Consider the following 144,179-nt stretch of genomic DNA (forward strand, 5'->3'; position numbering starts at 1 on the left):
TTTTTATTAGTTCTGCTTTCTTCAGCACATCATGCATTAATTGTATAATTCCCCATGAACTTTGCTCCAGTACAGAGAGTGGCTTTCCAGGAATGTAGGTCTATCATGGCTTTTCATGCCTCCAAACTTTACCTTTCTGTATCTGCCTAAATTAGATGAGCTTTATTCTTCCCCTCTAGCAACCTTCCCATACAGGCTATTTCTTTCGTTTGCTGACAATTCAGTTTACTCTGAAAAAAACGTGTTCATTCCTGGACCTTCCCTGAATGCATATGGAACGTGTAAGAACATTCATGTAATTAAATCAGGGTCAGCTTGTATGAAGACAAAGCCCAAGATTAGCTGAAAAGACTGTGCCCTGTGCTTCAGGAATGTGTTATACAGACATGAGGCATGTAAAGATATACAGCACACACCTACCTTGTACAATTTCAAAAATACATACTTTAAAGGAAGGGTGTTAAAGACTATTCAGATCAGAGCTGTTGCCAAGAGACTTGGCACTAGTCAGCTGAGGCTCAACAACCCTGTAAACTCCAAGGGTTGAATGCCCAGGATGAGCACCATGCAGGGATATGCTTCTGCCAGACAGGAGGAACAGTCCCACACAACACTTGTACTGTGTGTGTGCACTTCAGGACCTGCACATACAAGACCAAATAGTCCACTTCACCCATGAACACAACTGCTAATGCCATCAGCTATCCACGGTGCAGAAAAATAGCCATGTGGCTGAGCATCCCACCCCTCTGCTCTGAGACTGGACTGGAGATGCTGGCTTTGTGATCCTGATCCACACTGAGTGGCTGTAGTTAGAAAACAAAGCTCAGCCACTCTTATGAGACACCTCAGAGCATGGGTGAGGAAGCTAAAGAATGGAATTGGGGCACAGGGAGCCCAAGGTTCTCCTGCTCCTTCTGCATCATTTCCCTGTCTCAGGAGGTTCTCAGTGTCAGCCGGGGCTGACTTTGCCAGCATGAGGAAATAGCTGTTCTTCTCTGTGATGAATTCAAGGAGGTGCTGCAGGGTGGGAATGGATAGTGATGAATTCAAGGAGGTGCTGCAGGGTGGGAATGGATAGGGACTCTTGAGGTAAGTTTTGTCTGTGACTAACAGCACCCCAGGCTTGGAAAGTGCTAAAATTCTTTTGTTCTGGGTCATGTTAGGCTCAAAAAAGCACAGGGATTTATGTCCTTCAGATGATGGAAAACTGGCAGTTAAAGAGTTATCATGGACATCCCTAAGAAGTGTCATGCCAGAGCTGCCAAGCAGGTGGGAAGTGACTGCTGGGTAGCAGTGAATCCTGAGACCTGAGAGGAGGGATCACCTTTCTTGGCTCAGCCCATACAGAGGTGCTGCAGACCAGGGACAGAGCAACTCGCCTGGAGCAGAGACAGATCATATGCAGAGATCCAGCACTGCAAATTATCACTAGTTATTTTTTAACAGTTGTTTGGGAGGTTTTTTGTGAAACATTACAATACTTACACTTTCTCTTTTCCCATAATTATTTTGTAATGATGCATCCAAAAAGAAAAGGAAGTATCAGCTGATGTTCTTTATCTCAAACAATATACTTCTTGTAAAGCTTCACAGGCAATTCATATCTGATTAAAGCTGGGCAAAACATTTTTCCCCTTAACTTCAGACCTGCCTTTCTATTATGCTTCTCATGAAGGAAAATGTTTGTAGTGAACAATAAAAGGAAAGTCCCACTTTCCTGTGAATAGCTGTAACATCAAACCTCAGCCTTTCATATAATGGGTTCCTATTCTCTCCCTAGACTAAAGGGCAGCCTAAGTGAAACATTCCCAAGAAGAGATGTGGAAAAAAATCCCCTAGAAACAATAAAAAATTTTCATAACAACCAAACACTCAGACTCTGCCTTGTGCCAAAGCTCTCTGCTTTGCTTTCTACCTGACTGTCTGCCAAGAAATGAAAAGATTAACCAAGAGCAAGACACAGGATCTTTTCCCCTGTGCAAGAGCTTTCACAGGGAAAGAAGAGACCAAACAGATGGGAAAAAAAAGAAATAGAATTTCTTTTGTAAAAAGCAAGAGGAGAAAGATGTGTAATATAGATGAGAGAATGTGAAAGAGATGGATGACTCATTGAGTGAAAGGAAAGATGCAGGCATTTTTACCACCATGTAAAGGTTAATTAAATCATGTTCTGAATGGGGGCACTGATGGTGAATCCCTCTGTGCCTCTTCTACTCACTGGATCACTTTGTCTCTTCCCGCCAGGCAGGAAGAAAGAACTTTACCTGCGTTGCTGAACTATGAGAAACCAGTTAATGATTGAAGAGGATTTTAAGGATGGGAAGTGTGCAGCAGTAAAACTGGTGGTGGGTAAATACCAGGTGGCTCAAGCTTTGCCCTCAGCTCACAAAGGCAGCCAAGCATCTGGCCTTTTATGTTTTTGTTCATTTTAGAGCAGGCTCACTTTGTGCTTTGAATCATGCTTACAAAAATTACTGTCAAAACTCTCGGTTCTGTTTAAATAAAAATGTATTAAACAGTAGACATGAAAAATAACAGAGAAAAACAGTATTATGGAAACACTTCAAAACTGTCAAAATACTGTTTCCTGGTTAGTGTGGGAATATTCAGAAAATATTTGAGTTTGGGTTTATCCAACCTTAACTAGAGCAGCTGTTTAATCATACTGTTAAGTTTCAGGTATTCAAACAGAATAAAATATAATTTCAAAGGTCAAATTGTTCCTCCCTTGCATGTCTATTAATAAAAAGGAATACAAAAGAGATAGCATCACAAAAAATCTGTCATATTTTGCCTAAAAGGTATTTGCTTACTGTTATTATCAGACAAAAGTCAAGCTGCTGCACAGTGTGGCAGAAGTCCTGAAACAAATGGATTTGGGCATAATTAATTCCTTTGATTGGTATAATCATAGGGACAAAAATGAAGACCAGGATAAGATACAACAAGGAAATTGAATGAAAAATAATATGAGGACATTCTCCAAAGATATGAAATATGATTTAGTCCAACTTGTGATGGGAAGGGGGAAATAATAATGGGCAAACAGGTTTAAGGTCTTTTTTCCTTCAATAGTCACTTAAGAAAAAGGAAGTTTATTTAAAATGCTTAAGTAGCTGCTGTAAGCAGGATGAGATGTCAGTGATCCTCCTTGAGAAGGTGAGGAGCACAGACGAGTTCCAGGGCACTGGAGAAGAGCAATCATGGTGACTATTCTCGGAAAAGAAGGAAGGGAGGTACATTGGAATTGTCACTAATCAGTGTGGTTGCATTTTCTGGAAAAATAACAAAACGATGCTTGCCAAACACAGAAACATCTAATTAACAGCAACCAAGACAGATGTGCAAAAAATCAATTTGTTCCATCAGTGTATGCATGGCATGTAAGATGCTGAAATAACCTTTCCAGTCTAGATAGCATTGCTAAGGCTGCAGATGGAATACATGTGCTTGGTTTGGAAGATGTAGCCAATTAATCCATTTCTAGAAACTTCTAGACAATTCTAGAAAAGAGAACAGCTGGAGAAAATCATCACAACCTTAATAAACACAAAAAGACTCCTGAAAAGAGAAAAATAACTCTTCTTCCTGTACACTGCGAAGGAACATAAAACGATCATCTTAAATTACAGAAATTACACTTGCACTAATGTTTTGAAGTCCCAAGTGACTGAACTGTTCCAGCTTTTCTTCAGTGTAATAAACTGTGTCCTCTCTCACACTGCAAGCTAGTCCTGCTCTACAATAAGTGATTTGTTTACACTAAATGCTCTCCTTTGTGGGAAGTTGATCTGGCAAAAATCATTATGTTATACCTCAAACAGTGAGTCACTGAACTTCCTCTGTAGCAGGACAAATGAGACATGGCTCACAATCAACTACAAATAATCCCTGCGGATCATGAGTTCTGATTGTTGGAAATCCTTGCAGTCAATCATTATAAAATTTCCTTCCTCTGTACAGAGGCTCTTTCTGAATAATAACAAGTGCAAGAAAACCAGGGTAACCATACAGTCTTGCTCCTGGTCAAAGAATATCTTCCTACAAGCACTCCACTATCTGTAGAAAAGCTTTTCTCTCTGCAATAGAGGGTAGAGAATGGCAGAAATAGGGGCAAGGTAGTAGAAACCTAAAGGTCTTGGCTTCCTTTCCACAGCATGTTCCTAAGGCAGATCTGCAAAGGTGGGTGATAGCAAGTGACGCTTCAGGAGCAGAATTCACAACGCCCAAATTCTCTGTGGGCTGAATGGGGAAATTCCCAGATCAATGTCGGGATGGTGACAACCTGCAGGATGCTCACAGTGAGGGTGGGAGCTGCCTGAAGGTCCCTCCTTGCTCTTTAGCAAATGGTGGCTTTACAGAGTCACATAAAAATCCAGCAGCCTGTTCCCTAAGGTGCTCCAGTCCCAAGTAAAGATCCTCCAGTCAGAAAAAGGGTTGCATGCCGTGTATATTTACGGTCCCATAAAGGCCTTACCTTAACAGAGGTGGAGGAGGAGTTTCTGCTGAGATGACCGAGTCAATTAGAGTGCAGTAAGGTGGGGATTCAAAGCATTTCAGGAAAAACTGCAAGTGTAATATGAAGTCTTCCTTCTGGGCAAGGGATCTGGGCAGCAGGGTTCCTATGTAAAGTAGGCTTTGCCTCTGGCTGCTATGGGGGATCACAACATCATAGTGTATGTTACACAGCCGGAGAGAATCAGCCCTGCCAAGGGTTGCTCAATTTCTAAATTCTGAGTAGCCAGTTGGCCAAAAATTAAGTACAGAGAGGTTTAATCCAGACAAGTGTTTACTGTAAAACTTGTGAGTAACCCTGGGATTCACATGTACCAGGTTCCTACTGAAAATGCTAGAACCTCTGAAGCAGGCTGTGTATTCATATGTCCTATCACTGCTAGTGAGGCTCTTTATTTTTTAAACATCATAATTTTAACTGAGCTCGCTATGCTATGGAGCTCTTGGTGGTTAATTTTAGGTTGTGCCCCTGTGAACAGAAATGTGCTGTTCTGATGGAGCATGTGTGCAGTGTAGATATGGAGCAATTACTGCTGTGGCCTGCTGCCATATCACCATATTATTAGCCCTGAAGAGGGAAACAATGCAGATTTATGCCTTGTTTGAGTTCTTTGTTTTTGTTATTTTTTCCTGTCTAGTTATTTTTAGTGCAAAATTGTTCCAAATTATGTCAAGGACAAGAGAAGTTGAACTAAAACCATGATCGGAAATGCTGCTGTCTGTGAGGGATGTTTCTGCAGACAACAAATACCTTGTATTGCATAACCCCGAAGAAATCTCTAGAAAGCAAAATACAGATACCTCTGTTATCTCCAGACAGACCCCAGTCCAACCTGTCCTGGCATGAAGAAGCAGATCCACTGGCTGTCAATTTTATCAGCTGCAGGATCAGAGGCTTTGAAGTGAAACAGCCACTTTCAGGAAAAAACACCTGTCTGTGTAAGGAGAGGAGCTGGCTGACACAGTCCCTCCTTTTCCACTGCTTTTCAAGAATACACAATACTCTTAAATCACTTACAGGCTTGTGTTCTCTGCTCAAGACATTTTACATCTCCCTGGGCTATTTGTTATTTGCTCTCAGAGACAGATCCATGGTGTTTCCCAGAAATTAATTAACAAATTCACGACCTCCTTTGGGTGGCTTGGGAAACAGCAGCATGGATGAATGCTCTGCTGGTAAGGTTTTAATGTTGGGCTGTCAGAGGTGCAGGTACCTGACAGCTCTTGAAGATTAATTATGGAGCACAGCTTTCTCTGTTCCCGTCTGCACGCTCCAAAGAGACAACTGTGTTTCCTTCCCTTTAATGAAAGTGTGCTGTAATAATGGCTTGCAAATATTTTATCTCTGGAAGCAATTACTAAGTTTGTTTTAAAAGCTGAGCTAACACTGAAGACGTTTACTCTCCAAGTAGACACCCTGTATTTGAGCTGTTACATTTCTTTTTACTATTTTCAAACCAGTGCTGTGCAGTTGCAAACACAAGTTTTTTTCATCTGCTACAGAAAACGTCCTAATTTGTTAATAGATTAACAAAAGGGGAATTAAGAGAGAGGTTTCAAGTGCAAAACAATGTGTTGGGAAATCACCTCGATTCCAAATTAAATTAGAAGTGTGTGATGCTGCCAGACATTGTCAAAGCTGTAATGAACTGTGAAATGCTCACAGCCTCTCTGCTCCCCTCCCACTGAGTGCCCTCCGCTGCCGCTCTCCATTCTCTAGTGCCTGCAGCCTCCTGCGCAAGACATTTTACATCTCCCTGGGCTCCTCGTTCCACAGCCAGGAGCGTTCTGTCTCCTGTAGGGCTACAGTGGCAGCAGTCTGGGGCTGTGACACTTCGGCCTCCACTGGCACTTTCTAATCCTTGCTGTTGCACAGTAAACCTTAATCAAAAACGATCTGCAGAGACTAGGGCCAGTCTGTCTTAGTCTGCTCTTGTGAGTGGCCTCAGGAGGATTTTGTCCTCAGCCAATTGTTGCCCCAGGCTCTTATGTCAGGGATTGCTCATTTGGTGGAGGCCACCTTTGGAAGTGGCTGCTGGCAGGAGTCTGAGTCACAGACAGAGTCAAATTGAAGGGAATTTGTTCTTTTCTGAATGTGAGAGAGCAGAGGAACATGCAAGCTGGACAAGGTAAGCTATTTCTATTTTTTCAAGCCTGAAGGTATTTTTCCTTCCTTTCCTGGGGAAGCTTGGTGCTAAAATACTTCTCTAGCAATTAAGAAATGTAGGTAGTGTTTCACACATCTTGTGTTCATGGTTATCTGCATGAGAAGCAATAACACACCCTTGAGAAGAAGCAGGCAGCCTTATATCCACAATGGGTGACATTGTCTGAATTTTGTGAAGTGATATCCCCTTCCCGATCAAAAATACTGTGGTACAACTGTAGCACAGAGTGTGGAAAGGTCAGAGCCACCTCCTCTCTTCCACAACCTTTACACATTCAAGGTCACATTGAATGGGTCTTTCAGCAACTGAAATTAGTTCAGGATGTCCCTGTTCACTGCAGGGTGAGTGTTGGACTTTAAAGGTCCTGACCTAAACCATTCTAAGATTCTATGGTTCTATATCAACCAACTACAGCCCTCTCCCTCTACCCTTCATTTACTCCTTTCTGTTGTACTTCCACTGATCCTATTTTGCTCCATTGCTTTGGCATTTTGGTGAAGAGAGGAAAAAGGACAGCAGATGGAAAATGGGGGTGCAGCTCCTGTCCCTGGGAGCAGAAAGCCAGTGCAACACAGCCCTGGTTCTGTTTTCTTCCTCCACTGTGAGAGCTTAGGATGCCATCACACAATAAAATACATAAAACTCCTTTATTGTTCCAAAAAGTCATGTAAGAATCTAAAGTCAGGTTTTTTGCACAACCAAAGTCAATGAGCAGTCTTCCCACTAAATTCAAAGGCAGCAGGATCAAGTCTGCAAGAATAAAATGGGAGCTCCAACATCAAAGGCAGGCAAAGAAAGGGCACAGCATGAGCTCATGGGATTGTTTACTATGCAATGTGTTCTCCACATTTTTTATACCTTTTGCTTGGATCTCATTTTCCTTTGAACTCCAGACAACGTGCATGTTTAGGCCCATTAAAATAAGTGATGTTTTTTAACAAACTACAATTCAGATTAGATCAATTCTTTAATCTCATGTTTTCCTCTTGAACACTAGAATCAACCATTTTATGCTCAGTTGGATATAAAATTAACCCAGGCACATTAGATCTATTCCAGAATGTTCTGTATTCTAAACAATCTAATTTTGCTGGGAACGTGCCAGGGTCTCATCAATAAAGGTGAACATAGTCCAGATCTAAACAGAAAGCTGCACAGCTACTGCACTGTGAAAATATTGAGTGAGGTGGGAACATAAACATTTTGATGGATACTAAAGAAAGGCCACAGTCACAGGCACTTCTGTCCAGGAAGAAATCAATAGCACAACACAGGTCATGCTGGTAAATCTGGTTAAGCAACTTCAGAAGAAAAGTCTGCTCAAGAAATCATTTTGAAGATCTGAAAAACCCAACAACAAAACCACCACTGACAACACAAACCACTTGCAGTCACTATTTCATTTGCTGTCTGCCTATGACTGTCCTCCCCAGCACTCTCCTATGGGCAAATGTTTTCCTTGAGCACGTGGATAGAGTATGGCAACGTATCTACCCTGTAAAATAAAGGTCTCAAAAGTAATGGGAAGCTTGTGAACAGGTCCTTGTGATTTTGGAAGGGAGACAGACCTTTATGTAATGTACAGGAAGTGCTTTTAGGAGCTTTGTGACTACAATGTCTATAAATATCTGCTGTAGAAAAAACACAAGGACACAAAAGAAGCTTTGTCAGAAAAAACAATATATTGTCACAGGGCAATTGCACTATTGCACTTTGCAGAAACTATACTCTGAGGCTGTTGGTTTATATTTTTAAGGAAAAACCTACAACTTCCAGACTCTACTGGGCTAAACTCTCTTTTTCTAAAATTTGCCTGTGGCTAGATCCCTCCTGTCCCATTAAGATCTTTTGGTTGTCTACCTGGGCTGAACTAGCACTGTTTTCTTGTACTTCTTGGAATAAAGTTTAATCCTGGGCAGAATTGTGGCTCTGTGTCATTTCCCACACTTTGGACTTTTGGGGGCAGTTTTTTGGGGGGCAGGTATTGCTTTCACAGCTCTTAACACGGCTGCCTTTTCTTCTGGAAGGCCCTGATTGGCAGCCATAAGGGCTGGCTTTGATTATCTTGAAGGTCTGTTGTGAAGATTGGTTTGAGCCCCAGCTCAGATACCTGGGGAAATTTCCTTTCCTATCACACTAAGGAATCACAGTGTTTAAAATGATAGCAGCTTGTTAAAGGTGGAGAAGATAAACAGAATAGCACATAATGGCAAGGTACAGTTTTCCCAAAGTCAAGCAATAAACAAAATAAACTGATTTGAAGTCTTCCTCTGTTATTTCAGGATAAGCAAACTGCAGGTTGGTTTGTCTCCAGCACTAACGCCCCAGGGGCAGACTCTGAGCCCCGTGTCTCCTCCCAGGATAAAAATGCCGATGCCTCAAGTCTGAACAGCCCTTCAGCAAACCCGAGGTCCTTCTCTCTTCTGTCTCCTCTACCAAGCTGTCCCTGTTTGACCATTATTCCTCTTCTTCAGTGATTTCTACCCCAAGATAAAATTTTCCCAAAGGATCCTCTTAACTATGGATCATTCTTTCTTTTTGTGTGTGTGTGTGTATTTCATGCCCTGAAGCTACAAGCTGTGAAAGATCAGACAGACCAGTCCCTCCAGGCCTGTTTTGGCTTGGTGAATTGGCTCAGGTTTTTCTTGTGTTATAGTAACTGTGTAATTTCCTCCCCTTTCACATGTCTGGGTTTTTTTTCTTAAGAGAAATTCTCCAAATATGAAAAACTTAAATATAAATCCAATGTCTTTCAGATGCCTGCCTTGCATATAACTGTTAATCCATTTCCTTACATCTTTTCCCTACATCCAGACTTCAGCTGTTTGCTTCCTCTTTGCAGGCTGCCATCCTTTTAGAGCTTTCTGCATGGGGTTTGCCTTCTCCTTTAGACCTCAGCCATCAGGCTTATGTCTCAAATCAGGTCAGGACTGTCTGATACAAAGCCTTTGGATGAGGTAAGTTCCCTCTTGGACACTCTGTGATCATTTCCTGGAAAAGGCATTTGTTTGCCTGGCCTGTGTCTGCTGTATCGGCTGCAACTCCTTATCAGCCTTCTCTTCTCTCTGGCCTCAGGCTCCTGTCTTTTCCTCTTCTCTGGTTTACCTCTGTGCCTGAAGCTGCTTCCTAGGAGCTCCAGGCACAGACCATGTGCCTTCCCAGACCATGGAGTATCTATTCTCCTGCTCCAGTATTGCCCCACTGCTGCTTGGATCAGACTGGGCTCCCAAGTCCAGACTGCCTGAAACTGGTGATGGAAGTTGCTGTATGAACACCATGTGACTTATAAAGTTAGGCAGTCAAAAATGCAGGCAATTGTAACATATATGATCTTTGGGGAAATGACTTGAGTGGGGTTTTAAGGCAGGATGTGTATAGCTGGTGCTTGAAAGACAAGTACCATATTTAAACCTTTTACAAAGATTATCAGCATTCCCTACAAATGGTAAGATACACAGATCAGACCTGTGGATTAGATACCATCTTTTTTGTAAATTGTTACATTTAAATTTAAACAAAAATGAAAAGTGTATGTGGAGGTGAGGAGGAGGAGGAGGAGGAGGAGGAAAAAATGTATGGGCTAAGGGAGAGTAAGTTATTTTAAAAACCCTCAAATACGCATGAGAGAAGACACAGCAGAAGAATAGGAGACTGCGGACTGCATAGGACGGTGCTGTTGTACTGACAAAAATAAGTAGAAAGAATAAGGATCTTCTCATTTTCTAAGACAATAAGTCACCATGTAAAATGGCATAATGGCTCTTTTTTTTTTTCTGTCTCCCTCTCTGCAAATACAGCCTGGAAGCACAGAAGAATGAGATTACCATATCTCATACATCACAATTTCTAATAGAAGTTACAATGCTGTTACCACATACAGTCGTGACATTTATCTTACTACAACTTTCTTCAAGGACATTGTAGAGCAAAACTCCCAAGTTTCCTAAAATTAGACACATTTTGTGTCTGTTTGCTGTCTTTGGCAGAATTAAAATTCAACCCTGCTCATATTTTATGTGATTTTGTAATAAGACCCACTCATTCATTGCAGAAGAGGCATTCTATTGTCCTATGACACTTTGGGATTGCAGCTGGAAGATGTGTCATTGGGACTTCCCTTTGTTTTCTCACTGTGAACTAGACACTTGTGGCAGATGCTGGATTGGCAGCCTCACAGAAACAGATACTTCAGGCCACCAGCTTGCACAAGTGCTGACAGTTCAAGTGTCTGGCTTCTGTATGGCACCTGTCACTTTGCTGCTCGACCACACAGGTTAATCAGCAGCTGTCAAATGGCACTGTTCAAGCACTCCTGGGCTGGAGTGGTAACTCACCTGGTCAATGCTGTGGGAGCACAGCCAAAGCTGAGAGAAGATTTCAGTTCTTTATTTCAGTCTTTTTTTTTTTCCCCTTTTAGGGAAGGAGAGACAGTTGCACTCATTACTGCAGGTCTGTGCCCTCTACCTGCCCCTTTGGGGATGCCCTTCTGACAGTCTGAAATTGTCCTTCCTGAAAAAGAGAAACAGGATGAGAGAGGGACTGTGATAACCCATTGATAACCCCAGTCTGATGAGGAGCAGCTGAGGGAGCTGGGGGGGCTTAGCCTGGAGAGAAGGAGGCTCGGGGGAACCTTCTTGCTCTCTATAACCTGAAAGGAGGTTGTAGCCAGGTGGGGGTCAGTCTCTTCTCCCAAATAACCAGGGACAGGACAAGAAGAAATGGCCTCGAGTTGCACAGGGGAAGTTTAGATTGGATATTAGGAACAATTTCTTCACAGAAAAGGTTGCCAAGCATTAGAACAGGCTGCCCAGGGAAGTGGTTGTGTCACCGTCCCTGGGGATAATTAAAAGTATCCGAGGGACATGGTTTAGTGGTGGACTTGGCAGTGCTGGGTTGACAGTTGGACTCAATGACCTCGGAGGTCTTTTCCAACCTAAACAATTCCATTACTTCCTTTTATGATTGCAGACAGCAGAGCTGCTCATCTCATTGTGATCTTTACAGTGACTACTGTCACCAGGACTCACATTTGTCACTGCTAAGCCTGCTCTGGCACCTGTGTGATGTATTGCTGTCACTCCTGAGTGCTTGGGTGTCAAAGGCAAAAGGATAATAATGAAGTCCACGCTGTACATTCCATCGTATCAGCCTATAAATGTACACAGGTGCCCGTATCCTCTGAGTCCCGTGGACTTGTGCAGAGGATCTTGATCCTTTGCACGGGACTTCTGAAATATAAACACGTAGGTATGTACATACGGCGCACACATTAAATATGTGTGTGTGTATATACTTGAACTTAGGAAATAATGTAATCAAGTCCTTCTTCCTGCTAGTAAAATCACATAATAATAATCACATAATAATAATCATCATCACATAATAATAATAATAATAATAATAATCCATTACATAAAAGGATCAAGCTTCATCCTGAGAACTGTTAGTGTTGCTTCTCTCCAAACTCTAGTGTGAACGTTGTTCCAGAATATCATGGCAGTGCTCTGCAGTAATATTTCCTTTCTAATTTGCACATCCACCACCATATTGTGTCCATTGATTCTGAGCAGTGCTGTTTGTAAGCTTCAGTCATTTCCTTTCCCTCAGATCTGCCCATGGATGTATCTACAGAGAAAGAATCCCTCCCTTCTCAGACTTCGTTTTGTGAGACTAAACTTCTTTTAGATTGCTCACACCCCAGTATGGTTCCAAGAGACTTGTCTGTACCTTGTCCAACCTAAGTTGAACTCAATAATATCAGAGGTCTTTTCCAAACTAATTGATTTTGTGTTTCTATTCCAAGCTGAGTTTACTTTTCTTGAATGGCTTTGGGTTCATTTTTCAAGCGTAGGTCTTACTAGTTAAATGACGACATCAGCATTTCCCTATATAATGGAAACACCTCTCATGATAAGCTGAATAATCATATTTGTAATTTTTGTGGCTGCATCTTGTTAATGAATACAGCCAATTACTACTCTGATTTCTCTCCTCAAGACATATCAATAGTTTCAAACAAGTAACTTCTCACCACTGGCTTAAATCCAGGACCAGTACAGGAGCTTGCCCTTTGAACTGTCATCTTTCACACAAAAAAGCTTAAAAATAGTAAGAGTATAGTTGGATTAGGCCAGTATTTCATTAGTTTCTTCCCACTTCAAGACTTCCTCTTTCAGCAGCCATGTGTAGGGCTTGTCTCACTTTCGGGTATATGAAGCAATCTCCAGAAACATGAACTAAATCTAACTCTGGATTGTCCAAACTGCAGTGTTGATTTTATTAGCATGGAAAACATTTCAACAGCAGAATATAAAGGCAAAAATAACACATAGATGCTGCAAGAGGAGTTTGTATGATGACATTTGCTTTGTCAAACTTTAATCATCAAAATCTAAGCTAGTTGTGTGGTTTCCCTCTACAACCACCAGAAGGATGCTGGCAGCTCCCCAGGGTTTTTATCACTCAGGCATATACTTTAGGATCTGTTTCCTATCAGTGCCTGCTTCTTCCTTTCCACAGGTTGTCAAGTGAATCTGCATCAGCAGAGCAGCTGAAGCATGCAGGTAAAATCAGGTGAAATGAACCTCTCTTCACTGTTTATGTTAAAATTCAAAAGAGTACTCCAGACAATGACATTTGGATTTTTCATGCATTGAGAAGAAAACGGATCACAGAGCAGCCACCTGGGATGTCAGGGAACTGTTTTAAAAGAACTCAGCTCCCTAAGTCTGGTCTTTATCGCCATGTCATGAGGCAAATATAAACACTGAGAGAAAAACATGGGATGTTTAACACATTTTTATTTTACATAAACAAGTGTTTATTAAAATGTTCTTTGCATAAATTGTTGTAATTACAAATTAAAACAAGAATAAGTTTCTGAATTCTGATTTCCAACCACAGAGCTCTGATTCTATGGTGGGTAAAATGGTGAGACAGGAAATTTCCTCTATGTTTCCATCTGCTCATATATCAGACTGATTCTGTCTTCTAGGAGCTCACTCTGAAAAAAAATGGTCTTTTCGCAGACCGGAGATTTTAAACAAAACTATTGTTCTCTCTCTTGTTTGTGACAAAAGGTAATGAAGAGAGATTAGGAGTTCATGAGTACAGCAGGAGCTCTGGAATAATTATTAACAGGAATTTCTAAAAAGGAAAGAATTGTGATGTGAAGGGCCAAGTCATAAGGATTAATTAAATAGAAGAAAGGATGCTGACTTTCAAGTAGTCTGGCCTGGAAATAACACAGATGGAGAAGTGAAAAAGAATAGAAAACATCATGTCTGCAAAATGTTCTCTGAGTGAGTGTTTTTGGGAGAGGGCCACCTAAAGGATTCAACTTTTGGTAGAAACACTATGCATTATCCATGCCCAAATTTGTGGGTAATCAATTCACAGATCAACTGATGAGTTAGTTAAATGCTGTTTCCTTAGAGTAACATCCAGGTTTGCAAGTATCTTTGATAATACACTTTTGACAACTCAGGATGTTGCTGGAGCACATTCTCCTTCTCTGTCACACAGTCCCTTCTGCACTTCCTGGTGGGCGAATGCAAGCCCAAACAACACAACAAAATATTCCATATTTAATTTCGTTGTAGTGTTTTCCTCTGCACACAAAAAGCTTACACTTCTTTGCACCTTTATCAGGGAAAGTAGCAATAATCTCAGTTCACCGTCGCATTTAAAATGGGAATTGAAAAACAATTTACTTATCAGGACACAAATCCAACCTTCTGTTTGCTTCTCTAACTTTATTGTCTCTGAAAGCAGAACAAGAGCTGCTTTTCCTCCTTCACGTTGAGGCATTGGTACCTATTTAAGTGGAAATACAGAGTCAAAATTTCCACTTGTAGCCAGTGAGTGAAACAGAAAATTCATATTCTGCTAGTTTTGTGGGAATACGCTGTGGTAAAATGAATAATCGCCAATTATTTAACTTCTTAGGAGGGAAAATATAAAGCCATCAGGTACTTTTGAAGTGCTCAGTCTGTGTTAGGCTGACCTTGGTGTCTCTCTAGAAAACCTGGTGTGTATTCTTGGCAGCAGGCATCAGTTCCCCGAGGGAGAGGATATACAAGCCTGCAGGAATGTAGATAAACATCTAAGATTTTACTCTGCATAAGAACAACAACAAAATAATCAGTGAAAGCCTCCAAAGAGCTGCTAAGGGGCCCTTCTTCACAGTCACAAGTACCTTACTAAGAGGAAAGCAAAATCTTCTAATTGAAAATACTTCATAATTATTAGATCCCATCACAATTCTGACTTTTTCAACAACAAAAAAAATACTCGATGGGGTTTAGTTTTTCTGGGGGTTCGTTTTTCTGGGGACAGGGAGGGAGAAACGTGTGTCTTTTCTAGCACTAATTGTTTTGCCAGTCGTTATTAACATGATAGCTTTCAGAACCAAAAATGCAGGAAACCATTACTTTGTAAAATTTAGCAGCTTGCTGGAAATCTTATACACCTCACAGAAGCATCTACTGACTAGCAACACGTAGAGTTCAGTCAATATAACTGAAAGTGTGGGGGGGTGATTGTCAGGGGAAATACTATTTATTATAGAATTTTCTAAACAATTGGTCAACTCTGACAATTCCACAGACATACAGACTGTCCCTTGAGAATGCTATTTATAAGCTCAAAAGCGGCTGAACAGCACTCACAAAAAGGCTGCCAGTTTCAAGAAAATTAATGACAATCTTACATTGTCAGAAAATGAAGAGAGAAGAGGCTTTGTGCTGAGCTTAAGGCATGAAGTGTGTTTGCACTCCTTTGTCTTGGCCTCTCTGTCAAAGGCTGGGGTATTGATGAGAACACACTGCTCATGGCAGTGTCAGCTCAGACAAATCAATACAGGAAAATGTAAACATACAGGTAACTTCACATCTCTTTTTCTAAAAGGCTCCCAAGAGCCTTGGAGCCTTCAGGGTGTGGCTTTGCTGTACTTCCATAAAAAAAAAAAACAACAACCCATAACAAACCCACAAAAAAACAGCCAAGACAATCACACTCAAAACAGTTCCCTAAGTGCAAGTAGTATGTGCAGAGTTTCTGCACCCAATCCATCTTTTTGGTAATAGACTAATTTTATTTGTAATTTTAAGCATTCCAGTTGAACACAGTTTAATTGCAGGTCCACACTGCTCTAAAGACTAACAATTCCCTGTTTTAAAAGTTTCCTGATGGATTTAGAAGCTGAACTTACTGAGGAAAACCATCAGATGAGCATTAGAACCAGCAGAGGAGCGAGAGAGCCAGAAAGAGACGTTCAGTGTCAAAGAGTGACCTGTTCCAGTTGGTGTATCAGTGGCTCAGCTGCTGTTGGCACCACACTTATGGCACAGAGGGCCTGTAGGGGTATCAGAAATGCTCCTTTGAACACAAAACCACTTCCAGTTGATACCATCCTCTTACCTGTGGCACAGAAAAGCACCCTGATATATAACTTGTGTGCCTTTACCGTGATACAAGCATTTATGATGATGTGTCAAATGCTTTCATAAAACTCACTGCCTTTAGGGCAGACTTCAGATCATTGCAATTAGGGCTACACTGCTGTTACTAAAGGAGTGAGGGGAAAACTACATTACCAATACTGTATGTTTTGTATGAAGTCATCTCTGCAGAGAAAAGGCTTTGTATCCTGCTCTTAGAGCATGTGTCAGAACTGTTACAACAACAAGCAGCTTTCTGTTACTTTTATTTTGGAAAGACAAAATGGCTGAAGGCCACAGCTGTTGATTTATTCAGATGCCGAAGGAAACCATTAGCCCATTGGACCCTGAAGATGAGATTTCTTTGTGCTAGATGTTAATAAAAGGAAATCCTAAACAGCGGCTGCCAAAGGGGACTTAATACAAATGCAAAATGCCAAATGTACCTAAAAAGGAAGCAGAAAGATGGTTGCTTATTAGAGAAATACAAAAAAGCCCAACAAAAACAGTGAAAAGCACAGCTAGATTTTTTTTTCTACTTCTTCTTAAGTACAATGCGATGTACAACCAAACTGAGAGAGGAAAACTCTCCTGCATTTAAATCAAACAGAATATCTTTGAAACATACGGCTACACATATGGCTGTGCCGTTAACGGCTACGCGTCCACGTGGGTTGGTTTTTTATCAGCATAATGTGGATGGAGCTTCTCCACAAACTCCCTGCTGTTTGCAGCTTTGTTTTAATTACTTGTAATAGCCCAGTATTAGATGACCTGTCTTCTCAGAAGAGATGTCAAATTAAAAACATAATAGCCATCGGGGTAGGTAACTCCTCTTTCAGATTACTAGTTTAGTTCCCGGTGGCAGAAACATGATTAATCATTGCCAGTACTTAGCCTGAATTTCAGATATGCCTCTGTCTCCCTCTCCCCCCCCCCCCCCAGTTCTTTTATTTTAAGATTCAACAGTTACAAGTGCTTTATTTCATACGTGTGCAACAGAAGTGACATTTCTAAACTTCATTCAGGATTTCAAAAGTATTTAGTACTGGACAAGTTGTCATCTATACTAAGGTTTTAATCAACATTGGGTCCCATTTGAAGGACATATTTTTATACGACACAATGAGGCCACAGAACTGAACCTTGTCCTGGCTCCCTGTCTTATCCTCAGCCCAGCAAAATGTAGTAAGGTACCGGAGTTTTTGGCATGTGGAAAAAAATAACACATGGAAAAGGAACAGCACTTGCTAGTCAAGGCTAGAACTGACTATGGAGAAGAGAAAGGGATTGACTGAAGAGGTTGATGATGATGGAGGAAAGAGATCAAGAGTGATTAAACTTGAAACAAAGCATGGAGGAATTTGTTTCCGCTGGCTGATGTGCCTCAACCTTTTCAACCAAGAGTTTACCAATAAACAACAAACCAAGTTTGTGGTGTTGCCACAACAGTTTCCAGTTATAGACAAATCCAATTAGGAAAAGCTTCCAGTGTCCACATGACTTCCCTCATTTTGGTTGTTTGCTCTTTCAATGTGGGACAATGCAAAGTGTTTACAGAGTTGTTTTACAAAGCCCTTTCCAGTTATTTTGCTGACCAGCTCCTGAGTTCTTATAGATCACTATTGATCCACACTCCATGGTTTGAAAAATACAGCACTAGAGCATGACTGCTTTGATAGCCTGAAAACTGGCACCCCGAATTCCTTAGTATCACCAGCTGTGTGTAGGAACACAGTATTTCATCCTTCTTTAGCAACCATCTGCAAGACAGATGACAGGAAACTCTTTACCTGGATGGGGGGAGCTGTGCTGTAGTTGTGAAAGGTCCAGCCTGTGAGCTCTGTGTAGCTCCTAATAATGGACTGTCTGTAGGGGGTAGGAAGAAAAGAAAGATGAAGTTCCTTTTGCTTCTTAACATAATGCAACCCCCCAATAGTTAAAAGAATAGGTTAAATGTTAGTGGGCAAGCTTAATTTGCCTCAAGCTTAATGTGCCTCATCCTTGAAAATCTACATTTTGATACAGCTTTTATGTCCAAAACAGCCAAACGACTGCTCTGTGCTTTTATATTTTCTCTCCTTGTTTGTTTTTTTTCTTTTTTAAATTTCATTTTTAAAGAGTTGTGCCTCATTCTGTGGAATAAACAGATTCACTCTCCACTTTGTATGCAGTGAAGGGAAAAATACTGTGTGTGCTGAATGAATACTTTCCCACAGTTTGTTTGTTTATAAATGAAATATATCTACTGCTTCTTCAAACCAGCAGAGGGAGTTTTCTCATCCAAATAGTTGTTATACTTCTGAAACACAAACCTGTCTATTTTATGTTACCTGATGGGAACTGCTGCTGAAAACAAAAAGGTGAAATTTTACAATCTAGATTGTTTAACTCCTTAGTGCTAGAGGCTGTTTGCTTCCAACCAATTTTTAGAGGTATTATTGTGCAAGAAGATGCTGCAATGAAAAATGCAATGGAGAATTAAAAGCATGGAAAATCTACTTGGAATGTTTGGGAGCAAACTATTTGGTTAAAGGGGAATATGCAATTATTGCAGTGCATGTGCCACTCAAATGTGTGTGAAACCGCAACACGTTAACAGCTGACACATGATTTTTTGGAAAAAAAAAGTCAGTTCCTTTATTTTTTTGTGCTCAAGAGAGAAGTTTTGAAAGTTCTGGGTTTAGGTGTCTTTATTTGGAAATAGTGGAGTACTTTTAAGATAACCAGAGTGGCAAAAAAGTCCAAGTGAAATGTTCACTGTAGCAGTACTAGGGAAAGAGTCTCTTATTATTCCTAGGTTTTTTGTGAGGGAAAAAATATCAGCTCCGGTGGTGACAAATTTTATCATTCTTATTTTGTGTTATAAACCTGCATACCAGGCTATATACAACAATCTCTCTTATAAAACAAAATGATAGCAGTTACTGACGTCAAGAGTGAATACTATCTTGATCTGCAAACGTCACAACTCTTCCTCTCCCAAAAGCGAGCAAGAAATTCAGATATTCTATTTAGCTCAGTCACAAAGCATTTAAATAGCTAAGCTTTCATTTTTAAAAGGTCAGTTGAGCAAATTAGTGAGAAAATAATGTTATTTTGCGGAATCTAATTGGATTTGAAAACTCTCTGAGACAAATATACACTTTTATGGTTCCATAGCATCAGAATATCAATGCTCTACATTCTGCTTGAACTGAAAGAAGAGATTAAATAAAAAGCAAGATCCAATGTTTCCTGTGTGTCTACCAGTATAAGAGCAAAACTATAATTTCAAAGGACTGCATAAATACCAGTCATGGCCTAATATCTAAGGGGAAATGGCTCGTTAAATGTTTTCAACTTTTACTGACGTCGAAAGTGAGGAAAGAACTAACTTACTGTAGGTAATTTAGAAGGCAATTGTTGGTAAATAAGCATTTAGCACATGACACCAGACATAGACCTTATAGAAAAGAAATGAAGTAGTCAAGTGGTTTAAAAATTGAGCCAAAAGAGTTAATAGCCTGGCACAGATGTATTTTCCTTACATGTATTATAACTGTCAACTCATATGAGGGTGCTAAATATGGGTCCCCGTGCTGCTCTGAGTCACACATGAGCAGATTCTCAGTGCAGTGGAGCCGTGTCAGACTCAATGAAGCACAAGGCAGACACAACTGTCAGTGCCACACACCTCATGGACCACAGCCCCAGCTTCAGATAGAAAACTGTACAGGGCTGTAGGTGATGGATTCAGCAGCATCACCCAGTCATCCACAGAGGAAGAGACTCTTGCCTCAGCAGCCACAGGGGCTCCCCCAGGAGGTGCCCCATTTTTGCCTCGCTGGTACTGGAAGGGGATGCACAGGACCAGTGGGATGTTGGTGCATGATGGACTTGGAATAAAATTCAGGTTTTGTACTCAGACTGCTAAGAAGCTTTGAGCCAGCCCTGGCCACAGTTATCAAGGCATGTGGAAATAAAACAGAATTTCAAAACAATGTCTTGCTAGTCCACAGCATAAGAACCAAGGACCAGGGCTTTGCGCTCCAGAATGTTCTAGGCTGAGGGGGGGGCCACAGGTAGCTTTATGTCAGCGTGAGTGAATATGAACTGGAATGAGATTTTGCCCCAGTTCAGACCAGCTTCCAGAAAGGAGGCTACATGGAGGTCCTTCAACAGTCTGTAAACATGTACACTGTGTAAATTTTTTGTCTCACCTTTCATTCCTGCACACTTAGCTTTGTGGCAGGGTTAAAGAAGTTAAAAATCAGATGAAATTTATAGTTCCTCTCATCCTTTATCCTTTTTTGTTTGAAGTAGCTCTACAAAGGAAGTGGAAAAAAAATGATACAGCAGACAGATGAGTATAATTCATCTTCATGGAACTTATTTTCTGAATTTTGTAAATTAATTCAGTACTGTAAACCTGGGGGTGCAGAAAGGTTGTATTTTTATGAAAACTAGATTTTCATTTTAAGGGGAGAATCATGTGGCCATTGATCAGCATTAAACACTGCACCTGCTTCAAGGAAATTCTGACTGACTTGTACATTACCAGTTCTGCTGTCTGAAAAAATGGAAGCAGCCTGCCTCAAAGTATGGTGAAACAGATAAAATATCATAATACACTGCGGTATATGCTTGTTTATACACTTGGATTTCACATTTTGTCTTTATTGCTCATTATCTGACTCATTTTCTGTTTATGTGCCATGAGAAAGATGCTAAGCAAAAGCTGACTCCTGGAAATACTTGACATTCTTTTCAGGCTAATTTTGTCCTGAGCTTGGCTGAGATGGCTCGTTTTGAACCACTCATAAAAGGATGTCTGCAGCAGGGAAGACGGAATATTTTCATTTCTGAGAGCCCTGCTGTGTTATATTCCCTGATTTTCATCAAAACCAGACTATGTTTACTTGTCCCTTTGGCCTCAGGGTCAGGGTTTTTTCTTTAGATCACTTCAATTCTAAGTAGTTGTTTCACTCATTCCTGAGTTTCCCACAAAAACCTAAGCAGTGGAAGCCTGATATAGCTTGAGGCACTTTCCTAACTACATCTCTGAAGTAATAAAAATTCCAACAAAAAAAAAATCCTTACCCTATAAACTCCTCAGAAGCAGTGCATGAGCCCACAAATGTGTGCATGAGGTTCATGAGGTTACCCAAGGGGACGTGGCCGCTCTCCTCCCCAGGTCTCCCTGCACGTCACTTTCCATGGGCCAGCGGAATGGCCTGGCCCCTGCAGCCACAATAGCCCCCAAATCTTCACTTCTCTGAGCAAAAGGGGCTTCCCAGGGTGGTGGTTTTCGGTAAGGCCAGAGGCCGGAGGCTGCTGTGGGAGAAGGTGGAGAAGCTCCCGGGTGCAGGGGCAGCCCAAGGGCCTCGTCAGGTTGGTGTTTGCTGATGGGCTTTGAGGCAGTTCTGCTCGTGGGGGGCTGTGGACGGACACCCCACCTCGGGTGGGCAGGGGGGCATCACCCCTCAGGCGGGGGTGGCTCCACGGGAGGGACTGAGAAGTGGGGCAGCAGTGGGGCAGCTCACTCTGACCCGGCCAAGGAAGAATCATAGAATCACAGAATCAATTGTGTTGGAAAAGAGCTCTGAGATCATCAAGTCCAACCCATGACCAAGCACCACCAGCTAGACCATGGCACTGAGTGCCATGTCCAGTCTTTGCTGGACATCCCTCCAGGGATGGTGACTCCACCATCTCTGGGGAGCCCAATCCAGTGTCTAATCACCCTTTCTGTGAAGAAATTCCTCCTAATATCCGACCTAAATCTCCCCTGGCACAGTTCAGGAATATGCCCTCTTGTCTTATTGCTGGTTGCCTGCGAGAAGAGACTGGCTCCCACCTGACTACAACCTCCTTCCAGGTAATTGTAAAGAATGATAAGGTCACCCCTGAGTCTCCTTTTCTCCAGGCTGAATCCTCTCAGCTCTCTCAGCCGCTCCTTGCTGGACTTGTGCTTCAGACCCCGAGGAGAAGGGGGGCTCTCACAGTGAGTGGGTGGGGATGGGGGGCGGCCTCAGCAGTGAGGGGGTTGGTGCTGTCCATGAGCCAAAGGGCCAATGGAATCCAGGTGTGCATTAGGAACAGCATTGCCAGCAGGTCAAGGGATGGGATCCTGCCCCTCTAGTCAGCCCCAGTGAGGCACATCTGGAGTGCTGTGTCCCGTTCTAGGCTCCTCAGGACAAGAGAGACATGGAGCTCCTGGAGCAGGTCCAGCAAAGGGTGACAAAGATGATGAAGGGATTGGAGCATCTCTCTTAGGAGGAAAGGCTGAGGGAGCTGGCTTGCTCAGCTTCCAGAAGAGACACTGAAAGGGGACTCATCCATGTCGGTCAGGGTCTGCAGGGAGGGGGCAGAGGATGGACCAGGCTCTGCTCAGGGGTGTCCAGCAATGGGACAAGAGGCCGCGGGCACAAACTGATGCCCAGGAAGTTCCACCTGAACATGAAGAAGAACTTCTTTCCTGTGCAAGACCGAGCAGTGAAGCAGGTTGCTCAGAGGGTGTGGAGTCTCCCTCACTGGAGATACTCCAGAAACACCTGGGTGCAATCCTGTGCCAAGTGCTCTCAGATGACCCTGCTTGAGAAGGGAGGTTGCACCAGATGACCCAGAGTGGTCCCTTCGGACCTGAACCATTCTGTGATTCTGTGAGGGGATAAGAGGGGCTCTGAGAGGTGTGAGGGGGATGTGAGGGAGTGTGAGGGGGGCCTGTGAAGAGGGTGATGAGGGGGCTGTGAGGGGGATGTAAGGGGTGTGATGAAGGGCTGTGATGAAGGGCTGTGAGGGGGTTATGAGGGGGATGTGAGTGGGATGTGAGTAGCATGTGATGGGCTGTGAGGGGGCTGTGAGGACTGAAGAGGGGCTGTGAGGAGGGTGATGACGGGGACGCGAGGTCTCAGAACGCTACCCTGCCGACGGGGCTGGGGGCGGCCCATTACGGGGGCGGTGCCACCTCCCCGCGCGGGGGCGGGGCCGCGACGGTGACGTCACCCCCGCCTGGCAACGGCGTGGGGGTGGGGGCGGCGCGCGGCTCTCGCGGGACTTGGCGCCCCCCGCCGCGGGCGGGGCGGGGCCGGCGCTGGCGCTGCCTGAGCGCGGCTGAGGCGGCGGTGGGAGCGACGGGACGGGCGAGCAGCCCCTCTGCCCCGGGCCGCCCGCGGCTCGGAGCCGCCTCTTCCACGCCCGCTGCGCCCGCGGATGGAGCCACCGTGCCCGGCTTGAGCGCGTCGGAGGGACGCGGAGCCGCTCCGCCGAGCCCGGGCGGGCGGGCGCAGCATGGGTGAGTGAGCGCGGCGGGACCGGACCCTTCCTCCCGCCCCCCCCGGGGGAGCGCTTGGGGTGAAGGGAGGGCGCGGGGCCCGGGGCAGCCCCCGGTGTGCCCCGGGGTGGGGGCCGGTGGAGGAGCTGCGGGGCCCGGCAGGTGCCCGCAGGTGCTCGGTGAACGATCGCTCCAGGCAGAGGCCGGTCCCGGAGGTCCCGGGGGGCTGCGGGTTCCCTGGGTTTCGGTGGGGAGAGCGAGGAATAACAGCGAACACCGACCCGGTGCTGCTTGCAGAATAAAAGTTTCTGTGGTTACTTTCAGCCCTCCTTTCGCTTCTTTTTTTTTTTTTTCTTCGGCTTCAGTTTGAGCTGCACCTTCACCCCTTTCTTCACCGAGGTGTTGGCTTAAAGAGAGCGAGTGCACAGCGACCAGGAGAGTTCCTGTGTTCGTGATGTGCAGGTTCAGGTTTACACTGGAAGCAGTCGGTTGTGCTGGGTCTGGTTTTTAATGGGAGAGCGTCGGCGTGGGGAGGTATGAATGAGTGACTCAAACACCGCTCCGCAGAGCTCTGTTTCCTTAGAGGCAGTGCCCCCACTGATGTTCAAAAAAGTCCACTGACCGTTTTGTTTGTCTTTGGTATCTCCACTCCTGTCGCACCCCTTACTCTACGTCCTGTGTAACATTATCTCCACGTGCTCTGGAGGGGTACGTGTGACACTGTGTGCTTATGCTGCTGTGTACAATTGTGCTGTTTTAGAGCGGGATTTAAGCTTTTTAAGTGCAAGGATACCTGGGTTTTGGATAGTTCTTCTTTATCTCCATCTTTATCCCCATAAAATTGAAGAGGGGCAGGGTGTGCAGGTCAAACGTGCAGTTACTGAAGCGATAAAAACTCTTCCTGACTTGTTTTCTGCTGATTACAAAGATGGGCTTTCAGTGTTTTCATCTCGGTGAAAGTAGCCTTATGTGGCCAAAGCACACTGAAAGTAAAGTCTGAAGCTATAAAGTGAAATGGGTGTTTTAAGTTCTGATACAAACCACACTCCAAAGAACTCGCATTTTGTGATTGTTCAGAATAGGTAAGACTTGCTGTTTATTTCTTTTTGGGCTGTGTTGTCTTATTTGCAAGTGAGAAGTGTCTGTCCAGGTCATTGCAGTGACTTGTGATGGTAGTTCCTAAAGCATAAAAGTTTAGTGTGCTAATTAAACATTTTGAAGTCAGACTGCCATGATGAAATGTGAATACCTCAGGATTTACATATGGTATACCTGGGTTATTAAAACCATTAGCATTGTCTATTAGTATAGTTAGAATTACTGTATAAGACTTCAGAAAGGACTGAGTCTAGTTTATGATTGTACATATGTATGATTGTTGTGTGGTATAAAACAATGTATACATTGTTTTTTAATGTATATATATTTTTTTACAATGTATACATTGTATTTTTTCCTTAAGTTTCCTTTTCTTAAGGCAATCCTCTTCTGATGACAGTAGTGAGCATGTAATTACTGCTGCAGAGGCCACTGAATTGAGTGGGTGCACACACAGTGTCAAGTATTGTTATTGCGTGGGTTATTCTAACCATAACAATTTGTGTGTCTGTGCAGTTAGAGAACAATTCCTGCCAGAACGCTGGCAAACCTCTATAAAGGATTGTGGAATAATCTCAGAGCCTTTTAAACAGATTTTCTCTGAAGGTGTTGTCCTTTATTCAGATTTCCAAGTGTTGCTTTCTTGTGATCGAAAGCAGGGAGGAATGTATATCTCTAAAAATAAGAGTGGAAAAGAACGAACTGTAGCTTACCCTGCACTCACTGTGTTTGGTGGTGGCCTCACGTTTTACCTTGAGAAGTCATTAGTTGATTATTTTATTACTGGCGTCATGGCAGAGCTGGTTCTTGATAAGAGATTATTTGCCTTTTATGTCAGCTTGATGAAGAGATTTTACGTGTGAGAGGTGGCTTAGAGGGGAGTGTTGAGTATCTTTGGCAGACTCAGGGGTTTCTGATATCTATGGAGAAGTAAGAATAGGGCAGTGTGAGTCTGGAGGAACCAAAAGGAGAAGGGCAGAAGTACAGAATGCCTTGGAACAGGTTCGTTTGTGTTCTTTTAGTTGCTGGAAATTAGTGTTTCAGGAGCACATGTCACTCAGGCGCCTGAAGATGGGGAGGAGGATGTTGTCAGAGGTGACACACACGAGACCGTATGAAGTTACTGGTAATGCCCACTGACACACTTGAGCTCTGTCATTATAATTCATTGCCTTCTGTACTAGATTAATCATGTGGATTCAATGTATGACTCCACAAACAGCTAGAGAAACAGATTATTTAAAGGGAAAAAAATATATTCAGATGTTCTAGGGGAAAAAGACTTTATTTGCTTGAATTGTCTTTTGCTGTCTTGGGTTAATATCCACTTGGAGGGAGGTAGAGTTCTGTATATTGGTGCATTGTAACATCTGCTTACTTATATGGCTCAATAACTGGTAATTGGCCTAATTTTAGTTAAGAAATGGTTTGATTATATAACTTCCATGTTAACAGTAAGGTTGAGCTAAATTTTAGAGTCCCTTTGCAGCCAATCGTCCTATAGTTTTACAACTAAGAAAAATCTTATGGCAACAATTGATAAATTGCCACAGTGGAACACTGAAATCTACTGAACTCTTGTCAGTATCTTCTTAGCTATATGCATGTCCCCTCCTTTTTGATTTCCAAAAATTTGTACAAGCTTTGATTTTTGGTTCCCATGAGTCCGTACATTTGAATTTTTTTGCATTTGATCTTCAGACAATTTTGTAATTTTGGAATACTTTGGGAAGCCAGACATACTTCTTCATTGCCAACAGAATAAGTATAAATCTATTTGCTCTGCAGAGTAAGTTCATTGAACATTAAACTTGTGTGAAGCCTCTTGCTTTCTTCACCTTCATTTTGGCAACAGAAAATCTTGGAAGGTTTTTGTGGGCAGACTGAACTGAATGCTTTTAACATACTGTTGTGGAGGCAGTGGCAGATTGTTTCAGTATTCACTAGTAGTATTACAAGAACCTATTAGAACATTCGTTCAGGGTTTGTTGTTTGATTTAAAAACAAAACAAAAAACTCCACAAAACCCCAGCAATCTCCCCCTCCCCCCAAAAAAATGGGATACTCCATACAACCCCAAGCAAATGGGATAGTATAGATGAACAGTCCTGCTGGTATTTTACCAAGAAATATGTAAGATGGGATGCCCAGTTGAACTTTAATCACTCTATTGAAGAGTACAATGACAGAATCAAAAGTGCAAGTTGTTAAACCTTCCTGTACTCGGGTTCTGGATGAGCCTAGTGCTGGCCAACTGTACTTGCACTGGCCAAGTTAAGCAAAGTGCTTTCTTACTTCATTTCTTTATTCTAGACAAAACTGTAAGGGAGGATGATGTGAAGTTGACCTCTGGAAGAGAGATGCCTAAACTACTGGGAAACCAAATTACTGTAACTGGGAAGAGTTGATGGATACCGAGCTTGGGTCAAGATAGAGGAGAAATCCCATCAAAAGGTGCAAGAGATTGTCAGTTCAACTCTTGCCTTTTCTGTTTTTTTTTTTCCAAGAATGGACGAGCTGCTGCACTGAGAGTCCTGACTGTGGGGCGGGTAGGGAAGAAAAGGATATGGAAAGCAGGTTTGAAATGGAAAGTTGTTCTTGTTTGGTTTTTGGGGTTGTTGTTGGTTTTTTTTTTGTTTGATTGGTTTTTTGTTTGTTTGGGGTTTTTTTTAAATAAAACCCCATGCTCTGGTAATCAGTAATTTATAGGCTTTCTCAGAGGTGTTTGTGGTTTCGTTAGAGCTTTTTTATAGATAGGGATGGACCGTGAGGGACTTGGACTTAGGGGCACAAAGAAGAATGTGGTTTTGCCAACCACAGCTGCCTGTGACAGTGGAAGTCTCTGTTTAACATAAATGGGTGTGTGTGTGTGAAATATGTCCTTTCAGTGTGAGGGTATGTTTTTAGTGTGTTGTTTTTTTTTTTTTTTCCAAAAATTGCTCCTTACTCTGCCTGACAGTATTTTTGAGAAATGGTGGATGATTGTTGGCTTCAGTCTGAGAAGTTTCTCTACATCTACACTCCTCCTGTGTCAGCCATTCCAGGTGATGGTCACCTTTACTGGATGGTTATTTTAATTTTTATTTCACTTTCATCTTGTTGAGGAGAGTTGTTCAGGACTGTGTATGTGTTATTCAAGACTTAACTCCATGCAGGGGTATAATTATATTTGCTGTCTTGGTTTCTTCTGTTTCCCTTACAGTTTTTGTTTCAGCTAGGTAGGATCTATGCCTTTAATTCTCTTTACCTTCACTGGCTTTCTCTGTTGTCTGCCTGTGCTTGGGGTTGGTTTTTTTTTTTTCCCTTAGTGGGTTTTTGTTGCATAAACACAGGAAATGTGTGGTCGGGCACCCTGTGCTGTCTGGGGCTGAGCTGCCCGGTCTGTCCCGCTCCGCCTGTCATAGCTCTGCTCTTCCATCCGCTTTGCTTCCTTGGAGATGCTGTCACATATGACTGCTGCTCTGGTAGCTCCCCAGCCTGGCCTGATAAAAACGATTTGTTAGGAAAGAGCAGCAATGTATGTGCTTGAAGTGACTAAAGTCATTGTGACAGAAGTGGGTAAGTCGACCAGGTGAAATTCCTTGCTCGTGGGTCTCGGGGGTAGTGATTTCTAGCAGCTGGTCCAACCTGTGATGGCCACCTGGGCACTTAAAACGTGTCTCTGGTTCGTGGCAGGGGTTTAGCTTTTTTCTTCTGTTCTTTTTAAAGTGGGTGGTTTTTTGTCTTTTTTAAACTGGCATCCTATATTTTATAATGCAGTTAAACTTCAACTTCTTTTCTGACACTTTTCCTTTCCATAATGTTGCTCTTTAACTTTTCTCCGAATTGTGAATTTGCTAACTATCTAAAATGTTCCCAGCTCTCTGTGGAGCCAATGCCTGAGCCTTTGCTGTCCCTTATCATGGACATGTGGTGATGAGAAACAGTTTTCCCCAGTGCTGTCCCTGTCTTGATGTGAGCACAGCCCTGCGTGAGCACTGCCTGTAGCTGTCCTGGTGCACTGGTAAAAGCAGGACTGAAGCACTGAAACTGCCTTTTCAGTCACCTCTGTTCTAGAGTGATCCCTTGCTGTGTTAAATAACTGTTCCTTTTGCCCTGAATTACTGTGTTTCTTAGCATAAACTTGAGACTTAGTTCATGTGAATAATATGACGCCAGCACAACTATTTATTTTCTTTGACTAATGCCAACAAATGTTTTTGGGTGGGATTGTATTTTACTGCTCTAGCCACATGCAGAATTGTCTTTCTTCATATAAAATCAGTGTGAAATACTGCTTTTTCAGAAATCCTGAATAAAGAAAACGACGCATTGTAGATATTTTTGAACAAAAATTTAAGACCTGCCACTGCCAGAGTCCTGAATCAGACTGAAGGAGAAGTCATAGCATTTGTCTGTCTGCCAAATGAGTTAAATCTTTCCACTTTTGGGGTGATGTACACTGGAGAGAGTATAATATGAGGTCATTTAGAATATTAAGTTAACTTTTCTTAAAGGAATATATATTGCCTATAATGTGCTTATGGTGTTAGGCAGGATTGCTTTCAGCATAATAAATTAGAACTAATATTTTGAATAATTGAAAAAAGTGAACCATTTTCCTTTAATTTCAGCAGTTTGCAGGGTGCTGACCTGTGGTGGTACAGGTGAGAGCTGCAGTTGGAGCTCTCCACTTGGTGCTGAAGAGCTTTGTGATTGTAAACTGAGTTTACATTTGACATTATTGTTAAAGAAACTCAAAACTAATTCTATCACTTTCACTGCTACAACTAGATAAAGCATTACTTTAAATTATTTAAATGGCTTAAGCTTACACTGTTTCTTAACAGTAAGTAAATCACCATAAACATGATACTTTTTGTTGTTAGAGGGATATGTAAATGGTTTTGGAATTAAGCAGTCTTAGGTAGTCTCATTTATTTTTGCTTCTGCAGCAGCAGGATCTGAGGTGCTGTGAATAGATTTTTGTGGATAGGAGTTACTAATGATTTTTAATGTTAAATAACGCAGTTTTGCCTGAGTTCCTGGAAACTTGCCTGACTTACCATTTAAAGAAGTCTCTTAAGTCATCAATTTCTACCTCTTGGATAAAATTACTAAGTGGTCAGCCTTAGTCAAATGTTTTGACTGTGTATATAGTTTGATCTTTGTAAGCTGGCACTGAAATAAAGTCTCGCCCTTCACTTATCTCTGTCTAGTGAGCATTGTCCTCTTCCCTTCCTTTTACAAACCAGATCATCCAAAACTTTCCTGTCTTCCTGAATTAGCTTTCAGCCAGACTGGCTCTCCAGAACTGAGACCAAGCTCATGGTGGCAAAAGGAGTGAATGGAAGCAGGAGGAGGATGTGGATGCTACTTACAGTGGTGTCAGCTGCAGCAGTTACAGCAGTTGACAAAGTCACGCCTGGTAGAGGCTTTTTGTCTTCTAGTTTTAGCTCTTTAGTTCAGTTGTGGATTTACTGGTAACATACCAGTATACCTTAATTCCCCTTAGTTTGGGTTTTAGTTCCACGCCCCCCCTCCCCCAAGTTGCATTGTTGTTTCACTTTTCAGGAAAAATATAAAAGCCAACTTCTCAGAATGGTTCAGGTTGTTTCTGTTCAGTGCATCTTTGGGACTGGAGGATAAAAGTCTCCATCTTTGCTGCTTGAAGAAATAAATCTGCTGGTTTTCATCAAGTAAAGGAGAATCATGTTGCTTAACTCTGAACTTGTATCTTGAGTTATGAATGGATTTGTTTTAAGGCTGCTTTGAGTGTAATGTCCCTTCTGGAGTCTTCCTGCGGGTGCAGTTTCAGGCTGTGCTTCAGAGATAACTTCAGGCTGCTGCCACAAAGGGCCAGAGCTGTGCCTGCCTCTCTCCAGCTTGCCATGGCTCTGGTGGCTGTGACTGACGAGCTGGCTGGTGTGGAACAAACTCCTGAGCCAGGTTTGGCATCCTGTCAGCTGAACGGCCTCACTCTGCCTGCACAGTTGTGAGCTGCTGGGCAAGAGAATGGATGGGACTGTATTTCAGGAGCCAGGGAATGGAGAGTGTTTCTCCTTTACCATTTTAACCTGCAGTTACTTTGCACTACATCCACGCTGAAGTTTCATCAGTTTCTTCTGTCTATATTAATTGCTCTCAAGTGTTTGTGATCCAGCAAATTGATTATTTCAGATTTTTTCTCTTCATGTTTAAAATGCTTTTTTACCCCCCATCCATTTTAAGCCAGCCAAGTGTTCTTTTTAAAATGTGCCTCTAACTTGCTTTTTTAAAAATTGATTTAATAGTAACTTGATAGAGAAAATAGTTCCTAAACTGCTAGAATTTGCAATTGAGGTGCCTTTTGTATTTCTGTGGATTTTGGTCTTGGTTTTTTTCAGTAATGTTGATGTTTGGAGAAGACAACTGAGTACAATGTGTAAAAATATGCCTCTATCCTTACTGTATCCTGATTTTCTGCTGTTGGGCTGAACTTCAATGTTCCCATCACTTAAATGCTTTTATGGAGTTTGGCTTATTTAGTACTGTCATAAACCAAGAAATGCAAGATTAACTAGAATAAACCTGCCTAAAACTTGAGGTAAATCACATTGCTGTTTGCACTCTTTGTGACATCTGAATATTTCTGTCGGGGAAGTTATTAATTGCTAGAACAAACTGCCAGGAGAAATGTTAGATCCATCAATTCTTGGTATGGTCAGTCCCCTGGATAATGCAGATATCAGTGTGTTCTTTAATCTTCCCTTTTGGCAGATTTAGTGATCATGTGTCCATGCAATGATCTGGTTTAAGGCGCTGGCTGGAGTTGAATCCAACCAGAGGAGAACCAGCTGTGTCTGATTTGGCAGCAAAGTGGACTGACACACCCTGGAGCAGCATAACTGTGAGACCAGCACAAGGGAACAGTGGTACGGGAGTGAGTTGGGAGAGAGTGGAGGGTCATTCCTTCAGCCTCAGAGTGTTGGAGTCACTGTAAAACTGTTCTCTGTAAATGACTGAAGCCATCGTTCCTGAAAAGCAGAGCCCATCTGTTTTGCTTCCGAAGTGGTTAAGTGAAGAGCATTACTTTGTTCAGAGTTTTTAGTAAGAGGCTTGACAAATTCAGCAGGATTTGCAAGTTGTCTGGGAGTGTTGCTGGGGTTTCAGGTGACCATCCGATGGGTGGAGATGGGTTGATTGTTTGAAACCTGTGTCCCAAACAACACTTTGTGTTCAGCTGAGTTTGTGTTGTCCTGGAGCCAGGTGAAATGAGATGCTGTTCTACAAGCGGGGCAGTGGAATTGCTGAGGTGAGCAAGGCTTTTGTAGACATAAAGATAAAAGCAAATATGTTAATCCCGTGAGTATGGTAAATAAGGAGACCATGGATCCTCCTGAAAAGTGCAAACAGCAGAATATAGTTTTTTATTAAGCATAAATTGTTATGAACTGTGCTGTTTTGTTCTAGAAAATCAAATGTGCTTTGTTTGCTGGGCCTGCGCGTTAATGAAAATACACCTCGTCCTTCAGCATGGGGAAAGAGTGTTTGTGAAGTGGGAGATGGTAGTAAAAAGGCTTTACATTAAAACATTCACATTTTGAGAACTGTAAGTATAACAAGGACTGCTTTTACTACCTACCAATATCTGAGTAAGGATGTGGTGCAAGGAAGTAGGGGAATTGGAAATTGTCTTGGTTGACACCCTTTGCAGCTCTAGGAGAGCTTGAAGGCATTTCTTGTAGCACCGTGTGCTATAGGACTGTATGTGAATTACCCGTGTGGTGGTTGTCAACTAAAAGCACAATTAAGAGTGTATAAAATTGCTTCCTCTAATTTTCATGTGTTCATCATCTTATTAGATGCTTATTTTGTGGGAAGAGAGTTTGCTCTTTCAATCTTAATGGTTCTTTCTTCCTGAGAGAGAATTATAAGATACATATATGGATTGTAATGTAAATGGCTTCTAATATGTAGGTTGTAGAAGAAAATTTGTCCTGTAGACAGCTAGGAGGAGAAAGCCTCAGGCTGGGTGAATACAAGATGAAATAAAGCTGTTTATGAAACAGGAGAGGTGCTGTCAGTAGAATAAGACACAGCCTGCCATCTCTGTGCAGCAAGGAGACTGTGCCGATTTCCTATCAAGACAGTTGCTGGATCCTGCTGTTCAGTGCTCTGTGATGCTTCTGCAGCAGCGACAGAAGTGGTAAATCCTGACCTTGGTTTTTAAGGAAGCTGAGGTCATACTGCTGATATTTTCTTCTCTTGATTTTACTTTTTTTTTTTTGTGTGTGTGTGGTTGGGTCACCAGGGTTTTGCCTGTAGTTGTGAAACCTGTGGGGACAGGTTTCAAGGGGATTTCCTCTGGTTCTAAATTCCAAGCCGCTCCTTCAAGTGAACGTGTTGAGAACAGTGGAGGTGAGAGTTAGCTTTCTATGAACTTGCTTTGGGTGCTTTGTATCCTGACCTCAGCAACTGGTATCTCTTGCCCCAGACAGCTTTTCATAACCTCCTGTAAGTCCTCTGCTCCCTCCTCAAATTCTTCAAATACCGATCCTCCTGTTACTATCAATTAGGTCTGCAAGACACAGCACATGCTGGAGCTGCTTCCAAGCTGCATAGTTGGTGATTAGCCAGCCATCAGGTTAAAAGAGCAAGAGTGTTGGGGCAGTCCTGAAGTCTTTTCCTGGGGAAGGACTGAGATTTGGGTGCTTCAGTGCTGACTCTACCAAAAAAAAAAATTGTACAGCTCTTATTTTTGAGATGCTGCTCTTCTGGCATGTTTCAGCCAAATGTGAAAGAATTGGGAGGGAAGCAAGAGGACAGGCAGATAGGGGTGATCACGTAACCCTGGTTTCTTCAAGTGCTTAAGATTATAATCAGGTACTAAAAAACCCCACAGTGAATGAGATGGGGGGGTGATTGATGTGCTGCAGTAGTATTGGGAGGATTGGTCAACAGAAATCTTGTGTTGTTCCTAAAAGACAAATGCATAGTCCAGCATCTAGGAACGAACTACCTTACTGTCTGCCAGGTGGCCTGAGCAGGATAGTAGCCAGCAGGTCATGGGGAGTGGTTGTTCCCCACTCCCAGGCACTCACATGACTAAAATACTGTGTCCAGTTTTGCTCCTCCCTTCCCTCAAAATGCAGAGGGAATGCCACCAAACTGGAGAGCTGCAAGTGGTCAGGAGGCTGGTGCATGTGGTGTGCAAGGAGGTGGTATAGCCTGGAGAAGAGAATTATGGACTCTTCTTGGAGACCCAGTGGAAAGTTGTGAATCAATGGCTGCAAGTTAGGACAATGGTAATTCCTGTTGAATATAGTGTGGAAAAATCATTATGAGAATTGAGTGTCAGAAAAGCTGCCCAGGATGGCTGTTTTATCTTCATCCCTTCAAGACTTTTAAAATTTGGCTGGACAATCTCTTGAGTGACCTGGTTTGACTTTGAGATTAACCTTGCTCTGACCAGATTGGAATAGTAACCTCCAGAGATCTTTCAAACCTTGTTTTCCAGTGATTGAAAGCATTGCAAGTTATGCAGGTTGAAGTCATGATCTTAATAAAAATTGTTTAAATCCTTCTAAATCCATGTTACAAGTGGGTATTTAAAGAATTGATCTCTGAACTTTTAGAACATAATTGAGCTAATGAAATGATTTTACCTTCTTTAAAACTATCTGATTGAGGTTGTAGGATGCTCTTGAGCATTTGCTGTTTTGACTGGCTTTTATAAGAATCCATTGCATAAGGATTTCTTTCTGTGCTTTTCAATCCAACAGTTCAGTTGATTTGTATTGACTAAAATGTCCACACTAAAAAGTTAATTAACTTTATTAATGCCACAATTATTATGGACTGTCCTGACAGCATGGAGTCAGATAGAAACACTTGTCCCTGTTTTAATGCTAAGCATATTTTGTGGTTTTTGCAAGATCCCAATCTGGGACCATTCAGACTCTTGCATCATGTCTGTTTTTAAAGATGAAGGGAACACTTTGTGCATGCTCCGAATGATGCTTTCAAGTTTCCATAAATTTATTTCAAAGCTATGTTTGCACAAGCACTAATTGTCATTCAGAATTAGATATGTGCCAAATTGTAGGGTATCTGTCAAAGCATTTCTGTATTTTTGCAGAGCGTGAAAGGAGTTTTCTTTTGGTTTAAATCCAGAAGGCTCTCAGACTTTCTTGTTTTTGTAACTCATGAATTTATAACCTGGAGCTATGATCATGATGTTCTCTTTGGCTAGGAGAATCCTGAGAAAAATCTGCAGGAGGAGCTGAAGCTTGTGTAGTAACATAGGGTTCTGATATTGAAGGAAGGAAACTATTATAAAATTCAAATACTTTTTTTTTCTTTTTTTTTTAAGGGGAATGACTGTGTAGAAAAATTCTAAGATAAGCAACAGAGTCTTCAGCTTCAAATTTTTTGTTTGTTTGATTGGTTGGTTTTTTTTGTGAGCTAATTATCTAGTAGAGGCTTTAAGGGAAAAACTATAAATATGGCGTTGACCCTGTCATACTTTCACTGCTTATTTGGTGCTTTGGATTTGAGCAAAATCTAAATACGGTATGATCCTTTTGTTCTTCAGAGGTTTTCTGGCATGGCTTTGTTTTAGCAGCTTTTGTAATTTGGTGTTTTGTGACTCACCTTGAATGTTTTGCCAAGTAGATGTTATAAAATTAACTTAAGGGAAAGAACAGAGGAAGAGGTGTAAATCTATATATGGAACAGCGTCTGAGTCATGACTTCAGAAAATGTGATGTGTTTTTTTTAGGGTGCAGTCCTCTGTGCCCTCTAAGATCCTGGTTTTCCCTGCATGGTGAATTAGTAGCATTCTTTCCCCTTCTGCTTGTGAAGAGTTTTGCTGCCTTTCCTGCAGGTGTCACCTCTCATTTCCAGGCTGATTTCTTGCGGTGAGGTCAGTTCAGACTGAGAGAAATAACAAGTAGCACAAACCATCTCTTTCTGCTTAACATCACTTCCCAGGCAAAACATTTTGACCTCTTTTGTCCTTATAAATCAAATAGTAGTATCAAATATCTGTGGGTGGTAGAGATTTTACTCTAATACTTCCCATTTCATGTCTTCTCCTGCTGTGAAGGGAGGAGCCTGGCAATTCCCACTCACAGAAGTGAGGGGCTAAATCAAAATCACAGTTGTGATATTTATTAAGTTTGTGACTGAGTTTAAGACGAGTATTTCTGATGACATGTCCTCCTCCTGGAGGAGACATGATGGATGAGTCTTCTAGAGTTGATTTAATAAACTTGCAGTGAGGAGTGCATCCCTAAAACACTTTTTTCCCCAGCTGGCTGGTAATGGTGACGTATCTGCAGGATACAGTTGTGAAATTATGAGGGTATGTGTGGAAATGAGTTGCTTTAGTGAAGTGAAAATTGACAAATGTTTAATTTTCAGTTGTGTGCTGTAACACACAATGTTAAGCACTATAATGCACTCCAGGAAATTACAGGAGCCTGGAGTAGGAAAATGAGGCCTATGTGGTTTGCATCTCTCAGGGCAGGCTGCTGGGCAGAGTTTCTGCTGGGCTGTTTAGTTTCATTCTCAAAGTATCCTGCTAATTGTACCTGAGCCAGCGCGAGAAGCTGCTGTTTGAGATGGTTGCTGTTAAAATACAATGAGTTTCTCATTAGTTGAAATAATTTGGGAGGAAGAGCATACATTTTTAACTGTTTTCAATTGTTCATTGTCCTAATTGTTTCAGCCTTACTGGGCTGTAAAATTCAACATGAACTTTTTATTAAAAATGCGTGGTGAGTCATTTATTGGAGAATGCACCAATGCCTCACTCAATCTAGAAATGCCAGGCGGATCCAGGGCGGCTTCCAGATGGACAAATTCTGTGCTGACAGAACCAAGTCTGGCTTTTTAGACTGTCTCAAGGGTAGACTGCTATTTTTGTTTTTTGTTTCCCTTTTTTTAGCCAAACTATGTATGTAGAGGGATTGTTGCTTTAAGCAGAAAATGTTTGTGCTAGAACTGGATAATGCAGCATAGAGCAAGTTACAGAAGGATTAAGGAAAAATAGCAGTCACTGCAGGATGGACAGAAAAAAAAAGAACTTTACTCAAGTTGCCTTATCACAGTCTTTTGACAGCAGCTGGAGCTGGCTGGGGATTATATTGTCTGAGGGTTCATGATTGGGTTGTCAGTGGCACAGAAGCAAGAGGGTATTTTTCGGACTTTTGGTGGCTGAAATTAATTTTAGTTTGGCCAGCTTCTGCAGATTTCCCTGTCAGCTGTAAACATAAAATTGAAATTGTGAGAAACTTCAGTGAGGGATCTGAGAGATCTTGTGGATTACAAGACATCTGTGAAAGTCACAGGATGTCTCTGAAAGAGAACAGGCTAAAGCCAGTTAACAATACATTTATTTGTTTGTATTGTCTATTTATCACACAGGTAAAATATCATTAAAAGATTTTTGTGCCTGAATCACCAAATGATTTGGGTTGGAAGGGACCTTTAAAGATCATCCAATCCAACCCCCTCCCATGGGCAGGGACACCTTGCATTAGACCAGGTTGCTCAAAGTCCCATTCACCCTGACCTTAAATGTTTCCAGGGATGAGACAACCTGGGCAACCTGTGCCAGTGTCTCAGCACCTCACACCAAAGAATTTCTTGCTTATGTCCAATCTAAATCTCCGCTCTTTCAGTTTAAAACCAGTGCCTCTTGTCCTATCCCAACAGAGCTTGGGAAAAAGTCTCTCCATCTCTCTTACAAGCCCCCTTTATGTACTGGAAGGATGAAATAAGGTCTCAGTTGTCATTAGAAAGATAAAATGTAGTGGGATCCCATACTTCAGGAAAATAATAGAACTAGTTTTTATTCCAGCTTGTTCCTTCCCCTCCTCCAATGGTAATTTTTTTCCTTTGGTGTGCACAGTGTTTAATCAAAATAGGAAGCTGACAGTAGCTGGGCTGCTGATGCTGGAGTTTGGGGAAACAAAGGCCCAAATGAGATACTGGATATCGTTAGACTTAAACAAGATGTTTTGAAGTTGTTTTGTTGTCTTTTTTTTTTTTGGCTTGGTTGTCATTGTTGATTTTCTCCGTGGTGTGTATTTATTCTGACTTCATTCTTTTTTTCCTAAAAGCCATCTTTACAGTAGTTTAAAATACCCTTATTGTAAGCACTGGAGAGTACTTATTAAGTTTTTACCAGATCTTGTAAACCATCACATGTGTCCAACACCTTTTTGGTAGTGACTTGTGATAGAAAGATAGACTGTATTCCAGAAAAATGATATATTAAATTCCCTTCTAAAGGAGGGGTTTTTTTTAATCTTGTAGAGGAATGGGAGCTGGGGCTGGCAGACTGATCTGCCCCAGCACAGCACTAAGGATCTTGGCTCAGGTGGGGATGGTGCTCTGACTGCTCAGCTCTTGTGCTGAGGAAGTGGGAAGCTGCTTGTTGGGAATTTGGCCTGACCTGCAGTCAAAGTGGCTGACTGCCATCACTCATCTAATGTTGCTTCAAACTGCTGAGCCTTCTGAGACGTGGGGTATGTGTTGAAGTGAGTGTGAAGGCTCATACTCACTTCAGCATGAAGTTGCTTCAAACAGCAAATCCTGTTGGCACCGAAACTGAGTCCCCACTGGGTGACAGCAGGGTGTTTGTGGTGCTTCCAGAAACTGGGTGGACACAGCTGAGCTGGTTTTGTGTAGAATCAGCTTGGGTCCAACACTGTATTTGTGTGTATTGGAGGCATCTTTAGTGCTTGAAACGATTGTTTGTTTGCCCAGCAACCAGAACTAATAAGTTGTACAGATTTAGGTTCTCTGTCTTTGAAATAATCCACAACTGAAATAATCGGCTTACAGCAAATTGGGAATTAATTGTGTATGCTTAAAAGAAAATGTGCACAGAATGGCATGAAAATATTTCAGTTCCATTGGTGTTATGTATTATTATAAACTAATGAAAGAATTCTGGTGGCTCAGGGCACTTGGCTTAAAACAAGACCGTAAGTCAATATTTGAATAGATGAGGTCAGCATTTTCTTAAACTGCAGAGAACCTCCTATGCCACGTCCCTTCCTTGTGGCAGCAGAGTTTGCTTGGCTGGCACACGGGATCAAAGCTTCAGGAGCAGGAAGCTCTGCTTTGGTACAGAGCTGTTTATCAGGACTGGAGCTGGCACGACTGGTGTGGCTCACCTGGGAGGAGGCGCAGGTAGAAATGGCTCTGCTATGTGTCACTGCCATTCCCTAGGCCTTACAGGAGGCACCCAACCTCCTTTTGAGTTACTGTGAAGGTAAAACATCTTATTTGTGAATGTTAATGCTTTCAGTAGTCCTTGTGATGCAACTGTTAGCAAGTCCTCCACGTGGAATACAAATGTGATGGCCCTGTGTGGCTCAGCTCAGGAAAATGTCTGCTCTTTTGTATGGTGTGACTCAAAACCAGTGACTTACTGAAGGCTCCGCTGTAAAATATGCGTAGAATTCATGGTCTTCATAAGTTAATTGTACTTGTTCCTTGTTCAGTTTTGTAACAGCTTGGAACTGCAACCCTGCCATCAGTTGGCAGGAATCCAGTGGCCTTGCATTGTTTATGCATTGTGTTAGGATGTGGTTTCATGACAGATTTTGGCTGTGTGCAAAGCAGCAAGTGGTAAGGGGCAAGATGAGTGGATCCATAGGGGGAATTTCAGGTGTGAGGGACCTGACATTCATATTGCAAGTTTTGGACATTTTTATATCATTGTAGTTCTAGTCTCGCCCCATGGGTGTAATGCCTATTAAAGATTAACACACATTAGGAGTATTCTTGAGTTTAGTTTCAGTGGGAAAAAAAAAAATCCAGAGATTACTTACTATGAGACTGCTCCACACTGAACTGAAGCACCATAAATGAGGGTGGTTTGGACCTTCAGGAGCAATGTGCTCCCCATCTGTGCTGTAACAGTGATGTAGATGTGGGTCTCAGTTGGGTTTGAAGCAGTCCTGGGTCTCTGACCCTACAGTGAGACATCTGAGGGAGATAAAGAAGGTTGGCACTAAATAGTTTTCTCTCAAGCTGTTTTCTTTATCTGATTCACCAGTAGTATAAATAACTACTAATCTTAAATGCAGAGCTGGGGGTAGGGACCATGTGAATGCACACGAAGGAGAGCATGAGATCACAGCATTCTCGGGTTAAGATGTCTTGGAAATACAGCTTTGGGTTTCCCTCTCTCTTTTGGTGATGTAGCTTTACTGGGCACTTTGAAAAGGAAAGCAGGAGATGCTCTATGTTTCCATCTGTTCAGGGTTCAGTCCCTTGGCTGCTTCTCAGTCGGATATGGCTGTTTAGGTGTGAAAAGAAGGGAAGGACCCTTTTGCACAAGACCAGTGCTCAGAGTTGTTTTTCCGATACTGGGAAATGTGAGGTGCTTCCCTACTCAGATTGAGGGAGACCAAACCCGCATCTGTACCCCAAAGGGATACTTTGATCTTTGGGGAACTGGTTATTATGGTCATTGTGTAGACAGGAGAGGGAATCATGGGAGCAGATGCAGAGTGTGGAGGAAGGAGCAGTGGAGGCCCTTGGCCAGGGGGGATTTGTCTTTGGTTGCCAAACCCTGGTGGGTCACCTTCTGCATGTGTCTTACAGGAGAGCTTTGATGACAAAACTCATGCAGTTTTGGGAGAAGCAACTAGAATTTTAAGGGCAACGGGGAGTCCACCAGGCCTCTTTGTTTGAGCGTATGGGTTGTCATCAGTGACTCAGGTCAGGGTAACAGGAAATTATATGGTGTTGGAAGTGGAAAGAAAACATTCTTATAACCACTACTTATGTTTACAGTTCTGGAGGTGTTTTCATTGTTCAGCATTTAAACACCTGAACTACTTTTTCAGTGTTAAGATGTCTTAAGTGGCCAAACATATACTATGGTATTGCTATTAAAACAGCTGGAATTCCTATAGCTCACAAATTGTAGGAACGCTTCTATGGGAAAGCAGTTGGAAGGAGCACCTGATTTTGAAATAGTTTGGAAGAAAAGTATGATAGTTATAAGGGTAAGATAGTATCTTCTGTGGTCTTTTGTCTCTAGTGTAAACTTTGCTGTGAAACAAAATACCTTTGTAACTGTGTGTATGTACTCATACATAATAACAGAATTGTTACCCTGGTTTTACAGGACACTAAACTTTGAGGGTTTTCTGTGATAAATGTACAAGTGGAAACAACAGCAAGTTTCAGGCATCTAGCAACTTTCTGTTATGATAAACTGGAAAAGCAAAAGCTCAGTTTCTAGCATAACTGCAGTTCTGCTGCCAAGGTGCTTCTGGAGGCTGCACAACTTTCCAGGGTTTATGTTCCAATAAATGACTTTAAATCTGAACTGACCTAAAACCTGCCTGAAGAGACCTTCATGGAACATGGCAGCAACTCTTGCTGCTTCATGTTGGACTCTGTCCTTCCAGGTCTGCAGCAAGTTTCAGCAAGGCTTCCCAATATATGCAAGGATTTCAGTTATTCAGTGAATCCTCTTTTTTTTTTTTAATTTTATAAACTATCAAAATGTGTTTTTCATGGGATTTTATTTTTATTTCATGGTTTGTGTCTTTTTTTTGGCTACTAAAGAAAGGTCACCGGATTCTGACAGTATTGTAATACCTTAAACAAAATACCAAGAATGTGAAATTGTCATCTTTGCTGGGTGAGTGTCTGACATGGGTTATTTCTGTTGAAGACACAGGCATGCTAGAACTTTGGTATATTTTCCACACTATTCCTTGATTTATTTATTGGTTTTTCTCTTTTAGGGTTCTCAGAGGGCCTTAGTTACCTATAATAGCCAACTTCAGAAAGACACTGAGTAGCTGAAGAGATTCTTTGTTTAAAATCAGTGAAGATGGGTGTTATGGTTATGGCCATGCTTGTTGGAAGACTTGCTTCTGCCTTGGCACTGGGATGTGGTTGGCAGAAGAGCCAGTTGTGTAAGTTTTGGAGAAGTGGAGAGTCCACCTGTGCCAGCAGTGACTGAATGCCTCGTGCAGGCAGTGTTGCTGTGCTGCCTGGCAGTGGGAGCTGTTTTGTCAGAGGCACTGGGGTTAGATAGGACACTTTTCATCTTTGCTGTGGGGAATAACGTCTGTAGTTGTTGACTGGGCTGACTGGCTTTGATGTGTTGGGTCTGTTTTATTTCATAAGTGAGGTTGTCATCTCACTGGAAACCGAGAGCTGAGCAGACTGCTCCCACAAAGCTTGCTATAACCACCTTCCCCCAAAGATATCCAGTCAATATTTTTTTCCTTAGCTCTGTTGATTTAATCAGTCCCTTACCCCTGAAAATGGGTGAGAACCTTCAAAAAGCAGCATGTGGGAGACTCCCTAATTGTGTTGGAAAGCTGTCATGGCTGGCTGACAGAGGGTGTTTATATGTGTTTAAGTGGAACTTGTGTGGTTTATTCATCCCACTGCCTCTTGTGCTTTCATTGGGCACCACTCAGTCTTTTCCACACTCTGATCAATAAGATTTCCCTGAGCTTTGTCCCAGCTCTTTCAACTGTGCCTCGTATGAAGATACTCCAGACCCTTAGTCATCTATGATCTTCATGGCCCTTTGGGCTCACACCATTATTTTCATTTCTGTCTTGTATTGGGGTACCCAGGACAGCACCAAGCACTCCAGATGGTCTCCCCAGTACGGAGCAGAGGGGGAGATCCCTCCCTTGGCCTGTGGCAGTGCTCCTCCTAATGCAGCCCCAGCTGCTGTTGATCCTCTTTTGCTGCAAGGATGTGTTGCTGGCTCCTGTCAACTTGTTGTCCACCAGGTCCTTCTCTGCCAAGCTGCTTTCCAGCCAGGCAGTCCAGAGCCTGTACTGGTACATGGGGTTGATTCTCCCCAGGGACAGGACTTGGCATTTCCCTGTGAATTTCATGAGGTCGCTGTTGGTCCATTTCCTCAGCCTATTGAGGTCCCTCTGAATAGCAGCACATCCATCTGACCCATCAACCACTCTTCCAGGCTTTGTATCATCTGCAGACTTGCCGAGGGTGCATCAGTCCCATCATTCAGGTCGTTAATAAAGATACTGAACAACTCAGGATTGACTCCTGGGACACACCACTGGTGATTCCCCCCCAGCTGGCCCATGTGTCATTGATCACAACCCTTGGAGCCTGGCATTTTGGACAGTGTTCAGTCCACGCCACTTTATATTCCTCTGGCCTGTACTCTGTCAGTTTGTTTTCAGTGGCACTGGCTCAATTGCCTCTGATTCTTCATTGCACAGATTCTAGTCCCTCATCTGCTACCAGGGCACTGAATGTGTAGTCTTGTGTTTCTAAATCTGTTCTGTCAGTTCTTGGTCTGTTATAATTTATTATCTCTAATGCCCTCATCAACCTGACTGTGATGTGGCTTCTCACTTGTTTCCTTCCCTCTTTCCTTGGTTGGAAGCATGTTCCAGGTGCTGTCTTTATGTTTATATTTGAATTCTTGCCAAAAACAAGATTGCCACTTATGTGTTAGAGATGTAGGATCAAGATACCTTCTTTGCATGCAGTGTAGGAGGTGGTTTGGGACGGCCCATTCTGACTGTGAAAACTCAGGAGAAAGTTGTCTCCCTCTCAGGTGAGCTCTGGTATTCTTGGATGTGCAAGAAAAGCACAGTAAATCTCACAATGTTCCTGCTCAGGCTTGAGAAGACTATTTTTCATCCATGACGTGGTCATTGTGGACTTCTGAGATACAGATAATTGATTTGAGTTGGGTTTGAAATGGAGAAAGCAGTGTAAAAAACTGAGGGTGAGGTAAGATAGGTGACTTTTGTATTTTGTGTTGCTGAGGAGTTCTGCTGCATGTTCTACCAGTTGAGACTGTTTTTTGGAAGTGTTGACCAGTTTATATGGTTGGAGTCCCACTTATTGCTGACTGATCACAGCATATCTGTTCTTGAGTAAAGCTTTTAAGTGAGAACTTGAAGCATTCAAAAGCATTCAGAACTACTTCAAGCCTTCAGAAGTACAATCCGTGGACTAATGTAATTCCTAGTTATTGTTGTTATAAGGAGTGTGATGCCTTAACATTTTCTGTCATCACTGGATACTGTTTTTACTTGGGTAAATATTATACTTTATACTTCAAGATGTTTCAGAGGTTTTTTTCATGTGGACTGTTTTGGCAGTAAACAGTTTCTTGCCCATCACACTGAAGTCCAAATTACCTGAATGATTCAACTAGTGCTACTAGCTAGTATTGAAAAGCAATAGTATTGAAAAGTTCTTCTTGAGGGTCACATAGTAGTTAGGTGGGAGATGTGTGGCTTCTTGCTGTTTCTCTGCCATCATATGAAAAAAGTCATGGGATAAAACTATTTTGACATTCCCCATGGTCCCTTCCACTCTACAGATGAGACAACAGAATTTGCATCTGTTTTTTCTTCATATCCGTGAGAGTGAGGGTGGCATGAAGTATCACTGACAAATAAAAGAGGAAATTCAGCACCTAAATTTCAAACATAAAAAGCTGATGTCCTTTTACTACTGTTTATCTTTGGAACACAGAGACACGTGGATGGTGACTGGGAGTTTCTTCAAACCCTCTGCTGGTTGTTGGCATGACCGAGTCCATGTTTTACAGCCTGCAAAGGTGACCAAAATGAGCGTGTTGTTCATGTCAAACACAAATACAGGAATGTTCTCCCAAGGGAATAAATAAGCTTTCAAAAGAATTGGTTTGTGTTGATGCAGTGTGAGTGTGATTATCTACTACTGCTGTGGAAAAAGGACCAGGTGTTTGGCAGTTCCAGTCACAGTCTGCCATGCTGAGAGCATTTACCCTGACTGACACTCTATTCTGGATCCATTTTCCATGTTTAACTTTATAGAGCTGTCCTGTAGTGTGTATATTGAAATATGGTACCTGCTAATGTGCTTTAAAACAGAATATATCATGAGAGAAATATGTGACATGGACATTTCTTACGTTTCTCTGCATTTGGAGGTTTCCAAAATGGCTGGGTCGAGTTGGTTGGAAGATGACATTTTTATTTCCAGACTATAGGTGATGAATGGCTGTTGTCTTTATGATCTGTGGCTGCCAGAATTTCCTATATATTTGGCAATATTTCATGTCAGCCACTCAAAAGACAACTCAATGCAGAAACAAGACAAAACTACTCTACTTGCTGCAGGGAGTAAGGGGAGAATATGATCCTTTGAAACAAGTTTAGTGAATACATTTGGCAAAAATAAAAAAGTGCATGCCAGGAGTTTCAGAGTATGTATCATGAGTAAGTAACTCTGGTGCTGCCTTCTATTCATAAGGAAGAAGATAAATTTGTCCTTAAAGGAAAAAAAGCAAAATTAAATCTTCATCTTTATATTTGACTGATTCCTTTGTTAATGGGTATATTCAGAAAATACTTTGCCAGACAGATTATTCAAGCTTCTCTTGCATTCACAGCACCATCATGTAGTTCTGTTTTTCACTAAGGGTTTTCGGACTTCATCTATAAGCAGCAGAGGAAAAAAGGCTTCATTGCAACATCACTGCAGCTGCACTTTTGATCAAAATTGCCCACAGATCAGAATTATACATTGGTTTAATGCAGCTGTAAGTTCAATACCAAGGAAATGATACTTCTTCCTGTTTGATTCCTTAATTTTTGAATTAATTGTTGGATATTATTATGCACTGATAGAATAGAGTAACTAGGGGAAAAAAACCCCCAAACTTCTAAGACCCTTCTGGATTTCTGTCTTTTAACCCTGTTGTGCTCCTGTCATTGTGCGTGTTCCTTGTGATCTGCAGAGGAGGAGGTTTCAGTGAGAACAGTGTTAACATTTGGCAGTGCCTGGATATCTGACTGAATTTGAGTGAGGGAAGATTATTTGACTGCTGCAGGTTTGTGGAAATTTGTGGCATGAACAGAATTTCTTGATGAACAAATGAGTCTTTATTGCCAAAAGAGCCTTAAGCTGTCAGTGAGCAATGCGTGGATCTTGTGCAACAGGTGGACAAATATGTAAATACATTGCTATGCTCCTCTGAGTAAATTAATTGTATCAAAATTAAAGCTCACTTGCTTATTCTACTTATAAACCGGATGACTCTGAAGGAGGGTGCCTTTGTCTGTGCAGTCTAAGTTGTGTGACATTGTCAATCACACACCTTCTGGCTGTATTACATTTCTTGGATCAAACCTGCAAAATCACTGTGTGTGCAGCAATCAGTTTTTGCAGACAGAGCAGCAGGTTCAGGTATGAGAATTAGCAAAGCATCATATGTACATACTGTACATGCAGTGTTTGAACCTTCCTTCTTCCTCGGCCCCAAATGTGCACTGAGTAACAAGCACTTGCCCTGTGAGCAGTGATTCATTATTGGTAAATCTCCAGCTGGGACTTGGTGGGGGGGAAAGAAACTACTGCCAGTAATTTCTTCCACCACACATGAGCAAAAACCTACCCACCACCACCAAAATATGACCTGGTGTCATATTCCTGCATTTACTTTACTCTAATAGGCAACTGTCCAGTTTTCCTCCCCCCCTTCTGAAAGAGTTGGGAATGTTACAGTTCACAAATGAGCATTCCTGTAAGGGAAAAACACTTATTCTTAGCATTTGTGGTTAGGTCTGCCTTTTGCACGTGTGGCTTTCACGTTGCATGTCCAAGACTGGGTTGTATTCATTGTGGGTTTTTTTCTTTTTTTAGTGGACTATATCGTGGAATATGACTATGATGCAGTGCATGATGATGAGTTAACGATCCGAGCTGGGGAAATCATCAGGAATGTGAAAAAACTGGAAGAAGAAGGATGGTTAGAAGGGGAGTTAAATGGCAAAAGGGGCATGTTCCCTGACAATTTTGTGAAGGTGAGTTCTCTGCATTTGCTGGGTCTTACTGTGATCGTGTATCAGGCTCATTATTACTGAAATGGTTAGAATGCACATCACTTGTATTTGTAACAGGATGATTTTTTTTTTCTTTGCGAAGACCTTTTAGGTGATGACATTTTTTTAATATGCTTTTGAAAATTTTTTTGTTTGAGTTCTGCTGTCTGTTCTTGTTCACTTTAGCATTTCTTTTGGTTTGTACCCTTATACTGTATATTCTGCAGTGCACTAAGTTGTCTGGAGCCATGGTTATCTGCTTTAGTGAGATGAACTGATTTAAAAAAAACAAGACCATGAAAACTCCTAAACCTACCCCTACAGAAGACATTAAGTCATGAGAGAGTTGGGAAAGTGGGGAAGTTCAGAGTCTGCTGAGCTGGAGATATTTTTCTGTCTAAACTATGCAAGTGTTGGAGACATTGTGCTTTGCTTCTTTTTCATTACATTTTTAGTAACTTGCAAGGCTTCCTTGGTAACACTTCTGTGAATTTACATATTCTTGCATCTTTTGAAGTGAAATTAATTCTTTGCAAACCAGAACTATGTAATGTATCTTACTGTGGTACTTTCATATTGTTAAACCTGAGGGGAAGGTTATCTAGTGCTATAAACACTTTACACATATTTACTTTAAATTTTACAGTTTTTCTGTTCATCTTACTGAAAAAGCAAAATTACTTATATTTGATCTACTGCAGAGAGTTTTAAGTATTTTCCTTTAAAAACTCATGGGAATAATCCAGTTATTCTCAGAGATGGTCTTCTACCAAGGACAAGTTTGTATGGATGCCTTTTATTTGTCTAATATTTTCAAATTTTTAGTAGTTTAGTTCAAAGTCCGTTTTGGATTTTGAGTCCTGTGTAAATAGTATTTGGCCCTAAGTGGTGTTTTGGTGGTTACTCTGTTGATGAGGTTCATTAGCACTCAAGTGCTGTACAGGAAGAAAGCCTCAGACGTGGCTCTTCTCTGGTACTTGTGTCATCAACACTGTCTTTCTGCTGAACAGCAAAGAGGGGTTGGATGTGATGCATTCCCATGTTAACTACCAAACTTGTTGGGTGTTTTCTTGCCCTTCTGCAGCTGTGGCTTTTATAAATTTTGTTTAAAATGATTTCTGTGTTGGCATCTCAGCTGCAGGTATTTTTAACCCTACGGCTGTTCAGTATGTGCATGGCATGGTTGGATATCCTGAATTACAGGGGACAGATAGTTTTCTAAAAGACGTGGGGGTTTGGAGAAGTGGAAAGGAAGTTATGCAGAAGAAAATTATCACTTTTGTTTCACAACAATAGGGGTAACTTTCCTTTTTAGTGCTGGAGCTGAGTGCAGTTATGAGGCTGATCCTGGGAATTTTTTCTTCTAAGATGGTCTGTTTAGAGTGGAAAACTGTTGTGCAGTGATGAGATGATGGGAAAGCATTAATTGTTAGGGCAGTGAAAGTCATGGGTTTTCTTCAAGGTCAGTTTGATTATAGTTTCTTAAAAGTTAATTTACAGGTAGAGATAGTTTGAGAGACTGTTTCTGGGAAGAAAGTTGCAGAAAAGTGGGGTTTTTTTTCTGTCTCATCCAGAACTGTTCTCATTTGTTGCTGTAGTAGGTTGTTGGATCATACTGCAGGATCTGTGAAATGCTACTATGACCAGACTGCTGCAAGTACCAAGCCTCACCAATTAAACTCAAATGCCCCAGCTTGGCCTGGTGTGATGTTAACACCCTCAAGGTGTGGGTGAAATGCAGGAGGGAAGTGGAAACAAGCAGAAGCAGGATTGTACTTTGGCCTTGTGAATGAGGAAGGTCCCTTGAGAAATGGATTTACTTGTGTGCTACAGTGCCCAGTAGCTTACCACCACCACCACAACTAGGAGGGGTGATAACAATAAGAATGCTGAAGAGGGACAAATATTGCCAACTTCTCATGACCCACATGAAAGGGAAAGGAGGGTAAAGGTCTGAAGAGCATAGTGAGAAGGAAAGAGCTGGAAGGACAACCAGGCCACGAGGACTGAGGGGGGAACCTTGGGTGTATGGGGTAGATCTCCCAGGTCAGCAGAAATGTAACCAGAGAAGGCACATTGCTATGGGCAGAACTAAGGGTTGCACCAAGTTTTACAAGTTTGATTGCAAAATTCTGGGACTGTACTTAAATATTTATTCCTTCCTGAAAGGATAATCTTATTCTCCTGTTATGAGTGTAATTTCATGCATTAAATGGGGATCTGGGCTGAATCCATTGCATGGTTAAATTTGTGGTGGTATTTTGGTGCTAAGAATTGAACTGAGGCCAGCATATAACCTCTTCATGCAGAATTTGGATGGTAAATTCTAATCTGTGCTTATCTGAGAAAGATTAACATTGGAAGCTGAAAGCGTGTGTGTTATCCACTAGATTTGCCTTCATGTGTAAAATATTTAAAAACATAATAAATATGACAGACTAAACTGGGTGCAGATGGACATGTCTTTGTTTTGAATGCTAGATGTTATTACAGAAGATAAATTAAGTTTTTATTTGAAATAAATAAAAGCCTTTGGTTTCCATCAACTGCAGGAGAATTGGGGGGAGGCTCTAATTCCAGCTAGTTTGGTTTTGCTAGCTTTGTTAGTCTCTTCTCCATCCTGTCTGAGGGCAGGAAAGGAGCTTGTTGCCTTGGTGCCAGCTGCAACTGGCCTTGGCTGTCAGGCAGCACGAGGTTGGCTCTTGACTTTTTGAAGGACGAGCAAAATGCCGACAGGAGGATTATCGCTCCATGCTGCCTGGATATGTTGGATGCCCCAGATTCAGACTGTATCACGACTGCTAAAGCAGGTCAGTCCCTTCTGCTCCCTCCTGCTGGGCTCTGCTCATACACTGGATTTACTGACATTTTAAACCACTCCTCATGCTTTGACTTTTGCGTGCTTTGACAAACGTGTCTCTTCTGTTTGAAGTATGACTGAGTCTGTCAACTTCAGTTGCAGTTGTTAAAGCAGGAAATAGCTTTTTGATTATGTCTTCCTTTCTTTTTGATTGTCTTTTTTTTTTTCCCCTCAAATCTTCAAAACACCGCAAAGTAATTTTACACGGTGGTAGCAGGTTTACGTTTCATGTAGTGGTAGCAATTGGGTCTTTGCTGTCAGAATTGCAGCAAAGGAAGCTGAGGCTGTGTTTTTAAATGGGTTATTTTATTGTACAGGGTCGGTGAGGTAAGCATTATTCAACTTTCAAATACTCCACTGCAGAAGGGAATGTATGGACGCTTCTTGTGGATACTGATGTAATGCTGATGCTTGGTACTTTGTATCATCTTCTGGTAACTCTCTGGTTGGATTTTATTGGATTCTACCCAAGCATTTTGCTATTGATGATGACATCCTCAAGAAGGGTGAGAGCTTGGTGGTGCCTGGTTGCCAGTGCCAGCTGGGACCTGGACATTTTCCATGAGCTCATCACTTGACCGGTTAACCAGAGGTCTGAGACAGTCTGTCCCAGAAGGTGCAGTTCTTGGTGCTGACTTCCGCTTGCATAATTTTGCTTTAAAAGAAGGAGAATAGACAGACTCAGCTGAGGGGAATCCCATAAAGCCTCCAAAACATACTCAAGTATTAGTGTGGCAGTGTCACTGCATTGGATGGGGAGTGGAAGAGATGTAAAGGCAGGGAGGCAAATCAATGGGTGGGCTGTCCAGAGCGGTCCTGAAAAGCAGAGCTTTATAGCTGAAAACAAGTAGGTTAAAAAAAAAAAAAAGTACGAGCAATTACACTGCATATTTGTGAAACTCATTTCCTTGAATTCACTTTTCATTACTAGAGCTTTTTAAAGATTTTCTGCCTGTATTGCAGTGCTGGGTTTTGGAGTGTGTACATTTCCAGTGTTTTCAACAAAACCTGGTTTGAGATTCCTGTTTGAACTGTGTGAATATCCGTTCTGACTGGGGTTGGAATATTTGAATTAGAGTTCTTGTTTCTGACATTGTTATTGCCATTTTTCTGCTTCTTCCTGTATGGGCAATTTAAAATAAACAACTTCATAAATTCCTGAAAGGAATTAGCAGTGGAAACCTAGCAGACTTTTATTGTTTTCTTTGAGAGTGGCTTTTCCGTTCTAAAATCCATCACAGTGTAAAATGTGCACACGTTCATTCACCTGCAGTGCGGGTTTGAGCAGTGCAATAATGCTGTTAGTTGGCATGTGTGAGTTTTTGGATATGCTAAGGCATGTGGAACGTGGAAGGCTTTTTGGATTTGGGTTGGGCTTTGTTCCTGTTTGTAGATTTCTATATGTATAATATACAGGAACAGTTCTCTGAAAGCAAAGATCAAGAGTCCAGGACTCGCCTTCTTCAGGAAGTTGCCCAGATCTCCCTCTTTGTCTGGCCAGTGAATCTTAACTTTTTTTTTTTTAGCATCTTTTTTGACAATTTGTTTATTTTTGTTTATTTATTTATTTTGAGTAGCTCTGTTCACTCACTGTGTCACTTCCAGACACCTGTTGTGTTGATAAGCTGAAAGTGATGATTTGGTGTTCTTCCTTCTGCTCATTTTGGAAGATTTTTGTTCCTTCATGGTTGAGAAGCTTTTTAAGGACTGAAGTTCCTTGTTTTATTTCGTTTATCGCTATCTCAGTTTTATAACCGGCTCTATTGTGAGTAATAGGCTTTTCACGGTAGTAAAACCAGTTCGATCATGAGCTGAAGGCAGTAACTCGGACGAGGGAGGAGCAGCGGGTGGATTAATTAGTAGCTCTCATCAGTGAAGTTTGCCAGCAGGCTTTGGGGACATTGTGGTGAACAAGCTGGACACTTCTCCAGGCGTGTTTGGGACATGAAGCCCCTCAGCCGCCTGGTCAGCGACAGAGCTGGAACAGGGAGAGCTTCCTGCCTGCACAGGTGTGTGCAGCTGCTCCTGCTCTAGTGCCGAGCCTGGATCCTTTCCAGGTTAACACGTGAACTTTGCTCGCTGTGACATTTTTCTTCCTCCCCCTAAATAAAAAAAAAAAAAAGCCCTGCAACACTAGGCGTGTTCGAGCAAATATGTCCTTGGAGGTGGTAAGCTTCGCTTTATTTTCCGTATGTTCTTAACATCAAATGTTCTAAACAGATTTAGTGTTTTGGGGTAGTGAATGTGAGCAGCACGAATTTAAAAGTTGTGGTTGCAGTATGATTTTTAGATTTTGTTTAATATATAGTGTAAATTCTTGGTCTTAGAGTTTTTTGTGTAAAACTGCTTGGGCTTGGTTTAGCTTATCTGCCCTTCCATAGTGCATTGAGACACTTAAAACTCCAGACAACTATGGTGTTTGCATGAAGAATTCCTTTCTCAGAGGATGATTTGTTTTTAGATGATTCTTTCTGTTCAACTTCCTGGTCTATGTGTTTGTGTAAATGAAATAGCCCAGGCCCCTTTCCTTCCCTTAACATCACCCCTAGACCAGCACTTTAGAGTATTAGCACAGCTGACTTACCTTCTTAAGCCTGTCTTTGCTGCCTCTGTCCTATGTTCTCAGTGGTGGGATGCTGTTTAAACACTGGGCTGTGAACCAGGGAGACAAGTTTTGGCTGAAAGCTCCTTCAGGCGTAGCGTCTTCCGTAATTCCTTTTCAAAAATAGTAAATTGACCTCGCCCAGAACTCTAAACAGGAATCATGGAATCGGGATTGTGGACAAGACAGACTCTCTGTTTTAAGTTAATTCTAACCTGGGTGCAGTTAAAAAGTATAATAGCATTAATTCAAAAAGCAGATTAATAACTTTTAAACAATGTATATAGGTTAAGCTGTATGCATCTAATGTGTTTAAGGAATAGATTAAAATACCTGTTTCCAGCATTTTGGTGTTTGCTCCTTTAAGTATTCTGTCTGAATTCTTTGCATCTGGGTAAGGCTCGGAGAAAATAAGATATGCAGCAATTTATCAGTTGTATTACTCAAATGATATTTCAGTTTATACAACCTTTCCCTTTGCTTTATTTTTGTTTTGAGGAGACTGTCACTGCGTGTATTGTGCAGGGAGGTGACACTGAGGAGCTCGGAGGTGTTGTTGCCTTCTCAGGCAGAGCAGGCAGCCCTGCCTGTGAGAGGGCAATGTTTGTTTCGAAGCTGGCAGTTCTTGTTTTTCTGAAACAAAGATTACATGCAAGATTGAAAGCCATATTAAGTAATTTCAGTTTCAGTGCTGAATATATGAGAGAAGCACTGGATGTAAGGTGGCTCTTTGTCTCTTGGCGAGGAGCGAAGCTGAGTGTTCGGGCTGGTGCTTTGAGACCTGTTGCCAATACTCTGGTGCCACCCATTGTTCCTGCTGATTTTTCTTCTGACTTTTGGAGAAAATAGGGCCACTGGAGGAGAGTGTCATATCAGGAGGTGCCTTCTGGGTTTGCCTGAGCTGCTCCCACTAATCCCGTCTGGATTTGTGAGAACGGTGATAATGATTCCTGTGCTTGTGGGGTGAGAGAAGGGTCTCTGCTAGCCAGCTGTTTTGGCCTGAATAAACAAGGAAACAGTTGTTTTCCATCTGGAATATCAAGGTAAATGAGTTGGGTGAGCCTTGCTTATGATGGGGACACTACTGTTTCTAAAAATAATAGTTAAAAAAATCCCAACATCTGAAAACCTTGGCAGATACATCCAGTGGCACTGATCTACAGACATATAGTCAGATACGAGTTGTTGCTGGGGTGCAGAGCTCATCATTCTTATTCCTGTGACTTTTCCAGTTGAGTCACTGGATTGACTGCTTAGGTTCATACCAGTCAGACCCTAACCCTGTGAGGTCCCTCTGTGAAGTGACTGTATCTGGCATGAAGAGGGGAAGTCTTGATGATAAGTTTGAGTTTGCAGATGGTCTCAGACTTCACTATTGCTGACACAACTCTGCCAGCACAGCCACTTGTGGGCATCTGTGTGCCAGGTTGTCTTTTCATATTTTCACTGTGTCCACATAGGAATTTTATTCCCGTGTTGATGTTGGTTGGGGACGGGTGAATTATTTCATATTCTAAGGCAGTATGGGTATGTTGTTTAGAAAGAGATCATGAAAGTGATGTGACTATTTGAGTTATTTATCTTGATGGACTGTTAGATCTGAAATGTCACAGATGCTTTCCTCAAAAGTGAACTATTTAACTGCAGAAAATTTGTTGAAATTATACGGCCCTTTCCCTGTTCCAGATGAGCAGCTGTCCTTTAAGAAATTTTAAAAAATCACCTATCAAGGAGACTTCAGTTTGGATTTGCAAACTGTTTTTTCACTAAGAGTAAAAATCTGTGACATTGTGAATTCTTCAATGGCTGAATGTGAACACAGAAGGAGGAAAACACGGGTGCTTCTTGTAGTACTTAGTATTTTAACATATATTTGTATATTCTATATTTGAAAATACTATGTTGTCAAGAGCATGGGAGAAATGGAAAGAGCATCTAAATTTTGACTTAGTGACATGGTATGGAGGAGAACTTAAGGTGCTGTTCCAAAGGACAGCAGGATATAAAGTGTGATTAATGACTGGTGTTAATACCACTTAATATGCTAATTCTTCTCTCTCATTTGAGTAATCAAAGTTTCGTGGTTGTACACGTGCCTCTTGCTTTTCTAAACGCCAAATCAGCTTGTGATGTTGCTCTGTGGTAACTGCACACTCCTGGATAATCTCCGAGCTGCTCCGATTGGGTGCAGTGGTTTGTATGGGAGGGGCAACAGGTTTGTACATGTAGTTATTCCTGTAGTCACATGAAGCAGTCTGCTCTTTTGTCCTTCCTTATTTAGTTGTTACACTTGATTTATGCATAATCTTATAACTTCCTCTCCCAGCAAGGGAGAAAGGCAACCATTCCCTGGCTGGAGGCTTCCAAACAGGGTGTGCTCCATTATTTGCAACCATTGTTGAGTAAACTGCACAGAGCTTTGTCGGTGTCTCAGTCAATAATAATTGACTGGACAGGTGCAGGAAACTCACTTTTAAGTTTATACCTTCCCTGTGTCCAGAACTCTAAAATATGGCCATAAATATGCACTCTGGAATTAGCATATGGAATAATACCAAAAAGATCAGTTATCCAGGTACTGTAACATGTAATGTTTGCTACATCCCAGGAGGCTCTGGGAGTGCATTCCAGCCCTGTAATTTTAGTACTTTGCTTTATGTCTGTATACCCAACACAGCTAATATTAAATCTGTAATTTTTCTTTTTTTATGAGGTGGAATGAAGTAATCTACATGTGAATTTGACAATAAACCTGCATGAGAATAGCTCATCTGGACTGTCATCTCCTAACATTTGCACTACTTATGAATTTTTTTTTTCTAAGATAGGTCATCATTTTGGATGACTTGTCCAAATCACTACTCATCTACTGTAGTGTTTTCAGTATTAAATTTATTTTTGAGTGTATGTTTTCCTTCCTTGAACACTGGGTTTATCCAATATTATGAGCTGATATGAAAGTTTAATGTGATAATTATTTTCTGGCTTAACAAGCTTTTCGGATGCTTTTCACTTGCTGAAAATAATATTTTGGTGTATGTATGTGAGTTAGTTAGCTTTGGTCTTGGTGTTACAACCTTCTGCACTGTCAAAAACTGTTGGTGGTGGGCCCTGTGACAGAGCTTACAAAACAGGAACAGAAAGCAAGATGCATTTTCAGTTAAAATGCATTTTCAGTTAAAAATGTTAGTTAATGTGTGAATCTTTGATAAAACTTGAACTTTAAACCTGTTTTTATCTCCCCTGAGATTCTGAGATTTATATTTTTAGCCCTTGTTTGACATTCTCTTAAGCATTTAATTTTGTGTCTTAGGCAAGACTTGTGAAGGGACGTAGATGATTCAGTGTTTTAACTTGTGGCCATGAGTGAAGTGCTGGAGGCTTTACAGGGAATGAAAAGAGATGGGTGCCTTGGAAAAGGAATGCAGGGAAGAAGAAAGCTGAGACGAAAGAGCAGATGCAGGAAGTCAGGATGATGGTGAGAAGGAATGAGGGATGTTCTGAGTTAAATATCAAAGGGGACCTGCAGTGGTTAATGGATCCTGTGTTTCTCTGGACCAGCAATAGAGGCACTTAACTGGTAGAAGAGAAAGAAATGTCTTCCTGTCTTCCCGTGTGGGGGCAGCTGATAAAACACACGTGCTGCAGGAGCTGGGTCTCTGTCTCACCCTCTGCCATGTGTGATTCCTGCTTTCGTTATCTAAAGCACTGTTTGGTGGCTGGTGGTTGACAGGACATTAACTGTTGTTCTAGAAAACAATTAGAAAATATATAATTAAATTTTCATATATATATATATCAGAAAATATAATAAAAAATAAATGCAATCAGCATTTTAAGATGTTTTTATCTTGCTGTGAACATGGCAACACCGTAAAATATTATTAAGGTATTATTTTTAGAAGTGTTTTAAAAATAACTTTTTTCTTAATTAAATGGTTGGGAAACATTGATGTAAAGGTCTGTGTTTCCTCTAGTTACTCCTGTTAATTTAGGATTCTTTGCTACTGGTAGACGTGGTGAGTTGACTGCTCTGCTTTCTTGCATCTGGGCTTTGGTTTTGTTTGCATGTTTTTATGTCTCTTGTAGTTTGCAAATATTGACAAGACTTCGTGTCACAATCTGTTTTGACATTTGCTTGGCACAAGGTTTGTAGGTATCCAGTTCTCCATGACAAAATTGAATTATTTATATATATAGAAAATATATGCATGTATAATAATATATATAATTTGTATCAAGATCTGAAATTCCAAGCCTGCTTCTGCATTCCCTCTGTAGAGATAAGTTTTCCTTATGTAGGAAAATCCAGCTGTTTGTCTGTTCTTGACCTTCAGGTATTACATTTATTCAATGGCTCAGGTTTGTAAGTCTGAAGAGACTCAGTAAATTTTTTTATGCTTCCCAGAGATCCTGCTTACTCCAAGTGTTACATATTGTGAGAAAGAAGTTGTACCTTGCCTGATTGATGATGTTTCTTCCTACACAGCACGACAGGACGATTATGTGATCTATATTTAGCATAGATTATAACACATTTAAAAAATGTTGGTAACTTGTTAAACCGTGTTACCTGACGTGGGTGTGATTTAATAAAGGCAACGCTGTGGCTCTGTCTGGAAACTGGAGAAGTGTGAGACTGGTTTGAGTCACTTCTGTAGCTAATTATATTTTATTCTTGAGGGAGGAAGTTAGAAATTGCGATTTGAATCTGCAGCAGGCGCAAATGTAAATAATTCAGCTTTTTTCTCCAGCCGTTTATGAAACTCTACTGTGCACAGAGTCCATTGGTGTCTTCTGGCATCACTTGATGGCTGGGAACTTTGTCTCCCAGGACTTTGCATCCTTTCTTATGTTTAAAGAGTGTGAGAATGTCCAACTGAAATGGATAGCTCTGTGTAAAACTCTCATAAGGAATATTTAGAGGGATTTCCAAAGCCATGCTCAGCAGATGATGGCCTTGGAGAGAGTTGTGCTGTGTTAAAGGAGCTACAGCAATAGTTGCTCCCACAGCATTGTGTCTGTACATCCTGTGGAAACTACTGGGGATTCATGTCAGCTGGAAACTTATTCCTTATTTCAGTTAGGAATGGAAGTGCCTTTGACTGGGATGTACAGAAGTCAGATTATGAAGCAGTTTCAGTTTTGGAAGAGGAAAGGCAAGGAGTGATGCTGCTTTACTGTTGGTTCAGCCTGATTGTAGGTCAGCACTTAAACCCAGTGATTTATTGTTAAACAGTCCCTACTTCAGCCATAAATTAGGCCCCAAAAAAATCGACCCATGACATGTGTTAAACTGTCCAGAAGGTAAATTGTCTTGCAAAACAAAGGTTATCGAGTTTGCCCATTTTTCACATGGTAACTGCTTTCATCTTTTAAGGTGACTTGTTTCTATTTTCAAGAAGTAATATTTAAGTCTCTAGGGAGTCAGTGGCAGCCTCTGACCTCTCCCAGCCGAGTTCTTCTCTTGGGAAGTTGAATCTGCTCTGATCTCCTGAATGCTTCAGGGAAGGAGCTCAGGAGCTTCTCAGCAGTTTTGGTTCATAAACTTTCTTGCTCTCTCCCTTTAGTTCATGGAAAGTAATGGGAGAGGAATAGATGCACATTGCTCATCTTTCTTTCTTTGCCTTTGTTAAATATTTTGCCTCTGTGAGTACCTCCACTGAGCGTGAGAAATCATGTTTTCTAGTCAGGGAGGAGACACTGGCAAAATGAAGGGATATGGGATACCTTGGATTGGAGTGAATGGCACTGTAAAAGCTAAAGCTGCCCTGTGCCTGCCTGTCTTGCTGTAACTAAAACTGTAAATGAGAAAGGTAACGGAGGCTTAAATAATTAGTTATGTGAAGATTTTTGTATTCCAGGAACTATGGTGTTTCATTGCAATTGAACTGATTAGGGCTGACAGTATCTCTTCTGCAGGCAGCTGTACAGATTTTTATATGTATTTATATACAGTCACATTTATATGTGTTATTTTTCAGTGATGGGGTTTTCAAGGCTGTGTCTTGTATAAGTGAAACTATTGCCTGTAGAATTATTACAAGCTTCCAATTCCTTCCTCTCCCCTAAAATGACAGGTTCAATTCCAAGTTCCTTATTTTCTGCTTGGTAAAATATGAATCATGAACCTAATTTGCCAGTCCATGAGTTCTTTATTGCTGTTCTGATGGGGAAGAGATGAGATAATTGTATGTGGAGGCTCAGACATTTATCTTTGTGTATTCTTCATCTCAGCCTCTTTAGAGATTGAGACCATTTTCTCCGTCTTGAGATCTTGCTTTAAAATGTACTCAGCCAGTAACAGAAATGCACATTGCTTTTGTACAGGCTGATGTTATAGTGGAATTAATATAAGGACTCGAAAGATGATTGTTTTTTGTATAATGACATAAATAGAAGATGGGCAGCTCAAGTCTTAATGTTTATGCTTGAAGAATCTAGCTAAGGATTTAGATTCGTTGGATAATGAACTTCCCTGTGCCCTATAATTCAGCAGTAGAATTCATATTTTTAACTCATGGCCTTTCAGACGATCTGACCTGCTTTCTGTATCTCCACTGCCTCGCTGATCTGAGTGCTCTTGGCTTCTGGCGAGGGAAGTGGGGGGGATCCAGCTGTCCCTGCTGGAGCCATGGGTGGGTGAGCAGCTGATGGTGGGAAGGCAGCTCCTCCCTCGCTTCCAAAGTAGGTCAGGACCGCCCCCCCCTTATTTGCTTATTTTAATAGGCATCATGAGACTGTGGATGAATTTAGATGTGTTGGACTTTTGTCTGCATATAAAGAGTAGTTCTTGCTTAACATGTTGCTGTACCTAAATGGTTTTGAGGTTTTCATATGTAAACATGTGCATTTCTCTGAGGAATTGTTGAACTGTGACAGGTGCAATTAAAGCAACGGCCCCTCAAGATCACCCCAGTCTTTTTTTTTTGCTGTTGAGATAAATTTATACTCGGTTTTGCACATCAGCCTTTAATGATTTCAGCAAATTTAAGTGTTGCAAAACACACATTTAGTGGAGATTGTGAAAACTTCAAACCTTTATGACTAGTGCTGTAGTTTGCAACAGAAGAAGTGGGTGGTTACTTCCCAGTTGAGCGTGTTTCATGCCAAGAGACAGTCTGTATTGACCTTGTACTGCCAAGTCATAAATGCATAAAATCTGTGCTGCTTAATGGAAACACTGACAAGGCCTTGAACTGCAGTGGACTGTCATAATAACAATATTAAAATTTCCAGCTGCAGTTAATGTCAGGTTTTCATTTTGGTTTTGCTGGCTGGCAGCTGGCAAAAGCCTCATCTCAGAACATGCTGAAGCGTCCTGGAGTGTTCTGTTGGTACTGTCACAACACAGACTCTCTCTGATAGTTTGGATATATGAGGTTGACTTAAGACCCACCAAAAAACAAAGAAAACTGCCTTCCTTGTGAAGCCAATGAATAGGAGTCTTGGGAATGTTCAGGTTGGGTGTAGTGGTAGCTCAGACATGAGACCTGTGGGCAGTGTCATTTTCCAACCACTAAACTTCAAGCAAGCTGTTAGAGCAGAGATGTAAGAATTGCGAACTCTTATTAACATTATTAATGGGGTGTTTATTGATGTTTACATTGATTAGTGTGAGTTTTCAGAGATCCAAACTGTCTTGTTTAGAAATTACTTCCTTTGTGAAATCCTAACATGTCCAAAAGGTCAGTCATAATGATGATGCCCAGGATGAAGTTGCTGGTGGGAGTGGTGGGTGTTTACGTCAGGGGATCCTGATGTGTGCTTTTGAAAATGAATCTTTGAGCATTTTCCTGCTGTTGGAGCACTGATGTGAACTATGTGGTTGTGCTGTAGTAGACCACGTGCAGGTGTGGAGACCAGGAATTCCTGAATTTGCTTTGACTTGGTTTGATTTTAATGTGATTTTTATGCCCTGAGGAAGGCTAATTAATGTTGCAGTTTCTCTTTAATAATGAAAAAAAATAGTGCTTGCTTTACAAGAATGTTTTAAAGGGTAGTAGGTTAAATATGGAAAAAGTAGTTGTTGGCTTATCCATGCATTGCTTGCTAACTGCTTCTGTAGTTCTTTGTCAAAACTAGATTTTCCACTATTTGCTGTGGCAGGAACCCTCTCGTGTGGTTGTTACCCACATCTGTTCGTTGTAAATCTGATGGATTTGCAGCTCTCTGCTGCTGTTTTTGTCACACAGTCACCTTGAGCTTTTCCTTGCAACCTCTTTCCTTTTATATGCCTTGGAGTAGGATGGTTTCTCTTAACTGTGTATCAAAGTTCAGCTTTCGTATCTTGTCTGTATTAGGAAAGTCTGGTGTACCAGCCTTTCCTAATGTCTGATTGTTCTTTCTGGTTTCTGCTGATGAAATTCTTCATCAGTAAATCATCAGCCTTTAAATCTGGCTGCAAGATTTTCTGCATGTAATGATTGCTCACAGAATTATTTTAGACTCTCTTTTTAAATTTAATCCACTATAGTTTCTGTTAAAATGAACCGTTGTCTTGTGTTAGACTTTTAAGTATTTCCTACCTGTCACCACTCAATTACTGACTCAAGCCTGGCAAGAAAGGCACTCCAGCATTCCTCCTTTTGGTTTTGGGTCCTTGGTTTTTTGTAGTGGGCACTGCTTTTGCCTCAAATAATTTCCTGTTGTTTATAACTTGTTTATTAGATTACTGCTTTTGATGCTACTGCTGGACTTAAAAGTATATTTTCTGTTTAATTCAAATTATTGATTATAGTGATCTTACAGAGTGTTGTAACATTTGGAAGTGTTGTGTGTGTGCTGTTTTGATTTTTTATTTCTTCTAATAAATTAAAAAGAAGGAGGTCATGTTTTCAAACAAACTATTTGTGTAAGGCTTCCCCAGTTCCTTTTTGCAACTCTGTGTTTTCTACAAAGTTATTGAAGGAGCTGCTTCTGAAATCTTGTGCAAAGTGCAGAGTTGGGGAAGCAGCCTGGAGCTGATTCCTCACTGGAAAACGTCACGATTGGGAAACTGGTTAACTGGAAGTTCCTGGAGCAGCTTGGGGATTTTGGAGGCTGTATAAATCACATAGCAAAAGATTATAATTTTAAAAATCCAGGGGCAGAAGCACTCTAGGCAAGTTTTCAAGTACCAGTATGTTTTTCAGATGAGCACAATGGCCTTGACAGTAAGGCAGCTAGAAAGGTGTTTTGGAGGTGGCAAACGTTTCAGCTGTAGCCAAAGTTAATTGCTTATAGTTTATCAGACTTGGAAGTAATTGGCTGAAAAATAAGATGAGAATGACGAAGTCTTTAAAATGTGAAATGTCTGTTCAGATGGGAGGTGGATAGGATGCTGTGTTATTCTGGAGGGTTGGTGGGTTTTTTGTTTGGGTGTTTGTGGGGTTTTTTTGTGTGTTTTTTTTTTTTTTTGACTTGGAAGATGGGATCTCAGCAGAGCTAAGATCTCCAGGACACAAGTCACTGTGGATAAAGGAGAGTAATAGCAGGAACTACTTGACTGTTTTCTGAAAAGCTTTTTTATGTAGTGTAGATGAGTGGGAAGAAATATTGTGCTGTCTGTAGTTTTGCTTATTTCACTTGCTCTACTCTTTTCAGAAATAGGGAGGTGCTTTGGTCTTTTTGACTTGAGGTTTGTAGTATCTTTGAAAGCATCAGTAGGTTTTCAGACCTGCAGAGTTTTCCTGCTGGACAGCTGCAGGAGGTAACCTGGGCTTTAATGTTCCAGAAGGCACCAGCAAGGTCCTGGGCAATATATTTCTGCTGTTTTTGGCACTTGATCGATGCGTGGGTTCTGTTGTCTTAAAGCTCATGTTTAAGAGTTCACACAACATGAGTAAGTGTATATCTATGCCTTGCTGGTATTATTTTCAGTTATATTAAAGATTTTATTGCTGCTACATCTGCATTAAGTAGTGGAGTTGTCAACCAGTGGCTACGGATGGTGGATGCAAGAATTGTTCTGAAGTAGATAATAAAAAGCTGCAAATGGGTGTTTGCTTTCATCCAGACATTGTAATTCTGTGGTGGTGGGAAAGCTGATGGGCTTTGAGGGTCTTGCTAAGCACACAGATATGTGAGATTCGGTGAATGTAGCACACTTGGGTTTTCAGAAAGTCTTTGATCAAGTTCTCCATCAAGTTATTGAAGGAATGAAGTTCCTATGAGACTGAACAAAAAGTTCCTTTAAGAAGTGGAAGATTCTTTATAAACAAAGGACTTATCAATGACTTGTGAGGATAGAGGAGAGTCTGTAATGGGATTTCCAGGAGCCAGTTGTGGTAGTGTCTTTGTTCAGCACCTCTGGTCATCTGGAGAGGGGATTTAATAGTGGACACTCCCATTTTGTGAGTGCTGTTAAACTCTAATGTAGTTCAGTGCCATGCTGGTGGCAAGGAGCTGAGCAGACAAAACGGATGGCTTGGAGGGAGCCAAATGCCAAGTAATGTGTGTAGGAAAAGCTAATCCATGTCATGCCTACATGGAACCTTGAGACTGGGATGGAGACAGACCTCTGCATAGATGGTTAAAGGGATGGAGCAGCTGTCTGACATGGGGATGACAGGGCTCGGACTCTTCAGCTGAGAAGAGAAAGCCAAGGGGAAATACGATCCAGGTTTACAGAGCCATGAAGATTGTGACAAACAAAATTCAGTGATGGGGAGAACAGCCTGGGGGAGTAGTAAGGTGTCAGCCTACAGCAGATGGGAGAGAGGAGCTTCTTTATGGAGCAAAGGGCAAATATCTGGTGTCTATCCCTAAGGATGCTGTGGAGGCAGACAGGACCATGGGTGCTGAAAGGGGTTAGACAGGGCCAGCTGCAGACATAAAAAGGAGATGTATCTCCCTCATGAAACACTTATGGGTGCCCTGGGAATGTGGGAGTATCTGAGTTGCAGGATAGCTCTCTGCAGAGCCTCTGGGATTGCTGCCACTGGGAGCTGTGTTCTGCACTAGATGAGCCATTGATGTGCCTTAATGGGTTTCTTGTGCAAAGTGGTGGTTTCCTTCTTTCAGAGTATCTGTTCTCCCCTGGAATTTCACTTAATGAGCTGATATGGTAGAGTAACTGCTGCATACTTGGCCTTTTTATCAAGAACTGATGCTTTCTTGTTTATAGGCTTCTTAGTCTTGATTGGCACATTCAATTCCAATGCTAACATCCTAATTTAGAAAGACAGGAAGGTGGGAGACAATTACCAGAAAAATTATGTCTCTGTTATTTTCCTCCTACACCTTTCTCCTCACTTGCTCCCACTGTTTCTTGTGTCTCACTTTCTTTTCCACTCGTGTCTTTCAGCAGTGTGATTGCATCTTATCTGTAAACACCTCAGAGCTTTCTGAGGCAGAGATAATTGCCTAATATCATTTTGTATAATAAATTATTTTATTGCCCTGCCCTGTGGGTCTGCCATTGAAGTAATATTTATATGTTTACAAATGTTTTCAAATATGAGCTCTGTGACATGAGAGTTGTAATACAGGGCTTCTGGGCTCAAAGCTGCTTTTCTTAGAGTTGGAGTAGATGGCTAAAATCCTGCCCCTGTTTCTGAATTTTCTTAGCACATGAGCTTACCTTTTTACTAACACGATTGTATGCAAGGGTCAAGTTTATTAAGGCCTTTGATATGTTTAGTTGCAGGATGCCATGATTTTCGAGTGTAATATGTTATTGTACCCCAAATGGTAAGTAACTGAAATCTGTTAGTCTTTTGAATGCCTGCCTAAAATCACTGACCTCTTGAGTAATTTAAGTGGCCTCTCAGTCTTTTATATCTCTTTTTTCAGGAAGTTAAGAAGGATGTAGAGCCCAAGGATGATGCTGTACCACTCAGGAGGGAGAAATCTGGCAATGTAGCCAGTCTTGTGCAGCGGATGAGCAGCTATGGGCTTCCAGCAGGAGGATTTCAACCTCATCCCCCATCCAAAGGATTCAAGAAGAGTATGTAGTCCTTCCAATTCCTTCAATTGCATAAGCTGCTGACAGGCTTTTTAAAAATAAACATGAATTATTTAATGCCTGACTTAGTTTTAAGGTTATATGGAAAACTAGAAGCATAGGGGGAAAAACTTATTTGAAGCCAAGTTTTGCTTCTGAGTGTATGGGCAGAAAGCTTATATGTAGCTTTTAAGAGCAGTAATAGGGATGAATTTTCTTGGGAACAGGATTTAGACCCCTTCCAGATGCCAGAGAGCTCCGTAAATTCATGTAAGCTCTGCTTGTATTATCAGGTACCTGAATGAGACCTGTGGGCCTTTTCATGATAATCAAAGATCTTTTCCTGTGGTCTTTTTAAAAGAAATGTTAAAACATAAAGTTTTGTTAAAAATTCAAGGTTTCGTGACAAGGAAGCATTCCAGAGTTCAGATTCCTCAGGGTAGGCCTGCCTCTGGTGTGAAATAAGGTGGAGTTGGTGATGTCTAAACAAAATTCACGGTTTTCCTTTTCTTGTTAACAGCAGCCCTCAGGATGGTGAGGAGCGCAGTGTTGTTGCCTCTGTATCTGTGGTTTCTGTGTTTTAATGTCAGTTTTTAAATCATGATGACCAAAATGTAGAGCAGAAAACTTGCCATTCCCTGCATCCAGCAAATTGACTTGTGATTTGTATTTGGACATATCAGTCTCTTGTAAGGCATTGCTCTAAATTACTCTGGCTTCCTCTCTCTTACAAGGGATTGGAGGCTTTTAATGATTTAAGCCTGCTTTTTTAAAAAGAAAGCATTCAGAACTTACTGGTTTTGGTGTGTTTATGCTTTGAGATTTTGCCCATAAAAGGAGAAGAACCACTGGTTATCTTTAAATGCCCTGAAATGAGACTGCTAGATTTATAAATTTCTTGATACTTTGTTCTAGGCAACTAAGGGTTCAAAATTACTTTTTAGTGTCTCTGATCTGTATGTGCATATTGGCAACACCAGTATGTGCCTGTTAGATGTTTACATCAGCAGGCTTTGGAAAAATCTAGCCTGAAGGATTAATACTGTTCCTGGATAAATGCAGCCAGGCTCTGAAAGGGAATAAGCGTGATCCCTACAGGTCCTCTTAACTCGAGATGTTCTAGGATTTTGTGAACATGATCTGATACCAGTTCAGCTGCCAGCTACTTGTTTTGGTCTCCTTAACCCTGGAATGATCCTGTATCTCATGTCTCATCCTCATGCTGATGGCTGTGGCCAGAGTAGTAGGTACAACTTGCTCTCCAACTCCACAGTGCTCTGGCTAGTCTCATCCTTCTGGAAGAAAATGGTGTTCCAGCACCTTCCTTTAGGCACACAGCTGTTTACTTGGTGCAGTGACAGTCTTCATTTCCATTTTACTTGCTGTTCCCTTTTTCTTGGAAGATTGTTTAAACAGCTCCAGCAGATCCTGTTTGCTCTGTGCCTGGGCAATCACTTGCATCCTTCAAAAGGTTTTCAGAGCTTAGTTGTCTTTCCACTTCTGGTTCCTCACCTGGTAAAATGAGGTTTATAATCCTAAAGAAACTCTTAATTTTTTTTTAATAGCAAGTTTCCATGTGCAGTGAGGCAGGTTGTCTGTGCCTGCTCAGTTCCTTGTGTTGTTTTTGCAGCTCCTGCTGAATTCAGGTATTTTGTGTCAGGTGGGTGGTAAGCTGCAGGCAGAATTCCTATCAGTTAGATGTGTGCCTTTATTCAGCAGAAGGAAAACACAGAAGGTGGGCTAAGTGACTGCAACAAAGGGCTAAATTTGGTTTACCCTGAACAAAACAAACAAAACCTGAAACCAGACAAGTTGTTTTGGAAAGGAACAGAATTGCCTGTAGGCTGCCAGCCCAGCAGTCCTGCAGCACCACATGAAGCTGGAGTGTTGTTTCCTGACTGAGTTGGATTGGTTACCTTAGGATCATAGAATATCCTGAGTTGGAAGAGACCCATCAGGATCTTTGAGTCCAACTCCTGGCCCTGCACTGGACATCTCAAGAATCACACAATGTGCCTGAGAGTGTTGTCCAAATGATTCTTGGACTCTGTCAGGGTTGGTGCTGTGACCACTTCTCTGGGGAACCTGTTCCAGTGCCCAACCACCCTCTGGGTGAAGAACCTTCTCCTGATATCCAGCCTACACCTCCCCTGACACAGCTTTGTCATTAACTTTCCTGGGTTAGTCTAGGAATTTTCAAAACTGGAAGGCAGTTTTGAAAACTGAAAGCAGTTCAAAACTGAAGGCAGTTTCCCAAACTGGGTCTCACTGAAAGCACACCTCAGGTGAGGAAGAGTTTTGGATGTGAAATGCATCCATAGGTTTGTTTTCTCCCCCATTTAGGTAGAATTACAGTATTAAAAAGGAATGCGGAGATCAGATTTATACCAAATGGCTGTGACTTTTTAATTTGCCTTTTTTTGGTATCAGTGAATCTCCTACAAAGGAGAAGCCCTGAAAGCGCTGCAGGAAACAGTAAAGGCCAGTGAACCATTTATTGCAATTACTGTAAACTGAACAATCCCTCTGGGCTGATGTATGAGCTCCAGTGGAGGCAAAAGAAGGGGGTATTATGTGGGCAATTATGTGTTATTAGAAATAACCCACAGAGTTTCATATTTCTGGTTTATTTGTTTCTTGCACGGGTCATATACCAGCATGTAGAAAACTCTAGGTTTGGTGAGGCCTCTCTCAGAAATTTTCGATGCAGAATATTGCTCAGATGCCTGGCATGTTTTGTGCTGAGGATGCTGGGCGTGGCTGTCTTCTATGTCTGACTTTAGACTTTCAACACTGCTATAATAAGACAAGGATCAATCTTGCAGGCAGTATCTGTGTTTTGAAATGTTTTTACACAGCTAATCATAATTGCTGAAGCTTCAGTGTGAAGGGAGTACAAAGTATGGGAGAAAGCATGGAAATTATACAGCTCCTGTAAGCTTAGGCTTTACCATGTCAAGCTTTTGATTCATATTTTCATTTAAATTGAAGCAGATTGCTTTTGAGGAGGATAGGGAATGGGTTATAGCTCAGGATGATAATTGCCCTCAAAAGCATGTTGGCTGCTCTGTTGTGGAAAAGGTCTGAAGACATGGCCTCTTCTTTGAAGGAGAAATGCATAAACTCTCTGGGTTCAGCAACAGCATCACTCCAGGATACGGGCACAGTAATTAGGCAATGTGGGTTCACACTGCTGTGGCTGGAGGGGTTGTTGGAAGTCACTTCAATGCTTCCCCATCTCGAGATGTCATTTTGTCTTTTTAATGCCTGCAGAGCTTTAATGATATGTGGCAAACATCTGAAGATTGCACTTAATTTTAATTTTGCTTTTGTCAAGCACTGCTAATTGACACTTAGTTTGAATTCCTTGACTCCATGCTGGCACTGAGAAAAGGGGGGGGGGTTTGCATTCACAGATTAAAATGAGTTTGGATTTTGAAATACGAGCCCAGCAAATGTTGGCATTACCTCAGAGCTGTGGTTAACAAGGTCTGTGTCAGAGGGCAGAAGGGCTATCAGTGCACAACAAAAGGTGTCGCTGCTTTCAGGATTGCCTAAAGACTGGAGGCTCAAACTTGCATGTTTTCTTCAAAGCAGGCACTAACTGGAAACAACTGTCATTCCTACAGATTTTGTCAGGAAATAGCTTGAAAAATAGTGGGGATTTACCTGACTTTTGAGTCAACATGTTTTCAGAGGGTGTTGGTAATTGGAGATGCAGTGTTGGAATTGTCTGTCTGTTCTCAACCTCCATTTAAGCTGTGGCTCAATAGACTAACGTGACACAACAAACTGGAAAACCAGCATCAAAAGCAGCATAGCTTTTTGGGATGGCTTATGGGTCTTCTGGTCAGGTTGGATCCTCAGGAGCTTGACTGAAGGAAAGACTAGTTTTCCTTTGTGGGTGTTCTTACTTGTGCCGTTCCCCTCGGATCAGGGTCCAAGAAGCGTCAGTGCAAAGTGCTCTTCGAGTACGTCCCGCAGAACGAAGATGAGCTGGAACTCAAGGTGGGGGATGTGATCGACATCAACGATGAGGTAAGAGCTGTTTTGCAGAGCTGATCATCTCTTTATGTGCCAGAAGTCAAATTGACTTTTTTGGGTGATTGCTTGGGTTTGCAAGCGTGTTGGAAAAACAGCATGGGAAAAGTAGAGTTCTTGCAGCTAAAGCTATTAGTTTAGGAGTTTCTCTTAAGATCTAATCCTAAATCAATGAATACGAGATGTTTACAGGAAGTATTTGATCATCGCAGCAATAAATTGTGATCTGTAGCACAGATTCATTTTTTGAAAGACTTTTACAGAGCTTTGGTCCTGTCTGTGTGATTGTTATTTTTAGGATGCTTTTGCTTAAAAGTGTTGGACCAGTTGCTTTTAAGTAAACATACTCTAACTTGGTTTAGGTGCATGTTATTTGACCTGATTCTCCAGTTTTATGCTCTTGTAAACACATTGAAGCATTAAACTAACTGTACCAATATTCAGCACAGAAGCCTCTATCTGCAGTACAATATACTTCACCCCACATGCATAAAAATATGGAGCATACAAATGCACTCAACAGCATGTTATTATTTCTGTTGCCTCCCTTTTCCATTGGGTAAGAAATACAGTTCAAGATATCTCCATGTGTAGACTTTGGCATTGGCCCCATGTGATTGAGTAGGGGTTTGGGGTGAGGGTTTCTTATCTATTCCTACTTATGTGCTTCCTTGATATCTCTTCCATTCAATAGCAACTTGTGTTGTGGGAAGCTTTTGAAGAGAGTGTTAGTGCTCACCTGACAGTTGCTGGGAAGAACTGTGCCATTCTCCTAGCAAGGAAAAAGCTATGCCTTTAGATGCATTTGCACTAGTAGAATTTAATATCTTTGAGTAAACAGAGCAAGTGACTTGTGAAACCTGCTCACTAAACTCAGTTTCATGAATACCATTGCGTGGGCGTTTGTAAAGGAGTGTTCCTGCGTAATCTCGGCAGTTTAATTTGTGGATGGTACTAGCAGTCATGACAGAATAAACAGAAAAAATCAAGGCATTTCCTCATCTGGTTTCTTAAGGAAATTTTTTTTATTAGTCCTCGTTCTTACTCCTCTCCTAATGATTTTAAAATATGTGAGTACCCAGTCTTCACTATTTCTAAGAAAAGCTGCTAAGAAAATTTTTAGGCAAATGCTACCAGGTAGAAAAATACTGCAGCTTACTATGAGCACAGAGCTGTTGGCACACTATTTTTATGGTGATGTAGAATAGACCTGGCAGGTGTAGACTAGGTCTGTCTGCTTCACAAAACTGTACTGATGGACCAGAAATGTGCAGAATGGTAGAAAATACTGTCCATTGGTTGTATGCTGGGAGAACTTGTCTTCACTACTGTGAGATGATTCACTCATATATATATATATATATGCAGATAACTTGTAACTGTTACTTCAAGGAAAGATCATTTGGTTACCTCTTTATGGGGAAAATAAGGTAAAATGAGCTTCAGTTCTACATTACCTGAGAATAATTCAGTATTTAGTCCTTGAGTTGTTTTTGTAAATTATGTCCTTAAAACTGACACTACTGATTTTGAAATCAAAGGTGGAGGCAGATGTGTTCAGAAATGAAATTATTAATATTGAGGAGAACTTTTAGGGAAGAAGGTTTTTGTGCTGTGTGCTGGCTGAATCCACAGGGTTTCTTATTTATAGAACAAGTGAGTTTTACATGTGAAAAAAATGCACAGAGTGCATGTGATAACTGTATCCTTGCTGTAAAACCTTTGTTTCTCTTTTATGTCTTCACCCACTCTTGTCAGAAGCAGCAGTAATGAGCAGATTTATTTTTCTAGTATATTTTTAGTATTGTGCATACTGGTGTTATCAAGCAAAATAAAATTTCATCTGACATCATTAGTGAAGTTTTTATTAAAAAAAAGCAACAAACTGTATTGGCAAAACTGCTTGTTTTAGTCTTCCTCCTTCTCTCTTGTTGAGAAGTCTTGAGTTTTTTGATAGAAATAAGTTGATGGGATTCACACTAAAAGAGTTCTGCTGTGTGTACCAGAGCTGTACCTCCCTCTTGTGGAAATTGTATCATCTGGTAAGATTTTGAAATGGAAGAGGAAGGTTGGGAAATTGTCATCTGTGTTGCTGGCACCAACAGATGTGCAGATGTTCTCCACTGAAGCGTGTAGAACTTCTTAAACCTGATTTTTTTAATGTCAATTAAAGATACAAACTATATTACCAGAAAAAGTATGTAGTCAGTTAAAGGCAGTGTGCTGAGGAGGTTCTTGTGCTCAAGAAATGTTTTGTTGCTGAGTGTCTCTGAACTGGCATCATCGCTTTGCGTTTCAACTCTGCGAAGTGCTTTGCTGACCATGTTTCTTGGCAGAAGAAGAAAGGGATGCTCAAGCTGCTTTCTGTATCGTAATCATTAAAAGTCCCTTTCTCGAGGCTCCTGGGTGTAGTCTGGGTGAGTCAAGGCATTTGTATTTTAGGTTTCTATTGTGTTATGTAAAGCTTGAGGTGCCAGAGCCTGGGCAGCAGTTGCCAGTAATCTGTGCTTAAAATCTGTTTCAGAGGACTGGCCTCTGAGTTTGAACCATGCACAGCAAAGCTTTATTTGAGCACCAGGATGCCTTTAAAAATAACAGTGCCTGTCTCTGCACTGCCAGGTTCTAGATATGCTTTGCTTGCCTGGAGGTGGGTTGATGTTTAAAACTGTGCCTGTGTGTCAGGCGTAGTGACCTACAAAACAAGGCTAAAAAAAGACAATGTAAACAACTGCTGTTTGGTTTGCTTCTTTTTCTTTCCCTGCTGCTTTTCTAAAAACAGCTTTCCAGCCCAAAAACAAGGCAACTGAAATGAAAGATTTTGAAAATTTATCTTAGAGTTTTTTAGTACTCATTAGGTAAATAGATTGTATGTATTTGAGACATTTTGAAAACGGTTCATAAATTGGAAGAGTGCTGTTCTTAGTCCGTTGGCATTGTTTTTACCCTGTCACCTCTGCATGCCCAGTGTTTGGTTGTTCTGCTTTGGACCGTGGGTTATTCTTGATAAACATTCCATTAAATTTTGGAGTATTTCAGTGCAAGTGACACACCAGGAATTCAATCACATAACTGAGTGTTAGAGTCATTATGTTCCCTAATCCCTGAACAAGTTTATTTCCAGTGCAAAAATGAGTTGTTTTGTGAAGGGCAAAGCCAACATAATTTGGCATCCAACAGACTTTTTTCGTTAGGACTGCTGTGTGCCACCACAAAATCCTTGTGGACTTGGCTACCTTTGTTGGCTGGTCAGCTCTGATGGGAAAGTCCCTGCACCAGAGAGAGCCTGCTCAGCCAGCTGCCTTCTGATAGAAGGAATGGACAGCTTAGTTTTCCATTGCTCTGTGATGTCCTTAAGGACTTCTCTCTGTTCTACCCAATATTATCTGTAGAAATTATAGCTTTGAAACTTGTGTCTTTTGATTGAAATTGTGTGAAGCTGCCCAATGGATACAAGCCAAGTGAGATCAGGACTAGTGGAAACTGGACAAAGCAGAGGAAGAGACATGGACAGCAAGAATACATAAAAATTTCCATAGAAAGCCAGGCTGAAAGTTTCATCTTTATTTCCTAAACAGTTTGATATTTTCTTCTGTTGGACGTGTGGTGCCTGTTATTCTGTCTTACCTTGAGAAAGTTGATGAACGTTTTGCTGCTTTTCTGGATTAGCTGTCATGGGGCTAATCTCATGTTTTAGGATCACTGCTGTAGTGATAGAAGTGACAAGTGAATTGTTCTTTTTGCCTACTGTTTCTACATCTTTGGTAGGTTTCTCTATAAGGAAATCATGGTCATTTTGAACTTTCCCCAAGTTGTTTGTAGAGTTTTATAAATGAAGTGTGGATGGAACTGATAGGAATTTCGTTTTGCTCTGTTGGTCTGTTGGTGATACGCAAAATGTTTCTCTACAGGTAGAAGAGGGCTGGTGGAGTGGAACACTGAATGGCAAGGCAGGGTTGTTCCCTTCAAACTTCGTGAAGGAATTGGAGTCAACGGATGATGGAGAAACACAGGATGCTGTGGATGACACAGGTGGTGTTCTCTTTATTGTAAACCCTTAGCGAAGTGATCTTAGATCTTGAGTATAATTTGGAGTATTATGGTTGTAGTACAGCAAAAGTTGTAAAGAATTCAAGCTTCCTAAGAAGGGTAAGTATTTAGTTTCATTCTGGAAAGTGTTGATGCTGAGTATGAAGATAACCTGTCTTGCTCCCAGTGCACTTCAAATAAAATTGCAGTCAAGGTCTTGATCTTGCAAATATATGTTCTGCATTTTATCATTAGAAATTTTATTATGTTCAGAGTTGATCCTTTTTAGTATTAGACACAATTATTTTTTTGTTTAGTAGCTTTTTTCAGTCTTGTTCTCACAGTCCTGAGTTCTTGAACACACAAAACTTAAATGTTTAACCAAGTCAAATTGAATCAGAACAGTATGAGTATGGAGAGCCTCAACTTAAAATGAGCCCTGGGAAGGGAGCCCTGACTCTTCATTATGTTTTAGTCTAACAATGAAATGTTTTTAAGGCAGAATTTACATTTAGCTGTTGCTTTCTGGCTGTGGCTTTTTAGCTGAGGCAGAAGCAGACGGTCTCTGGCTGAACAGCTGAGTGCTGAGTGGTGCCAGGCAGGGCTGTGCTCTACAGGCAATTACTTTGTTCCCTTGAAAAAATGCACTTTAGAAACATTTTGGCCTACGAAGAACTGTTTGAAGGCTCGAGACTTCTGATATGACACTACTGGAATTAGGAGTGTTTTTTGGGAACATCATAGCAGGAGTTAAATGATTGTTAAAGACAGCTGTGTAACTTCAAGGGGAAAAGTGATTTTTAACCTTGTGGTAATGTGCACCCTCATCACCCTCATTTAAAGATGTTCAGTATTGATTGTTTCAAAAAAGGGCTTGCTCAGACATGGGGAAGGAGAGTCTGGCTTGGATTTTTTTTCTTTTTTTTTCTTTTGTAAATTGTGGAAATAATTGCAGTAGCGTAAAACGAGTTGTTTGACTTGAAGTTGCAAATAGCTCAGTGGCTGTATCCTTGGAGGACAAGTTCCCTGAGTTTAGTTGGGTCTGAGATAAATTTACAAATGCATATGTGTTGGTCTTAATTCCTGAATACTGAAGTCAGTGAGACTGAACAGTAATTTGAAGTAATTGTATTTTCTGTCAGTAACTAACAGGCCTCAGCCTCCCAGGGTTTCTGTTTAATGCTCAATACTTTCACAGACAGCATCTTGAGTATGTTTCTTCCCATCCTCACTCCTGGGAAACAGTAACTGCCTCATTCACTCAGCTGGGGTCTTTTAAACATGTGACCTGGACTTTCCTCATCAATGGGATGTCCAGCTATCCTTTCAGATATTTGAGAGGATATAGCTGAGTGAAGAGCAACTGGATAGAGAAAAGGTGAGAAACTGAGGTCAAGAGCCATGTAGCCTCATGGTATCATCAAAATATCTTAAATTTATGATAGAGGGAAGAGGCTTTAATTTTTATTGCAGTTTCCAAACATGCATAGGCTGAAGAGAACTTAACCAAAATGCTAAAAGTTGTGGAGGCTATTTCAAATTTCGCTTATAAAAGCTCTCTGTTTTCACATGACTGTTTCCTGGAATTCTGCATGTAAAAATAGTTTACCTGTGAATATTGGTTTGTAAACTTCAACAGATTTGACCATAACTTAAAAATAAAAAAAAATTTAAAAAGTCTCAAAGCTCTTAACACTAAAATTAAGTTCTCTGAAATACGTTTTTGGAGGCTGGATAAATGTTGTCCCTTAAAACTGAAAGATTATAAGAGCTAAATAGTTGTGCTATCTATTTGCATTTTGAGCAATAGGAAAATTTCACTTTAGTTCCTTGAGGGGCATCATCTACCGCTGAAACACTGTGTTTTCCTGTGGCTCTTTAAACATGGTTGGATTCACTGTGGACCTTTATTGATCATCGCTGTCTGTGGCTGCAGCTCTGCTAATGAGAAGCTTTTAAGTGTTGGACTAAAACCCCATTTTCAGAGAATGAATAAGCAGTGTTTCATAAAACTAATGGAAAACATTGATGTTAAAAGGCTGTGGAGCCTGCGTGATAATTGAAATAGCAAGAAATTAGTGATCTATTGACTTAATTGCCAGAGTAATCAGGGCAATACTGGTGTCATTTCAGTTTTTCAATTGGTCATATGTTGAATATAAAACTAGAACAAATGTGAGGTATTACAACTACAATGATGTTCCTAGAAAAGCTGTTAAACAGGAGCAGTGCACACAGCTGTGTAGCTTCCACTTTTTTGCCCTGAAAAGCAAATATATAATTTCAGTTATTTTAATAACTTTTCCTTTCTTATTTTACTTTCAGAACCTGTTTCCAATAGTCCTACCTCACCTGTGACCTCTCCAGGAAACGGGGGTGAACCTGCGTCTGGACCAGCACAGCCAAAGAAAATCCGAGGTGTTGGGTTTGGGGATATCTTTAAAGAAGGCTCAGTGAAACTTAAGACGAGATTACCCAGTAATGAATCAGAAGATAAAAAGCAAGATAAGGTTTGTACTGGTACATACTGTTATTTTGGGGTTTCCTGTAAAAATAGTTTAAGAAATGTGGGCTTCTGACCATAATCATCTCATAGGGCTGTCGCCTATAAAATGAAACAAATCCCCTCAAGCTTCTTTCCTAATAAGTTATAAGTAAGTAATATTTAACATTGATTCCAAAATGTAAAATGTCAAATACCAAATGTTCAAATGTCTTGGTATTTAAAACATTAGAGATGGAAAACCAAGGTGATAGAAAAATTGTCATTTCAGAGCCATGTAGTGTAAGACATAACGAACTCTCAAACACATCTGCAGTGTGAGGTCTCTCATAATCCTCCTTATAACAGACTTTGTAGTCTGGGACAAGACTGTTAAGCCTTCTTTAGCAAGTTAAACTTGTCTTTTAAAACAAGGAATATTTTGGTGTTTCTTTAAGTTTTTGTTTGCGTTTTTTTTTTTCAAGTTTTGGTGGATGTTGAGATTGCTGTTCAAGGTGTCAACTGCCATTCCCTTCAGAGCATACTGCCAAGCTTTTGGCTCCATAAACTGCTGATAATGTAAGCCTGAAAAATACAGTTTTAGAATTTTGCATCCTCATTAATTTTTTTCCCTCATTTTTTATGAGTGAGTGGGAAAAGGAGCACATTTATTCTCTATACTGAACTTACTGGAGCTTAGGAGAGAGCAGATAATGCAATGATAGTGGAATTGCTGTAGTTTGAGTTTTATTTTGATCTGAACCCGAGAGTGCTCTTACCTCTTGAAAGCACAGCAACTATTCTCAGTCTTTTATCTTGAACTTATGCATTGTTTATTCCAAGAGCTTATATATGGATTTTTAGCTTTTGATAAATTAAAGGCAGCTGAGATAGTCCAGTTTTTCAGATTTGACTCAGGTGATGAATTCAAGAAAGCTTTTAAAGCCTTTATCCATTTCAATCTTTTGCCTGTTATGGTTATTAATGCTGTTTTGCTGACTGATTTGTTTTCCTCTGCTGCCATGGAAGTAATTGTATTGGTGTAGGGCAGAAGATCAGTTGAGTCCCTGGAAGGAAGGTGGGGACTGAGGCTTCCTTGAATGTGTTTTCCCTCAATAGCAATGCTAAGAGCAATGACATGGTGCATGACTTCTTTGTTTCTGGTCCAGTCAAAAGCATCAGATGATTTAGAAAATGAAAGTTGCAAGTGTGTTGCCTTCTGTTTAAGGGTTGGGGAATGTTACCTCCTAAAGAATATGTTCTTTTTTTGGAGAAGGTTCCTGGCAGACCTTATTGCATCCTTTCAATGCAATGGAGAGACTTTTTGCTGAGGTCTGCTGTGACAGGACAAGGGACAATGGCTTCAAAATGAAAGAGGAGAGATTTAGGAAGAAAAGAGGGGATATAAGGAAGATGTGATTTATGGTGAGGGAGGTGAGATGCTGAAACAGGTGTCCCAGCCAAGGCCAGGCTGGATGGGGCTTTGAGTAACCTGATCTAGTGGAAGGTGTCCCTGCCCATGGCATGGAGGTTGGATGTGGATGGTCACTGAAGGTCCCTTCCAACTCAAACTATTCTGTGATTCTGTGAAGGCACACTGATTTTCCTCAGATATCTCCAGACCTTATCCCTTGAAGTGGGGGTCTGTGAGATCACTAGATCTTCAAGTGAATGCTGTTAGATGAGGGCTATAGGACATAGCTTCATCTTGCCTTCTTGCCACAAGACTGGTGGTTCAAAAGCGTATTTCCCTATTTTATACTTTGTTACCTGTGAGTATAAAGAGCCTGTCTAAACTCTGCTCAGTTAATATGAAGCCTGCTCAGACCTTTTGAATTGTTGTATTTGACTGTGTATAAACAATAAAATATGCTGGTGCTGTTGGTTGACCTTTCTGGAAAGCTCTTGCAGGCCATTTCTCAGCAAGAGAGGAAATGAAGTGAGAAAACAGTTTTGCATAGCCTAGTGACAAAGAAATAAACAATTTCATTTAGCACTTAATATTCCTCTTCCACTTGTTGCCAAAGTCATCCCAAAGGTGGACAGACTTACAGAACAACATGGAGAGCCCAAGGGAGGTAATTCTCATGAAGGTCTTGGGAAAATAGATGGCTTCCTTGGGTTTGTGCTTAACTTGCTTCAGGGTTAGATAAAGAGATGCTGGAAGGGCATTCTGTCGTTAAGTCTGTAAGGGGAAAAAAAAAAGCTGTCTAGAGTAGAGAGGGCTCTTTTCCCTTGGGAAATTCAGAGACTGTTTAGCACAGGACAGCTGAGTACTGATGTATCTGAAGTTCTCAAGGGCACTTATGCTGCTGCAGGAGATTGTTTCAGCTGGTCCCAGCATCTTGCCTGGGCTCTGGCTATTTATACCCTGCCTGCCTAGACTTCCTCTCTTACTTTTAATTGCATCCCATTTTGGAAGGGGGAAATATAGAGAACTATTTCCATGTTGGAAGTGTTTAATCTCATAGGTGGGTTATTTTAGTGCTTCCTTCATATACCATTCTGGAGAGAGTTAAATTGCATATGTCCTCCAGGAACATCCCAACTGACCATGACTTCCTCTATGGTATGACAGAGGTACCAAATACCAGCCTACAGGCATTGTCTGGTTTTAGAGAGAGCAAATCTAGTTTCTCTGACAGTAGAAGATCTGCAAAGTTGAACTGTAAATGAAAATGAACAGAGTTACTAAAGGCAGTGGGATTTTTCACATCAGTAATGCTATTAGGGCTACTCAGGTAAGTACTGGCTGTAAGATTGTACTGTTTGTAGCTCGTTGGGCTGTGAAGAAGTGGATGCAGCTGAAGCTGTCAATCTGGCAGCTCAATAAGTCTTCTGGGGAAAAATATTTTAAAAAGTACTGTAATATTTATTTTGGTTAGATGTTAACTCTGAAACTTGTGGTGGTTTTCATTCAGGAGAAGTCTCTGGTGACACTCACGTGTTCTGTTTTGTACAAATGTCTAAGAGTCAAGGGAAACTGGGATGGATTTTTATGTGCTCTTACATTTGGCTGAGTATTTAAAACTGATTGTCTGAGGTGGTGTGTGGCTGCTGAATATTCCTACCTTATCTCAGTGCAAAGTAAGCGTGGCTAGGGAGTTCCTCTGAACAGAGCTGATAAATAACTTCTGTTTTGTGCTGGAGGAGGCAGTTTTCAGGCTAATGGGAGAGTAACACCTGGAACTGCTGAAATACAATTGCTGAAGTACATTGGCCCTGTCCTGAGACTGGCTTCCAGTTTGAAAGCTGTGCTCTGGCTTTAGTCAGTAAAGTCTAATTGCAGTGTCTGTAATGGAGTAGCTACAGTAAGATAAGTGCTTAATGGCAAAGCTCACTGAATCTCTTTGAGATGTTAATTTGCATCATCTCAGCTAATGAAAAATTGGCGTGTCCTGTAGCCTAATCAAAAATAAAACCTGTAAAGAATTTTCATTAACAAAATTCTCTTCCCTTCATGCAGCCACTACCTACCCATTCTCCTGGATCAAAGCTAATTCATTTCCCCAGCATAACAAAAACTGAAAACTCACCAGAAGTAATTAAATCAGAAGCTGAAAGTAAACCCAAAGGTAAGGCTGATGGACATGTACATCTATTATTTGGGAGTCCTTTCTTGAGAAGTACTTGGTTGTCAATTTTTTTGGTGTTAAAATCTAAAACTTTAATGTATACTGGGATTTTGTGTAATGGTCTGTACCTTTTGAGGAGTTTTGCAAATGCAAAAAAGTCTAAAGGATTTTTTGCTTACATTTCTGTAGAAAAAGAATCAAAAACATTTGTGGGATTTTCTCCCAGAACAAAATAAGTCTGGGCTATGAAGTTTTACTGCAACAGTCCCCTTGGCATTAATTTTCTGTTGATGTGTTCAAAGTGATTTGCTCTCTGCAATAGCTTTGTGTTCCAATGGGATGCTGGAGACCTATTTCCATGGAACAGTCCCCCAACCCAATTTCTGTCCCTAGGTTGTAGAAGGTACTTTTTAGGCTCAGGATTTACTATGGAGGTGGTATTACGCTGTAGTAACTCTGTGCAAAGTTTTTTGCATCAGAAAGTTGGTGCTTATGTTGTGTTGAAGTCTGTTCCTTCAATAATTCAGTTTCATTGTGATTCAGTTTGTTTTTTTGTTGTTTGTATTTTTCTTTTTTATCATCTCTAAGAATTTATGTCTTCATTTAGCTACCAAATTACATGGTTCTATCTCGAGAGAGATTTTTAAGCCAACCTAAAGCATCTTGTGGGAGTGCCAACCCCATATTAAAAATTAACTTTGATTATGAGATGTGTAGACAGCTCATTTCCCCAGTTCCAGAGCAGACATTTTTTCAACTTATGTATTGTAATTTCAAGTATATTTTTGGTTTATGTGGAAATACCTTATTTTGGTGTGTTGTTTTCTATGGAATGCATAATTTGCAGAAATAAGAAAACTGCAACATCTTGCTTTTAAACCATTCCACTGCTATTGCTCCAAGAGCCAGCATGACAGTGTGCAGCCCTGAGTGTTGTGAAATTTGACTTGTCTAAAATTTTGCATTAAAATTAACCCAACTTTGCTTAAAAAATCTTAGCATTCAGTGCTGAACACCTGGAACATTGAGTATTTAGCTCTCTTCATAATTTCAGGTGCTAAAACCAGAGAAATTGGACTAATCCGGTAGCCCTGCTGGGTCTCTGCTTCCCAGAGAAACAAATACATCAGAGAGGAACCTAATTATGACAGTAATAGAAGCTGTAGGAGAACATCAGTAGGTAATACCCTATAGACACCATATAAGAACATCTTATAACCTTAGGAGGAAAGTTTGTTTTTGTTTCTTAGTGTTTTTATTTTAATATAGACCATATTATAGTTTATGTATCTCATCCTCAGTTTCAAGAGACCAAGTTTAAAATAAACTGTGTTCATCTGTTAACAGATAAACAAAGATCTCTGAAATGTTTAGACTAGTGTAGCTTATTTTGCAGTGGGGTTCTGCTGTTTCTGAAAGCTTTTTTTGGCCTCTGGTGCAAGAATGTAAAAATATTTTCTTTAAAAAGTAAAATAATCACAGTTTGACCCCTCTTTCCCCCCATTATGTTAGGATACAATATCTGTGATTTCTGCTACTGTATTGTTAGTCTCAACTCTTTGGAAAAGACTCAATTTTAAACTACCTTTTCTTAAAAATATGTACTGAAATTTAAATGCTGCAAAGTTAAACTGAACTCTGTCTTAATTACTGGCAGAATACCAGGCTCACAAAATAAGGTACTGAAGTGGCAAACTGTACATACTCTTTACATGCATGGCTGGGTTTCTTGGTGGTGCTGAAAGCTGGGGTTCACAGCCCAGCACATGGGGACAGGGTGCAGGACTCCCTGCCTCCAGCCCTCCTGGAGAACAGTGAAAGATCTCCTTTCTGGCACCATTTTTTGTCTGCTGTGGGACTTCTGATGTATGTGAAGACAGGAGAAGTACTTGGAGGAGCAGAGAATATGAAGGATTATACTGACCAACTCCCCAGGCAGTAAAGAAATGCATCTATTTTTATAGAATCAGGAAGTACTGAAATGTATTACACTTACTACTACTGAATAAAGTCCTCAAGTTTGATAGATATTTGTAGTGTACCTGGTTTTTGGTTTTGTTTTGTTTGGTTTTTTTTTTTTCCTCCAGAGTCAGTGTGATTTTTGTTTTTTGGACCTCAGTTTAAACATTCATCTCTTTGACATGGTTCTTATGGTGCTGTAGTTCTTCACAAACCACAGTTTAGATAATCTAGCTGAGCATTTTTGATCCCTAGATAGGGCAGCAAAGTAATACAAGTTCTTGTAGCTAGGATTACTCTTGTGGTTATATGTCTATTTACATCCACTTAGATATCTCTATATATCTGTCTCTTAAGCTTGGCAAACTTTGGCATTTTAACATAGTGGTTGTCACTGACTGAGGTAGATTTTTATTTGAGAATATTATTTGTGCATTTTTAAACTAAAGATTTGTATTTTTATTAAATGAAATGTAACAACAGCAAAAAGATTTGACTGCAATTCATTCATTAATTTTCTTACCACCCAGCCAAAGGCTGTCATTAAGAATTGCAGATGATTTTCGTAGTGACTTGATGTTGTGCTTCTCTAACTGGGAGTGATGCAGCTCCTCAACTTGTGTGTGTTGTCAATGCCAAACAGGTTACAGCAGCACCTTTGAGTCCTTTTTGTTTGCTTCCTCTTCCTTAATGCTTCCTATACAGAAATTCAACCTTTTTATCCACTCAGTTATTTTAGGTGCTGGGGTTAAACATTATATGTTTCTGTATTTTGGTCTTTCTCGTGGTGTTTGTGTTCTGGTGTGGGAAAGGAAAACAAATCCTCCTGCTTATTCACCTGAATCGTTATCACCATTTTAAATGGATTAGTTTTGAACTGTATCAAATGGAAAGAATTATTCTTTCTCTTTTTGTGGAAGAGGTTGTGACTGTCAGAGTTGATCACTTGGATGAGCTCTGGTTTCAGGTGCTTAGCCAAGGAATGCCTTTGCTTCAGTTATTTGGTTTCACTGCAGAATTTCAGCAAATCTGCTGCTTGAAGTACTTGAGGTTTCTGTAGTTTTATGTGTTAATAAAGGAGGTCACTTGAAAACAATTGTCTGTATTTAATTAGGATGCAAATTTGAAATTTAGATCAATTTTCAGAAATATGTATAAACTCTTAAACTTGAAACCATTCTTGTTTAAAGTGGCTCAGAATTGAATATATAATGCTATGGGGAGGGCTAGATGGGCTATTAAAATTTTAACTGTTATACTTTTAACTCCCCTTTTCTCCCTCTGAAATCAGAGGACTTGAATTAAGTTTCTGTTGTGAAAAAAATGTTTTGGGGCTTATACTCCTGACTTCACAAAGATTTCTCTTCATTGCTCTATAAATACATACTCTTATTTTTCTTGTGATATGAACAACATATTGAACATTCATAAAGCAGCTTGGGTGGCTGGTTTAGAAGGGAAGTGTGATTATAGTGGTAATTTCTCAGCTCTGAGACAGCAGAAGTGAGCTGGTATTATGTATGTTACTACCCATGGTCTCCAAATTAATTGTGCTGTTTTGTTTCAGCCAAGGAATATTACAGGACAATATTTTCCTATGAAGGCTCAAATGATGAACTCAGCTTTAAAGAAGGCGATATCATTCAAATAATCAGTAAGGTAAGAAAGTTTGGTCTGCTCTAAACATGTGTGAAGCTTTTGTGGATTTTGTGCAGGTAGGTAATGTGTGAATTGTGAAAGCAGGAGAGTCTGTTGGAGTAGATATTCGACTCTTTGCTTCTGCACTTGGTGGAGATACAGATGACTTTAAAGATCATTCCTGAGTGGGTGTTTTCGTGGAATGCTCAAAGGCCAGTGGGATCAATGTACACTCAGTACCAAGTGCCTTTTCAGTGAGGAAATTAGAAAAGCTTTGCAAATAGCACTTTTACATTCAGAACTTGTTCTTTTTCTCTGGTGATGTATCAGGCTGACCTAGAGGTAGTAGTTGAAAAGCATTATTGTGTCAAGAGGTGAGAAATTAAGATCTGTATTTACTGATTTTGATGTAGATATTATGAAAAAAACTGAGCAAATGTTTTCAGTAAGAGGATGAAGTCCAGGTCTTAGAGGTACTTAGTATTTCAGAATAACCATACAGAAGTTAATGATACTATCTAGCTATTTAGAGAAACATGATGTTCTCATTTGTGTTGAATGCTGAAAGCACCTTTTTGATAGATCATCTTGTTGCAGAGATGGTTCTAAACAGGAAATTAACCTACCCATACCTAATTTCCCTGCAATACTCTGCAGCATTTTATTAGTTTATCTGCTGCTGTAAAAAGAAACTTTCCTAAAAAAAGTGGAAAGTTTCATCTTCAGTTTTCACACAGTTGCAGAGGAAAACTAACATTTCCTTTTCTTTAGGAGGATTTTAGTTTTATGGAAAGGATGACCATTTTTTTAACAAGAAAATTGATATTATGAGCATCACTGACTGTAATGACAGTGGAAAAGAGTGGTTATGAAAGGCATTTTTTAAAACACAGCAGGCCCTTGCCCCATCTTCACTGAATCTCTTGCCTCTGTCTTTTTGAACCAATTTATCCACAGCATACGCTGGTCCAAAGTGGAGCCAAGAAGAGCTGTCCAGAGCAGAGCTCTCCCTCCAAAACCATCTTCTGAAGTCTGAGTGTATTAATGTAACTTCCAGGTGGCTACCTCAGACCAGGGTTTTGGTCTTGCCAAGTGTTAAGTTACTACCCCATCCCTGGAAGTGTTCAAGCCCAGACTGGATGGGGCTCTGAGCAACCTGGGCTAGTGAGTGGTGTCCCTGCCTGTGGCAGGAGGTTTGAACTGGGGGATCTTTAAGGTCCCTTCCAACCCAAACCATTCTGTGATTTTTCTCTTTCAGCACTTAGACTTTGTGTAAAGCCTGTCCCCCTTGGCCATTCCTTTTCTGTTTGTTCTGCGGATGATAATTTTCCATGGGTTCTCTCTGGCTCTCTACCACTCCTCAGTACTGGCTAAATGGAGTTTAGCAGTAGATGCCTTATGCCATTCACGACTGCACAGTGTTCAGAAATCAGACTCTAGTACTTAATCCAAAGGCTGACAGAGGGGAAAAAAGAAAAAAAACCTTAGCAGACTCTTACTTTCAGCACTAGTCACCTATTCAGGTCCTTATTCTGTTGATTTTTCCTTTAGTTTTATGTAGGGTGGGATTTTTAAAAAATATCTGATTACTTTATTTTCCCCCTACTCCTTTACCTGCAGAATTTTGGATCTGAGGCACAGAAGAAAGCTGTTATTTATGCTGCTAAAATACTCCAGTAACGTCATACTTTCTGTTGTGGACAAAGACCTTGATCAGTAGCATCATGTAATGGATTTCTGTGCCTCTGAATTAATTCTCCGTTATTTTATTTTTTTTATGTCTTAATATGGTTATTTTTTCCCTCAGCAGAGTTTATTTTTTTGCATCTTCACCCTTCTCAGAGCAGTGGAACCACATCAGAATCACTTTTATTTAGTAGAATTGTGTGTCACTCCAATAACATTTTAAGTATTTGCTGAATAACTTGCTGGTCAAGGAAGCTGAGAAGGTCAAATGTCGTGTGTTAGGCCATAATTGGGTTTGTGTACTTTCCTTCCCTTTGCAGATGTTATCCTTATACCCTTATCTTATATATGATGTAATACCATTTAATCCTGCTTTATAGAAAACAAAAACTGATCAAACCTGATCTGACTTGTTGCTGTTTCCCATTCCTCAGGTGGCCAAAGTATTCCTCTTATAAACACAGTGTTTCAGACCCAAGTTCTCTGTAACAGGAAAAAAATTGTTCCTGTAACTGTATCTCTCTGGGGAAGAAGTAAATATTGATTCAAGTGACCTGTTGTTTGTTTTAGGACACTGGAGAGCCAGGCTGGTGGAAAGGAGAACTCAATGGTAAAGAAGGACTCTTCCCAGATAACTTTGCTGTTCAAATACAAGAGTCTGATAAAGACTTTCCTGTAAGTTCTTACATGTATCATTTAGCATCACAAAGTAGTATTGATGAAAATGCAAAGAATAAAGGAGTTTCATAGTACATTATGCTGCTTAAAATATTACAATTGTGGCAGTTTTAACTTTGTCTTGACTTAGCTATAGCAAAGAAAGGTGTAAAGGTTGATCTTTGTGTTTGTTTAAACTGTGTTTAAATATGCTTTTCCTGATGAACTGTAATTAATGAGAATGATTAGATCATACAGAAAAGGATATAGCTCTGATAATATGATTTTATGTGTTACTGATTACTGAATTAAACCCTTACTGTTTTGAAAGGAGGTAAGCAGTTGGTCTCTTCCATCTGAAGTCCATAAGTAACTTATAATTGCAAAAACTGAATGCCTCCTCTGGGACTGATTGAGATTTTTCCATGTCAACACTTACCAGTAGGTTACAGTGTGTGAAGGATAATCTTTAGGTGGGATTTAGAAATTTCTTTTCACCATTTCGTGTGTTAACTTGGAGAAATTAATGTTTTCATGTGGTACTCCTTGATCTTGTAATTTTGGTTCTCATTTAACAGGTTTTTTTTGTTGAGATTAGTGTGATGTTTTGGTTCTGTAAAGTGTGTGTAGCAAAGCTGGTTCTGTTAATTCACAAATATATGTCATCTCCAGGTGGGTTGGAATCAGCTCCAGAACAGGAGTTATTTATTTATCATTTAACCTGAGTTGCCTCACTTACACAGAAAATCTACGTACCCCAAATCAGCACTTTCTTTTCACGTGGTTTCTCAGCTGCTCAAGGGTGGCATAAAAGCTGTAACATACAAGTGACTTGATTGGAGGGGTGGGTGGGTGGTATCACTGTTTCACAATACATAGAATTGCTCCCTTGAGAGAGGGGGGAAAACCCCCGTTCTTTTAACCATAAAGAGCATTTCCTTAGACGGACCTCGCTTTGATCCTTTATTCTGCTTTGTGTCGGGTGTCTCAGTGCAGGGATTCACCTTGCACTGAGCAGCTTTGAGGTTCAAGGCACTGGATGGCTGATTATTGTAATCAGCTATTTGATATCAACTTTATTAAAAACACAGATCAGAATCATATAATGGCATTGATTCCAAACTCTCAGCGTAATTGGTTTTGATGTAGGCAGCAATGCTGCACAGCTGGACAATGTAGTTGCTTTTGTGGGAAAGAAAGAAAACAGTCTTGTTACTTAAGTTCCTTTGCTTTTGTGTCCTCTGAAAGTAGGGCAAGAAATTGGATATGAGTTCCCCACTTGCTTAATTACATTTCATGTGTCAGAATAAAATCTTGGTGCATTAAGAAAAGCTTATGCAATAGCAGTAGGGACACAGAAATGAAATCTATCCATAGCAACTGTTTTAAAAATACCAACTATGAGGCATTTTTTGGAGGGGCTGTGTTAGACTGAACCTGTATGGTTTCAGCAGTGTTTGGATAAAGAACAAGTAGTTTTGTAGGCTTTTGTGATCTTTTATCAGCGAGCCTGGTCCTTAGTACAATCATAAAGGCACCTCTTCTAGAGCAATTTCTTGAGTCAGATTCTGGGGATGAGTGACTGAGACCAGTCCTGAGAGGTGCCAGTCCTCTTTGAGCAGGAGAACTTGAAATTCAATTGTATCACTTTAAGGGAAGTGAAAGAAGTGAGTGACTGTTTCAGAACAGGCAATTTCCATGTACGAACTGTTGCATTCTGATACTGTGTAAATTTTTAATGGCTAGAGTAGGTTTATCCTCTTTCCCACTTAAATATACAGTGATAAGGAAACTCAAAGGAGTATTTTTCTTAACTGCAATGTTTATGAGAGAAATGCTGCTAATTATTTGTTTTTGCACCTGTAATTTAGAAGTCAATTTAAGTCATTACTCTGATACTTAATTTAGAAGCTTTTTTTGTTTTAGTGAAAGTGACAATTTTTGGTCCAAAAAATTACCTGGTTACTCTTTTAAACTGGAATTGTACTGGATTGAGGTTTACTGGATTGAGGTTTACATATTGAAATTAAAATGAGAGTGACCAGAACAATTCTTTAGACTAGGAAAGATATAATTGTTTGTCCCTCTGCTGCTTATGCACGTTACTGAAGCACTGATTTGAAGAAACCTGCATTTTGTTTCTGTTTTTGCAGCTGCTTGTCTGGGAGATATCAGAGGAATTATTCCAGCTCTCTTGTGTTTCCTCTCTGTAAATTGATTGCCTCCTTTGTGAAATACTTTGAAATCAGCTAATAAACAAGCTTGAAGTTACAATATGCAAAACAAAATGCAAGTGAGGCTGTCTTGGGTAGAGAATATCTGTTTGCTTGTTTGTTTGACTCTTTTTTTTTCCTTCATTTTTGCAGAAGCCAAAGAAACCTCCACCTCCAGTTAAAAATCCAGGTATGTAGTATGTGTATGGTGGTACATGTCTGAGGAAATACTAAATTTCAGAAGGAGTGCATGATTTCAAATGAAAATTCAGAAGTAGCTTTGTATTTTCTAGTAATGCAGCCACCCATAGTCACACTTTGGGGTTACTTTTCATGCTTTGTGTGTTTTGCTGCTGCTGTGTATTTTTCCAAGTTATGATGGAGCCTACTTTGGAAACATTTTAATACAGGCTTGCCATTTTCTAGGCTCAAGTGAGTGATTATAAATGGTATTACACTCCTTGCAGAGGAAAAAATATAAACACAGCTTGGTGTGTGTCTTATTTTTAGTTAGTGACCAAGATAATTAAGGCTTTTTGAGAAATGCCTATGGTTTGCTTTTTCATTCAGCTCCAAGGCCTGAACTGCCAACTGGAGAGAAGAAATTCCCATCTTTGAAGCCTGAAGAAAAAGGTGAGACCAGTTTTTTCATGGTGGATTTCAGACCGTGGTCTTGTAAACAAATTACAGTTTTTTGGCTTGTCTGCTCTGGAAGTAGGCTCCCTGTTCAGGAGACATCATACAGACTCTCTTGATACCATTTGCTGAAGTTGTTGTGTTTGTGATATTACGGAAATGTCTGGAGTGGTTAGAACAATAGCTGCACTCTTTTGGAATGTTTATTTCTTGTTATTGCATTAAATTCTGAAAATAGGTTACTGCACTGCACAGTAACATAGTTAAATTCATATAAGGGTAGTTTTGTGACAGTGACTGCAGTTTTGAATAGCAGTAATAAGTTATTAGAAATGGAAAGGTTAACTGCTGCTTCTGAAAGTTGTGGCCAAAATCAGTCTCTGATCGAGAATATTTTGAAAGAATTGCACAGAACAGTTACAACACTCCTTAGACAGATGTTACAGTCACAATGCTCAGAAACAGAGATTTCTTTTCCTATTAATTCTTGATGTATTCCATGTTTTCAAGCTCCACAGAATTTGGAGATGCTTACTGCTCTGTTCTTAAAATTTAAAGGGCAGTTTTTTTGAGAAGAAAAACTACTATTATCACGCCAAACACATTTCTAAAAGGCATCTTTAGATGTTTGAAAAGCTTTCCTAGTCACAGTGTTTTGATTGTGTTTAAAAGTGAGAAGCTTAAACAAATGTACTGGTTGGGCCTTGTAGGAGAAGTTCTGATGTTACTGCAACTTAACCAAATTACAAAATCACACTGTTCTCTGAATAGAGAACAGTGGCTGACCAGCATTTCTACAAGTGAGCCTGCTCCATGGGTTTCTTGGTTTCCTTGAGAAGTTTTTATAACCCTCATTTTATACAAAGCACCTTCTCTGGTGTTGCATTCGAAAATACTTGTTAAAGTCAGTTCTGTTTGTTCTGTATGTGAGCAAACAAATTATTATTATCTGTTGGAACAGTATCTCCAGGTATGACTTGAGATCAACTCTATGATTCCAAAAATTTTGATTACTGGTCTCTTTTTAAATTCTTTTAAATGGAAATAAGTTTAATTTTAGACTGATCTGTTTGTACCTTGGTGTTAACCTTCACATAGTTGAGCTCAACTGTTTGTGGAGGAATATAGGAAAAAAAATATTGAGTGATACCATCCAAAATACTTAGGAATGTGAAACCTTCTGAAAAATTATATAAAGTAGAGAACCATCCTTTATTGAGATACAGGAAATGATGGAGGAAAAGTTTGTCCTGTATTCAGTTTCAGGTCAGGCCTTAAAAGTTACTTTTCAGATAGTAGTCATGTATTACTGAAAGATATGCCCATTTATCAGTGCAGTTGTACTTTTGGAAGAATAACCATGTGTTAATATTAGTGATTAAACTCATTAAGTATGAAATCATTCTGTAATTACTTTTTTGGGAAAAAAAAAGTATTAATTGAGCAGCTCTAATCACAAGCTATCAAACCATGTAATTTTTTATGCCTATTGGGAGACTAATATATCTGCCTTTAATTGTGATCAAAAATTAAAAGCAATACTCCTGTAAGTATTTCTGCATTTATGGTGAAGGGCATTTAGTGGTGTCATGTAGAAATTTTTGTCCAGTGTAAATGCCTTCAGATTAGTATCTTTATTTCCATTATTAAATTGCTCATTTTTAAGCCAGCCTTCTTTTTCATTGAGGAGCAAAATCCAAGAAAGAGGCATGTAATTTTGTCCAGCAGAAATGTCCAGTTTCTGTGCTCATGGTGAACCTTGACCTTTGGTATTAACTTTTTCTACTTAGCTGTATACAGTTTTTATATTCAGATTTTGAGTGGGAGTAATTGAAGGGAAAACTGACAGATAAGAATTCAAGGATACGATTCGATGGCAGCACGTTTTCTGCCTTGTTTATGAACCCACTTATTCTTAAAAGCTAAAGGGGTAATTCTCAACTTGTGTTCAGCACCGCTTAAATAAAGCCAATTGATTTGCAGTTAATATTGGCTGCTATTGGGCATTTAAAATGTAAATGTTGTGTAGGGTGGGGAGGCAGGAGTGCCTGGCGCTGCTGAGGGGCTGCTTTGCACAGGGCAGCCAGCACCACCGTGTGGTAAATCCTTCCACTGCTCCGCTATCCTGGTTTTTTAACTCCACGCTGAGAGAGACTGGAAGGTGTTACCAACCAGTTTAGATTTTTTGTTCATAGCTCCTGCTGATGTTCAAGTGTCCCAAAGCAGGAAGGCAGTTCTGCCCTGGACAATGCTTTTGGCAGAAGGATCTCTGGGATTTGTTTACTACCAGAGATTTGTGTGAAAGAAAACTGACCTCTTCCCATTTTAGGGTTGGAGGACTTTAGTGGCTACAGGACTTGTCCACAGTAAATCAGTCACAGACCTGGCAGTTCAGGCACTTTGCTGGCAGGGAGTTAAGGCAAATATCCACCCCTGCTCCCAAATCCATACCGTGTACAGACATTTTACATTAGATCAATACTTGGTTAAAAGCAAAGTCATAGGAGGGGAGAATGGGGAGAATCAAAGCTGAAGGTCACTCTCTCCATCCCAGTTTACTGATTTACTGCCCTATAAGGGCACTAACTGTGAGGAACTGTAACCCCTTGCTGTAACCTAACAGTTATTTTTTTAAATCCTCACTACTTTGTGCATGCCTGATGGAACTGTGGCATAGTTTTACAGGAAAAAGTAGAAGATGTGTTCTGGATATCCCACAAGGTAGGATTAGGGAATGTGGGTTGAAAAGTATTCAGCTAATGTTTGTGAAGCAGCTTGAATTCTTCAGTTTCCCATGTAATATGTCAGCTCCTCTGGACAATATTCAATTAGGTCATGCAGTCACTGAAAAATAAATTTAACTTTTTTTTGTTTGATTATTTATACTTAATTCCTATCTATTTGTAGGAAAGTAGACTTTATCTAAAATAAATTCGGCTATTTAAATAAATACTCATTTCCCCCCTTTTTTCTCAGAGATAATTGTGCTGCTTGTGTGCATGGAAGAAGTCTGGTTACAACAAAATAAAACCCAAATCCTCTCTTTTTGAAAGGAGATAAGGTGAATTCATAAAAAAGATAAAGCAGTAGCTTTATTTCTACTGCTGTACATAGAGACTCTTGGTTCTTAACCGTCATTTGTAGTGTGATAATATGATCCATAATTTCTTACCACAGTTTCATGTCAGTAGAAAGATATTTTGTTTACTTTAAGATAATGGTTTTTAAGATCAGGTAAGTAGTTTGTGTGTCTTGATAAGGCATCACTTAAGACACATATCTGTTTTTAACTTTGATCTTCAAAGAAGGTATTTCTGACAGCAGTTGCTTTCTGATGGATTAGCGGTGTAAGGGTTTTATAGACAGCATAGTGTTTTTAAAATAGTAACTTATTTTGTCAGATGAAAAAGGAGCTTTGGATCAGAAGCCTTTGAAACCACAAGCTCCTCAAGTACCACCCAAGAAGCCTATTCCTCCAAGCAAGACCAACAGCTTACTGAGAGCAGGACTCCTGCACCCAAAGCGTCCGGATAAACCTGGTTTGCCGTCACCTGCACCTAAGTCAGTACAACTTAAACTGTGCGCGCTGGGTATATTTTATTTGGTTTGTTGTTTGATCTTCTCTCATGGTTGAGGTGGGAAGAAATGTGTGTTTTAAGGGTGAAAAGGATAAATTTTGCCCTACACCAACCGGTGTCTTAGTTTTCCAACAAGTCTTTATCAATGTGAACGTAAACCTTTCAAATTCTTTGAGACATTGAATCCATCTCAGAGTCAGTATTACAGCATAACTAACCAGGTGAAGTTACACACCTGGGGGCTACTTTACTTTAAGCCTGCGCCACAATGTAGTAGAAGCTGTAGCTACAGTAGCTTGATGGTGTAAAAGAATCTGGGGACACAGCCCTTGAGAATTACTATTGTGTTGAAAAAAACCCTGAAGATTTGAGCTGCCTCAGTGTTCAGTGTTTCAACACTTTGTGTAGGACAAGACAGATGGAAAGGCAGAATTGAGCACAGGTAGTACCTGTGCTAAAGGCACTCAGTATGGCTCATGTTCTCCTCTGGGGGGGAAAAAAGCACTTAGTACAGAAGCACATTGACTCTCTGTACTGTTGAGCCTTTTCAGTTGGATTACTGGACAAACAGGGACAAATACTTCTTTTAGATCCACTTAATTTTTTTTTTCTCATGAAATGAAAACAATTATTTATAGTTTTTCTCTAAGACTAATTTTACATCAGTATATTCTCCCACACAGTGTTCCTTTCTTTCTCCATCAAAGTATTTGCTAGATCCTTACCCAGAATTGTAAATAAACTGCTGATGGGTTACTGTCCCCTTGGGATATTCAATTGGCTTAAAAGAACCTTGAGAAAGTAAGGTCATGATGCACTTGGCCTTGTGCAAATAAAGGAGCAGACAGCTGCTACATCAAAGAGCTTGCACCTTAAATACCTTTTCAGTATAGAACTGTGTTATATTGACTTGGTATTTGGGGACTTTCCTGAGTAAAGATTTTACTTTTTTAAACCACAAGTCATGTTCTCTTGTTTAGAAAATAATTATGACTCTAAAGGGAGTATACATGTGCAGTTAAATAGAGGTCTGTAGCCTTTAGTAATTGAAACCTTTAAATCTTAGAGGTATTTAAATGTCTGAAAGTTTGAAATTGTTTTAGGAAGATAAGGCTGCTGTGTCTTTTTCTGCTGCAGTGAAACTTCCAAATGAAGGCTTTGGGTGGTGAATTAATGACAGGGACACATTGAAGGTGACAGCTGGTCAGTTTATATATGGCACGTATAGGCCCAGTCAGCCAGGGTTTGTGATTGCAAGAATTTCAAAGGAAAATGTTATCTGTTCTTTATTTATTTTGGTGGGGGTTTTATTTCTTTGGGGTTTTTGGTGGTTGGTTGTTTTTTCTGTTTTTGTGTCTGTGAATGATGTGAGCAGATATGCAAAGAATGCATGGTGGAACAAAAGCCATGTATACAGGGTAGTTTATTCTGCATGAAGCAAGAAATAACTTGTTCTTGGCAGGTTTTTTCCTGCGCAGGAATATTTGTTTAATTTCAAGGAGTCAGATTCTGAATTGGTTCAAGAGATATTCCTGAAGATGTTATTCAGCTCGCTTGTTTTCTGAAGTGTAATACTTTGGACTGCAGTGCCAAAGTGTGCCCTATAGAAAAAGTTCTGGATTATTTTCACAACGGGTTTGTACATGTTTGACAATTCTGCAAGAGCTGGAAGAGAAGAATTGGCTTTTATAGGAATAAAATTGGTCTCCAAAAGTCTTGATTTTAACCAAGGCTTTAGAAAACAATATTTTTCCATTTACATCTAATTCTTGGAATGTTTTGCTGTTAAACTGTTTAATCTCTTGACTAGGTATGTTTTGTTGGTTTTTTTCTTACTACAGAACTAATGGAGAAGTTGTTTCTCTTCGACCAAAATCTGAAATTGAGCCAGTAGCAAAACCAAAGTTAGACTCTGAACCATTACCACATAGACCAAAATCAGTAGAGGTAGATTCACTTGTGGTAAAGAGCTCTAAAGAATCAGGTAAGAAAAGAGTAAATGTTCTTTTGGGTCTTTCTTTGGATTGCAGTGTTTCACAGGGTTGGAATAAGCTTTTTAGGTCATTTACTCAAAATACCACTGAATGCAGTTTTGCCTGTTCAGTGGAAAATGTAGTTTTTTAGAATTGCTGAAGATAGCTGAAGGTAAGAGTGAGGAAGGGATGAAGGGATGAACAGATGTCAGCAGGGTATTTGGAGGTGGCTGACGAGCTCTGTGTTGTAACAGTGGACAGGAAGGGGGAAATGTTCTTCTAATTTGAATGCATGCTTTTTTAGCTGCTACTTTTATCTTGAGTTTTTATGAAGTTGTTTTTCTTACTGACTGGTTCTGTTTGTTCTGCTCTTGCATTTCAGATAACTTTTGCTTTTCCAGCTAACTCGTGTATTTTTAGCAATGCTGTTACCTTCAGCCTTCTTAAGTTCAGAGCTATTCTAGATTATGACTTTTATCATACTTTAAATTTGGGCCAGCATGAGCATTGTACATTTGAATTTCACGCATAAGGCTTTGCTTAATGCACCTTGAGCCAAACCTGGCATCTCTTTCATTCTAGACATATCCAGTAAAACTTTAACAGTAGTTAAAGCACCCACATTTGAGAATCAGACTGAGCTACTATATAGTTACCTTTTGTCCTTTACTGACAGTGCAACTGATACGAGACTTTTGTGTGTCTCTTAGGCAGAGATCACCTGCTGCGGGCATATTTTTCTAAACTCTAAATTAATTGTGTGATTAACCAGCATATAAAAAGATTTAGTGACTTTTACTTGCAGTATGTGTCTTGCACATCTCAAATGCAACTTTTCATCTCAGAAAAGGTTTTTAATAATAATACACTTTAAAATAATATAGCTTGATTTATTTCATTTTTTAAGCCAATCACGATATTCTGATTGTGGAATAGTTGGTTCTAAAGTTTAATAAATTCATCTGGAAGATAAAAATAATGCATTAGAAAAACTGAAGCAGTTTATGAATAGAAAAGAGTGCTCCTGATTTTTTTATTAATCATTTTAAAATGTGCTTCTAAGCGTAAATGCTTTGTATGAATAAAGGTTAGTTCTTGTTTGTTTGTAATACAAAAGTTATATTTTTCTGAGCCACAAAAAGCTGGACTTCAGCAGGTAACCATATATCCTGGAAACACTACAAATATTATCAGCGATACCCTAAAGGATAAGTTCATTTTTTATTTCCCAGAAAGTCTGTGCCTGTGCTGTGATATGCCTTGTTTTGAAGCTTTCGAATTGACAGTTTATCTATTGCCTCTACTTAAAGATGAGTTTGAGTGAGGGTGTGGAAGAAAGACTTCCAGGCCAAAATAAGCTGAGAGATGAAAGAGGGATGCGAACCTAATCTTAATATGTGAGCCTTGTCCTACTACTCAGATTAGATACTAGAAAAAAGTTCTTCCCTGTGAGGGAGGTGAGGCTCTGGCACAGGTTGCCCAGAGAAGCTGTAGCTGCCCCATCCCTGGAAGTGTTCAGGGCCAGGTTGGATGGGGCTCTGAGCAACGTGGGATAGTGGAAAGTGTCCCTGCCCATGGCAGCGGGATTGAAATAAGATGATATTAAGGTGCCTTCCAACCCAAACCATTCTGTGATTCTATGATTATCTCTGGGGTTGTATTAGAAGTGTTACTGTATAGCACAGTATCATTGAACCTCAGGAAAAAACTCCCTATGAAAACAGATGGAATATATTTTTTTTTCTTCTTCAGGTGCAGTTATCTTGACAACTTTAATAACCACAGTGGTAACATAGTAGCTGTGGTATCAGGTGTTCATATATATATATAAAACCTCTTAGTTTCATACAGTTTAGAAAAAAAAATAAATCTGTGAGTTCTGCTTTGTTGATGTAAGTTTGTTCAGGCTTATGGAGCAAGTAAAGTTTTTAATACCCAGATGGTGTGGTGGACAGAGGTGCAGGACAAGACTGTGGGTCAGGTCTGTTCAGTGGCCCTTGTTTGGCTCAGGGAGTCCATGTGGGGATGCAGCACTGACAGGGTCAAGGAGCTGCTATTGAAGGACAGTTTCAAAAATCCTCTGTTATGTCAAACTCACATTCCTCAAAACAATCCGCATAAGTCACTTTTAGTTTTATAACTCTTGTGAAAAAAGACTAGTCCAAAATCTTGCCAGTAAAACATAATTAATCTCATGCTCTATTTCCTTGTATATATTCTGCTGCTAAAGACATAATACTCTGTGCAGCCAAGACTCTATAAAACTCAAAAGATGTTGAGTCCTTATGTAATGTTTAAGGCTGTTTAATCTTACAATAACCAGTATAGATACTAAAAGATGAGGGAAAATGTATGGCTGAGGCTGGCAACTGCTTTACCAGAGTCTTTATTTTTAGTTCCTCCCCTGCACCTTTAGATTATAATGCTAAAGTGAATGAAATTTTAGAAAATCAATTTATTTTTAAGTATGGGTTCTGGTTTTCTGCAACTTAGTATGGTGTAGGTTGAGCCACTTTCAATTTAGCATAAGGAGAAGCTGTGCATATTGTGTAAGGAAAAAACAAACTAGTCTACCAAAATTAGGCCCCCAGCCATCAGATGAGGACAAATACTCAAAACCATTCAGAAACATTGATCACATTGAAATAGCTCCTCTTGAAGTGTTATTTGAAAAAAATGCATAAATGGTTCTTTGATGGATTAGAATTCAAGTGCTGTGAAAGACTAAAGCTTTAATACTGGCATGCTGAACATGTAAAGCGATTCTGTTTCTTCTACAAATGTTTCTTTTTCCTGCTTTGTAAAATAATTTTTTTGTTCAGAATCTTTTTCTAGACATTCCTCTCCTTGACTTTTCTTTCCAGATTTTGTTTCCTATCCTGTTTGCCATGTTTCCCTTCTTACGTGTCAGGAAATTACCCTACCCTTCTCCATTTTGGTAAGATAACAATCTATAAGGAAATCCAAATGCTTTATTCCATACACATATCCTCTTCTTAACATCATAAGCGTGATTTTCAGTTGCAGTTCTTGGTAGTAAAACTTTGGGGTTTCTATTTAAAATGCTTTATTTGTTTGTTTGAATGCCTGTTTTCCTTAGCTGTTAAAAGAAGTTACTTTAAGTATGCTTTTCAATTAGGAACTTCTGGAGATTAAAACAAAATTAGAAAAAACTTATATTTCAGCTATTGATAAGCCAAACCTAGTGTTTGTTTATACTGAAATGTGTTCAGTACCTTTAGGTATATGTAGGTTGAAGGGATTTATCACTCTGTACACATAAATTATGCAATTTTGAAGCTTTTAGGCAATGGATCCACTAGTGTTGACTATTTAGTATCATGAGTCTTGTAAAACAGTAGTTTTAAAAGTTCTATATTAGGCACATTCTTAATTGTATCAAATACCTTACTATTGCTTGACTGCTCATGTGAATATTTGAAAGCTTATATCTGTCCCCTAAATTTTGAGGGGTGAAATCTCAGCAGGATGAGGAATAGGAGAAAGGGCTGCCATCTTCTTACTCCACAGATTGAGTTTTTGTCCTCTAAAATATTGGATACATTTCACTTGTATCTTGGGTGTTTAAACCCCAGCCACATGAGATAGTGGAACCGTAATTTCTTTGGACACCCTTTCAGCTTTGCTTCTTTTTGTGAAGGCTTTTTAAGGCAAACTGCTGTGAATACACTTGAAGCATTCACAAATCTTAACAAAACCTCTCACCTAATTACATCAAAGCTCCTAACAGTTCTGTGATGGATCCATGGTAAGCTTGCAGAAGAGACTTTTCTAGTAGTCCATCCTGTGTACATGTTTAAGCTTAGCTTGTCTTCTTAGAAAGAAAGATGTCCTTGCTCAGCCTTAAAATTCTGTTTTGACTCAGAGTATCCCCAGATGTGTGGTATTGCTCTTTTGGCGCTGTGATGGGATTTCCTTCAGCAGTTACTCACAGGCTGTCTGTAAGAATCTTAATTGATAAATCACTTTATTGATTGAAATGGGTGTCAACTCTGAACTTACAGTGGGTTTCATCAGTATATCTAATGGTTTAATGGTTTATTGGTTTAATTTTCTCTTAAAATAACTAAAAATGCTGTTTAAAAAGAAAAACAATCAAATAAACCCCCTAAGCCTGCAAAGAAACCAACCAACCCACCATCAAAAACACAAACACAAATTCCCACCAACCTGTGTTCTAATTTCTTCCCCATACTAACAGAGAGGTAAAAATGAAAATGCAAGTGCAGTCAGAATTCCCTCTGACTGTAATCTGCTGGTAATATTTTAATGCTGAGCAATTCTCTCAAATGTAACAATTTCCTTTAGAAACTTCTAGTAATGTGGAAAAAATTCTTGGCTTTAGTGTTATCCCACCATCTATATTTAAATGATTTACAGTTTGAGACTGCTACAGTCTTCATCTTCAAGCCTTATCAAATATTGTGATTTTTTTTTTTTATTTTTGGAACATCACATTATTCTTAGTAAGTTCTTAATATTCTTAATGTGCCTGATGTTTGCTTTGTTCACGGAGACAGGGCTAGCATTACAATCATAATAGCAACTCAATTTTTAATTCTTATTTAAATTTCCTGCCAAATGATTTGTCATTTCTGCAGAATGACAAAAGGAGGATTGTTTACAGTTAGAAATTACTGAGATGGAGGAAAAGGCATAAATGTTTTTCTTGTTAGCTTTTTAATAACACCTAGGTAACATAAATCCTAATTTGCATTTTGGCAACCTGGTCTAGTGGAAGGTGTCCCTGCCTGTGGTGGGGGTGTGTGGAATGAGGTATTCTTTAGGGTCCCTTCCAAGCCATACCATTCTGTGATTCTGTGATGGGTTAGTACTCTGGGGTTACTGATAATTGAGTAAAGACCATGCAGATACACCCTTTGGTCACTGTTGCTTGTCTTGTATTAAATATTGTATTGGCAACAGAAATCCCTTCACATTTATTTCCCCCTCATCCTCTTTTCCATCAGCTGCTTGCCATTCATCATTCTTCTGTTTCTCCCTTCTTTATTTTTCTTCCCTGCTTTTTAAATTGCAGATGTGGTTGCATGTTTGCAAAAGACTGTTTTGACATTCTCTTTCGTAGAAGTAAAAAGCAGCAAAACTGATTGGTAACAGAGAGTGTTACAAATGCTTTCATTTCAACAAGGGAATGGGTGATGAAGTAGATCTGATCAGGGCTGTCCAAAAGAGGTGAATGTTTTAAGGACTTCAAGGATATTAATACAGAGAAGACATTAAAATCAATTAAAACATTCAATGGAAAACTCAGTATGTGCAGGTATAAATTAGCTTTGGCAATGTGTGAGTAAAACTTGCATTAATTAGATGATTTTAAGTCATCCAGACACTGAAGGGGTATGAATGGTCTGGCTCGGTGTTTACAGAGTTTTTTATTCTTATCTAACCTCTTGCTGTAGATTCAAAATGAGTAAAAACAAAGAGAAAGAAGTATCATAGGTTCTGTTCGCTAAATCATAATGTCATGGAAGAATCAGAGGTCACACAAAAAAGACCCCAAAGCAATCTTAAATTTTACTTTTGGTTCCTGTAGTAAATGCTGTATGGCATTTTAGTTAGAATCTATAAAATAAGTGATGAATTTGGCTTGTAAAATGATATAACTGTAATCTTAAGTCAATGTTTAAATAAAAAACACAACTTAATCTCACTACACATCTATTGCCAGGTAAGTATGTTTATTTTTGTGGTGAAATAGTTAAGAAGTCCAGTTGTTAATTAGGTGAAGTACTTGTGTTATTAGATTAGTTATGTTCAGTTCTTTCTGTTAATTTTTTTTCCTAAAATTGCCTCTTCTCAGAGGACATAAACCATTTCTGCTGATCTGAGAGTTTACCTAGAGCTGTGAGCATAAGAGACTGATGAGCAAAGAGATTTATAGTATTTAATGAAGTATCAGAATGGAGTTTTGAAGTGTTTTACTACAGAGTTATGAAGTTGTGTATTTTCTTTAGGTACTACATATGAAAAAACTACCCTGCACAGAAATATGTGCAGTTAATGCTGTTAACTTACTTTCACCAATGTGTGACGTACACCAGTGTGTACTTTACTAGTATTTTTGTCTTAGTCAGTAAACTTGTATTTTCATACAAGGTTAGCAACAACAAAACATGCTCTCAAGTAGTTGAATATGGCAGCTCTTGAAAGAAGTAATAAATTGGTTCTTCTGCAGATACTTGTTAGGTTTGTTTTATGCTGCAATGCCACTACAGCAATTATATTCATAACTTGAAATTCATTCGAGTTAACTCTTAATTTTTTTCAAGGGGAAAATATGATTTCCCAGATATGTCCAAGTCATGTAGTTGTTTCATGTGGCTCCTGTATTCTATATGCTGAAGATCTTTGAAATAGTAAGAATTCTGAATTTATTTTTTTTTTGACTTAAGGAAAATAAAGTGATAAAAAGAACACAGCAGAACTTTCTGGTCTTGATGGTGGTCTTTGTTTTCATCTTTTTCTAGATCTGTTAAGCTTTGATGATGTAATAGCTACCTCAGATAATCTGTCACACCCGACTGCGAACCGGCCCAAGATGCCTGGTAGGAGGCTGCCCTCACGTTTCAATAGCAGTCCTGTGAGTATATTGGGCGTGTTTTTCTACTAGTGAACTACTAACTAACTTCCTAGGAAACAGGACTGCACTGGGAAACAGTCCTGTGAAGTAAATGTAAGGGAAACAACAGGATTGAGTTGCTTGCAGCTGGAGGAGTCTTTCTGTTCCACGGGGTGTTGCTGCAGGAAATACTCAGCTCTTCTGTCATGACTGATGGTGGAATAGGTGTTTCACGTACATCCAGTTTTGAAAGTGTCTGCAGTGTCTTACAAGGCTAGCAAATGGTCACTACAAATTTGGAATTTAATGTTGCTGTAATGTGGGACTTGTGATCTTACTTGTTAATGTGAAATTGTCAGACAATGAGAAGCAGGTGGGGCAGACTCCTTGAAATCAGTTTTTGTCATTGAGTGTTGTACAGTTCAGTTATGCCAGTTACCATCTATAGTTATCAGCCATTTATGTTTTATGGAAGCATCTACAGGCTCCCCAAAGCATCAAGGACTTGTATTGCAGATATGCTTGAAAACCCTGCCCGAGATTCCTATTTTTAAGTTTAACTGAATGTCTGCTAGTCTAGCAATTTTAACTTAAGTTACTTGTTTCCCCTTTACTATTGAATCTTTAGAGATATGTGACAGTTCTGTTTTTTTAATTTAATTTTTTTTTTTTTTTAATTCTGAAAACCTTTTCATTTTTTGTGAATGGTTTACCAGGGAAGTCAGAATGTGAGTCCAGAAAAAAATTTGAAGGTGCAGAAAGAAGAAGAAAGTGCCAAACCAAAGCCAGTTGAAACAAAAAAGGTATGATGATACCAAGGAGCTAGAGGAGTACCAGGCAGTTTGGTGTTCTGTTCATTTTGCTTGTGTTTCCAGTATAGGTGGATGCAATGACCTAAAGGCAAATGATTGCATTTAACTGTAAGTGAGCTGTGTCATTTAGTATAAGTTCATAGTAAAAACTTTAGTAGGAAGTTTATTTATCTTTAGTATAAAGTGCATCAGTTCTGATGAGAACTGTTGTATCAGGTGGTATTTCCCAAATAACTTCCAGTTTTGCTCAGCCTTTGGTCTCCTGACAGAACAACTAAGCAGATCAGCAAAGTGCACAAAAGTTTATTTATAATGATCCAATGGGCTCCATTAAACCACATTTTTAAGTGTAGAGAACTGCACTGTGAGTACTTTTTTAGCGCCCTCAGGAATCTCAGGGAAACCCTTAATTAAGAGCTGTATGAAACAACTATCTCATGTATTACAGTAGTACATTTGAACTGGGCATTGTTTTTACCTTATAGATTGAATATTAAAGAAACTTGTGCATGTTTAGCTCCCACCCTGGTAAAACCTGTGTGTTGTAAGTGGTCAGTTCATAAAGTTTTCATTTCTTAGCTTTCTACTAATTTATTTTTTCAGCCATCTGCATTCAGCCCAATTACATCTTCATCTCAGAGACCAAGTTCTGTCATACTTGACTTTTTACCTGGAGACATCCAACTTAAAGGAGAAACTGATGATGAAAAAATTTCTGTGGAAGAGCTCAGGACTCAGATTAATGATTTGATGGGTTTAATAGACGCACTGAAGAAAGAACACGGGTAAATATTTTCTTTCTCAGTCTCCAAAGGGATATATAGAATCTTATAATGACTTTATTGCCAGACTTAAAAGTAAGAAAAGTATTGTATGATAATATATTAACATTAATTTAGAACTTTTCTTTCAAAGTTGATCCAACTAAATGTCCTAAACATTTACAAATCTGATGTCAGAATATTTTTGGAATTTGTGCGCATTTTTTCCCTTCTGCTTTGCACTCCTGCATTTGCTACAGCTTTTTGAAAGTATTTCTCAAACAGTTTATGCTTTCACTGTAAGGAAAAGTATGTAATTTGTTGTGGTAATAATGTAAATACGTGTGCTGGCCTTGTGTAACACTGTGCACAAGTGTTTGCAGTATCGACATGACTGTTAGAGAAAGATATTTGAACTGGTGATCATGGTGACCTCATCGTGTGTGATCGTAATTCTTAGCACTTTCTTGATTGAACATAATTATGAAATAAAACATGGTTTAGGAATTTTCTGTTCTAAGTAATTTGTTCTCTTTGTAGAAATTGCCTGGTTATTTTAGCTTAAATTCAACTTTACAGGTTACATAACATTTCAAACTTTTAAGTAGCCTACTTAAAATTGTGATTAAAAATTAGGAATAGGTGCAGAGTGATAGATAAGAAGTGTTGGGAGTTGATGGAAGCTCGTGGTCCAACACATTTGAGTAACAATTCACTAGTGGGCATGTACCTTCATATGTGAGTTTCACTTGTAAAATTTAAACAAAGCGTGTGTCCTCAGTAATGTGAAGATTTTTTCTGCCCCTCTCTAACTTGTATATCTGGTATCTTTACTATTAGGAGAGAACTGGAAAAACTAAAGAAGGATTTGGAAGAAGAGAAGCTGTTGCGAAGCAATCTGGAGGTAACGTAACTGGTTTGGGAAGGGACGGGTAGTTCAGAAGTATGTAGGCATTGCTTTGGAATTTGATGTCGCAGGAAAGTCTCAGTATACCTGTTCAGTCTTTTTTTGCATTGCTGTGTTAGTGTGTGGTTGAATGAATCCTTCACAAGGCAGTTGGATGTATATAGGAGATCCAAGTTCAGCTTTTGTTACCTGGAATACTATTTGTAACAAAGTGTGTGGGTGTTGAGATGTGAGTTCAGTTTAGTGTTGCTAGAAATATGTCCAACTGGACATGTTCTAAGAGAGACAGGTAATACTTTGCTTTTTTAAGATTGAAAGACAAATTTACTTCAGGGAATCAAAAGAAAAACAGGGCAAAAATAAACGGCTCTAAATTTTTGATGAAGTGTCTAAATATTAAGTGTGGATAATTGGCCAAAAGAACAGAATGCATCTGAAAAATTTCCCTATGAATGAACACCACTCCTCAATTCATTGATGAAGACCACTGCCTGCATTGCAGTATGATGCCATTAAATAGTTAATAGGATGAGCTCATTGTAGGAAGTTATTTCAGTCTGGTACAAAAGGGCATTTTGTTTGTGAGGTAGTGCATCTTACTGACTACAAAGCTACTTTTGACGCTTGAGACCAACTTCTGGTGAGTCCACTTTTTAACGTGTCTCTAAAGCAATCAATGCAGTTGCCTTAAATATGCACTGGGGATGAAGAAGAGGTAACTTCCAGGTATCCTCTAAGTGCATTTGAAGAAATACAAATTGATCATGGCACAGTGTTTTGTATGAAGGCTGTTTTAGAAAGTTACTCTGAGGTAATGACGCAGCGTCACATCGGGACACATCAAGTGATTCCATAACCCAGCTTTGCTTTGTTCAGAGTGAGTTTATCCGACAATATGTACCAGAACTGTAGGCAAATTCTTAATGATTTTATGTTCCTGTTTGTTTAGCAATATAGTATTACCAAATCAACTGTAAATATTGAGCTGTTATATGCAATAATGTTACAATATTATTTACTTCAGTGTATTTGAAAATGTTACAACTTTGGTGAAAGCTCTGAAGACTTTCCTTTATTGCTACTTTAATACTGACTTTCTTTTCAAAATGTCCATTTTCCAGCTTGAAATAGAAAAATTGAAGAAAGCAGTGATGTCTACATGAGAGCTATGGACTCAATGTTTTTAACTCACCAGGAATTCAAAGCTGAACACAAGGAGAACTGACTCTTATTTCATAATAATGGATGCTGTTGTTCTACGGTCTTAAAGAAAAAATATAGTAAAAAAAGGAATATAGTCTTATATTCAGAGAGATAAGAAAACAAAAAAGAATAATGGTGTAATTTTTTTGCCAATATAAAAGAGGCCTTATTTCTTACTGTGCTGGAATTGCAGACCTTATTTTTTTGGTTTGCTAGAAAATACTACTGAATCTGTATAGAAAGGAGAGGGAATTCTTAATAGATTTTTATGGAATACCTGTAGCTTAATTTTTAAAGAGATCTATACTATAAATAGGGTGATCTATCTTTACAACTAATCTGTAAAATAGTCTATTGGGAGGGGTGGAATAACTGTATTGTAATTGTAGTCACTACTTTTCCCCTACATGCAAAAGGGAATATATGATATTTGTATAATTTTGGCAGTCTCGCCCAGGGTTATGCTGTTGTGCCTGTCTGCAGTGAGAATATTAATACTGTGCTGTTTATAAGTTGAGTAATGAGATAGGAATTTGTTAGTGCAATGAAGCAGGTGAAACTCCTATGCATTGTAGTGAGAATGGATGATCTAATCCGAGTAGTTCAGCAGAACGGTTTGTCACTTGCACTATTGGATTAAAAAGGGATTTAGGACTGAATCATGAAATTATGAAAAAAAATCAGTTTGTAAAACCACAAAATGCAGGAAATACAGAAAAAAGGCTTGAGTCCAGTCTTAACCTGTTGTGCCTGAAATACTCCAGTATGCAGCATGGAAAAGCAAACCTTAAGTCACGACGTCTGTGTACCTGTATATCTAAACTGAAGTCATCAATCTTTGTAATGGTTCAATATGCATCTTGATCTGTTTTTACAATAGTCAGGTTTTGTTTATAACATGTCTCCAAATAAATCCCTTTGGAACTTTGATACTCTCAAAAGGTCTCAATATTTATATATTTATGCCATGACCTTTCTCAGTATACTGTGTACCTCTAAATTTAATAACACCTTTGTATTTTAATGAGTAATTGGAACAATTGCTTTGACATGATTTTGCTGATGTCCAAGACAGTGTCTTTATTTTATGGAAAACAGTTGAAATCTTGTGGATTGCCATTATCTTTAGCCCCTGAGCTCAGCACTTGCAGCAGAACAATATACAAATAATATGCAAAGTGATGGGAGACAATGGTATTTATTGCTGTGTTTGTTTGATTAAAGAATTAAAAAACATACAGCTTTATAAAGCCAGTCAAAATGCATTAATTGTGTTAGTAATCAGCTCATCTCCTTTTGATCTGCTGTAATTTAAATGACAAAAAAGTGTCACATAGTTTGGCAACTTCACCAATAAAAGAAGTAATTAAACTTCTATTCATGAGAGTGGTCATACGTATAGTAATTATTTAGTATGTCACTAGCTCAAGTGACATGGAAGTGTTACTTCTTGAGAGTGTACTTTTTCCACAGTTGATGCATCATAAAACATTAAATGTCAGAAAGTCAACTGGAGGATGTTCGTTGATTGCTGATTCAAATAGTTAATGAAATTTGATTAATATACTATGCAGGTATTGAGTAATATTTGCGAGTCAAATTGGTAATAAGCTGATTCAATATTAATGCTTTTAACTTTGAATTGCCTAAATGCACCACAAATGAAGGGTTGAGCCATGTGTTTATATTGAGGAATCATGTGCAGCAGCAATGCTTCTCGTCAGACACTAAACCCTTGCTTGGAATTCACCCCTAAAGCAGGTGATGGAAAGCAAGAATTGAGCCTACTGGAATACCCAGTTTTGTTATACAAGCTCTTCACTGTGGTTGGAGCACGAAACAAATCTTGGGATGGATTTGCTCTGCAGAAGTTGTGCCTCTGTGTGAGCTTGTAGAGGATGAACAGAACAAGACAATCAGTTAAAGCCACAAATGGAAGGCGTTTGTTATTTAATGGCCTTTGTTCGCTATAGCAATAAATGACCCAAGTGCAATGACTTGATTTATTGAACCCTTCTTTAAAAGTTGCTGCTATGAGTATTTTTAGCCATAAGGAAGTTGCCCCGATATGTGTCTGTCCTGTCTTCAGCCAGTGTTATGTACTGCGGTGGAGGGGGAGAGGATAATGGTTTTGAAGACATTCCACAGTACAAGTTCCTACGAGCTGTGTGCTTCACTGACTTTATACTGGTGCTGTAAAATGATGCATGCTATCCAAACTCAGCAAATAAAATCAGTATAAAAACCTGTTCAAATGTCTGCTCAGTTCTGTTCAGGAATGAATTTGTATGCTGGTAAATCCTTTGCAGGAGGACTTGGGGGGGAGGGCGGAGCAAAGTATTTATATAGTCCACATTTGAGGCTTTCAGATTTTCATTTACTTGCTGGATGCTTAGGATCCAAACAGTTGGGAAGCTTACTGGGCTTTTTGCAAATGTAACTGGGAATTTTTTAACTTCTCAGGATTTCTTCTTTCTCTCTTTTTTCCCCCCCTGTTGGTTCATATTGAACTGACCTTACTGTGCATCTTCAGAGCCTCTTTTTAGGCTCACTGTTCCATTCAGTAACATGGGTGAATGCATGAAGCACTTAAGTGTATAGTGAAGAACTGAAGACTGTGGTGTGGGATGTTTAATAGGGATACGTATGAGGGTAAAGGTAAATGAGGAACAGAGCAACAAAAGGGTATTTTTAAACTCTAAGGTTTTTATTCAGTCTTAACAAGATTCTTTAAAAAGCTTTTGTTTGCATACAAAGTATAGGTAAAAAAACCAAACACACCGAAATTATAGGTCTACTTATTTGATTTTTTCCACAAAGATGACTTTTTTCATTAATGTTGCTTCACGGTAGTGAAGTTTCTGATGGAAACCTGTGATGTCATGCAAGGTTCGACTTTGAGTTGTGTAGCAAAGTATCTGTTGAACTTTTAAATAAATACCTTGTATTCATTGAAGCCATAAATTTTCAGGAGTCTGTTAACTCTTTTCAAAGGGATGGTAAAAACAGGTTTTCACAGCTGCCTTTTGGCTGCTGTTAAAGTTATCTGAGATGTTTCTGATCTCCGAGAAATCAAACAGCACAGCATTGTGGCAGCTCGTCATAGATCTTGAGTAATTGGATTTTGCAAGAGCTGAGAAGACAAACCACTCCCTTTGGGTGCCTGGGCACACACCTCCCAGCCTGAGGAATGCAAACAACCCCGAACAGCTCGTAAAGCCTTAGACTGATGCTGCTGGTTTAGGGTTTGGAGTACCCCCCTTGCTGGAAGTCATAGTTTCAGTCTCTTTCCAAGCCCCCTGAGAACACAAAATCACAGTTATTCCTCCTGGGAGAAGCAGGTTTGTGTCTGAGTGTTGCAGGACGCTGGTCTTTGTGTCCTTCAGAGGACTATTGCTGAGGAGATGTTTGACAATCAAGGGACATTCAGTTTTGCCATTGTAAGGGTTCAGAGGGTATGTAGGAGCACAGCTCCAGGTGACATGGGCAAGAAGCCTTTTAAAACAGGTGTCCATACTTCAACATGATTGGGTTTTGGCCCTTCTTACTTAGAGGTATTTTTTTAAATTCATCTCTACCTGCTGTTGTATCAGGTACAAGTAATTTAACCTTCCCAGGGGGGTTGTGTTGGCTGTGTATGATTGTGCTTGGCTAAATTCCTACTTGGTGCTGATGTGATATGTGAGACTGGCTGTATCAAAACAGAACAGTAAATAATACCTACTTTTCAGCTAAATTGGAGACTTTCCTGTGACTGAGGAATGTTTGGATTTGTGGTAGCAGACAAAATGACAGTGTCTTAGGAAACCCTGTAAACATATTGCAAGGATGTGGAAAAATGTAGTGACTAAAGCTCTTTGAAGCAGCCTTGTTAGTAGGAAGAGCTTTAGGAATTTCTCATCTGTTACAATAAACTACTTGCTGTATGTTACTGGCTGTTGGGAATCTGGCTGTTGGAGGTGAGGTGATATTTAGGAGAGCCAGCAGTGACCATGGCACGAGGTTCATCAGGCAATTGTCACCCCTTACAATCGGATGTCCCTAAAGAAAAGGTTATTACTTGCTCACTGAGCTTTTTAGCTGTGCTCCCATCAGCAGTGTCATCTTGGATTTATAAAGGGTGATGCATTAACTTGATAAGATTTTGTTTTGGGGTGTTAAGAAGATCTGTTGCCCAGAGAAGTTGTGAATGCCTCATTCCTGGAAGTGCCCGAGGCCAGGTTGGATGGGGCTCTGAACAACCTGGTCTAGTGGAAGGTGTCCCTGCCCATGGCAGAGGAGTTGGAACTGGGTGATCTTTAAGGTCCCTTCTGACCCAAACCATTTTGTAGTTCTGTGAAATACAGAAGAGCAGAAGCTGCCTCCTCCACCAGGAGGAAGGGTACCAACCACATGGGTGTGATTCATCAGTGTGGACTCCTGGCAAAGGTGGCAATCTGGCAGTTCTGTGGGTGTGTTTGTAACTTGTTTTGTCATTTTACAGTGCAATACCTTCATTGTCATCTGCAGATTCGTTAACATTAATCCGGTCAGGCAAGACAAGAAGCGGCTGATGGCCAAGGTTATTTCTTCATGGGAAAACTCCAACTGAATCAGAGCACCCAGGGAGCACTGGGTAAGGCTGTGGGAGTGAGACTGGGGCACGATGGCAGCAGATGAATGGTTAGACAATCACCTCTGATACCTTGATGATCTCTGGCTGGGTTAACTTTGCTTAATGCAGAACTCAGACTTCTGAAAACGGTGAGTACTATCACAAAACTTCACTATTCCAGAACTGCTTGGGAATTATCAGTGGTCTGTGAAATTGGTTCATTCATAATCTAAAATGCATTTAGTTGCTGTGGCTGTATTTAATTTGCACTTACTTCCTCTGTTTTACATTCTCTTTGCATCTGTGGAAATAATTGCTGAGTTTTTTTTCTTGAAGTTTTGTAATTGGTCTCTAATCACGGTGCTGTAACTTTTAAGAAAATCTGGAGTTTTCTTATGGCTAAAGTTAACTATAAATATAACTCTTCTCAGAACTTGCTTTATTTAAATTTTTTAAGTGTGATTCCTTTAAAAATACAACGAATACCATTCTGGGAGAATTAAGAACTTTGCTTTTTATCCTTGGATGAGCATGCTGAACAGTCCGAAGTCTCCTGCTGCATCTTCAAATTACATGGTAGCAATGGCAAGTGATCATGGCCATTCAAGCCCTAAAACTAATAGATTAGGTTCTGTAACAATGGATTTAGTATTTTTATTAAATGTTAAATACACACAGTGCAAATTTGTACTGTTTGGGAAAATATATTTGTCCAGCTAATTATGGCAAGGTCACTATAAATCTTAATTTTGTACAACATGAGCTTATAACTTTCCCTGTAAACTTAACTATAGTTTCTCATGTGGAGAGGGAAGAGAGGTGACTCCAGGTGATGGAGAACCCTTTGGCCAGAGACCTTGGGTCCACCAGTGTGGGGGTGTAGCTGTCACACTTGTCACTGCTTGGGCAGAGCTCTCTGGTAGCTGTGCCCATGTGGGGCCAGACTGCCATGCAATGCATCCTGCCAGAAGTTAAAAGCAAGAACATGCTAGGGATAGAGGCAAGGAGGATAGTTTTGTAGGATTTTACAAAATACTTCAATTTTAAACCAACAAGAGTGACAGAGTAAAGGATTTGAATTTGAGACTATGATGCATTAACGAGCATATGGATTACTTTTTAAATATATGATCAGTTTACCTTTCTTTTTACTGTTTTAAGAGGCTCTTTGCTCTCTTGTAACCACTGTCCATCCACTCACTCTTTGCTCTTTCCCTTCTGTTGAGGGCTTTGAAATGACCTGGAGAAGGAGGACCAGCAGCTAGTGATGGTCTCCTGAGCTGGGTGGGAGAAACCTGTGGGTGTGGAAGCGTCTTCTCACTAGAAAGTCCTTTTCATATGAGAGAGTATTGACAACTCAGCTGCTTGTGTACCTGTGTCCTGACAGAACAGAATCCTCTGGAAGAGAGAATTAACATGTTTACAGCTGCTTAAAAAGTCAGGCATTAATGGCAGTAGATAGTTTATGAGAGGAGAGAAATTATCCTCTGTCTGAAGTGCCATAATTGGATGCTTTGGAGGAAGAGGACTATCTGTATATGCTTTCATGTGGCCCTGTGTCACTATATCCCTGTTTTTCCTAAAGTGGCAGTGGCTTGCTGCTGTATTATTTGTTTTGCTCCAAGCTTCTGTTGCTGCACAGTAGTTTCCTTGGCAGATTCTTGCATTGGTGAGGCTGGGAGGTTTCCATGATGACTCAAGCAATGCAGCTGAGCGAGATCAGTGTTTCACTGGCAACACGGGCCAGTATCTCTGTGAGCCTGAGATACCTGGAGGTGTCCCAGATTTCTGCCTCACACAAAGGTAACAGCCCTGGGTGGAGATACATTGGTGATTAAATACAAAATGAATGTGAATTAATTAATGGTGAGACATGACGAGCTCAAGGATTGTAGCTGTGAAATGGAATTAGGGCTACGAGCATACAATCAACACTTAATGACTGCAGAAATCGGGAAAGAATTTGATACAACCTTTTGCCTCAGACCTGTAGGTGTTTCCCAGCCACCTCCCCTTCTTTGGCAATATTGATCCAAGTATTTTGGTTCACTTCTCCATATCCATTTTATTTCCTTAGAAGAGCTAATGGCTTGTAGCTTTAACCCAGAAAATGCTTTTCCAATTAGCAGTTGAATTCAAGAGGCTGTCACAAGGCTGTCCTTTAGAGCTAGCTTAGAAATTCAGTGCATTGAGCTCTACATTTATGATTATTTCACAGTTAAGTAATAAACCCACAGATCTAAAGGCATAGCAAGGTGTGAACAAATGTCACAGATGAAAGGGGCAGCCAACTGTGTGCCTGGGCCTTTGGTGCTGTCAGATGGTGAGAGCTTGGAGTCTCCTGGATGGGAAAACACATCTCTGCTCCATCAGTGCAGGACCCTTTGTGCTTCTGATCTGCATCATCTGTGCTGATCAGTATGTGTCGGGGGAAAATTGAGTGGGTCCTATCAAGGCATGGTGATTTGATGAGCTTTTTCTTGTTGCCATCTCCTGAAATCTAGTAATCATCCTGCTTTGCAGCTGAGCATTTGTTTTGTGCTTCAGTGTTTTTGCTCACTGGTTTTATGTTTATTATTTTTTAGTAAATGACCTAATCTACTTATACATCCAGTGATAGAAGATCAGTGTCTCAATTCTTTTGAATGCAGAGCAGCTATTGCTTTTGCCTTGGACATGTAAAGCATGTAGTAATCAGGTTTGATCTAAAACATTGTTTTTTCTTCATTTCTTTTACTGGATTATTTTCCTCCAACAAATATGCCTGTAGCAAGTTGCATCCCAGGATGTTTAGCTTCTATCAAGGACCATGGGAAGCTTCATGGAGGGAGTAGAGGTCTGAATCCACCTGCAAAGGAAATAACTCTTTACTTGGTCTGGTCCTTGTTTATTAGTTTTTGATATCCAAGCCCTGAGTGCCCAAGTTTCTTACCTCATGACAGGGCTCCTCAGGAACTGCCCAAGGAGAGCAGCAGTGTTGAAGTGGAGGCAAGGTTGTCTTAAATCACTTCTAAAGGGACCCTCAGGCTGAACTGCTTTAATAAGCTCTCCAGCTCTCGGTTTACAGTAAATTATTAATGCAGTAACTTTCAGTGTTGGACAGATTTTATATCTTTTTTTTCTTTTTTTTTTTCAAGAAAGGGTTCACAAATCATTCTCAGTAAAGGTAATAAATTATGAATGACCAAAATCCACCTTGCAAGCCCAGTAAGGACAGTCTTTGTCATAGGTTTAGCTGCTTTCAGACTGTGTTCAAAAAGTGGAAACAGAGATGTCTAAACTTCTTTAACATGTTTCTTCCAGGAGGAAACCAGCAAACGCTCAACGATGGATGTGAGGGTAGTCTGCTTCCTGCTCCTTTGGGCTGTGCACTTCTTCCTGGCCACACCACACAGTGCTCTCAGGGTGAGTTCCACTAGACCAGGTTGCTGAAATCCCCACCCCATCTGACCTTGAACACTTTTAGGAATGGGCAACCACAGCTTCTCTGAGCAACCTGTTCCAGTGCCTCACCACCCTCATCATAATTTCTTCCTCATCTGGTCTAAATCTACCCTCTTTCAGTTTAAAACCATTACCCCTTGTCCTGTTGCTATAGGAGAAAATACTTTGAAGTATTCAGTATGTTCAGTATGCCAGATGTCAGTGAACCTCCAGCACAACTCCTGGAGTGCTAAAAACCTGCTATTCAGCTTGCAAGAACCAGGTTGCTCAAAGCTCCATGAATTGTATCCTGGAACACTTCCAGGGATGGGACAGCCACAGCTTCTCTGGGCAACATGTGCCAGTGCCTCACCACCCTCACAGTAAAGAATTTCTTCCTGATACCTAATCCAAACCTGCCCTCTGTCAGTTTAATGCCGTTCCCCCTTGTTCTGTCACTCTACCCTTGTGAAAAGTGCCTCTCCAGCCTTGTAGGCCCCTTTAGGTTTTGGAAGGTTTGGCTGGTTGTAGATGATGGCCCAAGCAATGATGAAAGTTGGTTTGGATTGTGTCAGGCTGTACAACACACAGTTCGAGCAGGTGTTCCTGCCTGCAGGAGCTCTGCACACAGACCTCGGGGCTGCTTCCCGGTCCAGAGGGGAACAAAGCAGATATTGGTATTTGTACAACTGTAGCACTATTTTATGGCAAAAGTCATATAGATCACATCAGCAAGTCACCTATTCTCATCAACATGAGAAATACTGGAGCCTAACAGAGGCTTTTTGACTGAGGAATAACTGCTGGAGTTGTGTGATCCTCAGTGTGTCATTTCAGTGGAAGGGTCCAACTGAAGGTTTCGTCTAGAGAGACAAACTCTAAGTAGTGAGTTCTAAGTTGGTCTGTACGAGCAAGGGGACGTGAGCTCTGCATTCTGGACTCAAAAGGACTATTTCTCCCTTGAAACCCTTTCTGGATTGTGCCAAGGAATCATCCTTCAGTTATTTATTTAAATATTCAACATATATTCCACTTCTTATTTTTCAGGTTCTCGGAAAGGAATCAAAGACTGGTAATGAGCAAGGTACAGTGAATAACTATGTGTCTTGTTTAATTCTTTGTGAGTTGTTATCAGTTACCAATACTTTACACCACCAATACCTCATGGACCATGGTACACTATCTTACACCTTATAACAATATTTGCTTGATTTATTTTTCAGATGCCTGTATAAATGTCATTCCCTGCCAAGACAATGGAGCTATTTGTATTCAGCCTTGTTCTCCCTCCTTCCATGGGGAGACAAGCTTTGTCTGTGAAGACAGAAAGTGGCAAATGTTGTCTGATGCCTGTGCAAACCTGGATGTTCAGTCCCTTTTTCAGGTGAGGTAACTGTTATGCACCTTCTTTGGCCTATGCTCATAATTTGCAAAGACAGCCTCTCCCTCCATACCCTCTCAATCTTGAGCAAAGCTTTGACTTCATGGAATCACAGAATCATTTATGTTGGAAAAGACCTCTAAGATCATCAAGTCCAATCACTAACGCATAACAATCCATTAATACTGTGTTCATCACTAAACCATGTCCCAGGTGCCACATCCACGTGTTTTTTGAACACTTCCAGGGATTGTGATTTCACCACTTTCCTAGGCAGTTTGTTCCAATGCCTGACCACCCTTTCAGTGAAGAAATTTTTTCTAATATTCAATCTACACCTACCATGGTGCAACTTGAGGCCATTTCCTCTTGTCCACTCGCTTGTTACTTGGGAGAATAGACCAACCTCCACCATGCTACAACCTCCTTTCAGGTAGTTGTAGAAAGCAATAAAGTCCCCTCTGAGCCTCCTTTTCTCCAGGCTAAATATCCCCAGCTCCCTCAGCTGCTCCTCATCAGACTTGTGCTCTTGTCCTTTTGCCATCTTAAATCAAGCAAAAGGAAATAAATTTGGGAAATGTGTGTGTGGAAACATAATTCAGATACAAAGCTACCTTGTTCAGTTTGTTGATGTTCCTGATGTGGATCTCAACTGAGACAAGGATACGTCAGGATGAACCTGAGAAAAGAGCAATAGCAATATCTGTAATGATCAGACTATTCATGGTAAATTCTCCTCAAGGACAAAATAAAACTTAATTCAAGTCACTTCAAGAATAAGGCACTACATTTAGTTCTTGCCCCTTCTTTCTTGTGTGTTGTACCAGTACAATGTTTTCTGAGGTGAGCTTTGGTTCTGGGTTTCAGTCCATCTGACACGTTCCCTGCACACCCAGCACTGGACCTCTTACCTGGTTGTAACTGAAGCTTCATTTTCATTCAGTTCATTAATTGTCTCAAATGTGTTTTACTCCCTCCAGAGGATATCTGAAAGTGGACTCCTTCCATGCTCTGAAGGACATGTTGCTGGAGAACATCTTCCTTTTGTAGAAGGAGGAAAGCCAGGGCATGGGAAGCCTGGAGTTGGGCCAAAACATTTTGGTGCTGATGACCATGGGAATAGGAGCTGCCAAGCTGATTTTTCGTGCATCATCCCAGATATCCTGTCTTCACCAGCCATTCCAGGAAACATAGCTGATATAGTGGATTTGCTGAAGAAGATTTCTCTGCTGTTATCAGAGAATGTCACTAGAGCAAAAATGCAGGTATTTACTCTTGTGGGCTTTGGGAGGTGCTGCTGAGGTTTCCAGAGCATCCATACAGTATTTTGTCCTTATGGCCAAAAATGTCCAGTGAAGTGGTGGTTGCAAGTCACACAAAGATCACCTGGAAAGAGTTTTCAGAGTGGGCCATTGTTTTGTTGTCAGAGAAACTGTTTGACTTATTCATGTGTGATGAAAATATAGTGTGGAATTAAATTTATTTCAAAGCAACAGTTTTCAGGACCTGCTGTTGTAGCCATGGAATAGCAGTACAAGGAAGAATTAATTTTTGAAGTATGACACTGTAGGAAAGGCAGCCTTGGAGATACTGACCTGCAGCTGTGTTGTCATGTGTTGAACAACAGAAACTGGTATCTTTTCCTGATGAACTCAGAAATCAGAGAGGTGGGGGGAGAAATACAGGGAGGGTGTCGTAAATCAGAGCTGTACAGTGGGTCAATGTCTGGAATAGAACTAGAGTGTCCTGATTTTTTGCTTTATATTTACTTCTTCAATCACCTTTTGATCTATGATATGAAGAGGGTAGGACAATTCTAGTAATGAGATGTTTAGATTTGACTGGGATGGATCATGGGGAGCATGTTCAGTGTCAGAAGGAATATTTCCTTTGTAAAAATCACTCATGAATTAAATGAGCCTTTTGGGAAGCTCCGACAGTGGAATAATATTTGGTTTCTTCTAATATAAAAAAAAAAATTATAGTTTTCATGTTTGTTTCAGAGCTACAGCAGGATAGCAAACCATATTCTGAACAGCTCCATCATTTCCAACTGGGCTTTTGTAAGGGACAGAAATGCTGGTTCAGAATTACTGGACTCAGTGAATTTATTTGCTGGGAAGCTTCTTCTAAGGAACGGGTCAGAAAGCGTGCAGGAGCCCTTCATCGCTACCAAAGGCTACAGCATATACAGAAATACTTCAGGAACGAGCTTTGATTTTTCTATGGAGTTCAACAACACAGGCAACATCACTGGGCACGTGGTGATCCCAGAAGAAGAGCTTCTGAAGTTGCCCAGGGCTTCCAAGGCCATCAGCATCGCGTTCCCAACGCTCGGGGCCGTTATGGAGAGCGCCAGGTCGGACCCCGGGTTTGTGAACGGGATGGTGTTGTCGGTGTCTCTGCCGGAGGAGCTCCGGCAGGTTTCGCTCACCTTTGAGAAGGTGAATAAACTGGAGCAGGTGGAGGCCCAGTGTGTGGGGTGGCACTCTGCCGAGCGGCGCTGGGACAGCCGGGCGTGCAGGATGCAGTCGGACACCGTCAGCAGCGTGGTTTGTGTCTGCTCCCACCAGCGCCGGACCTACAAGTCCTTCTCCATTCTGATGTCCCCCAGCACGCCGCGGAGCGCGACGCTGGATTACATCACTCGGGTGGGCTTAGGCCTTTCCATTCTCAGCCTGGTTCTCTGCCTTGTCATCGAGGCTGTTGTCTGGCACCACGTCACAAAAACTGAAATAACCTACATGCGCCACTTCTGTTTGGTCAACATCGCTGCGTCGCTGCTCGTTGCTGATGTTTTGTTCATCCTGGCAGCTATTGTGCACAATACAGCCCTGAACTACCAGTTGTGTGTAGCAGCCACTTTTTTCCTTCACTTTTTCTACCTTGCCTTGTTTTTTTGGATGTTTACACTGGGCCTCTTGATTCTCTATGGATTATTATTCATTTTTTTTAAGGTAATGAGATCTGTGTTCCTGGCTGCAGCATTCTCTATTGGATATGGATGTCCCTTGGTCATATCTGTCCTCACTGTTGCCATCACTGAACCAAAGAACGGGTATTTAAGGAGTGGAGCCTGCTGGCTCAATTGGTATGAGACAAAAGCCCTTTTGGCCTTTGTCGTGCCTGCTCTGAGCATCATTGTGGTGAATCTGGTGGTGGTGGTGGTGGTTGTGGTGAAGTCTGGGAGATCCTCTGTTGGAGAAGGCTGCAAGTCACAAGATTTGAGCAGCATGATCCGAATCAGCAAAAACGTTGCCCTTCTGACGCCTCTTCTGGGTCTCACCTGGGGGTTTGGATTGGCAACGATTCTCGACAGCCGATCCCTGGCGTTCCACATCACGTTCGCGCTGCTGAACGCCTTCCAGGTAAACTCTGGGAGACCAGGAATAGTGTGTGCTCAGATTTTGAGCCTGGGATAAAGGTATCAGGTCAAAGAGGGGCTGGCAGCACATATTGTGCATGAAAAATAGGATCTAATCTTTCCTTTCGACTCAGCCCCTTTACATAATACATGCACAAGATAATACATAATACTGCATTAGAGTAGTAAAGGTAGATGGGTAATGGGGCAAAATAGTTGGTTTAAAGTGTGTTGAACAATTAAGAAGATAAATTTCTTTTAAACATAAAATACACCAGTTAATGTCCAGTAACTGCAAAGATATCTCTTCCTTATCAGTTAACAAATACATAGAAAATTCTCATTTGCTGTTGAAGATGGCCCTGGCACAGGTTGCCCAGGAAAGCTGTGGCTGCCCCATCCCTGGAAGTGTTCAAGACCAGGTTGGATGGGCCTTTGAGCAACCTGGTCTAGTGGAAGGTGTCCCTGCCCATGGCAGGGGAGTTGGAACAACATGGTCTTTAAGGTCCCTTCCAACCCAAACCATTCCATGACTGACTCTGTGGTTTTGAATAACTGATGGGTGTTAACATCCAATGTTACCTGACACACTGTTGTACACCTGGTCTGTCTTAGCTCTTCTTGATTCAGATTGTAACTGAGTGGGCTGAGAAAGTCCTGGTATGTAACCCATCAGTCCAGTTTGTAGTGAGAATTAACACAAGTTGTATATCTATTCCTGATGTTCCCAGACAGCCCGTATGTCCTAGGTGGATAAACCGATTTTGTGCATTGCTGTTACCTGAATCATAGCAGATGAGGTCTATCTTTAAGGAAATGACATCTAGAAGTACTTAAGAAACATCATGTGGCTATGCTGGTTTTGTTAACTGGTTTTGCAATTCCTTAGGGATTCTTCATCCTGTTGTTTGGGACACTTCTGGACAGAAAGGTACTTATTCTGGATTATATGAACATTTTCTACTCCCTGAGAAACCATTCCCTTTAATATTTTTAATTTAAATCTACAGACAAGAGAAGCCTTAAGGATGAACTGCCTTTCATCAAGACGGAAGTGGGGTATAGAAAAGGTAAAGATTATCTTATTTCCCTGTTACTGTCTTAATTTACCAATTTACACACCTTCTTATTTGTACATGAAAAGAATGGAACCATCCACTACATCTTACCTAGTTTAACATTTTTCTAAGGCAAATGCTTGCTGAAGGAAATACAGGTATCTCAAAAGCATGTTGAGGATATTAAGCCCCTAAATATCAGAAGTGGCCACTGATCTTTTTTTGTTACTGCTACATGACCTACTGCTGTTGTTACAAAATTAAAAATGGTATTTTAATCTAATCTCTTCACCTGTAGATGTCCAAGCCCTTTAGATACACAATGCCAATGACATTTTCCCCCCATCTGTAAATTAGATTTACTTTAAGGTTATTGAATAAGGAAGGAACAGAATTAGGAGTCCAAAATCCCAATGTAATGACCTGGTTGCTTCCTTCACAAAAACGCACATCTGTATGCCAGCAGGGCTGCTTTAGGATGTGAGAGGATTATTCTGCTTTCAGCTGATGGATGGAAACCATTTGGAGCCCAGACAGTGTGTTTGGTGCTAGTTGATGTTGTATACTCATGAGAGCTTGAGGGCTTTTAAAAAATCAGGGCAGTTCCTTAAAAGCAAGTGTTTAAACCTTAAGGAAACAACTGTGTTTCAGCAGCTTCCTAGGAAAACCTTGTCAGAATTGATGTGTTGGCAGCACTGAGTTGGTGCTTCCTACCTGTACTGGAAAACTTTTGTCTGTTGTTCTCAGATTTCTTTTGGTACCAAGGCTTTAGTGGTTTTACACTGTGTTTATGAAAGGGAATCCTCTTTAGCGGTCTCACAAGAATTAGCTGCAGTACTCCTGCTGTCTGCCAAAAAAACCTGTGTCAGTTCAGTTTGGACTTTGAAAAAATAATTTCTTTGCTTTTTTCCATTTGTGATTCTAGTATTGAAGGCTGCAGAAGGTCTTTCACTAACAGTGTGTGCAAATATACTTGGTTTATGAGGGAAAATAGAGGGGTTGTGGAAACTATGGCTCCCTTCTGATATCAGCATTTGGGTTGTTTGGGGCAGGAGAGGCTGCATGTTTGTGGAACTTCTGACTCCTCTGCATCCTACCTCTCCAATTTAGTTTTCAGTTGCATCCAGCCCTATGTGCTAAGTTTAAATGCATTGCAGAAGGTTTTCTCTTAAAAAAAAAAAACAAACAAGAAAAAAAGAACAAAACAACTAACAGCAAAAAAAAAAGTAAAAAAAACCAAACCCCAAACCCAATAACAAACAAAACCACCAAGCCTCAAATTTCTGCTGAAGATTTTCCCTGCCTAACAGAGGAAAAAGAAAGGATGTGTTTGTGGCTGCTCCAGATTTCACAAACTGAGATTACATTTCTTGCTTATACAGATTGAGGATCCAAACAACAGTGAAGGTGTTTCACATCTTATCAGGCTTTAGGTCAGGACTGAAAGTTTGAAAGTTAAAGTTTTCTCAAGTCACCACCAGTATAACCTTCTGGAAACAACAGGTCTAAATTTCACTAGTCCCATGACTCAGCAATATTTGATAAAATATTAAGTGATCTCACTGGGCAAAACTTGGTGTGGAAACTGTGGCTGCATGTGCCTAAGAATTTGGGTCGATGTTGTTACTCACCTGGGTGGAAGAAACCATGTGTAGGTGTTTATCATGGCATAACAGAGGGGGAAAATATTAGTCATCCAATTTTGTAAACTTGGGTGTAAGCATGGAGTTTGACTCATGAGAGCTGAAAAAGTTGGTCACACCTGAAATAATTGTTATTTAAAAAAAAAAAGTAGTCTCATTTCAAGGAGTTTCAAAGTCACAGAATCATAGAATTGTTTAGGTTGGAGAAGACCTCTGAGATCACTGAGTCCAACCATTACCCAGCACTGCCAAATCCACCACTAAACCATGTCCCTCAGTGCCACATCCACGTGTCTTTGAAATCCCTCCAGGGGTGGTGACTCCACCACTGCCCTGGGCAACCTGTTCCAACGCTTGTCAATCCTTTCAGTGAAGAAATTGTTCCTAATATCCAATCTAAACCTCCCCAGGCACAACTTGAAGCCATTTCCTCGTCCTATGACTTGTTACTTGGGAGAAGAGACTGACACCTTCCTGGCTAGCCAATCTGCTTTCAGGGAGTTGTAGAGAGCAATAAGGCCCCCTAACCCTTCTTTTCTCCAGGCTGAACCCCCCCAGCTCCCTCAGCTGCTCCTCACATGGACATGCACTCCAGACCCTTCCCCAGCTCCGTTGCCTTTCTCTGGACTCGCTCCAGCACCTCAATGTCCTTCTTGTAGTGAGAGGCCCAAAATGGGACTGTGTATCTGGGGGTTTAATGGTGGAGGTATAATACATCTAGAAGGGTATGCAGACTTGTTTCATGTTTCCCCAGACTCATAGGAGCCTTTCTTCTGGGTCGGATTTTAAGTTGACCATGCTGTGACATTTCTCACAGGATGCTGAAGCACTTCCTGTTTGAGGTGGACCCTCCCCCTCCATGGATAATATCTGTAATCTGACCTGCTGATTTTTTTTTTTCTCCCTAGTCCTAGCAGTGGACAGTTGTCTTCAGTGGATCTGGCCAGTGAGAAGAAAAGGAACACTTCTTGCACAGAAGTCCTGGTTTGGGGTGAGCTGAGGTGTCTGACCAGCTCGGAGCATGGACAGTACTGTCTGGGAGCACAACCACAGGAAGCATCATGAAAACCAGAAGAGAAAAGGCCTTGAACCTGCTGTCAGGAGCAGGAAACCATCAGTGTTGCTGCAACCCTTGGAGGAAACATGCTGATACATAAAGCTTGTTTCTCACCTTTGTGAAAACTGCTGTGAGGAGAGTTTGTCCTCATTTGCCATTTCAGTGCTTCAGTTTCTTTCTTTTTTTTTTTATGTGCAATATGGAGCTGTACAGTATGTGGAGCTGTTCTAAAATTATTTAATTTTTAATATGTACAAATGTTGAGCATTATCTAGCTGCTTTTGGCTGTCTTTTGAGCAAAACTGATCTATTTGGTGTAACTGTGTTCATCATTTCCATTTGTCCTCTCAGACTGATGGATAACATAACTCTATTTCTGCATTACAGCTGTTCTCTCCATCTCTGTACTTGTGTATCAGAGGAATTGTACAAAGCCCTTTTCTAGTCTGTTAGGACAGAATTTTCGTTCTTTTCCCTGTCTTGCAAGGCAATGACAGAGACAAATAATAAAGAGGACCCTGCAAATAAATCAGTTTCCTTCTTTAGATGTGGGAAAGCAAGCTTGGAATATTCTTCAGAGTTGAATCAAGAGTTGATGGACATCTCCTGAGCAACGTCCTAAGCAAGGAAATGGTTTTTCCATGTGAGATGGAGTATCTGGTTTCAGTAGAAAATCTGTCCTTGGTCTGAGAAACCCTTTCTAATGAAGACTTTGATAGAAACATTGTTCTCGGGATGACTTGATGGTTTCAAATGGAAATAAAGTTTTGTCATTATTACTAATAAGTGGTGCTTATCCTTCTCTACCAAATATGTAGATAAATGCCCAGTAGTATTCACTGGCATTACTCGAGTCAGAAATCACTTACCCCCATGTGGCTTCACATACATTTGAGATATAGAAGTTTTAATAAAAATAATACAGTTTAATGTCATCAATACATCTTTACTGAAGAGGGATTAAAATGCCCTGGCAAATGAACTGAGTAGTGTGGGGTGTGTGATATGTACCATGGAAAAACCCACAGCCAGATGTCCTGGTGGGAGAGGGTGGAGGGCAGAGCTCTGCTCTGGGCCATGAGACACTTCTTTTCCTCAGGACTGTTGCTGGCTCTCCTCTCTTCTTTTCTTGTAAACTGTGGTCTTGTTACAGGAGTCTATACTGTATTTTTACACATTGGAGAGCTTTAATCAATTAGAGGTAAAATTGGGCTTATGAGCTGCTGTAACATAGATCTAAAAAGACCATTACCCTGAAGTCTGCTACTTGGTGTCAAGGAACATCTTCTCTGCTGTAGCTTCTTTCTCTCCTTGAAGCACTTAGAGAATTTTTTCTTTCTTTCCCCCCCTGGGAAGTTACATATATCTTGGAGTTGTCTCTGTTAAACCTTTTTTACATCAGTAGCATCTCCCCCAAGCCCCTGAATGTCCTTCTTCAAGCAGTATCAGAGCTACCTCAGTGCTCCTCATACTTCAGGGGATTATTGCATTGTGGTGTTGCACACCTGATTTATTTTCTGTGTTTTTAAAAAATAGATAAAAGACTGGCAGAGGATAGGTTGTGTCGGGTGAAGGTGATGGTCAGTGTTCAGTGGGTGTCCTTTGCAACTGTGAATCTTTACACAGGTACCTCTGTTCCCTCTGAAGGAAAGGGACCAAGTTGTGCATTTTGCAGCACAGAGAAAATAACCTGCTGTGCACCTGAATTTACTGCCATGGATTTAAAAAGAGTTCCATTCCCATCACTCTTCAGGATCACATTTAATTCAACTGGATTTTTTTTTTGTTTTCAATTGCTACACTGTTAACAGGGAAATTGTATTAATGAAATGTTTGGATTTTTCCATAACACCTGAAAATTTAAGAAAACTTGCCTCAACCTGGCACCCTACCCTCCTCTTACGTGCACAAACATGCATGTTAAAAACAGTCTGTTACAGCTGCGGATTTATAGAAGGTCTAGGATGAGACCTTATACAAACTTTCTCCAAAATCCCAGGAAATTCAGCAGGAGTCTTGCCCGGGCAATAGCACCATGAAAAAAAATCTGTTTCATCTGCTGTTTATTAAATGGTGTTTGAAGTATGGTACTCATTTTCAGCTACTGGCACATATCATTGTTTTACCTTGTGTTTTGTGACACCTTGTGTTTTATTTAAAAATAACTGATGGGAGTGGGGCCGTACAGAGAACCGGGTAATGGTACAGGATAGGGATGGGCACTGAACTTCTATTTTTAATACCCCAAAATTAAACTGACCAGGAGCATTTAATGAATAAATATATTTGAGAGGTGAAAGCTGTAGCTGTTCCTTCATGGGTTGAAAAATGGTATTTCTCTAAATGCCATAGGCTGACAGTCCAGTTCTAATTGCAACCGAGGAGACGGAATCACTAAGTTGGAATTCTGCCTATTTCCCAAATTATCTGTATAGAAACAGCTTAATAATGTCAGTGTTGTGTGAGACAGGCCCCTTGATGTGCAGGAGCTTGTTTTGGAGCAGTTCCACACTGCCTGCCAAAGTGGTCAGACTTGAAAACCCCCCCGTGCCCTTCTTCACAAGGTGTCACAATTAATGGGACATCCCATTTTTTTCCCATAGATTTACAGCACTGGTTGCATGGCCAAGCATGTGACTACACAAGCAGGATCTGTAGGATTATGTCCTCCCAAAGTTAAATCTGATTTCGGGGGAAAAGCACAGTTTGGGACATGGAACCCTCTTTCACCTCCTGCCCCACAGGGAAGATGCTGCTGAAATCCCCTGTGGATGTGCTTCCAGGAGTGAACCCCTTGGGAGCGCTGCCTCCTTCTCTGACTCCTGTTTCAATGGTTTTGTTGAGGCCAATAGCACTATGTGAATGTATTTTTAGAACATCTGTGAATGCCATCAGGTCAAAATTATAAATCCAACAGCATTCCCCCTCCCTGACCCCCAGGTCAGATGTCCCATTTGTATCCTGAAGGCAGGATGATGCTGATTACATAGTTACATTTTCTAACATATTCTGCACTATAAAGCAGATTATTTTTTGTTTTTGTTCTCCCAAGGGGGGCATATCAATATCAAATTGATATTGATGCACAGGAAGTTCTACCTGAACTTGAGGAAGAACTTCTTTTCTGTGCAGTGACCGAGCACTGGAACACAGATCAGAGAGGGTGTGGAGTTTCCCTCACTGGATATTCCAGAACCGTCTGGACACAATCCTCTGCCATACGCTCTGGATAATCCTGCTTGAACAGAGAGATTGGACCAGGTAACCCACTGTGGTCTCTTCCAACCTTGCCCATTGTGTGATTCTGTAAAATGCCATTGCTGTTGCTTGGAATTTTAACTTCCCTGTTCACTTTTGATGTAATGAGACCTTTCCATGGTTTTGCTCTGAACACCGTGGTTAGAGGTATTTGTCTTTCATGTGGGCACAGCAGCAAAACCTTTCTAATGGTGTAAAGCTTGTAAACTTGCTCTCATGCAGTCTGCATTTCGGGTCAGATGTGGTTGGACACTGTGTTCCTTCAGGCCTCTCAGATTCTTTTTGTATCTGTATCCGGTGACACCTTGAGGCCAGTTCAGGCTTTGGGAAAAGGTGCATGACCCTTCTGATTTGACAAAAATAGTTCATCTGTCACTAATTACTGCAGCCATGTGCTACGGTTCTCTTTTTCACAACTGGAAAAAGTCATCTGAGGTCTATTTATTTACTGAACTGTAGCCAGTCAGGGAATGGCACTTTTATTTGCTCAGCAGTGCTGAACTTGAAAAGCCCAATGCTTTCTTAAGCATCAGTCTTTAATTATAGCTCTTCAACCCACACATAAGATGTATGTGTAGCCTTTGGGTACTTTTGTTTCAGGTTGAGACCAGTAATAAATCATCTGTTTGGGCTGTTTGAGGATTAAGTGTTGAACAATGGATTGATTAGCAAGATCATTCTGACCCTTGGGCAGTGCAAGTTGAGTTTTACAGTGTAGCTCTTATTCGTGCTGCAGCCTCTCTGGGCAGGGAACTGGCAGACTATTGCAATTACTGGGCTGTTAGTAGATAGAGCTACATTTAGCTTGAATTAGTCTGGCTTTAAATACCTTTGTTTAAGAAGGGTAAGTTAGCAGTGGAGGGAGTGTTTTTTGAAGCAGTGAGTTTCCTTAGATGTTGCTAAACAAGCTTTCAGTAAACACTAATTACTGTGCTCTGTACAAGGTGTGAAAGCAGTTCTCCAGCCTGTGGAACAGACCCTTCTGGCCTTAACACTTGATCACTGTCCCAGGCTGTTCTTGCCATTGCAGTATTGTTAGCAGCAGCCAAATGTGAATTTCTGGTATTATAGGTGACCATCTCCAGGCAGAGCTCTCTGCTTTGACTGACTCTGCTGGCAGTTGTAAGGAAAAGCAAGGTGGGATATTTGTTTCACTACACTTGCATCAGTGCCAACCTTTTTAATACACCCTGCTATTCATTAGTGGTACATTTGGCCTTCAACCTTGCTCTTGGAGTGTTTTTTCTTCCAGAAATACTCCACTGATGTCAGTAGTTAATCCTCACTTTTTGTGGGATAGGGGAGCAGAACTTGGACTTGCAGTATCACTCACCTGTTTAGATCACATCAGATCCATCTGTCCGGTGCCTCTCTGAGCAACCACTGTTTCCACAGTAAATGATCCATTTTTTCCTGAGTAATGGCAGTTATTCATACAATCTTTATTTCTGTCATGGTGTTGCTGAAAAATCTCCCACATTGCTGAGATGGTTGGCTTGGGAGCTCTGGGACAGCCTGGATTTCTTACTTAGCTTCTGCATTATTACAAAATGTTATCTTAATCCCTGCTCACTGCAGAGAGCCCAAGGGATTCATCTCAGCAGCTGGAGAGGTGCAGCAGAAGTCCCCTCGTTATCTCCTGTGGCACAAATGTAGGCACTGCTGGGCAGACTAGGAATAAAGCAGCAGAATAAAGGATTTTGACTTTTTATCAACAAGCTGTGAAGCTATTGGAGTATAATGTATGTCAGGCTCTGTCAAAAAGATCTATTGAAGACAAGACTTGAAGGCTGACTTTGAAGTGTGCTGATTAGCAGGAAAATTCCCACTGCCTTTAAAACCAGCTGCCAAACCCTAAATATCTTTAAAATGTCTGCTTTTGGGAAAAGACTCACTGATAATTTTTTTAAGCTTTTATATTTTAGACCAGAAGTAACTGCTGTGATTAACCAGAGCCTTCTCCTCTCCAATGTGATCAAACTACCTTTCAAGCTTCTTTTGAGCAAGCTAGATAGATTAAACTGTCTTTTCCCTCTAAGAAGAGGACTTGTAGTACTGAATTTGTATTGATTTCCATTTTTGTTAGCAGTCAGAAGAATTAATTTAGTACACAAATGCATCCGTCAGGTTACAAGCTGTGTTAAAGTAACAGGAGTTTGGATCTTCTTCCTATAACGAATGTATGTGAAAACCTGCAGGGAAAAGGAGAGTCGAGACAAAAATTTGGGTTATTGAGTCTTAAGCTGCAAATACAGGAATGAAATTCATAACAGTTAGTAGCTGGTCTCTGAAACAGATACAAGACAACTCAATTGTAATGCTGGCAATGAAAAAAGCTACAAATATTTAGGTTTTTTGACTACCTCGTGGCAGAGGTGGAAAGTCCACTGGCTGGTAGTTCCATGGAGACTTTTGTGTGGGTGGGCTTTGTCCGAGGGCATTTGGAATGTCTGGGTATTGGGTGTCTGGTGATGGAAGACAGCAGGTACCTGAAAATGAAAGCAAAGGGTGACGCAGAAGGTGATGAGATGCCCAAAGATTGCTCTCCTAGATAATCTGGAGCTCTCCAATTGTTTAGCAGCAGCAGAAGGCAGCCTCTATTTAGGATGCTCTACTATGGGGTGTTTATGAGGAATAAACACACAGAACAGGATGCTCCTGATGAATAAATTACTCCTTTTTCTCTAAGGGAATGCTTCCCATTTCGCTGGTCAAAATCCTAAATTAGAACCATAGAATCATATAATAATTTGAGTTGGAAGGGACCTTAAAGACCATGGGCAGGGACACCTTCCACTATATCAGGTTGCTCAAGGCCCCATCCAACCTGTCCTTGAACACTTCCAGGGATGGGGCATCCACAACTTACTTACTCAAATTCAAATTACTGAATGATAGAGCTGTATAACAGCTGCCATGTGTTCCTGATCACTTGGGCTACTACAAGATCCTTGAAAATATGCATGCTTTATGGAAATGGAACATGGAGCCAGAGGGGAGAAAGAAGATGGGCTGAGTGAGAAACAGTCATTGCTCCAGCTTTTCTATGGATACGAGTTTGCAGAGGGGTGATATCACGTGAAGGAAAGCTGTGTAAGTCCAGTGAGCCTGACTTTCAGCTGAAATATGCCTTAAATATAATTGTTCTTATGGTGGGACAGTCACCTCTCCGCAGAGATTAGTGGAACTGCTGTTTATCTGTCCATATGTCTCCCAGTGTGTAAATTCACTTGAGGAACCTCAAGAAGTGAGAGGATGTGAGCCTGAATCCTCCTTTTCTGAAATCAGTACGGCTGGTTGTATCCAAGAATAGCTCCAAGTCTGGCATCCTCTGTGGAGGAGATGTGTGGGGAGCCTGAGAGTATAATCTAACACTGGATGGCTTGGACACAGATTCCAACCCTGAAGCAGAAATGGTCACAGGTAGAACTGCTGAAAACTCAGAGTTTGCTCTTTAGAGAGAAAAAACCCCCAGTTTTGCCGCAGGAAAGGTCCAATGCTGGTTTGCAGTCCCAGTCCTACTGTGTAATTCCCTGGTCAGGATACAGGAAACAAAATGTTTTACAGATTATGTGTTGGTAACATCAAGCTGAGTGTAATCAGGGCTGAGAGAATCCACAGCTCACCCTCAACTCATTCAGAATCTTAATGCCTTAATTAATCTAAAAATTCCTGCATCAAGACAGTAATACTTCAAAATGTGGATCTACCCAAGAGTTTTTTTACAGGGAGTAAAAAAAAAACTTTTTACATATTATTGTATTTTTAAACTCTGTTAGAAAAATCCATTCATGCTATTTGTAGTAGTGAAAGTTGTCAATAACTTGATTTTTCATCAAATTGACCAGTCCAATCAATTCTGTGATTGATTGGTCCACGCTGGTAGCTGTATTCTCTGACCTTGTTTAACTTCTCCCTTGGTGAAATGGGGTAACACAAGCCTGACCTAAGTACCAGAAATTAATATCGAGAACACAACGTGTTCTTTTGTGCTGTAGAATCATGAAATCATTTAGGTTGGAAAAGACCTTTAAGATCATTGAGTCCCAATATGCTGTGACTGCACAGAGCTCAGCATCGTGGAGTCCTGGACCATGGCTCAAGAGCCTACATGATGCCAGAGTATGAGTAATAGTAATAAGAAATGCTAGTGAATCCAACAGCTTCCTCTTGAAAAGGGTATTCTACAGACATTACATCTGAAGTCACGTCTTTCTGTGAAAGAAACTCTGTTAAAAATCATATTATTTTCAACTGGTGAACTGTGGGCTTGATCTCTAGTTATCTTGATATGATTTGACATAACTAAATCATTGTTTCCAGGAGATAAAGGCAAGTCATGTGGCTCAGAGACAGATCTTATGACAATGTAAATAAAAGTAGATAGTATGTAACAAATTCTTAGATTATTTATTCAGGGTAAACCCATGGTTTCCACAATGTTTCGTTGCTGTTTTCAGACCAAAGTCACTTCATTGTTGCAGTAAAGGTAAACCATGCAACCAGGAAAAGGAGAAAACAAATGTAATGGGGTTTGCTCACTTCTCTTGTTCAACAGTGCAGTGATCCTAATAAGTAAAGAAAAATTGAAAGTTTGAAGGAGCAACTGGGGCACTTACTGAAAATTTTCTTTGCCCTGATGTGAAGAAACCTGAAGTTTCAGTTGCCTTGCTTTTATATTGAGATTGTCTTGGCATCCATTAAACTCAGCAGCTGTACAAGTTAGGAATGATAAAACGTCTTTGCCACAAAATACCCCTTTGGAAAACAACATTTGAGGCAAGTTCTATCTGAATTTCAACTTTTTTTCTGACCTTTCCTTGGGCTATTCAGTGAACCTAAACCCTTTCTTAGAATCATAGAATGTTAAGGGGTTGGAAGTGACCTTAAAGATCACTCAGTCCCAACCCCCCTACCATGGGCATGGACACCTTCCACTAGACAAGGTTGCTTGGAGCTCTGTCCAACCTGGCCTTGGACACTTCCAGGGATGGGGAATCCACAACCTCCCTGGGCAACCTGTTCCAGTGTCTCACTACCCTCACAGTAAAAAATTTCTTCCTAATATCCAACCTAAATTTCTTATTTCAGTTTGTACCCATTACTCCTTGTCCTATCACTACAGTTCCTGGTGAAAAGGTCTCCATGCAACCTTCTATTATTGCAAAATTATTGTTAGTTAATAATTTTGCATAGTTCTTGTTGTGTTGCTTCTGGTGAAAGGTGACCTGAAAGACACCAATTCTACTAGTTTTGAGGAAGCTTTTGCCCCTGAAGTATCCTGGGGAGGGTTGGTCTGTCTCAGGTTGCACACCTCTGTAGCAGCTTTTGGATGAAGTTTATGATTTTATTTTCTCTAGTAACATGTTTCTCACTGTGTTAATTTTATTTTTTTTTTTTAGTAAGGTGCTGTAAAGGTAGAAAAAGGTAGATTTTAAGTGGGTGATAGATGTTTCTTTGCCTTTATCACCAGACTTAAAGGCGTGTGTAGGTATGTACATGTATCAAAATACACTACACAGCCTTTCTATGTGCAGGACAAAATACATCTGTCCGTGCAACATCAACAGAGATTGTGCATGGAATAAGTTGTTTTTTGTTAACATCTTTATAAAGCTTTGGATAAGTAGAATCATTAAAAATAAACAAGGCTTTGGATAAGTAGAATCATTAAAAATAAACCACTGAACCAATTAAGTGAAATGCCTTTGATAGGACTGAAATGTACCAATTTGTGGCCAGCAGCAAAGATGTGGTATCTGTTAGAGCTTGTATGGCTGCAGCCCCAGAGTCATGGGATTGTCTGTTGCCTACACTTGTTAACAAAGATGAGAATTAACATAAATTAATTTCATTTTTTTTATCAAAGACACAGACAGTAGCTTCTCAGAGAGGCGGAGGTGAAGGCAAGAATTTTTCCCTGAAGGCTGACTGAAGGACTTTAAGAATGGAACCAATGTGGAAGAATATGGAAATGAGAAAACAATATGGAATAAAGTAAAACCAAAACATTTTGTTTACAAAGAAATCATAAATTTTGGTTAAAAAGATGAATATTTTAGAGATTTGCTGTTTTATTAGCAACAAAAAAGCAATTTTCGGGGGAGAGCAGAAGGAACTTTTGCCCCCTTTGAAATGGTCCACCAAAAGAATTGAAAGCAATTTCAAGATGAGAAGTCAGTGAAAACTATTTTTGTGTATCTTTGACAGGGTTGAATTTGAGATGAAAATCTGACTTTGTGTCCTCGTTCAATATTTCCTGGCTGTAGCGTGAACCCAATAATGGCTGTTCTTACCCTTTTGTTGCTGCAGGAACTTTCTGATAGATTTTTCAGATGGGCTGTGGTTTTAGATTTTTCTTGGTGTAGAACTAAAAACCATCTCTGAAACATCTTTTCCTGCTTGGTGTGAGCTTGAGCGCCTTTGGAAATAGCTGGTCTGACTCTCTATCACGTGGAAAACACCTTGTGCCCTTACTCCTGTGTGAAGCCAAAGAGGAAGCCCAGGACAGGGTGAGCATTCCTGTGGTCAGGGATCAGCACCCAGTTAAAAGTTTTGGCTTTTTGCGTGACCTGGATAAAAGCGCTTTTTAAAAAGTCGAAGTCATCTTGCTCAGCACATTCACACTTCCTTTTTCCTGACAAGACAAGCACTGAAGGTGCAAATATAATGGAATCTGTCATTTTAATGTCATAGATTTTCACCCTCTCATCAGTGTGAGCACAGACCCACGGGGAATTTTCAGTGTGAGCTCTGAGCTCTCCATCCTGTGAAGAACCTCATTTATCAACTGGAATCAGCCACACAAAGCAAATCCAAATGGTATTTTTTTTAAAACCACAAAATTACCTATTTGTAGGGATAATACACACAAATACTCGAACTTCCTCTCTTTATTGACCAGATCCCAAACCAAATAACAGGTTTTTCATTCCTGGGACTGTGGCATAATCTTAAATCTTCTCTTCAGATATTAACAGTTCCAAAGATGTATTAGAGATCTACATAATCTCAGATCTTAGCAAGGTTCTTACAGAAGTCTGTAAGAAAAATGTGTGTTCTCCCCAGTAAAACAACTCCCATCTCACTGAGCCCAACTCCTCACAGAGACAGTGTAGCAGAAAGCATTCAAATACAGTCCATTTTCAGTAATTTATAATTGCTTCTTGTCTCTCTGTGTGCAGGGTAATAATCCAAGCTCACTGCTAACATCTCCTACACTACCCAAATGTACCAGAAGTAATGCTAGCAAGCACCCCCTTTTTGCTCAGGATGGAAGAGATGATTTAGTGGTATTTACAGCTCTTCTTGCCTGTGTCACTGGGCAAAAAAACTTCCCGTGATGACCCAAAAGATGCAGCCTGTGAACATTAAGCTACTTACCTTAAACAGTACATTTATTTCACAATGTTTATCAAAGAATCTGATTCATACAAAAAAAAAGGTAACAAATTGACCTGGGGAGTTTGCAGGGTTTAGAGATCTGACATCTTCAAATTGGATGATAGACCTTGCATAAATATCAATACAGGTGATGATCTTAAATTTTATATTTCAGATGATCATTAAGGCCTCTTCTAACCCAAACCATTCTGTGATAATGTTGGTATGAAATTTGTTGAAATATGTTGAAAATACAGCTGTGTTTTAGTGGGAACTTTCAGAATGTGCGATTGGCTTTGTATTTTCTGTAAATATTCACCTAACTCTTCAGACCAAGGGTGATGAGGTGGGGACCCCAAGCTACATCTAGTTCAGGCAAAAAGTACACCCGGCCTTCAACCTACACCTTGCCATTCTCTCCCTGGGATTCTCACATGCAGGATATTGCCTTTTCCCACAGGGAAATTTGGAGGCAATGGAGTACTTTGCAAATGGAGGCACTTGCACTGAATGCTTTCCTCAGCTTTTTGCAGGGGCTCTTCTGGCCCTCCCTCAGCTGTATGACAGACTGTGCAGCATTCTAAGAGCAAAATGCAGTTGTCTTTGAAAAAATCCACATCTGTCTTGTCCTACTGCAGGGATAAGCCCGTAAATGCTCCAGGACATCACTGCATTTTTCTTCCATGGGCAGTTGAGTGAACTGCATATATCTGCTGGTAACACGGGTGGTGGCCAGATGATAGACAGGGAGGAGGAAGAGGAAGGAAGTCCTGGATCATCTGCACAAGGAACTGTGTGGCCAGTACATGTGGATTTGTTAATTTTTGGTGTGCTTGTTGTCCAGTATCAGTCATGAGTCTTCTTTCTGTATCCTGACTGATGTTTAAAATTTCTAAAATTGACAGAATAAAGAGTTTGGATAAAACTGGAGCTCTAGTCTCTATTTCATTGCACCCATATTTCTTGGAAAAAGTTGGGGTTATTTCAAATTTTTGAACATTTTTATAAATACCTTATAAAAACAGTAAGTCAGCATTCTCCCTGTGGAAGCATGCATTGCTAGATTTACTTGCTACCACAACTCTATTCACGTACTGATGTTCCCCTGGACTCCTCACTGGTGTGGATTGGGTTGCTCTAGATAAATTCCCTAGAGAATTTGATGGATTTAGCAGTACAGTTGTGCCACAGACTGTAAGTGTAACACAGATAAGAAATGTCATCTGCAGTTTTCCTTCCTGCGTTATGGGCAAACATGAGCAGATGTTTTAGAAGGCCAGTTGATCCTCTCTCGCTCCATTTTTTTTCCTCTACCCCTTTATTTGTTCCAGGCTCTTCCCATGTGAAGTAACTGATACTGATTTGGTACCTGTCTGACTGGAGGTTTAACTGAAATTTAGTCAAAGTCTGTCTAATCTAAATAAATGCCCAAAACACAGTTTACAGTTAATTCACAACCCTCCCTGTTCCTCCATGCTTGCCACATTTATCTCTTTTTCTTAGTATCTGAGTACAATTCTGCTGATTTGCCTCTGGCACTAAATGTACTTTCAGAAACCCCCCTTTTCTTAATTATTTTCCTAGATTTTCTGTGCTATTTCGAATTTTATGAAATCGTCTGTCACTGGGGCTGTCTGTTGTGGTCTGAGATGTAATCATGGCTTAGCTGAAAAAAATTGTTTAAAGAAATTCTTTAGGCAAGATAATGGAAACGTCTTCTTGTCTTGGCAAGTTAATGCACTATTTCACCTTTGCACATGTAAAATGGACTCATCAGCTGAACATTTTATGCTGTTGGTATTTGTTTTCATTAGAAATGTGATGTGTCTTTTCCTGTTGTTGTCTGATTTCTCTTTAGGAGAAAATGTCAGTGTGACCTGATTAAATTAACATTCTCGAGGCAATTTCTGGCTGTGAACTTTTCTCAGAAAAATCACCCACACATGCTGATCATCTTGAACTTTAACATCAGTTTGGCGTGGACTAATTTTGCTGGCAAATTGTTAATTAAAAAAACCCCTTAATTATGCTTTGCAAAGCTGTTAAAAGCTGTTAAATCACAAGAGTGTAGACAAGTATCTCTTAATTTTATTGTTCTCTCTGGTGGCTTAGGAATAGTAATCTCAGAAATTTAGAAATCTCAAGGATTCAATCTCCTTGAGATTGAATGGGAAGGAAGCACCCTGCAATTAAATGGATGATATAATATATAAAGAAAATTACTAGTTAAATAATTTTAAAATTAATTTGAGGTGTAAGGAGAAAACATTTCTGTGCAATGCCTGGAACCCTTTAATCAAGTAATGTGAGGGCAAGAAAGAAAAACCTATATCTTTCTGCTTAAGACTAGTTGCTTCATGTTTACAATCTGAAGAAAGAAACAAGCCTTATAATGTTCTAATTAGAGATTCAGAAAGACATAATATTGCACATCTCAGCCTCACATAGTTGGCATACCGTAGATTTTAACCAGAAGACCTTTCCAAGCTTAAACAGACCCTCATTTTACTGGGACTTTAGAGGACCATAATGCAGTAATGATTCAAAATAAAGTTACAAGACATCTTCTCAATTGTGCACATGAAAGCAGATGAATGTGTTTCTAGTGATGCACTAGAAGCTACAGCTTTCAGGGCTGGTGTGTAGCTGCCAGATGATGAGTTAAATGGATTATCTTGTTAGGGATGGTTTAATGGATGAACTGTGTTTGCTTGTGAGAGGGCAAAAGTAAATCTGTTTTCATGGCATAGAAGGACTAGAGACCTCATCAAAGCACAGATTAGAATAGTTTAGTGAAGTACTTATAAATATTCAGTGTTGTATGAGTGCTGGTTAGTGCGTCATGATACACCTGAGTCTTTTTTTTTAACCTCTTTCCTTCAATAGGAAGGTGTTAGTCACTTACCAGTCCTCAAAGGATTGTCCCCAAAGTTGTGAAAATTCCAGATATCATTCCAGTAATTATCTTTTCTCCTTCTGGTCCTTCCAGGGAACACTGTTTTGAAATTATTACAGTTCTAAAGAAGTTATTTTTTAAAGCATTTTCTGCTTCTTGGATGGAGCTTTTTTTCCAAATACCAGTTCATGTTATGAGATCCAGCCCTCTGTCTGGGAGCTCCCGGTACCCCAGCAGAGACCATAACACTCCTGTGTCACCATTTAGAGGGAGAGACTGCGAACAGCAAGGGATTTAAAGTAAACAAATAGAATGGCTGAAAACGGTTGAGGTGAAGGCTTATCCACCATCCTGGGTTTGCATGTTTTCAAATCTTTTATTCCTTTAGGAACAAAATGTTTTTAGAGGATAGCACTTCAGGTTACACGTTTTTTACTGGAACTTTACTCAGTTGCTATGTGGGACATTAGGCTCTCATAGTGTGAAGACTGTAAAATTAATCCACTGAGTGCAGAGGGCTCTTACTTACATGGAAGTTTTCTCCATCTTTCTGATGGTCTTTATACCGCAATGAGAACATCATAAAAGATAAGTTTAGAAAAAAAAATGTGTCTGTTCTCATTGACCTTTACAAGACTGAGCCAGGCTTATCTGCATACCATGGCCATGAGTGCTGGTTAAATCCTCACCCCTCTGTGCTGCAGTCACTCAGTGCTCCACCTCTCATTTGGTCTCTATCTCTTAGTGAATATAATCTCTTATGAATATCTTAAATAGTTGCAATGCCTCCTTTGGTTTTATTCACCTTGTAAATCTTACTCTGTTCATTTTATCATCTCCCAGTTAATCAACTTTGGACTTAGAACATTAATCATCTTGTTAAAAATATATGTGTCATAGTAAAATAATTTAAATGCACATTGAATTTTTGTATGCTAAATATATGCTTAATATCTTAGATATATTATAACATCAGAAAATAGATTCTCTGCTTCTGTGCATGTTGAATTAGTTAAATCCCCACCTTTAGCCACAGTTTGATTTATATAAAAGCTTTTTGGATTTAATGATAGCTCACAATTTGAAAATAACAGCATTATCTTTGCAATACTTAGTATAGTATAAACAAGAATTAGTCTTTAAAAGTTAATTCTTTTGTTTGTGGAGAAAAGGTCCAATTAATACAATGTCTGTTTCAAGAATTAGACAACACTTTTTTATTGTTGTTAGCAGGACATATCTTCTATAGAAGCAGACGCACATCTGTTTCCTATCACATTAATGATCAAAAGTCTTTAAAATCCAATTTGTCCTTGTTCAGAACAATTAGACTGCTTTTTAATTGATTTTTTTTTTAAAGTGGAGGAGTAACTATTTTACTAGAAGTGCATTCAAAGAGTCACAGAATCGCTAAAGTTGGAAGAGATGTTTAAGGTCATCAACCATCAACCTAGCACAGTGATTAGTCAAAGAAGGAGATTTTATTTGCAGGAATTGATTTGGTTTTATTACCTTTAGCATCTTGTGTAATATTACTTTGGGATGACACAAAAATGCCACTCAGGATTATTGGAGGGCATTAGTCTAATTGCCATCTTAAAAAAGTAGAAAAAAAAAACAACAGAAAAAGGGACAAATGTCTTATAGGCTTTAATATTTAAAAGGACAAAGTGCTCATAAACACCATAGGCTGGGAATTAAATATGTCGGTGTTTTCTCAGAAACTGATGGATTTCTACAATTGTAGTTCCTCACATTCATATCTAGCTGTTACAGAGACAAAAGTTATCCTTAGTCCAAAAGGAAATATACTGCTTTTGACTGATTTAAGCATCAGGAACAAGCCAAGTCTGTACCTGTCCTCAGTGATCATCAGGAGAATAAAACTGCATATGTCAGGTGCATTTGCACCAGAAACTTTAACAGGATCACGGCACCTCTCTGGCCCTGGTGCCAGCCCAGTATTTCAATTCTACAAAGCAACTCTGCCCTCCAAAACGGTGTGGCCACATCCAAGCCACCTTTGGGGAATAGTTCCTGGCCCATGGTTGGGATTTGTTGGTAGGGTGCTGATTTGTCTGTGCCAAAAATTCAGCTTAAGTGTAGGTGACAGACTTAGTGCCAGGAAGTAATTTCGCAGCAATAATGTGGCCAATGAAAACAGAATCATCCTGAAGTCTGAAATAAGTGGAAATGGAGTGAGGTAGATAATGTACCAAGGACAAAGTAGGTACTTAGGAAATAGTGACAGAAACTGCACTTATGTTGTTTCCTGAGTTCAGCTTATCTTGACACGAAGGATTCCCACCGTGGACTCAACACAGACTCTTGTTTCATTACTGTCAAAAATCTGAAAGTTCTTCTAAATTGTATCACAGAAGTATTCAAAACAACAGGGAGAATGGATCTCTCAGGTTGTGATATATATAAAACCTCATCTAGGATGAAGTGTCTCTCATTGAAAAAAGGTGGATAAACTAACGCAGATCATGAGAGTGACTGTGATCTTAGAAATAGGGAATCTCTATTCTTGAAGAAACTGAAGGTACTTCATTTATCTGTGTGACAAAAGGAACGTTGAAGTTATGGTGGTTCCTGTAATACAATGGGGAAATAAATGGTGTAACAGGGAAAGTTAGCAGAGCAGCAGGAGAGTTTCAACACAATAACAAATAGGTATGTATTCAGGCTGGACATTAGAGAAAGAATTCCAATCATCTCTGAATGAACACTGGGAATAGGCCTATGGTAAAACTAAAAGGAACCAATATCCAGAAAAGAGAAAAGAGAAAGAGTACAGAAAAGAGAAAAGGGTATGATCAGCTCACACACTGTTTGCCTGCAGTTCTGGGTGATGAGATTTCATAGCTCTGAACATTCTTCCTAATGCTGTGTTCCTTCTTCATCTGGATATTTATATAAGTCTGTAAGCCATGCATTAAATGCATCAAAAATAATCTCTAAATATGGTCTTCCTCTCTCTATTTTTAAATTTTATATAGATGTTTACATTACCTGTATCTATATTTCAAAAGAAGATATATTGTTTCAGCCAAGACTGGCAAGCACACAGTGAGGCAAATGGCCTTTGGGAAGTACCAGTGCATCCGTACGCAGAGCCAAATGACCAGACACTTGAATTCCAGTGAATAGATACGGGTCAGACAAACTTTCTTCCATGGATAACTCATTCATCCTTTTTCTCTCTGCCTTCTACCAGCCAGTGAGCAGTTTATCACAGAGGGCTTCATAGGCAGTGATAATAGTTTACCCAAGAGCCACTTTTTGAACACTTTTAATGATCCATCCTCACAGTATGAATGACTTCAAGAAGGAGAATTTAGGATTAAGGGAATCATAACCTTTCATTAGCAGGGGAAAACAACTGACTTATGTTCTTGAGCTGACCTAGTACTGTACCACCAATGTTGTGGTAAACAAAATTATCTATGTAAAGTATAAAGTATAAGTATGGCCAGTCTTTGCAAACGAAGATTTTGGGAAAGGTCTTTTACCTTTCAAGCCTGCACAATGGATTTTTTAGGTGAGACACAGCCTGCGCTGAACTGAGCTCACCCTTTAATCCTAAGGTTCATCTGCTGGGGCCAAGTGAGCTTGGACAATGGCAGTGAGGTCCTCAGGACATAGGTTTGTTTAGAGTGACCTTCTCACAGATGTATGGCCTTACAGGGCTGACAAGCTCCATCTGCCCGGGGGAGTATCCCTGACCGGGAATCGAACCCGGGCCGCGGCGGTGAGAGCGCCACATCCTAACCACTAGACCACCAGGGGTCCCCCAAAACTATCTATGTAGAAAGAGGAAAATGACCTGAAAAGTCTTTGCTGGTACTTTCTGTGAAGTGGTTTTGCAGTGGTTGGCACACAGGTGCAGAAACACTATTGCCAAGCTGGACACGTTTCATATGTGTTTCTGGTGATGGCCTCTCTTGGATAGTCATCAGGCAGAGCTGGCCATGTTGTCTTCGCCTTTCTCTTCCTTTGGTGGCATGCAGGTGCTGTCAGGAGTTTGAGGCTGACTCCATTTTATATACTTTTGGGGCAGCACTTCTGTAGCTGCAGAACCAGTCAGAAAGTCCTGGTGGAGGAGGTGTCACCGAAGTGGGATCCCCTCAGCGAGCCACTGCTGCCATTGCATGTCACACCTTTTGCAAAAGTGCAAAACGGCAAGAGAAAAAGTGGGTTTATTTTGGAGGAAGGTGTTTCCAGGCTGCGGTCTGCGCTGGACCACATACACAGAGAGACCTCTAATATTCGTCCATACACATGAACACACAGCGCTTTGGATTTTCATTTAACGACATCCAAGAAAGTCAGCGTGCAACAAGTCAGAAGTAGACACTGTGGTCCCATTAAACGAAGGTTTGTGCTCATTGTTCAAAAGCATTTTATATGGATACAGGGACAGCTGCCTTTAGGTCCCAAAAATTGAAGAAAGTGAAAAATTATTTACATCAAATTCAAATTTTGTTGCCTCTTGCAGTCAACTGTTTGCAAATGTTATTGGCTTGTTCTTTGCCCTTTTCTCATCTCCTGTGGCCTTCACTTAAGTAATTGTTCAGTCCAGTTTTCTGTATGATGGCCTGATCCCCAAGATATTTCCTGTCTTCTCCCAGCCAGGAAATCCTGTTCTGTCAGGATTTTTTCTTTATATCTTGACTCAAGTGATGCAAAATGGGTAAATACTGCTGTATTGATACAAAAATAAGCAGTGGTTAGGTTTTGGATACCTGTTTAAAATATAAAATGTGACTTGTCCATCTGTATTTGAAGTTTGAAAATACCAGGAAAGATTTGATGTTAAACCTACATCTATCACCAGCACATTCAAGTGGAGAAAATGGAACGTTTCCTTTATACTATCTTCCAAAAAAACCCCTAATTAAGTTGTTCAAACAACAGTCTTCTGCTGTGATTATATATTTTCTTATTAAGTATACTTTTCATTCTTATTTCCACCCAAAACAAATGACAAAAGCTCAACAGCTCCAAGCACATCTCCAATTCCTTCTGGGTTACTGGAGAAACTTACCATTTTTCTTCCCTGCAACCTCCTGTTGCACTGAAGATAGCTGTTTAGGGATTTTTTTTGGTAGTATAAAAGGGCTAATTTGATGGTAGAGCCTTCTTATTGCTCTGCTGCATGCAGAGTCTTCCCTGCTCCCACACTTGCTATTACACAGCTGGTACAATCCGTGTTGTCAGGGCACCACAAACATAATCCAGACCAGGCACAACAGTCTCAAAACCACATCATGGCTCCTTGTTTTTATTTCTAAGTAAATGTAGCATAGTAAATAAACTCCAGCCTGACACTTGTGGGACTGGGGAGATGAGGAGACTTGTCCAAGGACTAAAATATGTAACATGCACAGGGAAGCAACAGTACCTGGGAAGGGAGTGGGCAGAGAGGGGAAAAGGCAAATGATAGACAAGGCTGAGGTGGACAATTGCATAGGGACTTGAAAAGGGAAGATGTCCCTACCCTGAAGCTTTAAATGGGATCTTGGGGATTATTGCAGCATAGAAGATACTATTTAAATGAACTAGGATGTATTTTCAGAAACTCCTCCTCTTTCTTTTTTTTCCCCTTTTGAAAATCTTTCATCTTCCAGCCCACTTTACTTCAAGACTTTCCTCTCTTGCTTTCACTGGTTTGAATATCTTTCTTTTTTCCTACCTCCTGCCCATTCTTCACTTATTTTCCTTTTCCTCTCTTTTGCAATTGCACTTTCTCTTCTCTTCAACAGACTCTGCATTATAGGACAGAGTTTTCTCTTGTTTTCTGTCCCCAAAGAGCACCCAGAGTAATGAAAGACTTGAAAATATAATTTACACATATAGTTGCCATTGCATGTCTCAGCTGGTGGCCTCAGCTGAGTCATTCTTGTGTTAAAGTGGCTGATCTGACTGTTACAGTTCCTTGATCCTTGTGGGAGGTCATGCAGGCACAAGACACAATCATTCACTGCGGTGAATAAAACAGTGACTCCAGTGAGGACTCGTGGTAACTTGTGAAAGCAGAGACTTATTTCTCCCAGTTCCTATTAGGAGATATGGTTTGGATGGAATCTTATCAAAACCACTTGCTAAACCCACTGCCCTAAGTTAGATTAGTTTAACAAAACTTACACAAAAAGCAGGGAAATTTGTAGTTGAAAGACTGGCAGGTACAAACCCAAGCACTTCTTTCCAGATAAAGATGGACAGGGAAGGGATTTGCTGTCAAAGAAAGGAGCTGCTCCAAACTGTAAATTTGGAGGTTCCCCTTGCTTTGCCTGTGGTTCTACATCTCCTTTATCTATGTTCTTGCTGTTTTTTCAAAACATTAAAAGAGATATAATTAGATATTTCCATTAGTTTCTGGTTTTAAGAGAATTAATAAGTTCAAAAGTTAGTGGGGAAAACTTGGGCAGTGTAATTAATTATATAGTCCTCATTTCCTTAAGAAATCGAGAAGCAAGTCAACTGCTTAACTTTAATTAAATTTTCAGAATTAATGTGCATTTTCAGGGATAAAGAAATAAAAATAAGTATTCAGAAGGTGTCTAACATCAGAAATTTTAATTTCAATTTTTAAGCAAAGTGCATTTTTCCATTTTTCTTTTACCTATTTCCCCTTTTGAATGATGAAAACGTTTTATTTTTTTCTGTTTATTTTTCTGATGCCTAAAGATAAAAGACTGATAGGTATTTAAATTTTGATGCTTAGTATTTCACCAACTCCCATCAGGTGAGATGAATCTCGCCTGCAAATGTAATGATCTTCATATGCCATAGAATAAAATTTGCTCACCTGCACTTTATTGGCTGTTTCTTTGCTTTGTACCATCCATGTTCCTCCTCTTGGGAGACTGGGGACCAGTGGCTGGAAGTGAAGGATCCCGAGGTGTCCTCCCTGCTGGAGACAGGCCTTTTTTAAAGTGAGATGTAACCAGATGGTCTGAGTGAGCTGTCAGCAGGTGGCCTAGTTTGAGGATGTCTTTGGCAAGTTCTGCACACCCAGAGGACAGAATTAGTGGCTTGATTGATCACACAGATTTTATATGCCTTAGTAAGGGAAATATATTACTACATGTGCGCGTGCTAAAGGAGGCATTGCTTACCTTTGCAGTGAAGGTTGGTACAGGTTATTTTGGAGAGACATGTAAGGAAAAGTTAGGACTCATTTTAGATCTATTTCTCTAGTTCTAGAAAACTTGGCATTTTTAGAGGATGATTCACTTGACTGCTCTCAGCTATGCATTCTATACTGAGGTAAAATTGCCTCTGTAATCACATATTTAAGAAGGAAGGAAAAAACCTGCTGCAGAACAGCAGCTGGAAGGGAGGAGTGAGAATGTGTGAGAGCAACAGCCCTGCAGACACCCAGGTGAGTGCAGAAGGAGGGGTAGGAGGAGCTCCAGGCACTGAGGAAGGGATTCCCCTGCAGCCCGTGGTGCAGAGCGGGGTGAGGCAACTGTGCCCCTGCAGGTCCATGGGGGAGCAGAGATCCATCTGCAGTCCGTGGAGGAACCTGTGCTGGAGCAGGGGGGAGCCCAGAGCCTGACCCTGTGGGAAGCCCACACTTGAAGAGGTTCCTGACAGGACCTGTGGCCCCATGGATAGAGGAGCAGTTTTGGTGTCAGGACCTGCAGGAAACCCACTCTGGAGCAACCTGTTCCTGAGGGACTGCAGCCTGTGGGAGGGATCTACACTGGAGCAGGTCATGCAGAACTGCAGCTTGTGGGAAGGACTCATGCTGGAGCAGTTCGTGGAGGACTGTCTCTCAAGACAGGGACCCCACACTGGATCAGGGGAAGAGTGTGAGGAGTCCTGACCCTGAGGAGGAAGGAGCATTAGAGACACCATGTGACAAACTGACTGCAGAACCATTCCCTGTCCCCATGTGCCACTGAGGGGAGGAGGGCCAGGAAATCTGGAGCAAAGTTGAACCCGGGAAGAAGGGAGGGGTGGAGGGAAAGATGTTTTAAGATTTTATTGTATTTCTCATTATCCTATGCATTTTCTGAGCAAGGTATCTCTTTCAGAGGGTCAGCACCATGGAGAAGGTCTCAATGGTGAGGGCAGCAGAGCTCATCCAGTGTCATACCAACAGGGAAGACCTGGGCACATGCACAGTCGTTCCACTTGGAAAAACTGCCCCAACAGTAATATTTAAAATATCATCCAAAACAGTGCAAGTAGATTCAGTGCAGCCAATGACTCAGTTAACATGTTTTGGCAGCTAGAATATGAGTCCCCAAGAGTGGATGGCGTCCACCACCACTGAGCTCTTCTGTGCCTCAGGCTTTGCACTGGCATTGTGTTAATTCACTGTGTCACACGTCGTAGTGTATGACTTGAAGGTTCACACAGCCTTGCCCTCTAATGAGTCCTCACATCTATTTTTTAATGAGAGTATACAAGTGCCATAAGACTAATTTCAATAGACACATCCTGATGGATGAAGCTTTTGGACTCAAATTCCTTTCTTTCATCCCATTGTGTGTAGTCAAGATTTAATCCCTCAAACAGAGCAGAGAGTATATTTTTTAATAACTATGTGAATAAATATGCTGAACATTTAAGATACCCTGCAGTTGACACATGACCATGTTTGCTCTGGACTGATATTCTTACTGTTGCACTAAGATTACTGAGCAGTGGTGTACAGTTAACACGGAGCTTCACTGTGCTTTGTGTTGGTTGTTGAAAATGTGTGCTACAGTGTTGTGGTGTATCAGTAATAGAAATACTGCCATTCTGATTTATTTTATATTTGTTTTTATATTAAATCAATAATCTGTTAGAAAGCTGGTTTAAAAATAGAAAAAAAATTGAATGAATGAGCTGGAAGGCTAAGGATATTTTTCCCTGTACCTTTTTCAATCTGTACATTATTTTTCTAAAAAAAATTCAATAAAATATTCAATTTTCTGTTCTTGCCAGCATGTTCAATATTAGCTTTTATTTCTCTATTTCTCATGGTACATTCCACCTAGATTCATCCAAGCTTGGGGAGACCAGCAACTTCTTAGTTCTTTCAGCCACTGGAGCATTTTCCAAACTTTGTGGGTTTTTTTGTCTCCAAGATTCCCGAAAAAATTTTTCAACGACTTGAATCCTTAAGTCTCACGTGTTTACTAAGCCTGAACTAGTTCATCAAACAGTTCACAGCATTTGAACCACATCTTCAGCCTGGTCTGGTACAGTCAAAATCCTGTTATGGACCTTATAAATAAACACAAGAATTGGTTGTTAGTCTAATTAAAATAAGATAAAAGCTGCTTTTAAATCCAATTAAAATTACATTAATGCACCAATAACCCAAATTGTTCAATTAAAATAAAAGGAGTGATATTACTAATGTAATTAATAACAAGATCCTGGCCACATTGTCCCCTTGCTGTCCATCTCCTCCAAGCTACTTTCCCACCCTTGTTGCCTTTGCTTTCCTGTGGTCTGGCCAAGGGCTACCATGACAAGATGTTGGTGCCCCAAGTTGCCAGTGTTGCTGCTGATGGCAATGATTTGTATTTTCTGATACTCCTCAGTTTTGTGGTTTGCTTGGGGATATTTTATGCTATTTTTGTTAGTGAGCTTCTTTCCCAGCCATCTATGATTCTATACTATGCTAGGATTTTCACTCACATGTGGTTCCTTGCTGGAATTTTGCCATGTGTAATATGACTGAATCTTACCAAATATGAGCAAGTCCAAGGATCAAAGCTAGTGAACAAGGACTTTGGTTAAAAAATAACCCTCTCTGACCATTTTTCTTATTTTGCTGTTAAGAGTTTAGTGCCCTGACTACTTTGCTGCTCAGGCAAGGAAAACAAGTTCAAGACCAGTTAACAAAGCAAGTCAAGACCAGTTAAGATGGGAGCTAACATGAGAATTGGCATCAGCAATTTGTTACTAAAATTGACAATGTCATATCACAAACACCATCTGCAATAAACTGAGAAATAAACTCAGTTTTCTTCCATTGCTTCCTTTCATGAGTTGTTAGCCATGATTTCTGCAAACTCTACCCTCAAGAAAAGTGATATGCTCTAGAAGGACTTTGATTTATACTTCATATCTACTGGTTTTTGAGTCCATAGCAACTATCGAGTTCTCTTTAAAGAAATTACTGCTTGGACAAGAATCATGATACTTCAGTCTCCTAGTGCCAAGGGTTCTGGGTGATGCTCTAAATTACACTCATCTTTCCCTTTTTCTCCTTTTCAATCATTCTTTGCCCTTACCAAGTTCTGACCGTCGTGAGTTACGCTGTTCTCTTTAACCCTCACTGAATGATGGTGTTTATTGCTCTGCTCCATGTTGATGTGAAAAAGTGGAGATGAGGAGGAGAGGGACACCAGGTGTCACTTGTCCTCAGAACTTACCACCTACAATGCAGCCAGTTACCTTGGTCTCCTCTTGAGTCCTGCAGGGTATCAGAACATTATTGATTTTGGAGGGGTTGGAGCTTTCCTGATGTCTACAACTGTTTTGGCACACACCAACAGTTTGGAAGACTGCAATTCTTACCTAGAGTGAGTTTTCTCTTTTGAAAATCATGCACTTTTCACCCTTCTCTGGTTCTTCACCCCCTAAATAAAACATGGCATTAACGATGAGCATTTTCTGCAAAGCAGCTTCAAACCAGCTGAGCGTAAAGCACTGTCCCCCTGTTAATTCTGCAACGAACTGGCCTGCAGTCACTTGGCATACAGGGTTTTTGATGATGTAGCTGGATTTTGGGTCAGTTAGAAAGTTACTTTTTCAGGATTCCTCCCTTGACATGCAGTGCTTGTGAGCCGAGGGATCTGTGTGTGTGCCAAGCAAGGCTGCACTGAACTGACTGGGGCCGGTCTATAACTGAAAACTGGGCTGCTCCCAGTTCCTTCATTAGGAAATGAGAAAAAAAGCTGCTTTTTGTTTTTATGTAACCATCAGAGAGCTGTATCCAGCCTTACTGTGAGGCTCTTCCCTGGTTCAAAAAAATCTCCATATTTCTGGAAATAATTTACTTCCTTTATCTTCTTTTACCATTGTAGGAGAGAACTCTTTCTTCTCTGTTACTTGTAGAATACAATCCTTCCACCTCTGGCAAGCATAGAAAGAGTCCCATGAAATTAATGATTTTTTTTTTTAAATAAAGCAAAACAACTGTCATAGTCTCTATTTGTCTTTGATATTAAAATGCCAAGTGAAGCTGCTGTTTATTAAAATCTTTCAGTGACTTCTGTAGACTCTTAATTCCTAGTCCCTGGCAGAAAGGTGTTAGGGTAAGTGTCGGGTTACAAAGCATCTAAAAGTGTTCTCTGCAATATTCTTTCCATATCCATGACTGGATTCAGTTTGCTGTGTTACCCAGGAAAGTGCTTCTTGACCAGGCAGTTGATGAAAAAGAACTGACTCTGTGGGGCTCAGCTATACAGACTCAGAAATCTGCCTTGGAGAGAAAAATTAGAGATTCATTCCTGTATTTCATCTTTGTAAACTTCTTCAGGCTTTAGATTTTATCTCACTGCAGTGGGGATTGCAAGTCAGGTCTTCAGTTTATCTAAAAATTTTCAGGGCAGTGATGATGATTTACACACATGTATTTCTACTACCCAGCCCAGTTTTATAAGTGACTGGTGGAGCTAGAGAAGAAAAATGAAATACAATACTAAAAGATGCTTTTATTATC

General features: G+C 40.3%; 2 protein-coding genes and 1 long non-coding RNA gene across 4 annotated transcripts; 2 read left to right on the top strand and 1 right to left on the bottom strand.

Moving 5' to 3' along the window:
• Positions 1-9,846: 9,846 nt before the first annotated feature.
• LOC113970797 lies at positions 9,847-22,819 on the bottom strand. The gene is made up of 3 exons (XR_003535337.1): positions 22,751-22,819; positions 11,021-11,195; positions 9,847-9,949 (listed from the first exon to the last, which is right to left on the bottom strand). It is a non-coding gene; the product is annotated as an uncharacterized LOC113970797 (long non-coding RNA).
• Positions 22,820-23,322: 503 nt separating this feature from the next.
• CD2AP (CD2 associated protein) lies at positions 23,323-104,689 on the top strand. Of its 2 annotated transcripts, XM_027690084.1 has the most exons (18): positions 23,325-23,402; positions 46,125-46,285; positions 63,541-63,694; positions 67,629-67,729; positions 71,641-71,761; positions 74,084-74,268; positions 77,707-77,815; positions 81,342-81,433; positions 83,669-83,773; positions 86,122-86,158; positions 86,539-86,601; positions 90,006-90,165; positions 92,024-92,166; positions 98,665-98,777; positions 99,473-99,559; positions 100,172-100,353; positions 101,170-101,233; positions 102,358-104,689. In XM_027690084.1, exons 1-18 carry the CDS (start codon positions 23,399-23,401, stop codon positions 102,397-102,399), a joined length of 1,923 nt encoding a protein of 640 aa, XP_027545885.1. In that variant the 5' UTR covers positions 23,325-23,398; the 3' UTR covers positions 102,400-104,689. The 2 variants fall into 2 exon arrangements, with proteins under 2 accessions (XP_027545886.1, XP_027545885.1); XM_027690085.1 differs by lacking the exons at positions 101,170-101,233; positions 102,358-104,689 and having other exon boundaries at positions 23,323-23,402; positions 99,473-99,558; positions 100,170-100,345.
• A 5,671-nt stretch (positions 104,690-110,360) lies between these two features.
• Positions 110,361-119,731, top strand: ADGRF4 (adhesion G protein-coupled receptor F4). The gene is made up of 8 exons (XM_027690059.1): positions 110,361-110,438; positions 111,504-111,540; positions 111,680-111,840; positions 112,818-113,102; positions 113,841-115,205; positions 116,091-116,132; positions 116,212-116,271; positions 118,811-119,731. The coding sequence occupies exons 1-8, from the start codon at positions 110,361-110,363 to the stop codon at positions 118,814-118,816; spliced, it is 2,034 nt and encodes a 677-aa protein (XP_027545860.1). The 3' UTR covers positions 118,817-119,731.
• Positions 119,732-144,179: the final 24,448 nt, after the last annotated feature.

Source organism: Neopelma chrysocephalum, unplaced genomic scaffold, assembly GCF_003984885.1.
Source record: "Neopelma chrysocephalum unplaced genomic scaffold, ASM398488v2 Primary Assembly neopelma1_80, whole genome shotgun sequence".
NCBI lineage: Eukaryota > Metazoa > Chordata > Aves > Passeriformes > Pipridae > Neopelma > Neopelma chrysocephalum.

Excerpts from the sequence above, each read along its gene's own strand:
- CD2AP (XM_027690084.1), top strand. Across the intron at positions 71,762-74,083 it reads GGATGCTGTGGATGACACAG|AACCTGTTTCCAATAGTCCT; the intron begins GTGGTGTTCTCT and ends TTTTACTTTCAG. Across the intron at positions 101,234-102,357 it reads TGTTGCGAAGCAATCTGGAG|CTTGAAATAGAAAAATTGAA; the intron begins GTAACGTAACTG and ends TCCATTTTCCAG.
- ADGRF4 (XM_027690059.1), top strand. The coding sequence starts at position 110,361 with ATGGATGTGAGGGTAGTCTGCTTCCTGCTCCTTTGGGCTGTGCACTTC. Across the intron at positions 110,439-111,503 it reads CACCACACAGTGCTCTCAGG|GTTCTCGGAAAGGAATCAAA; the intron begins GTGAGTTCCACT and ends CTTATTTTTCAG. Across the intron at positions 115,206-116,090 it reads CGCTGCTGAACGCCTTCCAG|GGATTCTTCATCCTGTTGTT; the intron begins GTAAACTCTGGG and ends GCAATTCCTTAG.